This window comes from Vulpes vulpes, chromosome 14 (assembly GCF_048418805.1).
Source record: "Vulpes vulpes isolate BD-2025 chromosome 14, VulVul3, whole genome shotgun sequence".
Lineage (NCBI taxonomy): Eukaryota > Metazoa > Chordata > Mammalia > Carnivora > Canidae > Vulpes > Vulpes vulpes.
In genome coordinates this window covers 100,574,672-100,693,590 of record NC_132793.1, presented here as the reverse complement: position 1 = coordinate 100,693,590, position 118,919 = coordinate 100,574,672, and the positions used below count along the sequence as shown (strand labels likewise).

Here is a 118,919-nt window from a genome sequence, read left to right as displayed (position 1 = left end):
CCTGTTGCAACTTGCCTTAAGATTTAGGTGCCCCGCTGCAAGAGCAGGTGGGCTTCTCCAGCTCGGAGCATCAGGCGGCCTTGGCGTCCGCCGAGTCCCCAGAATTCTGCAAGTCTGCGCTGGAATCCAGAGTGCAGCGCCTGCAGGCGGGGACTGCGCTGGGGGGCGCCCCCTCCCCCGGCACCGTGGCCCCGCCCCCGGACGAGGCCCCGCCCCCACGCCGCCCCTCACACCGCCCCTCCGCTCCCGGCCCCGCCCCGTCTGCGGACAGACTCCGCGGCGCCGCCCGGCTCCCGCCTCCGCCCTCGAGCGCCCGCGCGGGCGGGGTGGCGGGGGAGGGGCGGGATGTTTTGGGGGGCGGGGGTCCCGATGACGGCATCGGATCGCGCCGCGCGGAGGCTCGGCGCCCGACTGCCCCGCGGGGGGACCGCGCTCCCACCCGAGCAGGTGGGTGCGGGCCGGGGAGGGGTGGAGGTCGGGGACCGGGTGGGGGGGTTGGCGCGCGCTCGCCGCCTCCCTGCGCAAGCCTGGGCGGGGTGGCAGTGGGAGCCGGCACCTGGGGAGCTCTGCGCCAGCACGAGGAGCCCCCCCGCTGCTTGCATACCAGCCTCCTGGGCGGCCGGGAGCACCCCGTTCCCTAAGTCGGGGGCCTGAGGCCAGCATCCCGGGCCTGGCGCGGAGGAGCGAGCGCCGACGCTGCGAGGGTCGGCTCCGCATCTGTAATCACTTTTCCAAACTCCCGGGAGCTCCGGTCTCGTGCCCGCCTCCTCCAGCGCGACCGCAGCCGCGGAGCTGTCCCGGCGCCCGGGGTGCGCGGGGGCGCGGAGGAGCCGGGACCGCGCGGCGCAGAGCTCAGGGTGCGGGGCGCGCGGAGGCGCCCACTGGATTGCGCGGTGGTTACCGCCGTGTCCCCAGGGCCCCGCACACAGCAGGGACTGGGTGATCGAGTGAGGGAACGAACGAACCGTTACACCTGTGGAGAAAAGTTAAATAGTGACAAGTGGAGTGCCGTGGGCCCGATGGGGAGGGGGCCAGTGCGATAAGAGAAGGGGACTGGGAAAGCTTTTTGGGGTGCAGTTTCATCATCATTGTTGGACGGCTGTTAAGCGTCCGACCTTGTGCTGGGCGCTGGAGATACAGCAGGAAGCGGGACCGCAGAGTCCCTGCCTCTCAGCCCCCTCTGCGACAGAGTGGCCCGTGGCTGGTGGGAGCACCTCTGGGCGCTGTGCGTGTGTAGTGGTGGGACACAGAACACAGGCGCTTCCCTGGCTCCCTGAGGAACACCCAGCAGGCCTCAGCCGGGAGAGATGGGAGTGTGTTGCAGAGAAAGGTGAGCCAAGGTGGGTGCAGGAAGTGAGTAGACAAGGTAGGCAGGGATGTTAAAGTTTTGAATATCAGGGGCAATGGGGAGCCTCTTTTAAGAGAGTTTAAGTGGGAGAGTGACGGGATTGCATTTGCAGTTTTGAAAGATGCCCCTGGCTGCCCCATTGGACTGCACAGGGAGACCAAGAGCAGTGACAAAGCTGGTAAATGTCATCCTGTCAAGAGGCCCGTGGCAGGGGCCCGGGCTTTGGCAATAGTATGGGGAGAAGCAGGTGAACTTGATATTTAGGAGATAGAATTGGCAGATCTGGTGGTGGGAGCTTGAAAGTCTTGAAGGATCTTTTTTGAAGAAGCTGGGGCAGGGGGTGTGAGGTGACAAAGGCAGAGATTATGGAGACCCCAGTAGGTCTTAGGGAAAGGAGTTCCCTGGTGTGGTGGTGGTGGTGGTAGTGGTAGTGGGGTGTGTATGTGTTCTTGGAGGTGGGGCCCCAGGGGAAGGGTATGACTGGAACACAGAAGCTCTTGGGAGTCAAGTGGAGGAGTTAGGGCCTTATTTTGCCAGTGATGGGAGCCATTGAGTGTTACAGTGCAGGACTGTGTTGGCCCTTGCAGTATTTGGGCACCAGGGTCGCAAGGAGGACGTTCTCATCTCATCTCTCCAAGGTCAGGAGCCCCAGGATCTGGCTTCAGGTCACCTGCGGGCTGAGTCATGCCCCTAGAGTACAGGGGATGATGATAGGGGCCTCCTCCTCTGCAGGGCCAGGAGGAGCCCTCCTGCAACATGGGGCTGGAGACCCAGAGGCTGCCAGGGGCCGAGGAGGCCCCCGTGAGGGTGGCCCTGAGAGTCCGTCCGCTGCTGCCCAAGGAGCTGCTGCACGGGCACCAGAGCTGCCTGCGAGTGGAGCCCGAGCACAGCCGCATCACCCTGGGGCGAGACCGCCACTTTGGCTTCCACGTGGTGCTGGATGAGGACACCGGGCAGGAGGCCGTGTACCAGGCCTGTGTGCAGCCCCTCCTCGAGGCTTTCTTCGAGGGCTTCAATGCCACCGTCTTTGCCTACGGTCAGACCGGCTCTGGGAAGACGTACACCATGGGGGAGGCCAGTGTGGGTGAGTGACCCTGCTTGAGGGCCCCGTGCCCGCATCGAGGGTACTCCGTGTCTCCTGAACTTCTGCCCCTGCCCTCTTGCTGCCATTCCCTGTTGAAGATAGGGGTGCTGGGGAGAGCAGGTTTCCTTATCAGATCTGCAGCCCAGGGTGGGACCAGCCATATCAGTGGGCTGACCAGGGTAGGAAGGATGAGTCCTTGGATGTGGCAAGGGGGTGCTTTTCAACTCTGTAGAAACGAGGTCGCACTGTGTGGTTCTGGTGATCTCAGTGGAAAGAAAGGGAAGAGAAGCTGGCTTGTCTCTGGAGGTTGTCAGGATGGCTGCCAAGCATCAGGAATCTGTGTTCTAGTCGTAGCTGGAATGGGGAGGGTCCAGGGAAAGCTGTGCTTTGGCTGATGCCTGGTGAGGGAACAGACTCTTGGGAGAGATGCTTTGGGCCAGCCAGTTGGAGGGTCTGCCCCATTTTAAGTAGCACAGACTGCTTTCTCTTAGGTTATAAAGGTATGCATGTTTGTCGTGGTGAATTAGGAAAATACAGAAAAACACAAGCACAAAAGAAAACTTATTGATAATTGCTTTTCAACAATCACCCTGTTAGCATTATAGTTTCTCTCTCTGAGGAAATTATTTTACCTTTAAGAAATGGGATTATATAAAAAAATGGGATTATATTATACCCATTTTTTTATAATCCTGGGTTTTTTTGAAAAAGATTTTATTTATTCATGAGAGACACAGAGAAAGAGGTAGAGACATGGGCAGAGGGAAGAGCAGGCTCCTCACAGGGGGCCTGATGTGGGACTCGCTCCCAGGTCCCCGGGATCATGTCCTAAGCCAAAGGCAGACACTCAACCACTAAGCCATGCAGGCATCCCTATATCCTGTTTTTATTTTCTTAACAATATATCATAAACATTACTCTGTATCACTAAATATACTTCAAGCCAGTTTTTTAATGGTGGCTTGGTATTCCATTGTGCATATAAGATAGTTTAACTGCATCCTCTACTGGGTCTTAGGATGGTTGCATTTTTTTTGAAGTTATGAAGAGTGCTGCTCTGAATATCCTCTCATTACTTTTTTGGGTTACATTTAAGAAGTCTTTCCTTTTATTTATTTTTAAGATTTTATTTTAGAGAGAGAAAGCACATAAATGGGGAGGGGTAGAGGTAGAGGGAGAAGCAGCTCTCTGTTAAGCAGGGAGCCTAATGTGGGGCTCTATCCCAGGACCCTGGGATCATGACCTCAGCCGAAAGCAGATGCTTAACCAACTGAGCCACCCAGGTGCCCCTAGGAGGTCCTTTATATAACTGAGCATAGATTATAGCAATGAGCTCCCTGCTCCACGGAGTAATCAAGCCAGGGGTATCTGATGATCTAGCAGGAATGTAGTGAAGGGGATGCTTACAATATGAAAGGGGTTGGTGGAATCTTGAGAAGTTGCTTCCAACTCTGAAATTCTATAAATCTGCCTGACCATCGTAGAGCATGGCCTGGCTCAGGCTACCCAGCCATCCTGGCCTCTGCTGCTACGTGCATGCTGGAGCTCCATCCTCCAGGTGCTGGCAGTGGCCTCGGGGCCTTGAGCCGTGTCCATCTGAAGGCATGGTGGCAGGAGCTCTGTGGTGTCTCCCTAGCTTCCCTTCATGAGGATGAGCAGGGCATCATCCCTCGGGCCATGGCCGAAGCCTTCAAGCTTATCGATGAGAATGACCTGCTTGACTGTCTGGTGCATGTGTCCTACCTGGAAGTGTATAAGGAGGAGTTCCGAGACCTGCTGGAGGTGGGCACTGCCAGCCGCGACATCCAGCTTCGGGAGGATGATCGGGGAAATGTTGGTGAGGAACTCTGGGGGCCCCACTGGCTGGGAGTGGGGCTGCAGCTGCTGAGGGGTGGCACTGGAAGGTTTTGCCTTCCTGTCTCCTGTCTCCACTGAGTTCAGTATCGACTTCTGTACCCAGCATGCAAGGCATTGAGGTGGGCCTGGGGCAAGCTGGAGCCCCTCAGGCTGGAGCCAGGATGGGCAGGACCCCCCCCCCCCCATGGGCCCCTGTGTCGGGAATGCTGCAGAGATCCAGCCCTGCTCCACCTGCCCTCCTGGCTGGCCAGTCCAGGGGTGTCCCTACCCCGAGCTCACAGCCTTCCATGCCCGCAGTGCTGTGTGGCGTGAAGGAGGTAGACGTCGAGGGCCTGGACGAGGTGCTGAGTCTCCTGGAGATGGGCAACGCGGCGCGTCACACCGGGGCCACGCACCTCAACCGCCTGTCCAGCCGCTCCCACACTGTCTTCACCGTGACCCTGGAGCAGCGGGGGCGCGCCCCCAGCCGCTTGCCCCGACCAGCGGCCGGCCAGCTGCTCGTCTCCAAGTTCCACTTCGTGGACCTGGCGGGCTCAGAGAGGGTGCTCAAGACGGGCAGCACGGGCGAGCGGCTCAAGGAGAGCATCCAGATCAACAGCAGCCTCCTGGCCTTGGGCAACGTCATCAGCGCCCTGGGTGACCCCCAGCGCCGCGGCAGCCACATCCCCTACCGGGACTCCAAGATCACCCGGTGAGGGTCCCCGGGCAGCCCACGGGAGCAGGGGCCCCTCTCGGGCCGCTGGGTGAGGGGAGGCCAGTAGGGGATGGGTCCTGTGTGTTCCCGGGTCGCTGACCCGCGGGGTGTGGCGGCAGGCGAGTCCAGGCGCGCCGGGGCTCCTGACCACCCCACCTGGCGTCCTCAGGATCCTCAAAGACTCGCTGGGCGGCAACGCCAAGACGGTGATGATCGCCTGCGTCAGCCCCTCGTCCTCCGACTTCGACGAGACGCTCAACACCCTCAACTACGCCAGCCGTGCCCAGAACATCCGTAACCGCGCCACGGTCAACTGGCGGCCTGAGACCGAGCGCGCGCCCGAGGAGGTGGCGGCCGGTGCGCGGGGGCCCCCGCGGCACCGCTCGGAGACGCGCATCATCCACCGCGGCCGGCGCGCCCCCGGCCCCGCCCAGGCCCCCCCTGCCGCTGTCGCTGCCGCCGCCGCCGCCCGCCTGGGCGCTGAGTGCGCGCGCTACCGGGCCCGCACCGACGCCGCCTACAGCCTCCTGCGCGAGCTGCAGGCCGAGCCCGGGCTGCCCGGCGCCGCCGTCCGCAAAGTGCGCGACTGGCTGTGCGCCGTGGAGGGCGAGCGCAGCGCCCTGAGCTCCGCCTCTGGGCCCGACAGCGGCATCGAGAGCGCTTCTGCGGAGGAGCCGGCCACGCAGGGGCCCGGCGGGCCGCCGAAGGTGGCCAAAGGCCAGGTGTGGCCCGGGGGAGGGAGGGAGCGGGGAAGGAAAGGATTCAGCCGGCGGTACCCCTGCCCCCGCTCCCGCCCCGGTCGGCAGAGCACATTACTGATTCAGAGGCACTTTTGCCAGTGGCCTTGATCACACTCTATCTGTCCATCCCCGAGCCTCAGGGTCTCCATCTGTGAAATGGGGATTATGCTAGTATCTACCTCCTGGGCTCCCGGGGCTGTTGTAAGGGCCGAAGGTGCACCAGGTACCCCACCCAGCATGTTAGTGGAGTCTCGGGTTCCTACTAAGAGTGGTGATGTTGTTAATAACAGTACAATTATAATGACCTGAGGTGGCCCAAATAGCTTGCAGAGGGGATTGTAGGCGAGGTAGGTGAGGTGGGCTCTGGAGCCCCAATTACAGGCGGAGCTAAGGGCAGAGCAGCAAGCTGGGGTGTCCCAGAGACAGGCAGTCTTGTCCTGCTCCTGAAACCTCTTTCCTTGCTCCATAGGATGAGGAAGGGGCACTGCAGCTGCTTGCCCTGCAGAGCCAGGTGGCCCGGCTGGAGGAGGAGAACCGAGACTTTCTGGCTGCGCTGGAGGACGCCATGGAACAGTACAAACTACAGGTGTTTGGCGGGGGAGGCTTCCTTGAGGTGAAGTTTCCCGAGGAGAAGAGGGAGTTAGCCAGGGCACGCTTCTGACAGGGTGGGCAGAGATGGGGGAGGTACAGCTGAGCACACGCGTGGAGGTGAGGAACTGAATGGTGCAGTGACTGGGGGGGTGGAATCCCGGTGAGGGGGGGGGTGAGATGTGGGGCTGGAGGGGCAGGGATGGGTCCCTGGCATCAGGCCCTTCTGTCCCAGGTAACTGAGTCAGCGTTTCCCTGGGCGCCCTCTGGCGGCAGTGATTGGCCTGAAAGTGGAGGACTGACTCGGAGGGAGGGATAGGACCTAACCGGGTGGGGTGAGAGCTAGGTCTGTAGGGGTGTGTGTGTGTCCATGTGTGTTTCGGGGGGAAGGAGACCAAGAGGTGGTCAGAGATGTTTGGCCCTTCTGAGTTTTGGCTCAGGGACAGGGGGTGGCCTCCTCTGCCTGTCGGCATCCCTGCAGCATCTCCCTTTAGCACCTGAACTTGTCTTGCAGAGCGACCGGCTGCGTGAGCAACAGCAGGAGATGGCAGAGCTGCGGCTGCGGCTCGAACTGGTGCGGCCTGGCTGGGGGGCCCCAGGGCTCCTGCCTCCCGGGTCCTTTGTGCCCCGGCCTCACACGGCCCCCCTGGGGGGTGCCCACAGTCATGCACTGGGTGTCGTGCCCCCTGCCTGCCTTCCTGGAGATGACGTTGGCCCCGAGAATTGGGGAGAGGTGAGGAGGTGGCAAGGCTGGGTGTCTGTTGAATTAGACGGGCTCAGGCAGGGGAAAGGCAGTGTTGGGGAATGTGCTCCTCACTCCAGGCTTTCCTGGAACCGGCTCTGAGGAAAGGCCAAAATTTGGGTGACTCTCTAGGGCCGCTGAGAAGGATCTGGTGCCATTGGGCATCCCTGGGCTGGCTGGAGATTGATTGATTGTGGAGTGAGGAGGTTACAGACAGGCTTCTGACTTCCAGCACTGGATGGGAAGCTTACGTACCTCCAGAGATGGGGAGCTTAGCACCTCTGAGGTCACCCCTTCTGTCTTTGCAAGTTTACTTTTCCATGAGCCCTGATTTTCCTGAGCCTGGCTGCCTACTCACTTGGGACCTTTTGGACAAATGCTGCTCCTGCATCTTCCTGAAAGCGCTGGGTCATCTCAGTTGTAAAAGCCTGAGGCACAGAGGAGAGGGAGGGCGTGAGTTTGGCAGGAGTCTGTCATACACACACCACCTGGGCACGGTGTTGGTGAGATAAGACTTGGGTGCAGATGACCTGTATACAAAGACAGGGCAGATTGTCACCTGGGGAGTCCCAGGTGCTGTGGGGCAGAGGGGAGGGGTGGAGAGGGGCAGGGAGGAAGCTCCTGCTCCACCCTGGGATTGGCAAGGTTTGGTCGGAAGCAAAGACTGGTGTTGGGAAATGATTGATGGAGGGCCCCCTAGAGGCTTCCTGTCCTGAAGCCCTGGCACTCCCCTAGCAGGTGACAAATGGCAAAGAGGCTGGAGCCAAGTTGCTGGTGGAGGTCGACAGGCCAGGAAGCGGCTCTTCAGCTGCATCGGAGGAGGAGGAGGAGCAGGAGGAGGAGCAGGAGGAACAGCTGCCTCAGCGGAACTTGCACCTGCGCAGGCGAGTGGGACCAGCTGCCCACCTGACCAGAACCACTACAGGCCCAGGCAGGGCTGGAGGAGGGTCCTGCTGTGGTCTCAGGGTGCCCTCACCTACGTTGCTTCATCTAGCTGGGAAGAACAGATGGGGGCGGTGGACTTGGGACCAAGAGTTCTCACGGGGGTGAATGTGCTGCTGGGTGGGCCTGGGCTTCCTGGTCCTCAGCCTTCAAGGTGGCCCTCGGTGTCCCCAACAGCCCAGTGCCCCTGAGACTCAGCCCCCCTGGCCTCTGTCCTGCTGGACTGACACTCTGGGATTCCACTGACCCAATGGCTTCACTGCCTTCCTCTGGCTGGGAAGCATATGACTCCTGCTTCTGTCTTCCAGAAATGGCATCAACAAATGGAGCCAAAGGGAGGGGGCCTGCTCGGGGAGTCCACTCGACAGGAAGGGCCCAGAGCTTCACCTTGAGGAACTGGGTGCAGCCATCCCAGGGCCCAGAGGTGAGCTGGGTCGGGCGCAGAGAGGGCTCTGACCCTCTCCTCCACCGTCCTGGACTGGCCATCCTGGACAGTCCACACATCACCCTGGCTGCCCCTTCCCTCGCCCGCCTCCCTCACTGTCAGCTGGGGCAGCAGCCTTGACAGTGCAGTGTGCTTGTTACAATAGTTGGTGGGAGCAAGGCCCCGGCTCGACCCCGTCAGACCCCAGCTGCCATGGCCTCTGAGTGGCGGCTGGCCCAGGCCCAACAGAAGATCCGGGAACTGTCCATCAACATTCGCATGAAGGAGGAGCTCATTGGCGAGCTGGTCCGCACAGGTGAGGTGCTGGTCTGTCAGGTGGGCCTCCCACCAGACAGTCGTTTAGGTTTGGTAACCAGCTCAGCCTCTTCCAGCTGTGTGGCCTTGAGCAGGTAGGACAGCTCCTCTGGGACTCAAGTTTTCTCATCTCTAAAGTGGGGATAGTAATCGTACCTGTTTCAAGGGTTGTTGAAGTGAATTAATTCAGCTGAAGTAAGTAATTAGACTGGTTCTCAGGAAGTATTACCTAGCATTATCAGTAGCGGTTGCATTTATCAGTTGCCTGCTGTGTGAGGGACCGTGGTGCTCACACTCTCTTGGTTTTCGGGAGCAAATAATGTCCCCAAATCATGTTGTGTCTGCCGCTATGATGCATATAAACACAACATTTTATTTATTTATTCATGAGAGCGAGGCGCAGACACAGGCAGAGGGAGAAACAGGTTCCATGCAGGGAGCCCGACATGGGACTTGATCCTGGGACTCCAGGATCACGCCGTGGGCCGAAGGCCACGCTAAACGCTGAGCCACCCGGGCTGCCCTGGTGATGCATGTAAAGGGGCTGGGAGAGATTTGAGGTAGTGGCCAGCTGAGCCTTTTTATTTTAGTAGTTAAGTTTATTACAGAATGCATTGTAAAAAAAAATGCACTGTGAAAACTTTCAAACCCGTGAGGAAAGGCTGGTAAGGCTCTCACACCCATCACGCAGATTTCACATTACAATGTCTTGCCCTGCATTCATCTCTCTTTTTCCCTTTGCTGAAGCGTTCTGATGCAAATCCCGGACATCTTGTCATTTCGCCCCATACCTTTTGGTGTGCCTCTTTTTGGACACTTTAACCAAAATACCATGAGTGCATCTAACAACACTTACTGTCACCCCGATGCCCAGAGCATAGACCCGTCCCCTCGGTTCCTCGGCAGCTGGTTTGCTAGAACCTAGCTCCACATGTGTTCCACACACTGTTTGCTTGTTAGGCCTCTAAAGTCTCCCTTCCAGTACTTTCTCCCAGTCCTGAGGAATGTCTCACAGCCCCCCACCCTGCCATGTTCTGGGTCTGCCTATTTGCTCCCTGGGGTGTTATTCAACTTGTCCTTTGTCTTCAGATTTCCTGCAAATGGAAGTTAGTTCCAGAGGCTTAATTCTGTGGAGGCCCAAGCTAGGTCTTTGCTAGTATGTATTAGATAAAAATAAAGGCAGCGGAACCCATAATTTCCCTGGGACACTGTGACGGATGAGGCTAATTTGAAAAGCAAGTGATTTAAAGGAAAATACATTCAGTAACTTGTGGTACTGGTACTGTCTTGTAGGTGGCCACCTCTCGGGAATGGGGGGTGAAAGGATGGTCCTCCCAGTGGGAGGGTCCTCCTGTGCTGATGAAGCCCCCATCCCCTCTAGGGAAGGCAGCCCAGGCCTTGAACCGCCAGCATAGCCAGCACATCCGGGAGCTGGAGCAGGAGGCAGAACGTGTGCGGGCCGAGCTGAGTGAAAGCCAGAGACAGCTGCGGGAGCTCGAGGGCAAGGAGCCTCAGGACCCTGGCGAGCGGTCCCAGCTCCAGGAGTTCCGCCAGCGCGTGGCTGCTGCCCAGAGCCAGGTGCAGGTCAGTGTTGGGAGTCCCGGGATCCAGACACGTGGGTCCTGGGGCCCAAGTTCACTGGGACCTATGGATGCTCAGGCCCTGGTGCCCCAGCCCCTGGCTGGTTTGGCGGCCTCCGAGGGTGAGGCTGGGGTGACAAAGAAGTCGGCAGCGCTGGGAGTCGGCTCAGCTTTAAACACAGCAGAGGCAGGGAGGCCAGTCCTGCCTGGAGACCGGGGGTGGGTAGGCGGGTATGAAAACAGGGTACCTCTTATTCATGCAACCATTGCCTCCCAGTTCCCTGGCCACCTGCCTCTCCATTCCATCTTCCCTCTTTCTACCCACCAGTCCATATGTCTATCTCATCCATACCCCATTTCATTTAATTGGTTCCTAACTCCCCTCTGGAGTTCGCAGGTGTAACCTGAACTGGGTCCCCACACTTGGAAGTCAGGGAGAAATGGAAGAGAGACAGCCACTCCAATGAGGAAAGTGGCAGGTTTATTAAGCAATGGAACTCGTCCTGGGTGCCCCTTTCCACAGGCACCTCTCTGAGCCATCATCCAGGGGTTTTGATTCACTTGAAGGTGGCTCCTTTGGTGGTGCTCTGGATGCCACAGCAAAAACGTAGGCATGTCTGAGAGAATACAGATTGAGACACGGATTCCAAAATCAGTGATTACTTTTTCTAAGAGCCCCGTGATCCGAACCACTGGTTTATTAACTCCCCCAGGCTGGGGATTGGATCACCTAGGGTGTTGTTCACGTCTGTCCTTATGTGATTTAATAAAGATCATGCATTAGCAGACTCAGCCGGGGGACACACCACATTTTGTTTGGATAATTTCGCCGGTGCCTCCTTGTGGAGCACTCATGTCCAAGGCCGTCCGTCCTATTTTGGAGGATAGCTATTCTCATCAGAGCCATTTCAGTGTTCTCAATAAGGATAGACTTTGTTGGCTATTATCGAAGGCTTGCTGGATGAATTTAGGAAGGGCTTCCATGTGTGCTGTAACCTCCAGGCCATGGAGGGAACCAAGGTGGCGGCCACATGATCATACTATTGGAAAATGGTGTCCACCTGGCCTCAGGGAGAGGCAGGTTGGCAGCTTTAGGAAATTGACCTGGTTGTGCATACCACACATGTTGGCTGGAGGAGGCAGCGCTGTCAGGCCTGTAAAGATGGACTGGGGTGGGATATGCCCACCCCTGCTGCCTTCCCTGGCTCAATGGTATGTATTCCATTCCACATATAGTAAATTTCAGCTGGTCCAGCTTGTAGCAGGACAACAGAATCCCAGTGGAGGGATGCCTAGGTGGCTCAGTGGTTGAGCATCTGCGTTTGGCTCAGGTTGTGATCCCAGGGTCCTGGGATCGAGTCCTGCAGGGAGCCTGCTTCTCCCTTTGCCTAGGTCTCTGCCTCTCTCTCTCTCTCTCTCTCTCTCTCTCATGAATAAGTCTTAAAAAAAAAAAAAGCCAGTGGAGATTGGATGGTTCCCTCTCACCTGGAGGTGTGAAGTCTCCCACCCATCCTGATGGGACATCCCATGGCATGTTCTGGTAGGTAATCCCTTTCCTGGGCATGATAGGGGGGCTTGGTGTTCTCGGCAGCATAGCATATTGTTCCATGGTAAGACTTGGGACAATGGGTGTTTCCCATGTCTTGCATATCCTCATGGGATTGGGTGCCTTGGCTGGGGTCCCCAGTCTGGCATATGGGGCAACTGGCCCTACTCGTTGATCATTCAAATGTATTGAAGCCTGGGGCAGTACTTTAGTCCACTCAGCCAGACTGGTTTTATCTGCTAATAATTTAATCTTTTTGTTTGGTTGGTTTTGGTTTTTTTACTCAAGTGTAGTTGACACAGGGTTACATTAGTTTCGGGTGTACAACACAGTGATTTGACAAGTCTGTATGTTTTGCTCTGCTCACCATAGGTGCAGCTACCACCTGTCACCACACGGTGCTGTTACAATACCACTGACTATGTTCCTATGCTATGCCTTTCATCCTCATGATATATTCATTCCATAGCTGGAAACCTGGACCTCCCACGCCCCTTCACCCATTTTGCCCACCCCACCAACTATGAGTTTGTTCTCTGTATTTCTGGATCTCTGTGCTGTTTGTTCATTTGTTTTTTAGATTCCACATATAGGCAAAATCATATTGTATCTTTCTCTTATTTCACTTAACACAATACTCTGGGTCCATCCATATGGTTGCAAATGGCAAGATCTCATTCTTTTTTTACGGCCGAATGATAGTCATTGTGTTGTAAAGACCACATCTTTATCCATCCATTTATCAGTGGACACTTGGGCTGCTTTCATGACTTGGCTCTAATGCTGCAATAGGGGGCATCTGGGTGGCTCAGTCAGTTGAGTGTGCTTCGGCTCAGGTCATGGTCCTGGGTCTTGGAATTGAGTCTCATGTCGAGCTCCCTGCTCATCAGAGAGTCTGCTTCTTCCTCTCCCTCTGCCTCCTTTCTCTCCTTTCAATCTCTCTCAAGTAAATCTTTTTTTTTTTTTTTTCTCTCAAGTAAATCTTTAAAAAATAATAGTAATCCTGCAATAAACATAGGGGTGCTTATATCCTTTTGAATTAGCGTTTTCATTTTCTTTTTTTTTTTTTTTAAGATTTTATTTATTTATGAGAAACAGAGAGGGAGAGAGGCAGAGACACAGACAGAGGGAAAAGCAGGCTCCATGAAGGGAGCCGGATGTGGGACTTGATCCTGGGACTCCAGGATCACACCCTGGGCTCAAGGTGGCGCTAAACCGTTGAGCCACCTGGGGATCCCTGCATTTTCATTTTCTTTAGGTAAATACCCAGTAGTGTGATTATTGGATCATATGGCATTTCTATTTTTAATTTTTTGAGGACCCTCCATACTGTCTTCCATAGTGGCTGCATGGATTTGCGTTCCCAGCAACAGTTCCTTTTCGCTGCTCCTATCCTCACCAACGCTTGTTACTTCTTGTCTTTTTAATTCTAGCCATTCTGGTAGCTATGAAGTAACCTGTCATTGTGATTTTGATTTGCTTTTCCCTAGTGATAAGTAATGTTGAGGATCTTTTCATGTGTGTGTTGGCCATTTGCAGGTCTTCTGCCCATTTTTAATTGGATTATTTGTCTTTTTGCTGTTGAGTTGTGTAAGTTCTTCATATATTTTAGATACTAAAGCCTTATCAGATATGTCATTTGCAAATATCTTCTGTTCAGTAGGTTGGTTTTTAGTTTTGTGTATTGTTTCCTTTGCTGTGCAGAAGCTTTTGATTTTGACGAAGTCTCAATAGTTTATTTTTGTTTCCCCTTCCTCAGAAGACAGATCTACAAAAATATTGGTATAGCTGATGTTAGAGAAGTTACTGTCTATACTCTTTTCTAGGATTTTTATGGTTTCTTGTTTCATGTTTAGGTTCTTAATCCATTTTGAGTTTATTTTTGTGTATGGTATAAGAAAGTGGTCCAGTTTCATTCTTCTGCATGTGGCTGTCCAGCTCCACATCCCATCTCAAGGGTGGGTCCTTGGAGCCACCTCTGGGAGCAGGAAAAGCAAGTGGAACCCATGATCCAAGGCCCGAGAAGGGGTGAGGTGCCCTAATCACCCCAATCCAGTTCATGGGTTAGCCAGTGGTCACATCTCTCAGTGACATTCCCCAACACATTTACCCTTATATGATCCCATCCATCTCACCACCCACCCTTCCATCCATCCATACAGCTGTCAATCCTTCATTCCTTCCTTCCTTTTCTCAGTTCAGGTGTCTGAGAGACACTTCAGTAGAATGATTGAGAATGTGGGCTCTGGAACCTGACTGTTTGGGTGTGAATCCCAGCTCTGCTATTTACTAGCTCTGGGTCCTTGGTCAAGTTTCCTGACCTGTCTGTGCCTCCGTTTCTTAATCTGCAAAGTAGGGATAATGCTAATCCTATTTTTTCATAAGACAGGATCACTTGCTACACACAGAGCACCTGGTGTGTGCCTGGTACATAGGAAATGTCAGACTAGCCACCACCACTAGCCTTCTGACATTAGCCAGTGGCCTGTGTCCCCTTCTGTCTGCCCCTCTATCTGTTCTCCTTTGGTCCTGCCCACCCTGGCTGTGTCAGTGTGGTGACAGCTTTTGACCCAGCAGAGGCTGTGTTGGTCCAGGTGCTGAAGGAGAAGAAGCAGGCGACGGAGCGACTGGTGTCGCTGTCCACCCAGAGCGAGAAGCGCCTGCAGGAGCTCGAGAGGCACGTGCAGCTCATGCGGCAGCAGCAGGGGCAGCTGCAGAGGCGGCTTCGCGAGGAGACGGAGCAGAAGCGGCGCCTGGAGACAGAGATGACGAAGCGGCAGCACCGCGTCAAGGTCAGGCTGGAGCTGGGGTGCAGGTGTCTGGGCAAGAGGCCGGCTTGGGGCACAGCAGGGTGGGGGGTGGGCCAGCGCTGCATCACAGCCCCCCGACTTGTGGCTGTGTGACCTCATAAACAGGTCACTTGGCCTCCCGGGGTGTGTTGTTCTACCTGGAAAAGGGGAGGGCCGGGGGTCCCAGGGGCAAGCTGTGCCTACTGACTGGCGTCTCGCAGGAGCCAGGCCAGCGTGTGCTGCTGCTGCTGCTGGTCCCCAGAGATGCAGGGCGGCCAGGCCATCTCCAGGGGGGCTCTGTGGACCACAGGCAGTTCTGAGCTGCTTGCCTGGTGCCTCCCCAGGAGCTGGAGCGGAGGCACGAGCAGCAGCAGAAGATCCTGAAGATCAAAACGGAAGAGATCGCCGCGTTCCAGAGGAAGCGGCGCAGCGGCAGCAATGGCTCCGTGGTCAGCCTGGAGCAGCAGCAGGTGGGGCCTGGGCTGGGCCTGCATCCCTGGGAGCACCCGCAGCCCTCCGGGTTGCCAGAGGCCCCTGGGGCTCAACTGGCAGGTTCGCTGTTCTCCCCCTTGGACCCTTGGCCCAGGGTGAGAGCTGAGTTCCCTCCCTGCCTCCCCCACCCTCCCCCAGAAGATCGAGGAACAGAAGAAGTGGTTAGATCAAGAGATGGAGAAAGTCCTACAGCAGCGGCGGGCCCTGGAGGAGCTGGGGGAGGAGCTCCACAAGCGGGAGGCTATCTTGGCCAAGAAGGAGGCACTGATGCAAGAAAAGACGGGGCTGGAGAGCAAGCGCCTACGGTCCAGCCAGGTGAGGTCCTGCCAGGAGAAACCTGTCAGCTGGGTTTCTGCTAGTTGAGGTTCCTCCAAGTGAGATTCCATTAGGTGGGTCCTTCCATTTGAGGTCCCTCCAGACAATAACCCTGCCAGGTGAGGTCTAGGCAGGTGAGGTTCTTCTGGGTGATGTCCCACGTAATGGCCATGTAAGCTGCACCTATGTGAAGCTCAGTCCTACAGGGCTTACACCACCTTAGGGTGTTTATGATGCAGGTTCTGATGTGCGGCTATGCAGGCAGAACAAGGAATAGCAGGTGTAGACAGGAGGGCTGACCATGGAGCACCGGCACTCAGTGGTGCTGGAGGCAGACAGACCTGGGCATGTGGCCTGGTCACCTCCATCCACCCTGCATCATTGCTTCTTCTTAAATAAGGAGCTTCTCAGCCAGTTGCCTCTTCAGTCAAATGGAGTCACAGTGTTGCCACGCAGATGAGAAGGGGGTATGTCAAACACAAAGTCCAGGGCGGGGCCAGGAACAGGTGCCTGGCTAGGTCCCCGCAGGGGTCCAGCCCCACTGCTGCTGCCATTCTAGAACACTTGAGTCCAAGGGGCTTCAGTGTGCTGCTGGATTGTCTGGAACTTCCCTTTGCCCTCAGAGCCCTCTCTTCCTCCCACATCGGGCTCCCGGAAGGGCCTGCTCTGCTCTGCTTCCAGCTGGGTCTCCCCCATTTTGCCAGGAGTGCCTTTTCATGTGCTTGTCTTGTGTCCTTCTGGGCCATCCATGGGGGCCCCTCCTCAGAGGCTCCAGTCCCTCGGGCCCCACTCCCTCAGCTTCCGCAGGCCTCCCTGCTGAGCAGTGCTCCTGGATCTTAGGGCTTGAGGGAAGGGCATCATCCCAGGGTGGGGTGAGGTAGTGTGGCTGCCATAACTCCTGCTCCCTCCTTGACCCCCGGTGGGGCTGCCCCCAGGCCCTCAGCGAGGACATCGTGCGTGTGTCCAGCCGGCTGGAGCACCTGGAGAAGGAGCTGTCAGAGAAGAGCGGGCAGCTGCGGCAGGGCAGCGCCCAGAGCCAGCAGCAGCTCCGCGGCGAGATCGATGCCCTGCGCCAGGAGAAGGACTCGCTGCTGAAGCAGCGCCTGGACATTGACAGCAAGCTGCGGCGGGGCAGCCTGCTATCACCCGAGGTGAGCCTCGTGGCTGGCCTCCCCCCAGCCTGGTGCCGGGCCCTGCTGCTTCCTGAATGTGCTTTTTCTGCAGGTGAGACTCAGAGAGGGTGGTGGCTCCCAGGGTTGCTGGCCTGGCCCTGTCGTCAGCTCTGGGACACACAGGCTGGGCCCTGGGTGTCAATCCACGTGTTACATGCCTGGGCTCGTGTGGGAATGAGTGTCGGCAGCATATCCCCGCACCCGGTGGCCAGTCCCTGAGCCGCAGGGAGAGCTTTGTTGCTATAAACTCGGCCCGGCGGAACCTCTGTGCTCGGAAGCAGTCTCCCCATGCTTCCCTTGGGCAAAGGGTCTTCTGTGCTTCCTGCTAGAGATCATGTGAGGCGGTGCACTGCAGAAAGTAGCCTCCCAGAGCCCTGGCCTCCCCCTGGGGTTGGGGCTGTAATGGAAGCTTCCTGTCTCTGCTGTGCTGACTGCGTGCTCAGGACGAGGGGACACAACATCTCCCTTGTGGCTACAAGCTGTTGCTGTCTGCCCTGGGCTGTCGTCCAACCGCTGGGTGTGTGTGGTAGAAGCCGGGCCTCCCCCTCAACGCATGCCTTGTCCTGCAGGAGGAACGGACACTATTCCAGCTGGATGAGGCCATCGAGGCCCTGGACGCTGCCATCGAGTATAAGAACGAGGCCATCACATGCCGCCAGCGGGTGCTGCGGGCCTCAGCCTCCTTGCTTTCCCAGTGTGAGATGAATCTCATGGCCAAGCTCAGCTACCTCTCGTCCTCAGAGACCAGAGCCCTGCTTTGCAAGTATTTTGACAAGGTGGGTCTGCGACCCCCAAACCCCCTGCCACCGCCTTCTGGCCTTGAGGTGAGGGTGGGTCTGATGACAGCTGCAGAGGTAGCTCCATTTCTTCCCAGGCTAACTCCAGGCTCCAGGCCACCTTGGACTCTGCTTTCTAAAACCTGCCTTAGTGAAACTAAGACCCAGTACTCTCCCCCACCACCTTCCCCTGCTTGGCCCCTCCAGTGGACCCGGATCAGTGATTCTTATCAGGGAGTTTTTGCCCCCAGGGGTCCAGAGATGCTTCTGGTCATCACAGTAGTGGGGGATAGAGACCAGGGATGCTGTCAGACCCTCACAACCACAGTTCTCTGCCAACGATGTCACTAGTGCCAAGGTTGAGATATCCTGGCCTTGGTGAGATCCCACAGCTTGAGGCTCTGCCTGGGAGCCTAGGAGCACCTGAAGAGGAAGGAGATTGAGGCAGGGACAGAAAGTAAGCTTCATCTTGAGAGCTGACTCTTGTCATCAGGAAGTTACCAGCTGGGATACTGTTGAGGTGTCTGAGGCCAAGTCTTGGCTCAGTGGAACACCCTGGCAATTTCTTCGTGACGTCTGCCCCGGGGGGCAATGGTGGCAAGTTGGCCGAATACCTGCTGTCCCCGGTCGGCAAAGGGAGCCAGAGCTTGGGGCTGAGTGTGTCTGGGTTTGGGACAGGTAGTAACACTCCGAGAGGAGCAGCACCAGCAGCAGATTGCCTTCTCGGAGCTGGAGATGCAGCTGGAGGAGCAGCAGAGGCTGGTCTACTGGCTGGAGGTGGCTCTGGAGCGGCAGCGCCTGGAGATGGACCGCCAGCTGACGCTGCAGCAGAAGGAGCACGAGCAGAACATCCAGCTCCTTCTCCAGCAGAGTCGAGGTGAGGCACCCCAGGCCCCACACACTCCCTGGGCCCAGCCCCTGGCCACCCACCTGCCCACAGCCTCTCACCACCTCCTCGGTCTCTGCCCTCCAGATCACCTTGGTGAGGGGTTAGCAGACAGCAAGAGGCAATATGAGACCAGGATTCAAGCTCTGGAGAAGGAACTGGGCCGCCACATGTGGATGAACCAGGAACTGAAACAGAAACTTAGCAGTTGGAATGCTGCAGGCCCAAGCAGGGGTAATTCTCACCTGAGTCTGTGAGCTGGGCCACGTTTTGCCCTGCCTTGTAGTGTCAGGCTTTCCTCCCTGGGGGAAGCTTTAAAACTGTGCGAACTCTAGCTCTTCCCAGGGCAGTTCACACATGGCTTCCTGGGCTGGGGCCTGGAGAAGTGGGGCTGCCCTGGAAGGCACTGCCTCTGCCTCTGATGAGCGCATTCTTTCTCCCAGTGACAGGTGGGGAGAAGAGGACCCTGTGCCTGGAGAACAGACCACCTCCTGGAACTGAGGAGGAGCTCCCCACTGGCCCTGAGCTGCTCTGGCAGCAGCCTCTGCCCGACAGCGTCCCCCGTGCCCGGGATGAGGTGCGGGATGTAGTCCGGGCCCCGCTGCCACTGACGTGGAAACGCTCGAGCCTGTGCGGTGAGGAGCCTGGCTCTCTGGAGGAGCTGCGGCCTCGGGAGGCCACTGAGCCCCTGGTGGGACGGGTGCTACCTGGGGGTGAGCTGGGGCTGCCCTGGAATTTCGGGCCCTTGGCCACACCCCGGCGGGACTTGCGCCGAGGCAGCCCAGGGATGATTGACGTCAGGAAGAACCCCCTGTAGGCTTATGGGCAGAACCCACCCCAGAGGGACACTCCAGGCCTGCAGCAAGGTCCAGCTGCCTGCCTTTGCTTCTGGGAAGGGCAGTCTTTACCTCCCACTGCAGATCCAGGTCCTGATCTTGACACAATTGGAGTCAGCAAATTTGGGCTACAGCCCAAATGAATTCAACTCAATTTTTAAAATATATGCTAAGTCCTGCCCCCCCCCCCCCCCCCCCCACCGCACTTCCTTTGAGCTTTGGTACCAGATTGCCATCTTTTGGCTTGAGAGTGTGCAAAAGGCAGTTCTGGTCTCAAGACTGTGTGGCTGTGGTTCAGCCAGTGCTGGACACAGAATTAGTGACAACAGGGTTGTGTGTTAAATGGTCTTGTTTTTATGGTGGGAAGCTTTGTGTATTTTTAGAATTTTGTAAAACCATTTTATAATAAATGAGAATCTCTGAAGGAAGAAATGGGAGTTCTGACTTGGTCTGATGTACAAGCCAAGAGAATCAGATTGGAGGACACGACGGGCTTAAAAGCTTTTCAGAGTTCCTGAGACAGGCCTAATTAAGAAGCCCTAGTCCTGCCCAAGACTGCCAGCAAGCAGTTCCCCAGGACCCTCCTGGCTGCTCCATGACACAGGCATCTCCCCGTGCACAGTGAGGATGGGGCCGGGGCCGGGCTGGGTTTCAGGCTGACCCGGAGACGCAGCTGCTCCAAGAACCACTAGCGCTCGGCCTGAGTGAGTCAACCAGAGACTGTGAGCTTAAACAGAAAGGCCCAGAATGCTAAGTAGCCAGAGAGGATTTTTTTTTTTATTACGTGAGGAATGCAATAAATTTATTCTGCCATGGGACACAGCCTTCAGCTTTTCAAGGGACCTGTGGGGAGCCCTTTCTCCCACTTCACAAGTGAGATGGGGGGGGGTTGTCGGACTTGCCTTGGTCTCTCAGAGGCTAGGGCTGGAATGGGAGCCCCTACAATTCCGTTTGCCCCCAACCCCTAGGCTGAGTTAGGGCACCAGCTATACCACCTCCCTAACAAGGGGGCTAGGGTGGTGGATTGGGGTACCAGGTGGGAAGGACACATTCCAAGAGGATTAAAACCCCTAAGGCACTCTTGTCAGAACTGATAGCGGACAGTAAGAGAGGTGCAGGCCCAGGCCCCCCTGTTCCTTTATGCTCACAGGGACTGGGCTGACTTCCATCTTTGAGCTTCCTCAGTTCCACGGAGCCCTGGTTCTTCATGTTTCTGTGCAGCAAGCCCAGGGTTAATGTAGGACAGATAAGCTGGGCCCTGGCTCAGCAAACCGAATGTCTGTAAGAATTCCTCTGTGGTATGAGCCTGAACTCCTACCCTGTCCACAGAAAACTGCTCCTGGCGCACTTCCTCTGTGTAGGGAGTGTAGGGGCTCTAGCTCAGCTTGGTAGTGTTGTTATAAGTCCCCTGGCCAGTTCTGTCCTAACTAGCTAATCAGCTTCTTCCGTGAGTAAGTTCTGCTGATGGGGCGTCTCCTGGAGATTGCTTGGCTGAACGGAGATTCTTCGGCCGCGGTGGGGAAGACCTCTGATTCCTCATCTAGAAAAAGGCAGAAAGGGCTTGAACTGGAGAGTGATACACACACAGGTGAACTTAAACCCTGCAGGTTTGAGTGCTGCTGAAGCACTGCCCATACTTGTCACAAGGCTCTCCGCCCCCACATCAGCACTGAGCTGGCGGCGGTAAGTAACTGAAAAAGTAAAGTGCTGTGGGTTGAATTCCCTCAGCTGGATTGTACATTGTTTTGCGTGATTTATATCCTGGTCTCGAGGGAAGGGAATCACTGGAGGGCCCCTATCTCCTGCACTCCCCTTCAGTTCTAGACACTCAAGTCCTTCCCCAGGTCGGGTGCAGTAAAGGGAATCCTTGAGTCTGAAGGCTGTGCATGCCAGCCAGTCCTTAATCCTAGCTTGTGTACAGAAGTGTACACCCCTGGAGGGAAGCAGCTGGCTGCCAGTGTGCCACCTGTGTCCCATGCTGCCTGACACATGCTCCTCCGGCTCCAGGGACTAGAGCCACGTGGTGTGTGGTTATGTCCACAGCTGTCACTGCTTAAGGAAGCTGAAGAAAATAGAGCAGGAACTGAGGTCTGCTTAATGACACACTGGAGTTCTCAGGTGGAGTTTCTCTGGGAAGAGTACATGATACCACAGGGACAGTCATCTGTTCCCTACTCGGGCCATCTGACGACTCCACCATCCATCCAGCTACCTGGCAACCCTGAGCTAACTCTGGGGAGTCACCCAAAGGACACAGGTTTGATCCTGTAAGTCTCCAGGACCATTAATGGACAAATTACCTCTGGCTTCATGACATCGCGAGGAAGGGGTCTTCCCTTGGAAGAGCAGTGGAGACTGGGTGAGCGCCTGCAGGCTGCTGGTGGAAAGGCAGCTCCGCACCGCACAACCTGCTGGGGGTGTGGAACCTACAGCGACAACATGCGATGGCACAGGGTAAGCGCGGCCCCGCAGCACCCCAGACCAGGGAGCCAGAGCCTTTTCAGGAAGCACCTCCCTGCCCACCCGGCCAGCTGCCAGCCAAGGGCCCCAGACTCACTGGAAATAAACACCTCGTTGTCCCCTGTCGAGGGGAGGTGCCGCCCACTCATACTCGGAGAGTGCTCCTCACTCCTGCTACGGTCTGTGTCTCCTCTCTGCTCGTCACATGCTCTCTTGGCTTGACACTCCGCTTCCTCCTTGGCAGGAAGGAGCCTCTTCCTGGAGCCCAACCCAAACTGTCCCCAGAAGGCTTCCTCAGCCTGAGGCACACTGTCCCTGGGAGGTGACTGATCTGGCAGTTGGCACACCCCCTCAAGCTCAAAATCCCCCAAGAGAGGAGTCCTACAGCTGCTGAGTTCAAGGCCTGCTCGCTCCCTGTGTTCCGGCTCGAGCAGGGACACGCCTGCAGGAAAGTCAGTGCCGACTTCGCTCCTGCCAGCGGAGCTGCCGCCCACTGCCCTCTTCCTCCGGGGCCAGTCTTTAATGGTGTCAGGAGTGGTCTTCCCGCCATGCTTGGGAGACGGGGTCCAAGGAACACCGACATCTGTTTGAAACGGAGAGGGGGTGCTGGAGGGGCAGCGGGTCGGGGTACAGGACTGGCAAATGTAGGTCTGTCCTCCGCTCTTGCCGGGGGTGCTGTGTGCGGGGCGCAGGCAGGGGGTTGACATGTAGGTGGCTTCAGGTTTACCTGAGGCCTTACTGGCCTGGGACATGCTGCTGAGTCCAGGGAGGGAGCTCTCCTCTCCCAGGGAGCCCACCTTCTGTGGTGGATCAGCTTCAGATAGACAGCCGGGGTCTACCTTTTTAATTCGAAGCTTAGGAAGGCCAGAAGCTTGCATCTCCAGCTCCACCTCATAGGTCTGTGGGCTGGCAGAGGCTTTGGGAACCCGAGGTGAAGCTTGCAGGTTCTCTAGCTGGGAGGCTGCCTGGCGCTGCCTCCTGTCTGCGGTGCAGCGCAGGTCATATGACAGGGTCGGAGGTGAGCCGGGCTGAGGGGATGGAGGAAGCCCGTGGTGCGACAGAGAAGGCTGCTCACAGGTAACCACCATCCTTGACGCCTCACCTTCTTCCGCTGGTGTGACATGACTTTGTAAGCCATTACTGCCATGGTGCTCTGCTTCGTCCAGGAGAGTGAGATACTCTGTGTCACTCACAATAAGCAGAGGAGAGGACAGACGCCAGTCACTGTTGAAGCCAGTCCCACAGTAACTGTGTCTTTCAGGAGAAGGCTGAGGAGAGAGGGTTGCTTCCGTCTGGTCTTTTCTGGCATCTGTGATGGCAGCTGGGTTGCTAGCTGTGGTAACCCTAGGAGCAGCAAAGGGGCTAGGCTGGGGCTGCAGGGAGCTGCTTTCAAGATTAGAGGTGTCTCTCTGCCTTTTTCCAATTTTAGAAGGGAGCAAAGGGGGCATGGGGTCAGATTGGGCTATCAGTGAGGTTCTGGGGGGCGTTGAGGGCACAGGGCAAGAGAGAGATGAGGATACAGTGGGTGCTTTCTGGGGCTCTTCCCAATCCAGTTCTTCAGGGGGAGGAGATTCTATCGAAAATTTCCAAAATGGACTTTTTGTGGAAATCTCACCTAAGGGAGAGGTCAAAGGTTTTTCTGGAGGAGGAGGGGGGAGAGAAATCAGACTTGTACTCTCCAGTGTCTTGGGGACTGAAACAGCTTTATCCTCCCATTTCTGGGCTAGCTCCTCTACCTGAGGAGCCCAGGGGACACAGGGATGGGGGTGCTTTTGATCCACAGGGGTTTCTCTTTGCAGCCCTGAGGCTGCTGCTCTCGGAGGAGTTCTTAGGGCATACCTGCTGGAAGTCAGACTCTCACTCCTGGTCATGGCTGCCCTGCTGGAGGTGTTTTCTGGACTGGAAATCTGTGAAGGTGGCCAAGTTGAATTCAGAAATCCAGGTGGCTGACCACCTGGCCTTTTGGGAGTTCTTGGTATCTTCTTTTCAAGAGGAGAGGTTCCTCCTTTTGCCAGGGAGCGTCCTTTCCGAGGAGTGACTTTTGGTGGAGATGGTGAATCCCAGCCAGGTGAGCAGTCTTTTAAGGATGCCTTAAAAATGACCTGTTTGCCAGGGGTCACTTCTGTAGGGTTTTTTTGCCGCCTTTCAGGGGTGTACAGTGGAGTTTGCGGTGTACGGGGGAACCTTTGTGGTGTAGCTTTAGAGGAGCCTGGAGATTTTCGGTAACTCTTCTTAGGAGTCTGTAAAGAGATACTTGTTTCAGTGCATACACAGCATGACCCATATTCTCTATCGAGCATTAGAATAATCTCTAAGACAATGAGAAAGGCAGATGGGAGATTTCTGGGCAGCTGAACAAATGACTGTAAGCTGGATCTCAAATAGTGACACATTTCCACTTCTAACCATGACCCAGATTTCACTTGTCTACTTTTTCTAGCACCAAACACTGAATCTAATCTTGATTCTACGACAAAATTTTCATTGCATGCTCCAGCTAAAATAGGCTTTGCCTCTAACGATATATCACTCCACTCCCAGCTACTTTTCTCTTCAATGAGACAGCGCCTTCTGGTCTCTGCCTAATGTGGCCTCCAGATATCACATCACCTGCTATTCACCTGCATCAAACATGTGCCGGCTATGCACCCACTATGTGCCAGGCTGTGTGTGTGTGTGTGTGGGGGGGTAGGGCAGGAGGGGTATGGAATATACAGATCCATAAGTTACAGCAACACAGATAACGTCTCAGGAAGGACACCCCAGCAAAAAAATTTCCCTCCCTTCCTGCAACATGCAGTTAAACACTCCCAACAGGTAAAGGAGATCAGACACCCATCATTTCTACAAACTTGCTCGATCATCTCAAGGGAATCCTGATTTGGTGGGCATTTCATGTTCAACGGGGTATACAGCCAGATGATGACACAGGGGTGCCTGTGCACTGACAGGGCCATGCATGGGACAACATGGGGGCACAAGAACAGGCTGGCTGTCTAACCCAGTTAGCAGGAAATGGGGACAGGAATAGTCAGGTCTTTAAGAATGGGTGTCAGCAGGTAAAAGCAAAAGATGGGGAGGAGGGAACTCTTGTGCCTTGGGCTCTAAAGTTTTCTACGTCTAAAAGGAACAGCACCAGCTGTGTGCAGACCAGCATGCAGCCTGATGTTGCCAGGGATGTGGAGGATGAAGCAGGGGCAGGACGAGGGCCACAGCCAGCCCACAGAGGCCTGTGCCTGTCTGAGGAGGACTGAACCTGGTCCTGGAGATCAGTGGTCTTCAAACCCATTCCCATAGATTTATGTCCTCCCTCAACCTCTAAGCTGCTTATTAGGTTTACAATTACTTTTTTTTTTTTTTTTTTTTTAACACAATGGTCTCAATTCAGGAAAACCTAGAAACCCTGCTTTAACAAAGAGTAGTAGAGCTCTAAGCAAAGTGATGCAGTCTGAAAAGATCACTGTAGCCTCTGGAGGCAGGACGGACTTGAAAGGAAAAAAGTGAATGAAATGTTACAAGTAGAACTGAAGTAAGGCAGGAATAGCAGGGGATGGAGAAGAGGGAATGCAATCAAATAGTCTGTAAACTGGCAGGATTGATTGATTGGCTTAGTCTGGTAAGAGGAAGCAGTCCAGAGAGACTCCCACGTTTCTAATGTGGGTGACTGGATCGGGTGGGCAATGTAAGAGAAACAGAGGATTGATCCCTGCCCATTTCAAAAATATATATACATAGCATGATAAAAATGGTGGATGAAACCAACAGACCAGGGGAGATCATTTCTATTCTCTTGGCCTCTACCAGACTGCTATCTTACATCCCCACATACCCAATCATCATTCATCTGGATCCACCCAATGACCTCCAAATAGCTATCAGTATCTATAGATCACCTATCTTCTCTTCCCTAATGGACTCAGTGGGTTTTCTTGGCCATGTCTCTGTTTCCCCCTCAAGACCACACAATTTTAAACATTATAGGAATGTTATACCTGATATGCGGTGGGTATCTCAGAGCCCAATGGGTTTCTTGAAGGCCTTTGAATTCGAGCTGAACACTTCTCAGAGGGGCTGACCATCTCAGACATTGCCCCAAAAAGCAGCCTCTTAGGAGAACGAATACTTTGGTTTGGAGAATTTTCTCTTTGGTCTGCAAGTCAAAAACAGTGATTCTTTCTTAACTCCTGCCCTCCCAGTACAATTAGAACAGCCAGTCCATACAAGATGACAATTTTTTAGAGCAAGTGGGAGTGGAGAGGGAACCCACCTAATTATGCCAACAGCTACAATTATTCCTGCCATCTTGAATTTTAATAGGACTCCATATTAACCTGAGCCTTTACATTATGCAAGTAAAACTATTTGTAAATGTATCTGAGGATCCAAACCAATGATGGATGAAAGCATGAAGGACAAACATATCACCTTCCACCTAGGACACCGAGTGTAGAATATGAACACAAGGTGGAAATAATGGGTAATTCCTGTTAAATGAATAATCACCTCTAAGGATAGTATGGACCAGCTGTAAGAATCCAAAGGGAGGACACTGCTAAGGAAGGCCATGGATTATTCATCACCCTGAACCTCTAATGGGCATACCTATTCTACTGCTCCAATGTCAAGAAAGAAAATGTCAAATTTTGTACTCTTCCCAAAAACACTTCCCACAAAGTAGGCACAGACTTCTGAAGGCAGATGGGCAAGCATGTTACCTGACTTTTCTTGCTGGAATGAGTGAACTCTTTGCACACTTCGAGACTTTGGCTGAGACCCAGAGTAGAAGGAACCAGAATTTGTCCTGCTGAATGACAATTGCTTGATTCGAGGACTTCGTCTCAAGCTTACTTCTGCAAAAGCAGATTTGTAATTTATAACGAGGTAGAAATGCAAACTTTACATTTTCCATTTATGAAATGGGTCAAATTTATGTAGTGCCACACACATGATAAAAATTTGACAAATTACTAACTTTGAGATTTCTAAAGTATTGTAACAAAGCTACAAGGGGTATGATATATAGTCCCAAAGTCCAAAAACAACCACTGACCCTCTAGACAGTCCCTTCAGAAGTTTCAAACTGCAACCCTTTTAACCATCATGTTGGGTTAAAAAAAAAAAAAAAAAAAAAAAGGTGTGTATAGTGTGACTTTTGTAAAAATTTTTTTAATTTAGAAATTGCAGTTTTCATGTTTATGTTATATACATTTGTATAGAAACAACACCTCTAAGTATTACTAAAACTAAAATGTTAACAGTATTTCTGAATTGTGGGATTATCAAGCAATTGTTAAAAACTTGGCTTCTAATTTTTCTTCAATAAACAAATTACTTGAATCATTAAAAAAGTGGTTTCTTGTTTTGGGGGAAACTTTTTATCACCTGTTTTTTAACATTTTATTTCTAAGTAATCTCTACACCAAACATGAAACTTAAACTCACAACCCTAAGATCTAGAGCTCTATCTTCTGATGGACCCAACCAGGTGCATGCCCCTACATGTTCTTTTAAAATAAACAATAGCCCTTTTTTTGTATTACACAGTGGTTTGACTGTACCCTGACGTCCATTTCTATTGTGTAAAAAAATTTTCTCCAGAAATCCCTTGGGTAAATTCTGTGTAAGAGACCATTTACTAATAAATACTTACTGATTTATACTGTGGGCCCAGAGCTATCACAATGTCTGTAAAATATCCTAGGATATGCTAATTGATAGCACAAGTACAGAAGGGCCTTCATAGAAACTAGTTAAAATACAACAGAAAACAGGGACACCTCAGTGGCTCAGTTGGTTAGGCATCTGATTCTTGATCTCAGCTGAGGTCTTGATCTCAGGGTCGTGAGTTCAAGCCCCGAGTTGGGTTCCACATTGGGTGAGGACCCTACTTTAAAAAAAAAAAAAAAAAAGGCAACAAAAAGGAACTGTAGGTAAATACCGTCTGCTCCTTTTTCTGGGGACTCTTCAACAATGTCAATATCAGGACCAGGATCAGAGGACCTTAAGGAACAAAAGGCATAAAGATTATTCAGCATCACTCATTATTAACATACTTAATGCACATTAAAGAGAGAGCCTCTCGCCTCACAAAGCAATAAAGACCACAGAGTTTGATAACACCAGTGTTGGCACGCACTCTCATATGCTTTACTGTCCAAAGTAAAATAGAACATTTTTTTGGGAAGCAGTTTTACAATGTAAAAATTAATTAGAAATATGTATGCCTTCCAAACCACCAATTTCACTTCTTGCAATTTGTCCTGTAGATATCTTATACAAGTGTATAACGTCTGTACACAAATAATGTCTAGAAGAAGCCTTGACAAGCCCCTCCCTATTGTTTCTGTTAAGTGCAGCTAAAAAGCCCTGGACATAAAAAGCCCCAACAAAAGCACTAACGATAACAACAACATTCTTATATATAAAATGACTTACAGACTAAAAGGTGGCAGGAAGAAGCAAACTGGCTGAGGTCCCCAGAACCCCAGGTGAGACAGGGCAATAAGCTCCCAGAGATCCCTTTTTGCTTCATAAATCCCAGACTGGGTGCTGGGGGAATAGACAACCCAGATATATGAACAGGAACAAAAACTGCCCTAAGGAAAGCCAGTTCTCTCTAGTGAAAGAACCAGGAAAGGAGCAGCCTCACATGACAAACTTTCAGATGCTAACTGCCAAGGAAAACTCTGGCCCCACCACACCCAGAGGCCAAGCTGAGATCCTAGACTTCCAGGCTTGCCCAGCAGCAATGAGGACTCCCTCCATCCAATTATGAATGCTTTTTAAAAATGTGGAATATCCATTTGATGGAATGCTTCTCAGAGCGCGCGCGCGCACACACACACAGGATGAACTGTGGACATATGCAACACCACGGATAAATTTCAATTATGGCAAATGAAGTAAGTGAAACAAAAAGTACATTCTGTATGGTTCTCCAGCCCTCATGGAATTTATAGAATGTTAAATGCTTTTTGGTTATAAGACAGTTAAGACCTACGTCATGAGAGGGTTGAGATGATGGACAGTGGCCCACAGGATCTTTAGCAAGGCCGTGTAGGTGCACAAAGGAGCTAGACAAGGATGTTCTCACCTGCCCTTGATTTGTCTGTGAAGAAGCCTTCTGGACACTTGCTTATGTACTGGAGTTTCAGCCACACTCCTAGTCAACAGTCTGTGATAACCTAAAATGTAAATGGCATAAATTTCATTTAACCTTATCAAGAAGCACCAACAAGGCAAAGGGGGCAGTTTGAACCTATGTATGGCTTACTACTCATGCTAGAGTGGTTTTTGCTTGTTTTCACTTAATGGTTTTTAGACTAAAGTCTCACCATAGGACTCAATTTAACATGATACAACAGCTCATCAGCATAAGAGATTAAATAGTAAGCCAATGTAAAATATCGTAAAATTATTCTCGGGGGCCTGAGTGGCTCAGTGGGTTAAGCAGCTGCTTTCAGCTTGGGTCATGATCCCAGGGTTCTGGGATCAAGCCCTACATGCTGAGCAAAGAGCCTGCTTCTCCCTCTCCTCTCTGCTTGTGCTCTCTCGCTCTCTCTCTCTCAAATAAATAAAATCCTAAAATTATTCTCTAATAAGCAATTCTGAAAAAAATGAAAAACACTTATTAAAGCTAATACATTCACTCATCAGTTCAGTTCTTTCACTTATGATTAAATGAAATAAAGTATGTGAAAATGCTGATATGCCATGCAGATAATAAGGTATTTAATAGTAAGATCCAGCTAGCTGGCATAAATTTCCCCAGTAGAGTATGTAACCAAGCTGCTCATAGGAGGACTAGTTTAAAAGGAGTTACAAGTGACTAGGAAGAGAAGTGATTTCGGCAGGAATGTGGCATAAGGACCTCTGAAATAACTCTTCTCCATAAAAGGAATGAGAACACTGGGCAAAAATAGGCAAAATCAGCTTTTTTAGAACTCTGGAAACTAACCAGTTTATTACAATCCATGGAGTATTTATCCAACAAAAACAGTGAATCCCAGTAAGGTGAGCTTCACAGAACATTATCTTGCCCAGGTCCCCCCTCTCCCCAGTCCTGCAGCCTTGAGAACCAACAGTCTGCAATCACTGTGCAAACCAACAGCCCAGGGGCCTGTGAACAGGGCTAAGGTTCCTCCAAAACACCATTCCCAGATCTCATTATCTGACCCGTCTGGCAGTTTCCTGCAAAACCCCACACGCAGGAGTGGTCTCTATTTGACCCGACTCAGAACTCACCCAGTGCAAACAACCTCTTTCCAGGGAACACTTACTGAAGCCAGTCGGCAGCAACTGTAAACATCACTGCTGCCAGAGAGACTGCTAACAGCTGGGGCAAACAACAGGCTAACCAAAAGTTTAAAGGGGAACACTGGGAAAGGAGACATCTGTAGGGGCCTCTGCAAACCTCCACCATATTCCTGGGAATAATAAGCCCAGAATAAACCACTAAGGCTGAAGCTGTCACCCATGACTACCCTCGAGGCCTCCCACATTTAGCCAGGCAGTTTTCGTTCTCTCTGAAGGAATGAGCCAGCTCACCTAGGGCCCTCAGCAGGAGCTGAGAAACTAACTGGTTCCAGACATTAAAGGAAATCTGTCGCATCGTTAGTGGGATCACTTAAGCTAAGTGAGCAGACGTCAGTAGCCACATGAGACAGAATAGACTTTAAGGTAGTTCAGCAAAGTTACTAAGCCAACAAAAGCACTAACGATAACAACAAACCCTGGTTGGGAAGGGACAGGTCTGGCTGTCAGAACTGTGAGGTCCAGTGCTCAGTACAAAATAAGACATGCAAAGAAACAGAGGTTAGCCCAGGCGCAGGAAAAAAGAAGCAGTCCCTGAGGAATTCCAAACATCGGATCTGTTAGACCAAGACTTTAAAAAGCTGTTTGAAATACAAAGACCACATCCAAAGAACCAGAGGGAAGTATGAGACTGAAGACTTGCCCCATAGAGAAGGTCAATAAAGACAGAAATCCTAAAAAAGAACCAAACAGAAATTCTAAAGCTGAAAAATGAAAACCTTATTAAATAGGAGGTGGGAGAAGAATCAACAAATGTGAAGATGGGTTAATTCAGATTAACTAGCCCCAGGGACAGAAAGCAAAAGGATGAAGAGAAACCGTCTCGGACATCTGTGAGACACCATCAAGCATAACATCCACGTACTGGGAGTCTGAGGAGGAGAGAGAAGCACAAAGAACATCTGAAGAAATACTGGCTGAAAAAATCCCAAGTCTGATGAAAGACATTACATATCCAAGAACCTCAATAACCCAAGAAGGATAAAGTCAAAGAGATCCACACCTGCACAAATCATAAATTGTCAGAAGTCAGATAGGATCTTGAAAGGAGCCAAAGAGCAGGGAATTCATCAAGTATAAGGGATCCTCTAGAAGGGTAAAGCTGATTTCTCAACAGAAAGAAAGGACAAAAGATAATGTGATGGTATATTCAAAGCGCTGAAAAGGACTCAACTGAGAAATCTATATCCAGCAAATTATTTTTCAAAATGAAGGAAATTAGCACATTCCCAGATTAAAAACAAACTCCCCTCCTCCCCAAAACAAAACAGAATTTTTAAGTACCAGATCTGCCCCACTAGAGGGAGTCCTTCAGGCCAAAAAGAAAGGGCACTCAAGAGTGAGACCAATCCATGGGAAGAATTAAAGAGTATCAGTGAAGGAACTACATAAATAAATATAATGTATAGCACAAAAGCATTTTTTGTTTGTAACTCTTTTCTCCTAGGAGTTAAAAGATAAAGTGATAATTATAAATTGGTATTGATGGGGGTGCCTGAGTGGCTTGATTGGTTAGGTGTTGGACTCTTGATCTCAGCTTGGGTCTTGATCTCAAGAGTCCTGAATTTGAACCCGTGTTGGGCTCCAAACTGGGTTATGGAGCCTACTTAAAAAAAAAAAAAAAAAAAAAAAAAAAAAGACCTAAATAAAAATAAAAAATATATTGGTGCTGATAAGCATACAATGTACAAAGATGTGATGTGTATGAAAATATAGTACAAAGGAGGAGGTAGGAAACAACTGAATTTATAAGAGCAAAGTTCTTCAATACTACTGAAATTAAATTGGTATTCATCTGAATGAGGCTGTTGCAAGATATTAATCATAATCCCCGGCGGGGCGGGGCTGGGGGGTAATGTCACACAACACTGGTGTAAGAAGCTCTTAGGATTGGTCTCCCACTGAAACAGTTAGTAAACTAGGGGGAGAAATGATCAGAATCAAATATTTTGGAGCTATGGAACCCAACTGGATACTCATAACAATGAAGAAAATGCTTTATATGAAAGGAAGATGCTGATTTTTGGTAAGGGAATGCCATGCATAAACAGCTATATGATCTCCTTTCCTCAGCTTCGCTCCACCTCTATGGGAGAGGTCCACATTCTGGGAGCAGCTGGCTCGAGGTAGAGCAGACAGACAGTGGACACCCTGTCTTCCAAACTTGGGGTTGTGTGTTTTGGTCAATCTGATGGATCCCTGAAGGGCTGATGCAGGTGCTTGCCCTGGTTTTGAACTTCTCAGGATGCAGTAGTTTTCCCTCAGTGCACACCTGGGAAGATATTTTTTTTTAAAGATTTTGAGAGAGAGAGAGAGAGAGAGTGAGCATGCTTGCGAGTAAGTGGGGGACGGGTAGAGGGAGAGAAAAACTCTCAAGTGTACTTCACATGGAGCATACAGCCCAACATGGGGCTCTATCTCACGACCCTGAAATCAAGAGTCAGACACTTAACCAACTGAGCCATCCACGTGCCCCACCCCGGGAAGATTTTTTTTTTTTAAGATTTTATTTATTTATTCATGAAAGACACACACAGAGAGAGAGAGAGAGAGAGAGAGAGAGAGAGAGGCAGAGGGAGAAGCAGGCTCCATGCTGGGAGCCTGATGTGGGACTCGATCCCGGGTCTCCAGGATCACACCCTGGGCTGAAGGCAGGCACTAAATCACTGAGCCATCCGGGTCCCCACCCCTGGGAAGATTTAAGAGACAAGTATACCCTCTTGCTTTTCCCTTTTTGGAGTCAAGACATTTAAGGAAATCTTTGTCAGGTCACTGATTAACCACAGAGATAACAGAACAAACTTCAGTGACCACACACACATGGAATACAAACTTTACAAAAAGCTTAGAAAACAGAGAAAAAAATAAAAAACCAGAGCTAATGCTCTCAATACACAATGATTAGCAAGTGGGAGAATCTGGTTTCCAGAGTTACCACATTATAATACTCAGAATGTCAAATTTTCAACAAAGAATACAAAGAACAGAGAAGTAGAGCCCATTCACAGGAAAAAAAAACGAATTTGATGTAAACCATCCTCAAGAGATCCTAGACATCAGAATCACTGGTCAAGGACATCAAATCAAGTTTTCTAAATATGCTTAATGAGCTCAAGAAAATCATGAATTACTAAAGGATATCAGGAAAACAATATATGAATAAAATGAGAATATCAATAAAGTGATAAAAATTAAAAGAAACCAAATTTTCAAACTATTCCAAAGAATAAAAGAGGAAGAAAGCTTGTAAGTTCATTCAAGAAGGCCAGCATTACCTTGATAACCAAACCAAAGATACTGTAGAATAACTACAGACCAGTATCTCTGATTACCAGAGAGGTAAAAATCCTCAACAAAATATTAGCAAACTGAATACAACAATACATTAAAAAATCATTCACCACAATCAAGTAGGATTTATTCTAAAGATGCAAGAGTGATTCAATATTTGCAAATTAATGTGATACTTCACACAAACGAGAAAGAATACAAACCATATGATCATCCCAAAAAAGAAAAAGCATGTGACAAACTACAATATCCATTCATGATAAAAACTCTCAGCAAAGTTTAGGTTTAGAGGGAACATACCTCAATGTAATAAGGCCATAGATGAGAAACCCCCACAGCTAACATTATACTCAATGGTGAAAAACAGAGCTTTTCTTCAAGACCAGGAACAAGACTCTCAACTAATTTCTTAATTTAAAATTTTTTAAAGATTTTATTTATTTACTCATGAGACACACAGAGAGAGGCAGAGACATAGGTAGAGGGAGAAACAGGCTCCCTGGGGGAAGCCCAATGCGGGACTCCTCTGAGCCGAAGGCAGATGCTTAGCCACTGAGCTACCCAGGTGCCCCTCTCAACTACTTTTCAACACAGTGCTAGATGTCCAAGCTGCAGCAATCAAACAAGAAATAAAAAGGCATCCAAACTGATAAGAAGTCAAACTGTCACTATTTGCAGATTACACAATACTATAGATAGAAAACCCTAAAGATACCACTAAAAAGCTAATAGAAGTGATAAATGCAGTAAAGTTGCAGAGTATGAAATTAATATACAGAAATCAGTTCTACTTCTACACACTAGTAATAAAGTAGAAGAAAAAAAAAAGAAAACAATCCCATTTAAAATTGTGCCCAAAAGAATAAAATACCTAGGAATAAATTCAACCAAGGAGGTAAAAGAATTGTATTCTGAGTACTATAAAACATTGATGAAAAAAATAGAAGATGACACATGGATTGGTAGATTTTAAATTGTTAAAATGTCCATACCACCCAAAGTAATCTACAGATTCAATATAATCCCTATCAAAATAACAAGAGCATTTTTCACAGAACTAGAATAATACTAAAATTTAATGAAACCACAAAAGACCCCAATTAGCCAAAGCAATCTTAAGAAAGAATAAATCTAGAGGTATCACAATCCCAGATTTCAAGAAATACTACAAAGCTGCAGTAATCAAAACAGTATGGTACTGGCACAAAAACAGACTCATAGATCAAGGAACAGAATACAAAGCCCAGAAATAAATCACACTTATATGGTCAATTCATCTACAACAAAGGAGGCAAAAATATGCATTGGGAAAAAGACAATCTCCTCAATAAATGGTGTTGGGAAAACTGGACAGCTCCATGAAAAAAAAAAAAAAATCAAACTGGACCATTTTCTCATGGCAAACAAAAAATAAATAAAATGGATTAGACCTAAATGTGAGACCTGAAACCATAAAAAACCTAGAAAAGAACACAGGCAGTAACTTCTCTGACATCATCCTTAGCAACTTCTTTCTATATATGTCTCCTTGGGCAAGAGAAACAAAAGCAAAAATAAACCATTGGGATTACATCAAAATATAAAAAAGCTTATGCAGAGCAAAGGAAACAAAATCACAAGGCAACCTACTGAGTGGGAGAAGATATTTGCAAATGACATATCCAATAAAAGGTTACTATCCAAAATATATAAAGACTCAGGACAAGTCAGAACCGAAATATAATCCAATTAAAAATGGGCAGAAGAGAGACACCTGGGTGGCTCAACGGTTGAGCATTTGCCGTTGGCTCAAGGTGTGATCCCAGGGTCTGGGGATAGAGTCCTGCATCAGGCTCCCCACAGGAAGCCTGCTTCTCCCTCTGCCTATGTCTCTGCCTCTCTTCTCTCTGTCTCTCATGAATAAATAAAATTAAAAAAAAAAATGAGAAAAGACATGAACAAATATTTCTCTAAAGATATAACAGATGGCAAACAGACACATAAAAAGATGCTCAACATCACTCATCATCAGGGAAATTCAAATCAAAACTACGAGATACCACCTCACACCTGTCAGAACGGCTGAAATCAAAAACACAAGAAACAAGTGTTGGCGAGGATATGGGGAAAAAAGGGATATCCCCATGCACCGTTGGTGGAATACAAGCTGATGCAACCACTGGGGGAAAACAGTATGAAGGTTCCTTAAAAAAAGTAAAAATAAAAATAAAAATAAAAGTAAAAATAGAATTACCATATGATCTAATAATTCCACTACTGGTATTTACCCAGAGAAAATGAAACCACTAATTCGAAAAGACATAAGCACCCCTATATTTACTGCAGCTTTATAACAGCCAAGATATGGAGGTAACCCAAGTGTCCATTGATAGATGGATGGATAAAGAAGATGTGGTATATGTACAATGGAATATTACTCAGTCATTAAAAAGAATGAGATCTTGATATCTATGACAACATGAATCGTCCTACAGGGTATTTTGCTAAGTGAATTAAGTCAGAGAAAGACAAATACCATATGGTTTCACTTACACATGGAATCTAAAACACAAAACAGGTAGTGGAGCCCTCTGGCTGTCTGAGGATCCATGTCGCCAGATCTGTGAACGGTTTACTGAGCCTCTTAGTTCCCCCTGCTGAGACTCATGTCGCTGTCATGTCCTGCTACCTGCGCCCCAACAACATGTCTCTGTTCATAAGGAACATGGTTGACGATACCAGGTTGGAAGATTTACGATGAGAATTTGGTCATTATGGTCCTATAATTGATGTGTATGTTCCACTTGATTTCTACACACGCCATCCAAGAGGATTTGCTTATGTTCAATTTGAGGATGTCCATGATGCTAAAGATGCTTTACATAATTTGGACAAAAAATGGGTTTGTGGACACCAAATTGAAATACAGTTTGCATAGGGGGATTGGAAGACTCCAAATCAAATGAAAGTCAAGGAAGGGAGGAATGAGTACAGTTCTTCACACTATGATGATTATGACAGATATAGACATTCTAGAAGCTCAAGTTATGAAAGAAGATCAAGAAGCCAGTCCTTTGATTACAACCATAGAAGATCTTATAGACCTAGAAACAGTAGACTGGCTGGAAGACCACAGCATAGCAGAAGCCATTCCGATAATATAGACCAAACCACAGCTGGAATACTCAGTACAGTTCTGTTTACTACAAGACAGATCTGAGAAAGCATAAAAAGAACCAAAGAAGGGCAGTTCAAGTGACCAAAGGGTGGATGGAAGATGCAGTATGAATACTGTACGAATATTCTGACTCTGGTCTGAAAAGATAAAAAAGAATGTTATCAAAACTACATGGAATAAATGAAGTCCCTTCAAGTTTGAAAGTAAGCATTTTAGGACAAATAAAAGGAAATTCAACTTAAAATAAAATAAAATAAAATTTAATTTAAAACCCCAGACTCTTACATACATGGAACTGGTGGTTGCCAGAGGGGAGGTGAGTGAGGGATGAATCAAAAAGATAAAGGGAATTAATTTTCAGTTATAAAATAAATGGGTCAAACAGATGAATAGTAATGCACTCCACCTAGCAAGAACAGAACACATACTATTCTCAAATACACACAGAACATTCTCCATTACAGGACAAATGGGAAAGCATAAAATAAGTCTTAATAAAATTAATACTGAAATACAAGGTTTGTTCTCCAACCACAATGGAATGAAATTAGAAATTATCAACAGAAAAAAATTTGGGAAACTCACAAATACATGGAGGTCAACGTACTCCTAAATGACCGATGAGTCAAAGAAGAAATCACATGGGAAATTAGAAAATATTTTGAGATAATGAAAACACAACCCCAACTTACAAGATACAGTTAAAACAGTGCTTAGAAGGGAATCTGCACCTGTAATGCTTGTATTAAAAAAGAAGACTATCTCAAATCATTAACCTCAACTTAACCTTAAAAGCTCAGAAAGATCAAACTAATACCAAAGCAAGTAGAAGGAAGGAAATGATAAAGATTGCATAGGAAATAAATGAAAGCGAGAATTAAAAACAGAAAAATCAATGAAACCAAAAGTTGGTTCTTTGAACAGATCATTAAATTGACAAACCTTTAACTAGACTGACCAAGAGGGAAAACCCAAACTACTATGAGAGAAGGACCATAGATACCAACCTCACAGAAATACAAAGGACTATTAAGGGAATACTATTAACAACTTGTATTAACAGCAAATTAGATCACCAAGAAGAAACTAATTCTTAGAAAGACAAACACTGAAAAGAGACTCAAGAAGAAACAAAATCTAAATAAACCTGTAACAAGTAAAGGACGGAATTAGTTATCAAAAAACTTCCCACAAAGAAATACTCAGGACTAGATGGCTTACTGCTGAATTCTACCTAACATTTAAAAAAGAATTAACACCTTAAAATATGTGGTCAACTGACTTTTGACCAAGATGCCACAATAACTCAATGAGGAAAGAAGCCTTTTCAACAAATGGGACTGAGACAACAGGATAGCCACATACAAGAGAATGACATTAGGCTCCCATCTCACACAAAATAATGCACAAAAGTTAAAATAGATCAAAGACTGAAATGTAACAGCTTACACTCTAAAATTGGATTAAGTACTGTTTTTTTTTAAGCTATGACGCCAAAAGCATAAGCAATGACAAAAATTCATAAATTGCTTTAAAATAGACTTCATCAAAATGAAAAACTTTGTGTATTGAAGGGCACTATCAAAGTGAAAAGACAACCCACAGATCGGATAAAATATCTGCAAATCATGTATCTGATGAGGGACTAATATCTACAATATATAAAGAATTCTTGCAATTCAACAACAGCAAGACAATTTTTAACTGATATTTCAATTACAAAATGAGCAAAATTTGAATAGACATTCTTTAAAAGAGACACACAAATGTAGGCACATGAAAAGATGTTCAACATTAGTCATCGAGGAAATACAACTGATAACCACAATGACAAACCACTGCATACACACACAGGAGGACAGTTAGAATCAAAAAGAGGGACAACAAAAAAAAAAATTTTTTTTTTTTTAAATTTTAAAAAAGAGGGACAACATGGTGCCTGGCTGGCTTAGTCAGTTAAGTGTCCAACTCTTGATCTCAGCTTAGGTCTTGATCTCAGGGTTGTGAGTTCAAGCTCCATATGGGCTCCACACTGGGCATGGAGCATACTTTAAGATTTTATTTATTTACTTTATTTTTAAAGATTAGAAAGAGATACAGAGAGCATGGGGAGGGGCAAAGGGAGAGGGTGAAAGAGAAACTCAAGCAGACTTCACACTGAGCACAGAGCCTGACACAGAGCTTGATCTCACAACCTTGAGATCATGACCTGAGCTGAAACCAAGAGTCAGAGGCTTAACCAACTGCACCACCTAGGTACCCCTTATTTATTTATTTAAGACAGAGAATGCACACATGGGAGGGAGTAAGGGAGGCAAGGAGGAGGAGAGGGGGAGAGAAAGCATCTCAAGCAGACTCCATGCTGAGTGCAGAACTGACACAGGGCTCCATCTTACAGCCCTGAGATCACGACCTGAGATGAAATAAAATATCAGATGTGTAATCAACTGAGCCACCCAGGCATCCTAACCTACTTAAGAAAAAAAAGAGAGAGAGAGAGAGAGAGAGAGAGAGAGAGACAACAGAAGGTGGGTGTGGAGAAAATGGAACCCTCATACACTGGTAGTAGGAATGTAAAATGGTTTAGCCACTTTAGAAAACAATGCAGTAGTTTCTCAAACAGTTAAACAGAGTTACCATATGGCTCTGTAATTTCATTCCAAGGCAAGTGCCTGAGAATTAAAAACATGTCTATATAAAATCTTGTACATGTATGTTTACAGAAGCACTATTCATAACAGCTGAAAAGTGGAAACAACTCAAATGTCCACCAACTGATGAAGGGATAAATAAAAGGCAGTTTATCCATACAATGGTATATTACGGGCAATAAACAGAAATGAGGTGCTGAGATGTGCCACGACACCCATATAAAGTTTGAAAACATTATGCTAAATGAAAGATGCTGGTGTATACTGTAGGATTCCACTTATAAGAAATACCCACAGAGGCGAATTCACAGAAACAGCAAGTAGAATGGTGGTTGCCTCCAGCTGGGAAAGTCAGGGGAAATGGAATGACTCCTAATGGATATGTGGTTTCTTTCTAGAATGATGAAAATCTGGAATTTGTGATAATGGTTGCACAACTTTGTGAATATAATGAAGACAGGTAAATCACATATTTTACTCAGTTACTAAAAGAACAAAAAAGAAAAAACAAAAACAAAAACAAAAACAAAACCAAGCCAAAAAAATCCCCAAAAGACTAGAAAATAACCGGTCACTATCTTTCACTTCCTTTTCATTGGTTTTGTAAAATAGATGCTTGTCTGTGGGAACGACAGGAAGGGGAGGACTGAGCAGATACTAGGATTAAGTCTTCATGCAAGATTAGAGGGAGAGAGACCCCCAGGGGAAAACTAATGGAACTTAGAGAGGAAAACAGGAGATCAATGAGCTTCTGCAACAGAGTCTGGAGGCTGCTTTGGATCCAAAAGCCCTCCCCTTCTCTTGGCTACCCTAAAACATGGTACCTTTGGTCCTCTTGAAGTTGTCAAGTTTACACTCTAGACCTTCCACTGCTGACACGGAGTGGCTTCTAGGTAACCCCCGTTTTGCCGATCTCTTTGAAGGAGAAATCATTTCCTGGTTGAAGAGATTTCTTCGAACTTTGGTCACTTCTGGGAAAAAAAAAAAAAGCATCTAATATTATCACTAATATGTGCCATATCTGGGAAAAGAAAGATACTCAGAGGCTGCTTAAGGAAAGTATTCTATAGACCGGCTTCTATATTCACATTTACTAATAGGATTTCCTTAAATATTATACTCACATGGTGCATTCAAACTATTTAGTTTTAGAAATTCAGTTTGGGGACGCCTGGGTGGCTCAGTGGCTAAGTGTCTGCCTTTGGCTCAGGGTGTGATCCCAGAGTCCCAGGATCGAGTCCCACATCAGGCTTCCTGCATGGAGCCTGCTTCTCCCTCTGCCTGTGTCTCTGCCTCTCTCTGTGTCTCTCATGAATAAATAAATAAAATCTTTTAAAAATTAAAAAAAAAAAAGAAATTCAGTTTAAATCCAACTTTTTATAAGGAACATAAGGAAGGCCATCGCTTAAATTGGAGGCTATCCTCATTGTAAAGTGGACACAATCCTTAAGAGACTGGCTAATGTAGATCAGGGTCTTTTTTTTTTTCTTCCTAAAGATTTTATTTATTCATGAGAGACAGAGAGAGAGGCAGAGACACAGGCAGAGGGAGAAGTAGGCTCCCTGAGAGGAGGTGGGACTTGATCCCAAGATCACCACCTGAGCCAAAGGCAGATGCTCAATCACTGAGCCACACAGGTGTTCCAGGGTCATTTTAATAAAAGCCAGTGTTATAAGGATTTTCCTCACTTTTGGCCTTTTAACTGCTTTGTATTCAGCTTAGCTCCAAGGAGAAAACTGTTCCTTCAATTCCACAAATCTTTCTTCTTAGGATATTTACCAATTTACTAGGTTATTTTAAATGCTCTTCCTGACTCCAGAGCATGAGAATTTGTGGCCATTTAGACTCAAAGTTAGGAGAAATAGCTTCATAGTCAAAAATTACTTGACAAAGCCAGCAGGGTGGCATGTTAATCTGAAGCAAGACGGCCTACTGAAGGCTCCTCAAACCTCACCAAGGATAAACTCTTCTGAGAGTAGGTCACTTAAATACAAATCAAATTAGCCATGATCCACAAGCTGGGAGGAGCCCTTATATTACCCACCGGGACCAACATTATTATTAAGGACATCAATAATGCCCAAGTTAAAAAAAAAAATGCCTGAAATGAATTTATGACTTGACAGCCAAATTTGATTTGCTACTTTGTTTTCCCAAGTTTTTTAAAAGTTTAATATTGAAAGTTTCAAAGAATACATCACACAGAGAATCATCACTAAAATCCACTAACTGTCAACATATGTTTTCTCCCTCCACCTCTCTCTCTCTACATTTACACAATTCTTGCCATATCCAAGCACGGCATGGTAAGGTGGGGACATCTCAACCCTTCAGTTCCCTGTACTTCAGCACAGATCTCCCAAGAACAAGGGCAAGTCACTCAGCATACTATCCAGCTTCCCATTTCTCTCATGGTCTCATGAGAGACCCTGTCCTCCTGGAAGTTAAGATCCAAACAGGGATCACCTAGTGCGTTCAGCTGCCACACTTAAAATGCTTTCATCTAAACCAGTTTATCACTGCTTCTTTTCCTTTTTGTGGCTTTCATAATAATGGGTGTTTTTAAAAAAAGATTTCTGGCCAGTGATTTTGTAGAATGCAATATTTTGAGACTATGTATGTGACTCTTATTCTCCTAGCACGTGGTATTTGGATATAATTAACGATTCGTATAATCATACAAAATTCTAATTTATAACTGTATACAGTTGCTAAAATAAACGAAATTAAACTAAGTTTGTCAAGCTAGTTAATAAATCTGTGCGCTAGGAGAGCACAGCTTACCTTGTACTGGATCTTTCACAGGAAGTGGAGGCTGCTGAACAGTAGAACGAGAGGTCTCCTAAAAGAGGAGTAAATTGGCATTCATTTAAAAGAATAAGAATTCCACGTGAAATCCTCTGACCCTTGCAGTTTCACTTGTAGGAATCCCTAACAGAAACACTTGTAAAATGCACAAAAACAGATATATGTTCCAAGGACACCGAAGCCTGCATTGTAACATAAAATAAAAAACACCTCAATATCCATAGAGTGAAACAAATTTTGATATATCATCCAACGCAGACATTAAGAGATCAGGAAGACTTCTAGAAATAGAGAAAGAAGACCTATCTATGTACACAGAAACAAGCTCATGATGGGGATAAAGGAAAAAAAGAAAAGTAGAATAAGTACAGCAGGTTTGTACAACTGTTTTTTTTTTTTTTTTTTTAAGATTTTATTTACTTATGACAGACACAGAGACAGAGAGAGAGAGAGAGAGGTGGAGACACAGGCAGAGGGAGAAGCAGGCTCCATGCAGGGAGCCCCACGTGGGACTCGATCCTGGGTCTCCAGGATCATGCCCTGGGCTGAAGGCGGCGCCAAACTGCTGGGCCATCAGGGCTGCCCTGTACAACTGTTTTTAATGCGTATATGTGTGTATGACAGATGACACCTTTGATGTGTGCTACTGCTGTATATATAGAAAACAACCTGGGACAGACAGAGCAAACAGTCATCAAGAATTATTTTCTGGGGACATCGGGGTGGCTCAGCGGTTAAGTGTCTGCCTTCAGCTCAGGATGTGATCCCGGGGTCCCAGGATCAAGTCCCACATCGGGCTCCTTTCGGGGAGCCTGCTTCTCCCTCTGCCTATGTACCTGCCTCTCTCTCTCTCTCTCTCTCTCTCTCTCATATAAATAAATAAATAAATAAATAAATAAATAAATAAATAAATAAATAAATAAATAAATAAATCTTTAAAAAAAATTATTCTCTGAAGAATGAATGGAGGAGGGACACTTTCTTTTTTTTTTTTTTTTTTTAAGATTTTTAAATTTATTTATTCATGAGAGCGAGAGAGAGAGGCAGAGACATAGGCAGAGGAGAAGAAGGCTCCCCACTGAGAGCCTCATGCAGGACTTGACCCCAGGATCAGGACCTGAGCTGAAGGCAGACACTCAACCACTGAGCCACCCAAGTATCCCCCTTCTTCACTTTTAACTTTATAGGATTTTCTATTTTTTTCATGATGATTACGTATACCTTTTATAACTAAAAAATAAGGGAAAACCCATATATATTAGAGGATGACTTCTCTTAATGACTTATCTGTATAATGTATTTGCTACTCAAATTTAGATGCATCTAAACAATGGAATTGTTTTTAAAGCTTTTGTTTCTTTGCAATTATGCCAATGCACTTCTTGAAGCATGAATTACCACCTAAAGGCTGACTTAAGGAGTGCTAGAAAGGACTGCAAATCATTGTTAACATCTAGAGAGAGGAGGGCTGACACCTTTGTGGCCATCCACTTCTGGATTTCCCCACTCTCTAAATAGGTTTCCAAGATACACAAGATTTGCCTCTTTTTCACTTACATTTAAGGCATGGTAAAGAAGTGAACACCACTGACTCTTAAAACAACCACCCCACTTCCAATTCCAAAAGACAGCTATCAATCTCTAGAAACAGCGCAAACCACTGCTGAGATGACTAATGCTGCTAAAGCTAGTTCTTACAGAATTAACTCTTCTTAGTTCATGCAGTTCAAAAAGTTTCAACATATTTTGTCTCCTTCCTTTCCAAGACATCAATTCAACTTAACAGACTCCAGCTGGGTTTTTCTTTTTTGCAACCAACAAAGCCTCAAGTTCTCACATCTACTGCCACCAAAATAACAGCAACCACCCAGCTTCACCACAGCCACCCCCTGCCCCACCTTACCGAAGTGAAACACACTGATACCTTCTGGTCTACAACCAAAGTCCTATTATGGTGCACATTCTTTTTCAATGGTCTCTTTGCCTAAGTTATAATTTTGAGTTTTCTTATCTCAAGATTTTTTTTTAATCTCAAGATTTTTAATGAACTTATTCGCTCCTTTGTTTTTCTTTGTATCATCTCTAACCATCATACTTTTGAGTAAGATGGTTTATCTTTAACAAATTTATAGTTCTCTAGTTGTTGCATGCCGACTGAATACTTGTTCATAAAAACATGTTGTTTTATTTCTGTACCATCCACTGTCCACTTCCTCAAAGCAGAAACACTGCCCTTTCAAGCTTATTTATTGTGTCAACCCATGCTGGAAGAACAGATCTGGTAGCACTATTTCCTGTCCCTTAGAAATAACTTACGTTTTTTGTAGCTCTCTTGGACACTTTAGGGATCTCAATTTGTCGAAGATTCTGTGAAACCTCTGCAATGCTTTTATGTCTTATTAATGCAGTTTTCCTTTTAAAAATAGAAACAACCAATATACATTCAACAGAGGTTATGAGTAAATTTGAAAAGAATCAGAGTTGAAAATAAAATAGTAATTAAATGAAAATCAGTTATCTTGGCATTAGTCTGAATTTGTAGCAAAACATGCCAACCTCACAATTTCCAAACCTTAACTACTATAAATTCAACTAGTTATGAACAATGAAGGGCATCAAAGAAAACAAAAAGTATGCTGAAGCTCTAAGCTTATCTCATAAAAGGCTCCTAGCTCCGGGAGACCCCATGTGGACAGGCAAGAAGGGCACCGTGGACTATGTAATTGATACTGTATATTCTCTGGATAATAAGAAGGGTGCCAGACACTGCATGTTAGGAATGCCAACAGATGGCTTCTGGGATTCAAACAGAAGGGCAACTAGTAATTCAAGGAATTCTATACCAAGCCAACCGCCCTCTGTCAGAACTACAAAAGTGCAGGTAATTCCCTCAATTCCTTGAGCTCCTACCTTCTCTTCTTAGCTGACCTGGTACGAAGCTCTTCCAACTGATCAAATTCAGTGCCACCCAACACTGACTTATCAGCACTTGACAGAAGAGGCACAGAAAGGAGGGGTGATATGTTCTCTTGTGTCATGGAGTCATCACTGAAAAAATCTAGAGGAAGGACACCAGCCAGCTTCTGAGGAATCATAAACCCTAGGCTGTCATAAAGATTTCCAAGTGTCTTCGGGATGGAGTCAATATACCTATGGAAGAGATTGGTTAAATATGCAACAGTCACCGTTCCACCCTTCCTGTTCCATCCCTCATCTTTATGACATGAGAAAAAGCCTTTACAATTCCATAATTCTCACATAATACCACATGTAGTTCCAGGTAAAACTGTTCTAAAGCTAGTAGTCATCAAACTCACAATCCCAAAATTTCTTCCAGGAACTTTGCTAGGTATGCTGAATCCTCAGTTAAACACACCATGCGCAGCAAGTCTGTCACCTGAAGAAGATATTTGAAAATTACCATGCTTTCTGCAGGGAAGCTTTCAGGCTTATTTCCAGTGGCACTAAGTTATATACTTGCCTCCTTCACCACCAGCTCCATCTCAACGATGCTTTCATGTATAGAAGGGCACTGCAGACACAGCTCCAAACGAAGAAATACCTGAAGCTGGCACCTTGACAGAAAAAAATACTTGGTCTGATATATCTTGAGTGCCATTTTACTAAAAGCTCCTTCCTTAAGCAAAGATCTCTTTACGTAAGAACCAACAACCAAGAAGAAGAGCCACTGCTTTCTCCAAATGATGATATGGTTATCAGGTAAATAGGTAACTCAAACTACACATCAGAACACCACAAAGAATCAGCCACAAAAAGCCTTAATGAGCAACTGGCAATCTAGTTTGATGTATTTATTTATCAATTTATCAATCAATTTAAAATTCATCCAAGTAAATCTTGGAGCTGTTTTGGAGTGACAGTAAAAAAACAAGTAAATAAATTAAGGTAGTTACTTACTCTCTGACTTTATCTTCATCCAGTTTTCCCCCTAGATTCTGTCGAAGACTTTTGCTAGTTTTGAAGAGGCTATTTTTTACTTGATTCAGGCAGGTCATCTGAAAATACAAAATTATTACACAAGAGAATATTGTGTTACTTATTATTTCTAATTTACTTCACAACTGATTAATGCCCTAAGAAGGGAAGTACATTCCCTTACGAATTGCTTCCTTACTTCACGTGAATGGAAAATAGTGAAATGAGTATCTGGGGCACCTGGGTGGCTCAGTCAGTTGAGCCATCCAACTCCTGGTCTCAGCTCAGGTCTTGATCTTGGGGTTGTGGGATCGAGCCCCACATTGGGCTCCGTACTTGATGCAGTCTGCTTGAGATTCTCTCCCTCCCCCTCCACTCCTATGTTCTCACTAAATAAATAAATTCTTAAAAAAAAAAAAGAAAGAAAAAGAAACATTCTTTCATATCTTCAAAAGGAATACGGTAAGAAGTATTTAAGAGAAAGGGGCATTGGAGGGCATCTGAGTGGATCAGTGGCTGAGCATCTGCTTTGGCTCAGGTCATGATCCTGGTATCAAGTCCCTCATTGGGGATTGGCCCCCACAGGAAGCCTGCTTCTCCTTCTGCCTATGTCTGTTTCTCTGTGTCTTTCAAGAATAAATAACATACTGGGGATCCCTGGGTGGCGCAGTGGTTTGGCGCCTGCCTTTGGCCCAGTGTGCGATCCTGGAGACCCGGGATCGAATCCCACGTCGGGCTCCCGGTGCATGGAGCCTGCTTATCCCTCTGCCTGTGTCTTTGCCTCTCTCTCTCTCTCTCTCTCTCTCTCTCTGTGTGACTATCATAAATAAATAAAAAAATAAGAATAAATAAAATTCTTAGAATAAAATAAAAAAGAAAGAAAAAAAGAAGGGGATGAGCCATACATACAACAAGCCTACATATCTGACCTTTCTTAAAAAAAAAAAAAAAAAAAATCCCTAACAGAGTAACTGAGAAATCTAAGGACTATAGGGGAATCTGGATGGCTCAGTTGGTGGAGCATCCAACTCTTGATCTCAGGGTTGTGAGTTCAAGCCCTGCACTGGGCATGGAGCCGACTTTAAAAAAAGTAATTAAGGATTAAACAACTCCTATCCATTTATTTTATTTTTTAAAAAAGATTTTATTTATTTATTCATGAGAGACACAGAGAGAGAGAGGCAGAGACACAGGCAGAGGGAGAAGCAGACTCCATGCAGGGAGCCGGACATGGGACTCAATCCTGGGTCTCCAGAATCATGTCCTGGGCTGAAAGCAGCGCTTAACTGCTGAGCCACCCAGGCTGCCCCTCCTATCCATTTTAGAAGAGGCAGCTGGCTTTCACCACTAACCATGAATAAAGACAATGATAGTACAGTCTAAACCAGTGGTGTGCAACACTCTCTGTGCAAAAGAACCATCTAGCAAGCTTTTTATAAGTTCCTATGCCCAGGACCCAAGCCCCAGAGATCCGTTTCAGTTGGTCTTGAGGAAGCCAGGCACCAGCATTTTAAAAGAATGTTCTAAGTGACTCTGGGGAAGAACCACTGGCTTGATACAGCTATCATGCAGTGGAGGACAGAGATTTCGTTAGAAAACAAGTACATGTTACCACTCACCTGGCCTGGTGACTGAGTTTCTGTCTTACCAGTTTCACCATGTCCACCTTCCAAGGCCTGGACTTATGTTCACCCTCTTGCTTAATCTTACTTGTGAACCACACATCACATAATAGTCACTTCCCAGGACAAATGAACCAAACCCACCAGTGAGCAACCAACCATTCCATCTATGACAACAGCATCCATACTCTCTTACTTCTAATTCCTTGGTGCCCTTGTACTTTAGGAATGCTTTAATGGTTGAGATCATATTCCGAGCACATGAATGCAATGTGATTTCTCCTGCAGCCACAGTCTTTTGGTAATTTTCATGTATGTAAGATAGGAGGTCCTCTTCTGTTTTAAAATCTGTGAAAAAAACAACCAAACTGATCATGACATCCAACTGAAGTCATTGTACTGTTTAAGCCAGTGGTTGTCAACTAAAATTTTGCCTCCTGGGGGACACCTGGCTTTGTTTGGGTTACCAGACTGGGGAGGTGGATGCTCCTGGCATCTAGTGAGCAGAGGCCAGAGACCCAGGGACGCTGCTCAATATCTCCTAGCACAAAGGACAGCCCCCACAACAGAGAATGATCCCACCCAAAACGTCAATAGTGTAGAGGCTGAGCAATTAAAGAGATGGTCATTTTAACGCTTTGCAAATCAAATAAATTTAAGGATAACCATTAACGGAAAATAAACTATAGGGGTGCCTGGCTGGCTCAGTTGGTGGAGCATGCAACTCTTGATCAGACAGATGTGAGTTTGAGCCCCACTCTGGGTGTAGAGACTACTTAAATATAAAATCTTTAAAAAAAACCCACAATAACTATATAACCTCCAAACCTAACAGAAAGAAAAAAGAGGAATAAACAAAACTTAATCCCATAGCCTGCTAAAAAGGAAAAAAAACTTTAGAAAGTACAAAATAAGACACCAAATACCATCCAAGCTTATCAGTAATTATAAACATTTATTTTACAAATACACTTGCTGGGTAAAAGGTAGAAACTATCAGATTGGATTAAGAAATTTCCTTACATTATGTGTGTCAGGAAATATTGAGAGTATCAATGAAAACAGAATATGGCAAACTTGTATAATGCAGTTAAATTTATAATGAAAGGAAAATTCATAGACTTAAGTAATCTTTCAACAAAGAAAAAATAAAAACCAATTAGCTGAGGGTCCAACCCAAGAAATGACATGAGTTACGATAAGCCCTCAAAATGAAGGCAATGATAAAGATAGGAACAAAAATGAATAGGAAAAAAATAAGAAACAAGAGATGTCAACAGAAACAAAAAAATGATTCTCTGAAAAGCCAAATACAGAAACCAATAGTAACACTGAGCCATTTTGAACAAGAGAAAGCATAAATAAGCAATATTAAAATGAAAAAAATAGAGAAAACATTTGAAATGACTAGTAAGAGGCAAGGTTGAAGTTCATTTTCTCCATAAAGGCACTCATTTATTTCAGCACATTTGCTGAAAAGATTATCCTTTGCCCACTAAATTACTGGGGCACCTTTGTCAAAAGCCAGCGTGCCACTGTCAGACAGTTCTATTTATGCTCAGAATCTAGTCCAGAAACTGTGTTAATTATAGCACATGGTCTTGAGTGCTGTTAATTTTGCTCCCCCTTGAATGGACCATCCACATCCTCAAATACTTCTACTAGCTCATTAAAGATGCTCTGTCTCATTCAAACTGATGATCATCTATGAATCTAGCAGTCCACAGGCAAAAAAAAAAAAAAAAAAAAAAAAAGAAAGAAAGAAAGACCAAAACTTTCAAGGAGCAGAAATATTTTATTCCAGAATTCTCAAAAGATATCAAAGGTGACATTGTGCAGTTACTGCTCAAGGTCCATAAGCTATCTTTACAAGTCCTCTCACAGGACTGGCTCTGGCAGTGTTAACTAAGAAGGCGCCCTGAGAATGAGAAACCCACTGCAATTCTATCCATTTTTTAGAAAAGAAATAAAGAATAGGAAAATTAATGTTACTGGATGAAATTCTTCCTCCCAACTCTCAAAGATTGCAATACCCTACAGCACTCACAAAGTTTTTCCCATTCTCTTTATTCCTAAATGTATAAAGCTTCTTTAACCATTTATTCTACAGCCACGCCATGGCTCCTCTTGTGACTTTGGCATATGCCTATTCCCCATCTGGCACACTCTCTCTTATCTTCCTGTCATCTCAACTCTGCTCTCTCCTCAACGTCTAGCCTAGGCTCCACTGACTCTTCAGAAACTTCCTCAACCTGCTCCAGCCCAAGGCTGACCTTCCCATTCTCAACTCTTACTGTCTTTACTTCCCCAACAAGCAAGTCTTTCCTGTTGTAGATTCTTGGCTCTCTTATGTATTACGTTCATTAGTTTACTATGTATTTTATACATGTCTGTGTGCGTATATGTCTACACATATGAATTATCATCATCATCTTTGTGGTTGGGATAAACTGAGAACAGGACACAACCTTACTTTTATCCTATTCCCCATAACACACTTTGGGGAATGCAGCAGACATTTGATAAACGTTCATTAATTGAGAGACAGGATCAAAACTTATAAAAAATTGAGGGTATGAAAGAGCAAACATGGCCTTAAACACCCAAAAGCAATGGAATTGAGGAATACCTTTAGGCTTAGAGCTTCTTAGTATCCTTCCTCGGTTTTCCAGTTTATCTGCTGTCCTTCGACTCCCCTTCTCCCCAGCTGCATCTGGACTGCCATCCGGACACAACTTCTGAGCCTTTACATTCAGCCTCGCAACATTCAACATCTTTAAGGAGCGGCACATGGTATTCATCTTCTGCCTCACTGGAGTACGAGGGACCCCACCTATGGAAACAGCATCATGGGATGAAGAGTAAAATAGCTTTTACTTCTGCAGAATTAGGAGCCACTTTAATTCAGATTTAATATTCTGTGAAAAAATACTGAAATAAAGTATATCCCTTCAGGATGATCTGAATTAGGTGGTTCTTCCAACTCTTTGTAGCTACAATATAGAGTAGAAAGTTCTTTAAACTGAAGTTTAGGAACTAAACACTGCAACAGGATCATATGATTTTCAGTAAGGTAAATGCCAAACAGTTCCATTTCGGTGATCCCTCATGGTCAGAGTTGTGAGGAAGCTTCTGAAGGGTCACTGAGCAGTCTTCATCAAAAGCTACTTTTTGACCCTGACAACTTATTCTATTGAAGCCGCTCAAAGAATAAATCATATGCATGATGTACACTACAGTATTATTTATAATAACAAAAACTGAAAACAATCTGCTCAATAATGTAAGAATTTCATAAATTTTGCGACGCAATGAGGTGAAATAGTAACTAAAAAGGCAAGGCAGCAGATTAGTATTTATGAGTAGCACACAAAGTTACATTTATATTTCTGTTATAAGTAAAAATTGAAATGGTTTATTAAGAAGGTAGGATTATGGGCAATTTTTAACATCACTTTTGTATTAACGTAATCATTCTCAAATTTGAAATGTAAGAACTCATCCTTCTCTTATTCAGTTACCATTTCAACCTCATTTCAGGGAATGCCAGTCTTCTAAAACATACACACTCAAAGACTGCCTCAAGAAAAAGTCTGTGTGCATACGTTTCTTTTTGCTGTCTTCCTGATTGGATACACTGGATTCCTCCCGAGACTTTCTTTGGTAGAGCTCCGACAGGAAACACGTCAATTCACTTTCAGTTTTGGAAGACTCTTCCTTATTAGATGAGGCAGCCTGTAGTAACCTATGAAGAAGGCAAGAGGTCTAGTATAAAGCTGAAATTCTGGTTTTTCCAAAATGCTTTAATAATGCATTATCCTTTTAAAAGCTAATCAAAAGATGTCTGCACAAGAAGTCTTCAAAAATGTATCTTCTCAAAACAAAAACAAAAACAAAATAAAACAATATCTTCTCAGGAGGGAAATGTCTGTCTCTTCTCAGGATTTAAACACTCGGGTGGGGGGTGGGGGGGTGGCCTGGATGGCTCAGTGGTTTGAGTGTCTGCCTTCTGCTTAGGTCATGATCCCTGGGTCCTGGGACCAAGTCCCACATCGGGCTCCCTGCAGGGTGCCTGCTTCTCCCTCTGCCTCTCTCTGTGTGTCTCTCATGAATAAATAAATAAAATCTTTAAAATAAATAAATATTTAAAAATAAACAGACTCAGGAACAGAAAATATCTGTTCTTAGAATCAGTAATCATTACATGTGGTACTGACAGCTTTATTAATAAGATTAAAGATTTTATATATTTATTTGAGAGAGAGAGAGAGAGAGAGAGAGAATCTGAAGCAGACTCCACAATGAGCACAGAGCCTGACACAGGGCTCAATCCCACAATGGTGAGAGCATGACCTGAGCCGAAACCAAGAGTCAGACACTTACCTGATTGAACCACCCAGGTGTCCCTATTAATAAGATTCTTAATGTCCTCAGGTATATGTCCTCAGGTATTTGTCTAAACCAAGAGTCAGACACTTACATGACTGAACCACCCAGGTGTCCCTATTAATAAGATTCTTAATGTCCTCAGGTATATGTCTATTCCAGTCATTTTTTACTCAGTGTCCAAACATTAAAGTATAAGATGACATAACAGTATAATAAGTGTCACAGCAGCTTCTAAAGAATTCTTTCAGGGATCCCTGGGTGGCTCAGCGGTTTAGCGTCTGCCTTTGGCCCAGGGCACGATCCTGGAGTCTCGGGATCGAGTCCCGCATCAGGCTCCTGGCATGGAGCCTGTTTCTCCCTCTGCCTGTGTCTCTGCCTCTCTCTCTCTCTCTCATGAATAAATAAATAAATAAATAATTCTTTCACATCATAGTATAAACTAATTTGGGATTGATGAGAAAGGGAGAAGTGGGGCAGAGGGGATGATTGGTTATTAAATGCTTTTCTGCCTAGGGCTACTATCAGTCACTAAGCAAACTAGGAAACTCACCCAACTTTCAAAACGTATTACTTGTATTTCACTATCTTCCATTTTGTGATATGATTTGATTTAGAGGAGAGTTATGGTGACATTAGTTGAATCTGCTACGACCCTCGGGTTCACATGTGCAGCAGATCTAAAGCAGACGGATTGTCCCTAAGTGTGCTGGGATTGCCTTTTACTGAGGGGCTTTTCTTTCTGTTAATTTTTTAGAACTTCTGAACTTTTCAAATACACAGAAAAGTAGAGAAAGCATTATTAGATATGTACCCCTCAGCAAGACTAAATACTTGCTAACAATTTACCCTTTCTATTTCAGATTGTTTTAATGAAATTACACATTATACATAGAAAAGTCCCAATCTTTTCCCATACCTTCTTTCCAGAGGTTTCCTAGACCCATGTGTCTTATAGAGACATACTTATGTATCAAAGCCAACATAAATTGCTATTATACATTCCAAGTTTTTAAAAATATCATACATCATCCTTCTGCAATTTTCTGTCTGTACTCCACATATTTCTCATGAGCATATAAACAGCTCTAGTTTATTCAGTTTACTAATCTATAATATTTTATCATATAACCATAGTTTGTTTATCCACTTCCCACTGAGAAACAGCTGGTTCTTTCCACTTTTTCACTTTGAATGACTGGCAATGAACAACTGAGTGTATCTCTCTCATTTGTACAAATACTTCTTTAACAGAAACACACACAGGTGGAATTGCTGGCTGTCAGTATGTGACGTTTCTGCTCCACTAGGAATACAAACTGCTCTCTGAAATGGTTGCAGCCGTTTACAATCCTATCATCCACAGTGTTCTTACTTTTCTGTGTGCTAGATCAGAATTATTGACCTGGGACAATCTAATGGGTATAAGACAGAATCTTGTGGGGTTTTTCTTATTGGAGTTTTCATTTTGATTTGCCTAAACTGAGCATTATTTTTTTTTTTTCAAGTAAGTTCTATGCCCTTCCTACAACTTTCAAGTTTTCACATTTGTTTTTAAAAATGTATTAGGAATTTATCATTGTGTATGCTGTGAAGTAGAAATCTAATTTTTATCTTTTTTCTTCTGGAGAGCCAATTGCCACACCACCATTTATTAAACAGTCTATTCTTTCCCTGATTTATAATTCTGCCTCTGTCATATACCAAGCTCCCATACAAGTGTGGGTGATTTTGGGGGCTCTCTAGGGTTGCATGGGTTTCTCTGTCCATCACTGCACCAATACCACACTGCCTTACTCATTAGAGCTTTACGGTAAATACTGCTATCATAGAGGGGAAAAAGCACCTGTTCTGTCTTAGCCCTTTTGAGTTGTACTGTGTTCATGAATCAGAAGACTCCTTATTAAGTCAATTATTTCCAAATTGACCTATAGACTCAGTGCACTCTTGGTCAAAAATCTCAGTAGGCTTTTCTGGTGGAAATTAACAAACTAATTCTATAATTTACAGTGAAATGCAAAGGATCTAGTATAGTCAAAGCAATTCTGAAAACAAAACAAAACAAAGTTGCAAGGACTAAGACTACCTGATTACAGTACTCCAGATAATGTGATATTAACAATTTCTGGACTAGATTCTTTTCAGAAATAGACCTGTAAGATGGTGGTGAATGGATTCTGACAAAGGTACCACAGTAATTCAGTGAGCAAAAGACTATCTTTTAGCAAATGGTGTTTGAACAAATGGTTATCTCTATAGCAAAAATAAATCTTCACTTTATCTCTTAATACTATTTTTTAATTTCTGCTTTATCTTTTAGATTTCTTCTTCTTCTTCTTCTTTTTTTTAAGATTTATTTCTTTATTTTAGAGAGAGTGCACCCAGGGGATAGAGGTCAGGGGGAAAAAGAGAATCTCAAGCAGACTCACTACCAAGCACAGAGCCGCATGCGGACTCAATCCCATTACCCCAAGATTAACACCTAAGCCAAAATCAAGAGTCAGTAGCTTAACCAAGTCACCCAGGCACCCCTCTTCTACATTTCTAATATGGTTTGTGTCTTTAAAAAAAGAAAATTGCTCAATTTTGTTATAGATTATTTTACTTGGCTTCTCAAGGAATCACTTTAGGTTTGTTGATTTCTACTGTTTCTGTGATTCATATTTTTCTTATCTTTATTACTGTCTTGTTTTTTGGGTTTATTATTCTCTTGTGTAATTTCCTGTACTGAAACCTTAGTTAATTGATTTTTTAACTTTTCTTCCTTAAAAGATAGTTTAAGCTCTATAAATCTTCCTTGACATATAAACTTAGTTGCATATACAAATGTATTATTTTTCATTTTTACTGAGATTTAATACTAAATATTTTCTGACTTTCATAATGAGAGCATTTTATTTTTGTAATTAATTTTTTCCAATTTTTTTTATTGTGGTAAAATATACATTCCATCCAATCCCTTTTAAGTACACAGTTCAGGGGTATTAAGCAGATTCCTAATGTTGTGCTACCGATACCTCCAACCATCTCCAGAACTCTCATCTTGTAAAACTGAAACTCTAAACTGAGTAAACAATGTGCTCCCCATTTGTAATTAGTTTTTAATGTTATTATTGAAAATAATACTAAGAAAATGTGATATGCTAAACAAACAAGCCCATATGTATTTGCTGATTTTATCAATATGCTGATTTTATCAATCAATATCCAGAGAAAAAAGTTTTACCAAAATGACTCCATCAAACTTGAACTGGCACCACTAAGGTTGGAGGAAGGAAACCACTTCTCCACAACAGCTGCATTCCAGGGAGGTGTGCGGCCAAGCTCCTGTTGGGCCCACTCTGGAACAAGAGGAGCTATAGGGACAAGGGCAGAGATGGGAGAGGAAGGACAGAAAAAGAGGCATTAGGACCAAAGTGGTGAATTTAAGTGCTCCTCCCTTGCACTGGTGGCATTCTTACAAAGGACACACAAAGCCACATCAATAACAATCTTCCTTCATCCGTACTACCAACTCCAATCAGCTTATGTTGTCTATGAAAAATGCTACTCCAATAACCCACAATTGCAGGTTTGTTCACATTCCTCAAACAGAACAGACATGCACCCTTCTCAGAGTCTTGGTGCTTAGGGTTGCCTCTATCAGCAATGTTCTCTCCATACCACTTCCTTCAAGCCTTTGCTCAAATACTACTTTTTTTTTTCAAATACTACTTTATCAACAAGACTGTTTAAAATGGCCACCCTCCCACCCGACACTTCCTATTCCTTTTTTCCTGCTTTATTATGATGGCACTTATCTCTTTCAAACATACTATGCAATTTCCTTATTTATTGTCCTATTTCCCCTGACTAAATGGTACACTATATAAGAACAGAGACTCTGGTCTATATTGTTCTCTGATATTCCCATCATTTAGAACAGTGCCTGCCATAGCAGTCACTCAATAAATCTGCTGAATAAATTAAATAAGTATTAAATTGGTTATACTTACATATACCTAGCATAAATAAGGTTTGCATCATATTAGTGACAATTCAACAAATTGGAAGGTAGACAGAATTATAATAATTTTATATGCAGTCATTAAATGTATTAAAACAGGTTTCATCTTATACCTTTGATTTCAAACCAGTTTCACAGAGCTTTTAGACTCCTCAGAAGCACTTCAAAATTTTTATAAATGATGATGATTTAAATTGCCTAAAGTATTACTGTAGGTTGCTCTTATCTGTTTTATAATAGATATTGGGGTTTTACTAAGAGCACAGTGAAAAAAAATTCTGATGGTGGAAAAAACTATAAACCACCGTCCTGGAGTATCTTAGTTATTGGTTCAAAAGCTTACCGCAGGTAGCTGGATCTTCAAGTGAATTGTGAATCTGATGTAATACAATATCCATAACATCAGAAAAAGGGGAAGCTGTATCCTGGGAGCTCTCTGCCACAACTGTCTGGAAAAAATGTCTTTGAAATTCAGCTTCCTCAGTGTGGAATACAGTGAGAATTGTAGCACTGGTAGAGAGGGGGGAAATAACTCCTGTGATGGGGGGCCAGCCTTCACCAGGGTCCACGCTGGCAACCTGTATCAGAAGTTCTAATTAGTTGAGAAGATTATTGACCTATGGCTAAGAAGTATGCAGCTTAGTAAAAAAAAAAAAAAAAAAAAAATGATAGTATCCCCCAATGATTACTATTATAAAAGAGAAAACTGTGGAAAAGACAGGCTGGAAAGGTATTAGTGCTAGAATTGGATTTAGTGACCATATAATGCTAATCTCTCAATTTACAAATAAGAAAAATCTAAGATTACCAGGAATATTTACTAAGCACTTATTATGTGCTTATTATAACTGAGTCCTCACAACCACTCTGAGGTAAAAATGATTATTATACCCATTTTACAGAGGAGGATTTAAGGCTGAGGAATCAATAACCTCTTTCAGGTCACTCAGTAAGACACAGAAGGCAGGTGCATATGAATTCAAAACCCATGCTCTTAACCATGAGGCAATACTACCACTTAAGGGATTTACTCAGATCACAAGGTTGGGCAGCAGAGCTGAGACCAACCCAAACGGCCTGACTCCTGCCTCAAGTGCTCTTCCCATCAGAACACACAACTCTTAGAACATCAGTTCAGAGACTATACAGTTCTTCTCTAAATGTCTCACAATGGGATCCAGAAGATAGAAGCCTTCTGAGGTTACAAAGGCAAAAGACAAAGTAAGAAATTTGCTGGTCATTTAAAAATAATCACCACCAAATAAATAAATAAATAAATAAATAAATAAAAAAAATAATCATCACTTTTCAATCAAATCTGAGTATGTATGTATTTTTCAGAAGACATTTCTAAATTTGTATAACTAGTAAACACTATTAAATCTAATTTTACAGTGTAGGGCTTTTTAAAAATGATATTATATAAAAATTTATAATAGAACACTTACAAAATAACGAGAAATCAGGCATTATTTCACCACCCTAAACTAATACTTGCATTCCATTCAGTCCACTACCTTTTCCCCCCCTGCTAATATAATTTAACTTCATTGGAATCAAGGTACAGGCAATTTTATAAGCTGTTTCTTCACTAATGAGCATTGTCACGATGCTACATGCATCACTGAAACTACATTTTGTAGAACAATCCTTGGCATCTCATAAACACACTAATTTCACCTCATCAGTGTGCTTCTAGACCAGAAGAATTTAGCATGTGCCAGAAACCTACCAAGTGTACCTCTTCGGCAGTCAGTCTGCTTATCAGCTGCTGAAATAACATCTTTTGAGTTGATTTATTCTCCTCTGGACTTTGCAGCATCCAGCTATCAGTGCCCAAACTGCTACTTGCTGGGAGAGACCACTGGCTTGCTGTGCCTTTTAGAAAAATTCTGACTGGTTTCTGAAAATGTCTCTGATGCATGGCCAAGGGCTCTAGAGTAACTGTCCATGTTTCTTGAATCTCTTTCCCTATTAGAAATAAAGAATATTAAAATTTTAATGTAATAGTTACTCAAAACAGATTTAATAGTAAGAAAAAAAATGAGATTGTCAGTTGTGGTACTAGTATTGTCATTTCACACTTCAACCCTCATTCTACTGCCAACAGGCTAGTATAGCAAGTGCATTTCATTCTACAGGAAGAGCTATAAATGAATGGACAGTGAGGGTACAACTAAATGCCAGCACTTCTCAATAATTATGCCTTAGAAATAAATATTTAAGCGATGCTCATTACTTACAAAAAAAAAGACATTATTGCTTCTTGAATTCATAAATACAATATATCACATCTTATGAGAATGTTAAATTCTAAAGATTATGACAAAACTGCTTACACAAACTACTCTTGAGATTTCCTTAAACTGCACATAATATATAACATAGTTTTATGTATACAACTCTATATGGTAGGACTCCTGTGTGAATATGGGATTCAGAAAGAAGATTCACTATACAGTAGATCATACAGTAAAACAAATTTATGAAGTCTAACATGGTAACAAGCACCATTTTTACAAACTGTTTACTAATTTATTGTTTCTTTTCTTCATCAATCATTGCTTCTCTGTGGTCTTCAATTTATCAGTCTCGTCTATGAGGCAGGAAATCTTGCCACCCCTTTGCTTAGACACCTGAACAATATTACCTTCTTTGCAATAGCTGGGAAATTCTTTAAAAATCACTTGCTAGTTCTTTTTATAGGTGGGCTGGTAGTTATCCTGTGCCCGTGTTTAACACTTTCCTGTGGTACCTGATCCTGCACAGACATCTTAATTATAAGCATTCACTGAGTGCCTAGACTCTGGGAAACTCTAAAGAAGTGAAAAGCATGGACTTGCCTTGAAGAAATCAACATGCTTGAGACCATAAAGCCTCCCTCCCAAAAGAGTATCTGTTTACCTTCAAGAGGGAGAAATAACGTTCCTTCAGTCCGTGGAAATGAGGCTTCGTATGCAGGAGAATTATAGAGCAAACAGTTTAAAGTGGCATCAGGTGGCAGAATTGAAATCCATGAAGAGAGGGGAGATTCACTTGACAGGTTTTTTTCACCACCAAGCAGTATTTTCCCAGCTTTTGTACAATCCTGGCTGAAAGTTTCGGAGGGTAAGATAGTGCCTCCTACAAGGTGGAGCAGTTCACACATTGTCCAGTACCCAACGTGGTCCGGGGATTCCCACAACTAAAATAAAAATGACAACGAACCTCAGGTGGTTATAAACGGGGCATCCGGGTGAGACTCAGCTCTATAAGCCCATGGAAACGAGCCTTGGAAATCCCTTTCACTGAAGATGGCACCAAAGACGAAGAAGGAAGCCTCTGCCCCTCCCAAAACCGAAGCCAAAGCAAAGGCTTTGAAAGCTAAGAAAGCAGTGCTGAAAGGCGGCACAGTCACAAAAAAAGATTTGTAAGGCACCTACATTCCTACGACCCAAGACCCTGCGTCCCCAAAGGCAGCCCAAATATCCTCGAAAGAGCGCCCCCAGGAGAAACAAGCTTGATGACTACGCCATCAAGTTCCCCCTGACTGAGTCAGCCATAAAGAAAATAGAAGACAACAACACACTTGTGTTCATGTGGATGTCAAGGCCAATAAGCACCAGATCAAACAGGCTGTGAGGAAGCTCTATGACATTGATGTGGCCAAGGTCAACACCTTGATCAGGCCTGATGGAGAGAAGAAAGCATATGTTCGACTGGCTCCTGACTATGATGCTTTATGTTGCCAACAAAATCGGGATCATCTAAACTGAGTCCAGCTGGCTATAAATCTAAATTTTTTCACCATAAAAATAAATAATAAAAAATAATAATAAACAAACGGGGCATCCACAAATAAAGCTTGGGGAGAGCGGGAAAGAGTAAAGTTGATATCTACATTAAAGGATCAAATGAAATAATTACTGTATTTAAGCCAAACACAAATAATGGCTAGTATCCTGCTACTGTACAGCCTGCTCTCACTACTGCCTTCGTCATCTGTTGCCTGGATTCTTACTGTACAGCCACTGAAGTCTGTGTCCTGCTTCTAATCTGTCCTCCATGTTGTTCTAAGTATTCTTCCAAATCACAAATTTGATCATGTTACTTCTCCAAATACTTTCAAGGGCTTCCCACTGCCTCCATGATAAAGTAACTCTTGGGCATAGCCCAGCCCTAAACAACCTTTCCAAAGACATTATCTTTCCCTCACCCATCACTACCTTCCAGGCACACTGAACCATTTACTGTTTCCAGAACACACCTAACTTATTTTCCACACTTTGGTTCATTCGTTCTGTTTCCCGTGCTTTCCCCCTCTTCTCCAACTTGGGTAATCTAGCTCAAATCCTGCTTTCTCTGTAAAAGCCAGTATTTATTTCCTCACTGCAAAGTGTTCAATCTTCTTTTAACCAACTTTTATATACCATGGATTAGCAAGACCCAGTCCTGTCTTCTAAAATCTTAAAGTTGGGGATGGAGTGAGTAAAACAGCAATAATATGAAATATTTAACAGCACAATATAACATGACAATATTCAAGTAATATGGGAACATGATGGAAGTGCATCTACCCCAAAATACAGCTATTATGCTGGTTTACCTACTCTACAGGAGTTAACAACTGTAAACCATAAGTTGCTATGGAATGTAAGGTCTTCCAGGTCATCTCCAAACTTTTCCTTTATTCAAGTTTAAAAAGGGGCATAAGAGTGCTAAAGATCACAGCAAGACAAGGACAAACTGATCCAAGAACCATTTTGGATAGTGCTTTTAAAATAGGGGTCATGACCCTTTGATGGATCAATTGGCTCAAGATCAACAGCAAAAAACAAAAACAAAAACAAAAAACAAAAAAACAGAATAGAAAGTATAAGAGCCCAAAAGAAAATATCTCATAGTGTAGATAAACAATATATTGTAAAACTTTTGTTTCAGCTATGCATGCCAGTTTAGAAATTAATCAATTAATATGTGCTGTTAACCATTCATATGTCCTTGCCTGTGTTCATTGCTATGGGGGACAACAGTAAGCTGGCTCATCTACCAGAGATCCTGATTAGGAAGGATTTTCTGCCGAAGAGAAACAAAAAATTTGTTGAAGTTGTTAGAAATTCTGGCTAGAGGACATCCAGGAAAAAAAAAACTTTTTTTTTTGCTTATCAGCTGAAAGGTAAAGTTTTAATAAGAGTTGAAAAGATATCAACTTTTGATGAGAATATATGCACAGGATTAAAAAAATCAGTATATAGAATACGGTTACATTTTTCACTTCTATGCATATTACAGATTAAGTGAGAGGAAAATCTTAGTGATAGTTTAAAATTTGGAGACTTATAAATGTCCACAAGACTATAAATTCAGGGGCACCTGGCTGGCTCAGTCAGTAGAGCATCTGATTCTTGATATCAGGGTTAAGTGCAAGCCCCACGTTGGGCGCAGAGACTACTTTAAAAAAAAAAATCTTAAAAAAAAAAAAAAAAAAAGACTATAAACTCCAAGAGAGCAGGAACTACACGTGTCTGGTTCACTAATGGTACATCCAGCACATCTAGCAGATTTGTAATAAATGGGTGAATAAATGAGAGTCATAAAGTCAAAAGCGTGCCAGTGATCTCCCATGCTCCCTTTTATCCTGCAAGAGTCCTGTGCTTGGATCCCTCCTCCCCTAGTCTGTGAGTCCATGTTCTATTTCCTCCAGTTGTTTCCCAGACTGTGAGCTCCACAAGACAGGACATGGATTTTTCTCTACTCCTTATAGCAAGAGGTCTCCAAGGACAGAAACTAAAGCTCCCTTTTGTCTCCAGTGTGGCTGGGCAGAGGCTTTCCAAATAGGAAAAGATGAATCTTAACCAGAAAAAAAAAATCCCAGAAAAGTTTGATAGGCATTTTCTTAGGGGAAACAACATAGCAGATGTGAGAAGGAAAGCCTCAGAGAAGACCCATTCCCTCAGATGGTAGAATGTGAGAACCGAAAGAGATCTTTAAAAAGATTCAGTCAATCTATTTATTGCAATGCTATTCCAAAAAGAGAAAAAGGAGAAAAATCTCCAAGCCCCATCTGCTAAGATTTATTTCTAGCCAGTTTCTGATATAATTCCAGAATAAAGTTTTTGGTGTGATTTGGTGTCAGTTTTCCCAAATCAAGCAGTTAGGTCTTGTGTACTATGTCCAAAACTTGATTTGTTGCCTTAACAAATTTTAAGTTCTAGAATTCCATTTTCTCAAATGTTTACAATCCCCTTGAAGACCTTTGTTCTTTTTCTTTGACAAGCCACTGCTGCCTTATTTTGGATTTACGATGTCTTTTTTGAGCTTTGTGTGTGAAAGCATGTTGGAAATTTTAACATTGTATTATCATTCTTTAAGTACCTGCTCATTTTCCATTTGTAATCTTGCAATTTAACCCACTCCTAGTTTAATGACATGTGTTTCCAATAAGTGGAAACACATGCCCACTTATTTGACCTGGTTAAGCCACTGCCCAGCAATTAGAAGAAAATGCGCACTTTTACTGTCTAGAAAAGGACATGTGCTTTCTGAAACAAACTAAGCTTATTTCCAGTTCAAATTTTTATACCTGCTCTTTGCCTGGAATGTTCTTTCCCAATCTTCCTGTTCCTCCTCTGTCACCTCCCTCTGCTCATAAAGCACTCCCGACCCTTTATACAACAGTCCCCCACCCTTCTACCTTTTCTTGCTCACCTGTTTATTCTTATCTGTTTAATGTATCTTCCTCATTAGAAGGTAAACCACCTCAGCTGACCACCACACCCCTCCACAGCTCTAACAGTATAGTGGGCACTGGATGTAATGGCTTCTCAATGATTTTTTTCTAAGATTTTATTTATTTATACTTGAGAGATACAGAGAGAGGCAGAGACATAGGCAGAGGGAGAAGCAGGCTCCCTGCAAGTAGCCCCATTTGGCACTTGATCCCAGGACCCCAGGATCACCACCTGAGCTGAAGGCAGACACTCAACCACTGAGCCACCCAGGCGTCCCTCTCAATGATTATTTGTTCACTAAATGAAGATGACAGAAGGAAAATGCTGAGGGTAAAAGTACATACTTATCTCTGTGTACTTAACGGAAGCAGAGGTCCCATTGGCTCAATAAAGATCTAAATGAGCCATCTACCATTCTAAGTACCGAAATTCATTCCACTAGTCAACATTTACTGAACACTTACAATGTTCAGCGACATGCATCTGCAGGGAATACAAAGGTGTGTGTGTGTACCTGCCTTTGAGGTATTTTTAGACTAAAGGCGATTTGCACAATTGGAACCTATAACCCGGAAAGGGTAGGTGCCACAAAAGTGCATGGAAATTCAGTTGAGGCTGAGTAGTTGCCACGGGGCAAGGCGTTAGAGAGGAGTTTAAACAGGCATAGCAGAGTGAGCGCTGGCATTCAGGGTGACTGGTAAGACAGAACAAGCAGTCAAGATTTGTTGAACGACTAGAGGATGCTTCAATAATATGCTGGAGGGGGAATCCCTGGGTGGCTCAGCGGTTTAGCACCTGCCTTCCGCCCAGGGCGTGATCCTGGAGTCCTGGGATCGAGTCCTGCATCGGGCTCCCTGCATGGAGCCTGCTTTTCTCTCTCTCTCATAAATACAATCTTAATATAAAATAATAATAATAATAATAATAATAATAATAATAATAATATGCTGGAGGATTCGTAGGAAAAATAGAACCGGGGAAGGCAGACAGGACCCAAATTATGAAGGACCTTAAATGCTGACCTTAGGATGTACCAAGGATCTACTTACCTATCGTCCCAGTTCGTAATCACAGGACTCTCCTTCTGAAGGAGACACATGCTGGTCGTGCTAGTCTGGTTCTGGGTCTCCCCGCCTCTGCGCAGACGCCGCCAGGTCCCGGTCAGCAAGCAGGACACCGCGCGCCAAGTCAGAGCTCACCGCGAACTTACCTTAGGCCACTCGGTGGTATCCAGCCAGTACAAGGTGATTTTTCGGGCGATCATGACTTCCTGGACTCTCTTGGGCAGCAGCTTCTCCATCACCTGCCTCGGGGGAGGCGGCAGGCGCTGGGCCTGGGCCTCGCAGCCGGACACGAACTGCAGCAGCTCCCTCTGCGAATGCGGACAGGGAGCCAGCAGGAAGACCGCGTTCACGAAGCCCCCGAGCGCAGCCTCGGCCTCCCTGGCCTCGCCCTCCACGTCCAGCAGTCTCCTCCCGCTGCTGCGAAGGATCGGCTTCGTGGGCGACGTGATCTCGGGCCGGTCCCACTGGTAGTCCAGCAGCGTCTCCATCAGGGCGCCGTGCGTGTGGCTGGCCCTGGGCGCCGGGCCCGGCAGGTGGGCGCCGTGGGCGCCGGCCCCGAGCCTGGCGTCCAGCTCCTCCTCGAAGTCCTCCCAGGAGCGGGCCCCCAGTTCACGGAAGTCAGACACGCGGGACTGCCGGCCCCGCGCCCCCTGAGAGTCGAAGAACTTGAAGGCCCAGCGGACCCTGGCCAGGCCGAACCGGCAACTCAGGTAGGTGAGGAGGCGCAGGGCTGCCCGCCGGACTGAGCTCCGGCCGGCGGCACCGCCCGCGGTGTCCAGCAGCAGCATAACGTTGTGACAGCAGGCCATGGCGCCCGCGCCGCAGCCCCGGAGCTCCAGCCGCGGGCCTCGCTTCAGAGAACCAGCGCCATTCACCGCTTCCCTCAGGAGCTGCGGTGGAAAAGCTCCCGCGCTCTCCGAGTGCTCCTGCCATTGGCGGAGCCCTCCCCCAAAATCAGCTCCTATTGGTCGCTTGCCTTACGTACCTTACGTGAGTAACTTCCATCCTGGGCGCTGATTGGAAGGGAGACGGAGAAGCCCTCTGCCTAATTGGTGGAGGGCGTGGCCGTGAGCGGGGCCCCGTGTTCCGGGAGAAACTTCACATTCATTGGCTGAGGCCTTCGTTTTAAAATTTAAAGAGGTTGTGCTTCGGGGGCGTGTCCTTAAGTTTCCCTTTTGGGCTGGAGGCCGGCGTTTGGGCGATTGTGCGCAGGCGCGGGTGCGGGCTGCTGGGAGGAGTTTACTAAGAGTTTGCAAACTTGGTAGTGAGAGGGAATTGGATGGAGATGGTCTGATTCAGACTGGGAAGAAGCCACCCCAGGCTTTCTATGGAGTAGAATCTGATGATAAAGACTTCCGTTTTCTGTGATTTAAGAAAAAAGTATTAACAAGTTCATTTCCTTTGTCCCAATGACTTCAAGGAGTTTCTCTGAAGAAGATAATTAGATACAAATGAAAGACGTAGGTTTATCAGAGTCAGCTAACTTGAGAAAAATTGGAAAACCGCTCAAATGGGAGCTGGCAATGGTTAATGCATGGTACACCCTAAAGGGAAGGAACATCCTGTAGCTTTTTATATGTAATAGTAGATTAAAAAAAAAAAAAAAAAGGGCTACCAAACTGCATGCAGTGAGAACCCTGGATTTTCTATGTGAATATTTTTATTATTTTTTAAAGATTTTATTAATTTATTCATAAGAGGCACAGAGAGAGGCAGAGACACGAACAGAGGGAGAAGCAGACTCCTCGAAGGGAGCCCCATGGGGGACTGGATCCCAAGACCCCAGGATCATGCCCTGAGCAGAAGGCAGATGTTCAACCGCTGAACCACCTAGGCGTCCCTATGTGTATATTTTTAAACTGTTAAGATAAAACTGTAGAGAAAGTTGTCTGTGATGGTTTCTGGGTGATGACATTATGCTGATTTACTTTTTAAAATTATATTACTCTTTTCTAAATTGTCTATAATTTTGTATTTCCTTGTTACTTTTATAGTAGCGGGGAATATACTTAATGAATAAAAAGTATTTCCTGGGACGCCTGGGTGGCTCAGAGGTTGAGCATCTGCCTTCGGCTCAGAACGTGATCCCACGGTGCCGGGATCGAGTCCCGTGTCGGGCTCCCTGCGTGGAGCCTGCTTCTCCCTCTGCCTGTGTGTCTCTACCTGCTTCTCTCTGTGTGTCTCTCATGAATAAATAAATAAAATCTTAAAATAAAATAAAAAAGTATTTCCTGTTGCAAATAGAAGAAGCCAGGCTTCCAAGAAGGTAAAGGGAATATTCATGGTAGAGGCTGAGACCAAGGGGGGTTTGTTTACGGTACACTATAGGGAGAGCTTGGAAAGGGAGGGGGGTGGAATCAGCTCAGGGGATATACAGAGCTGTCAGAGGTTAAAATCCAGACGATAAAGATGACATTGGGAGGCTTGGTAAACAGAGCTATGGGTTCAGTGCAGGACTCCACCTGACTGCAGGGTCTGCAGTGAAACTTCTCTTTCATTCTTGATATCAGTAATTTGTGTTCTCTTTTTTTAATATCAGTCTTATTAGAGGTTTATCAGTTTTATTGATCTTTTCAAAGAATGAGCTCATTTCATTGATTCTCTTTTCTGTTTTTCCATTTCACTGATTTCTGTTCTTTATTTTTCTCTTCCTTCCTTTTGCTTTAGGTTTATTTTGCTCTTCTTTTTCTAGATTCCTTAAATGAGATTGTAACTTATTGAGTTGAGAGTTTTCCTCTTTCCTAAGGTATGTAGTGCCATAAATTCTCTTCTCAGCACAGCTGTGTCCCACAAATTTGGACACTTTTTTTTCCACTAATATCCATGTATTTTTAAATTTCTCTTGAGAATTCCTCTTTGACCCATGGATTAATGAGAATGTGTTGTTTAGTTTCCAATTGTTTGCTGATTTCCTGTCATCTTTCTATTTTTGATTTCTAGTTTGATTCCATTGACTTGGTAGGCACATTCTGTATGGTTTCAATTCTTTTAAATTTATTGAGGTTTGATTTATGTCTCAGGATATGGCCTATCTTCATATATACTCCATGAGCATTTGAAAACAATGTATATTCTGCCATTGTTGAGTGTTCTATAAATACTGATTAGATTCTGCTGGTTAGTGGTATTTTTGAGTTCTTCTGTATCTGTGCTTTCTGTCTAGTTTTCTATCAGATGAGAGAGAGAGAGATGTTGAAGCCTTCAACTGTAATTGTGAATATGTCCATTTCTCCTTTCAGTTCTATCATTATTTTACTTTATATATTTTGCATCTCAGTTGTTTGGTGCATACACATTTAAAATTTCTATGTCTTCTTGGGATCCCTGGATGGTGCAGTGGTTTGGCGCCTGCCTTTGGCCCAGGGCGCGATCCTGGAGACCCGGGATCAAATCCCACGTCGGGCTCCCAGTGCATGGAGCCTGCTTCTCCCTCTGCCTATGTCTCTGCCTCTCTCTCTCTCACTGTGTGCCTATCATAAATAAATAAAATTTAAAAAAAATAAATAAAAAATAAAATAAAATAAAATTTCTATGTCTTCTTAGTGTATTGACTCTCCTATCACTGTTATATCCCTCTCTGTAACTGGGGATTTTCTTTGCTTTGAAATACTTTGTCTGCTATTAATATAGCTCTCTTGCTTGCTTTTGTTTTTAGATTTTATTTATTTATTTGAAAGAAAGAGAGCACAAGTCAGAGGGAGAGGGATAAGCTGTCTCCCCACTGAGCAGGGTGCCCAATGTGGGGCCCAATCCCAGGGTCCTGGCATCACAACCCAAGCTGAAGGCAGATGCTTAACTGACTGAGTCACCCAGGTGCCCTCTTGCTTTCTTTGGTTAGTGTTTGCATAGTATATCTGGTTTCATTCTTTTTCTGTCAACCTGTCCATATCATTATGTTTGAAGTGAGTTTCTTTATGTGACATCTAATTGAGTCATTTTTAAATATCTGTTCTGCCTGTCTCTATCTTTTAATGGATGTATTTAGACTGTGTAATGTATTATTGATTATTAGGGCGTAAGTCTGACATCTTATTTTTTTGTTTTTGTTTGTTGTTCTGGTTTTCTGTTTTTCCCCCTGCTTACCTCAGGGTTAACTGAGCTTTTTTTTTTTTTAATTCAATTGTGATTGATCAATTTTGTTTGTTAGTGTATTTCTTTGTCCAGATTTTTTAGTGTTTTGTCTGAGTGTTACAATATGTACATATAACTTACCATGGTCTTGTGAAGTATAGTTGTAGTGAAGTATGGAAATATTAACTCCTTTTGAGTCCTTCTCCGTCCCTCACTTAAAATTGTCTTTATTTCCTTTATAAATATTGGTAACCATATTAGTTATAATTTTTGCCTTAACCATCAAACTTAACTTTAAAATTTATGAAGGGAAGGAAGTTTTATTGTATTTACCCATACTTTTACTCTTTCCATTGTTCATTCTTTCTTCCTGATGTTCTCAGATTCCTTCTTTTACCATTTTTGTTGTTGTTGTTGTTTCATAACTTCCATTAGCCATTCTTTTAGGGCAAGTCGACTTGCAGTAAATTCCTTAATTTTCTTTCATATGAGAATATCTTTATTTTCTCTTTATTCCTTTTTTTAAAAAAAGATTTATTTAAAAAAAAGATTTATTTATTTATTCATGAGACACACAGAGAGAGAGGCAGAGACACAGGCAGAGGGAGAAGCAGGTTCCTTGCAGGAAGCCTGATGTAAGACTCTATCTCGGATCCCAGGATCACACCCGGAGCCGAAGGTCCAGACACTCAACAGCTGAGCCACCCAGGTGTCCCTTTTCTCTTTATTCCTGAAGGACTTTCGCTGGCTATAGAATTCTGGGGTGACAGTTCTCCCCCCACCCCATCACTTGAAAAATGCAGTACTGCTTCCCCGCTAGCACTCTGTGGCCTCCTCTGACCCTGCAGGTGGGGGAGCTGCCTTATCATGAGTGGTGGTGCCAGTCCTGTTTCTCCCCTGTGCCTCCTCTGACATCACCCTGCAAGGGCAGGGAGAGCCTCTTGTTCCCAACAGATGGATTTGGGAGTTCATGTTCCCTAAGGGACCTCCCCGGATATGCAGGAGTTGGGCCTCATTACCATCAGGTGGGGATAAAAGTCCCAGCTCCCCACTACACCTCGGGTATCACCCTGGTGGGGAAGGGGCTGCCTTATTATGCCTAGCAAAGGGGCAAGTGTAGGTTCCCATTCAGTCTTTGCTGATGGGGCTGGGATATAATTTTGTTTGTTTGGGATTTTTGAAGTTTGACTGGACTAGATCTATTACTGTCTAAAAGTTTTCTGCCTTGGGCGCCTAGGTGGCCCAGTGGTTGAGCATCTGCCTTCGGCTCAGGTAGTAATCCTGGGGTCCTGGGATTGAGTCCGCATAGGGAGTCTGCTTCTCCTCTGCCTATGTCTCTGTCTCTTTCTGTGTCTCTCATGAATAAATAAATAAAATCTTAAAAAAAAAAAAGTTTTCTGTCTTGCTTGTGCCCCTTTCCTGGTCCTTTGACTGGAGAGAGCAGACTTTTCTTGAGGTTTTTGGGATCTACATCCATTGATGTATTAAGCTGCCAGCTTCTCCAGTATCCAGTCAGATCTTAAAGGGCAAAAGCAAACCCAAGGAACTCACCGCCATGTTAATCTTTGAGTCTTCAGGTCGCTAGCAAATCCTCCTCTTCTCTCAACCTCAAAGAGCCTTCATGTATCTGTTTATACAGAATGTCCAGGGATTGTTAGCTTTACTTAGTTGGAAGAATAGGAATAAATATGTCTACCCCACTTGTCTAGCATGAAAAATCGGGTGTCTTTTTTATTATAACATCACATTGTACTGCATTCCAGCTATCTCTTTAAGAGTTTGCTTCACTTTCTAAACTGTGAGTTCTTAGAGGCAAGAACTGTGCTTTGTCTTGGTATCCCTAGTACCTAGCAGAGCAGCAATAAACAAGTTTTGTAATTGGAGTATGTTATCAAGCATTTCCCAGCGTCAAGCATTAGGAATTTGTGCACATACGTCTATAGTACCACCAGAGGGCAGTAGCAGCAACCTAGGGGTTCCCCAGCTCCCATGCCCCCATTCCAGAAAGAAAGCTTTGCACAGACCTGCTTATCCTTCCTTTGGGTGAGAAAGGCAGAAATCTGGGAACTTACCGTAATTGGGCCTTTCAGGGAGAAGAAAGGACCTTGGGGGTGGCTGTCAAGGCCGTACCTGGAGCCCATGGGTCCCATTCTTTCAGGGAACCATGTGTTCTATGTTCTCATAAAGGGAGGGGAAGTCACATATTTCCATCGGGCAGAGAGACAGTCATGATTCTGGGCTCTTCTCACAAGAATCTCTCTCTGCAAAGCACACATTATTTCCTGCTTTTTACAGGTGAGGAAGCTGAGGCTCAGAAGATCTCTCACAGCTAGTAAGAGGGAACACTGAAACGTTTATGCTCTTTCCCCCCAGGAGATCCAAGGACAGCCTCCTCCCTTGAAGATGGAGTGGACCAGGGAAGGGAGTCATTGGCAATGGAGGGCCAGGCCAGCCCTACATCCAACAAGCCTCTCAGCCCTGTGTTCTTAATCTTTCTTTAATGGGGGTGATAATCCACTTTGCTTTTAAGAACTGTGTGATCTAAGGCCAGGACCAGCAAGGCCTAGTACAAAGTGAAAATGTGGGACCCCCTTATTAAGAAAATTAAAAATTTCAGGGCAGCCCTGGTGGTGCAGCAGTTTAGCGCCGCCTGCAGCCCAGGTGTGATCCTGGAGACCCAGGATCAGGTCCCACGTTGGCTCCCTGCATGGAGCCTGCTTCTCCCTCTGCCTGTGTCTCTGCCTCTCTTTGTCTCTCATGAATAAATAAATAAAATCTTTAAAAAAATTTAAAAATTTCAAAACAGCAAGAATAGAGCATTAAACAAAGCATGGGGCCCTTCTAAGCATGAAAGCCTGTGTGACTGTACAAGGCACATGTCCATGAGGCCAGCTGTCTAGGGCAATACTAGAAATAATGAAATCATAATAGCTTCCCTCTTAGCACAACTAATCTGAACTATACTCTTTCACTTTAAAAATTTTATTTCTTTCAACTTTTCTGGGGTTTTCTCCCCCTGTGCATGGGGTTTATCTGCTTTTTTGTTTTTTCAGAGAGAGAGAGAATCTTAAGCAGGTACCATGCCCAGAATGTGAGCCCAATGCAGGGCCTGATCCCACAACCCTGAGATCATGACCTGAGCTACAATCAAGATGACTGAACCACCAGGTACCCCTCCTCCTATGTGTTTTTATCTCTACAATGAGGAGGTTGGACTAAACCAGAAGTTCTTAACCCTGGTTATACATTAGAAGCACCTGGGGACTTTAAAAAACTATTCAAAGCTGGCCCTACCCCCCAAAGATTCTAGCTGAACTGGGTGGCGGTAGGGCCGGGCATGTCACGTAAAGTCCCTCCTAGTTCTGAGATTCTGGTTCTTACTTGAAGGTGATGATGACAAAACTATCCTCCCCCTCCTTTGGAAAAGCAGCAGAGGTATCTGGACAACTCCAGCTCCCGTTGGGCAGGGACCTGGGCAGGGACCTTAAAGGTCTCAGGTCTGGGGATTTTTACTGGCAATGCCATGAAGAGTATGTGTTCTTGGTGGGTCTAGATAAGGGGTGGGTCTTCTGAGGAAATTGTTTATCATCCACAGGAGTTGTTTGCTCAGCTCTCCATTCTACCCAGGCCCGAGTGCTCCAGTGTTCCTTGGTGGTCTCTGGAGAAACCATCCATTTGCAGTGGTATTTCTGGGCATGGAGAAAGAACAGTGGCTTCCCTGAGCCTTCTGGGAACTGCCAGCTTGCCTAGCTCCCTTGATAGAGGCAGAGCAGTATGTGTAAAGCTGTTAGGGAGGAGAAAGCAGAAAGGAAAATGTTTATCATACACTTTCTGAGTGCCTGGCATTGCACTAGGAACACTCATATTTAATCTTCCAAAACCCTTCTGGGTAAGTATTTTTTTAAATCTCCATTTTAACAGTCCAGGAAAGCTAAGTAAATTGCTGGACATCACACAGCTCATTGAGTGGTCCCTCTACTTACTAGAGGGGCAGGGCTGTGGTTCAGAGGTGTGGTAGAGTGGGGTGCAGGAGTGCAGGCTGGGTGGTACTTGCCTCACTCCTGCCCTGTCATCTCTCTGAGTCCTGCTGGCCTAAGGCCTGGGACCCTAATCTCTTGTTCAAACTTCACCTCTACTCCCACCCCAGCACAGTGCTTCCTGGGAAACCAATTCTGAGGTCCAGTACAATCCCAGAGTCCTATGGGACTGACGCTCTTTTCTGCCTGAGAAGGCCAAGCTGTGGCTGAAGCCGCTGAGGCATGGCCCAGGCCTGCCTTATCAGGACTACACAGAGCTCAGAAACCCTTCACCCTGGGTCCTGTGGAAATGGCTTGGAACACTGGGTCCATTCACTGATGTGAGAAGTTCTGGAAGGATGAAAGGAAGGATGAAAGGAAGTTCTCCTGGGAAGGCAGCCCGGGCTCCTCACAGATATCCATCAGGAGATGGGGCTAATGCAGTGGTTCTGCAGCCACTGAGGAGGCTGGAACTCCTTCTAGAATCAAACTCCTTCTCTGGAGTCAGTTATACTGCACAGAACCTGAGTCTGCCACAAAGATTGGGACAGTTCTGAGAATGATCATCAGCCTCAACCTCTGCCCAACAGAGGGTCGACTCACCTTTGAGGAAGGGCCTCAAATTTCCCTCCCTACACTTAGAGGGGCTTATAGAGGCTCAGGAGAGCTGTGAGGTCCTGGTGGAAGGGTGGGAAGGGATGGAGATCCCAGACAATTTAGTGGGGTGGGCAGGACTGCAATCTCCCTAATGGATCCATGGCTGGACCAGAGAAGACAGAAGCTGATCTGGAGGCCCCATTCCCTGCGAATCTACCCATCCCCCTTCAGGAGAGGGGAACTGTTGCTTCACAGGCCTGGGCTGGGCTGAGCCAATGAGGCCTGGACCCGCGAATAGGTACCATGAGGAAAGATTTCTATCACATTGTGAACCCCAGAAATGCCAAATGGTTCAGGAGTGGAAGGCCAGGGATTCTGCTTTTAACTCATTCTTCAAAAGCATAGGTCAGATGAAAAATATTTTATAAGGTGAACTGTGATATGGGATGAGAGACAGTGCTGGAGATGGATGGGGGTGATGCTTATTTTCACAACAGTATGAGTGTACTTACTTAATGCTGCCAAACTGTTCACTTTAAAATTGTTAAAACACTAACTTTTATGATATGTATATTTCACTACAATTTAAAAAAGAAGGATGTGAAACTGTTGTTAGCTTAGAAAGCATGTCAGGCCAGTCTCATTTGAGTCTGAAGGAAGGTTTCCATGTGCTCCAAGAACACCTGCAGACTGTGGCCACCCAACTTTTGAGGAAGGCATTGTCTTTTCCTCAAGCCTCACAGTGACCCACCCAAGGGGTTAGAAATAAATCTTAAGGAGCCTGACAGATGTGCCTCTCTTCTCACTCTTTCTAGCTATCCTTAGGTACATGAGACAGGATTTTCTTTATCCACTAATATTTGGAGATGCATATGAGGAATGAACCAATAGATATCAGGTCCTGACTCAGGAAGCATTTTTTACCACCACATTTTAGGACTGATCAATCATTTTTACAAAATCACAGCTGATGTGACTGTGTGGAGTTTGTAGTGGATAATATAGGTATCCAACCTCAGAGAGCCAGATAATGACCCAGAAAAGGCACTTTGGGCAGAGATCCCATAATGCTCCGTCTAGGGGTCCCAGCAGTATGCTAGGAGCACAAGAAGCCTCAGGAAAGAAGGGACTTCCTTGCCTGGAGTGTATCTTAAAAACTCACGGGAGTAGATCATATTGTGTTTTTATTAAAAACATATACAATGTCACTTTGACAACCTGTATACTGATACTGGAATGATACAGATTAACTTGGTTCCTGCCCAAGGTGACATCAAATTTGTGAAGCACTCCATATTTTTTAGTAGTAGATAATTGATAACTGAAAAGTAAAATTAAAGAAAACAATCCAAGGGGCACTTGGATGGCTCAGTGATTGAGCATTTGCCTTTGGCTCAGGGCGTGATCCCGGGATCCTGGGATCAAGTCTCACATCAGGCTCCCTGCAGAGGGTCTACTTCTCCCTCTGCCTGTGTCTCTGCCTCTCTGTGTGTCTCATGAATAAATAAATAAAATCTTTTTTAAATTATTTAAAAATAAAATAAAAAACAATCCAATTTGGGGGTTCCTGGGTGGGTCAGTTGGTTAAGTGTCCAAGTCTTGATTTCAGCTCAGGTCACGATCTCAGAGTTGTGAGACTGAGCCCCACCAATCTCCACACTGGGTGTGGAGGCTGCTTAAGATTCTCTTTCTCCAGGCACCTGTGTGGCTCAGTTGGCTAAGTATCTGCCTTTGGTTCAGGTCATAATCCCAGGGTCCTGGGATGGAGCTCTGGTCAGTTGATTGGGCTCCCTCCTCAGTAGGGAGTCTGCTTCTCTCTTTTTCTGCCCCTCCCCACCACTCGGGCTCTCTCTGTCTCAAATAAATAAATAAAATCTTTAAAAAAAAAAAAAAAGAGTCTCTCTCTCTCTCTCCCTCTACCTCTCCTCCCTTAAAAAAATCCAATTTACAATAAGAACAAAAGACAGGAAATACTTAAGAATAAGTTTAACAAAAGATTGCAAGACTTACACACTGAAAACTACAAAACAGGGGATCTCTGGGTGGCGCAGCGGTTTGGTGCCTGCCTTTGGCCCAGGGCGCAATCCTGAAGACCCAGGATCGAGTCCCACATCGGGCTCCCGGTGCATGGAGCCTGCTTCTCCCTCTGCCTGTGTCTCTGCCTCTCTCTCTCACTGTGTGCCTATCATAAATAAATAAAAAAAAATAAAGAATTGAAAACTACAAAACATTCCTGAGGGAAGTTTTTAAAGGATCTAAACACATGAAGAGACATACCATGCTCATGGATTAGAACAAGTTAAAGACTTACATTACCTTACATCAAGACTAAATATAAAACTACATTAATCAACATAGTGTGGTAATGTTATAAGAAACAACTAGTAAATCAAGGAGCAGAACAGAGAACTGAAAATAGACTCACACTTATTTAGTCATCTGGTGTTTAACAATGGTGCCAAAGCAATCCAAGGGGGAGAGGAAAACCTTTTCAATAAATGGGGTGGAATAACTGGATATCCAAATAGAAAAAAAAAAAAGAGCCTTAACTTCTATTTTACTCTATACACAAAAAGTAACTCAAGACAGATCATGAATGCAAACATAAAAGCCAAAACCATAAAGTTCTTAAAAGAAAACAGAGAATATCTTTGTGGCTTGAGAGTAGCAAATGTTTCTTAGGAAGGCAATAGCTGTAAGTTAAAAAAAAAAAAACAGATAAATAAGACTTTATCAATAGTTTAAGCTCATCAAATACATTATCTTCAAAAAAAAGGCAAGGGGTGCCTGACTGGCTCAGTCAGTAGAACATACAACTCGTGATCTCAGGGTTGTGAGTTGAAGCCCCATGATATATATGCATAGAGATTACTTTAAAATAAGAAAATCTTAAAGAAAAAAAAATAGGCTAGCTGTAGACTGGGGCCAAATTTTGCAAAATATATCTGAAAGTAACTGGTATTCAAGATGTATAAAGAATTTCTACAAAAAAAAAAAAAAAGAATTTCTACAACTCACATTCCTGAGTGGCTCAGTTGGTTAAGCATCTACCTTCAGCTTAGGTCATGATCCTAGAGTTCTAGGATCAAACCCCACATCTGACTCTCTGCTCCACAGGGAACCTGCTTCACTTTCTCCCTCTGCCTGCCGCTCCCCCTGCTTGTGATCTCTCTCTCTCTCTCTCTGAAAGAAAGAAACAAACAAACTTAAAAAAAGAAGAAGAAGAAAGAAGAAGGAGGAAGAAGGAGGAAGAAGGAGAAGAAGGAGAAGAAGAAGGAGAAGAAGGAGAAGAAGAAGGAGAAGAAGGAGGAGAAGGAGGAGGAGAAGGAGGAGAAGAAGGAGAAGGAGAAGAAGAAGAAGAAGAAGAAGAAGAAGAAGAAGAAGAAGAAGGAGAAAGAAGAAGAAAGAAGAAGAAGAAGGAGAAAGAAGAAGAAAGAGGAAGGAGAAGGAGAAGAAAGAAGAAGGAGAAGGAGAAGAAGGAGAAGGAGAAGAAGGAGAAGGAGAAGAAGGAGAAGAAGAAGAAGGAGGAGGAGGAGAAGAAGAAGAAGAAGGAGAGGAAGAAGAAGGAGGAGAAGAAGAAGGAGGAGAAGAAGAAGAAGGAGGAGAAGAAGGAGGAGAAGGAGAAGAAGAAGAAAAGAAGAAGAAGAAGAAAAGAAGAAGAAGAAGAAGAGAAGAAGAAGAAGAAGAAGAAGAAGAAGAAGAAGAGAAGAAGAAGAAGAAGAAGAAAAGAAGAAGAAGAAGAAAAGAAGAAGAAGAAGAAAAGAAGAAGAAGAAAAGAAGAAGAAGAAAGAAGAAGAAGAAAAGAAGAAGAAGAAAAGAAGAAGAAGAAGAAGAAAAGAAGAAGAAGGAGAAGAAAAGAAGAAGAAGAAGGAGAAGAAGAAGAAGAAGAAGAAGAAGAAGAAGAAGAAGAAGAAGAAGAAGAAGAAGGAGAAGGAGAAGAAGAAAAAGAAGAAGAAGAAGAAGAAGAAAGAAGAAAGAAGAAAGAAGAAAGAAGAAAGAAGAAGAGGGCAGCGCCGGTGGCTCAGCGGTTTGGCGCAGCCTTGGGCCTGGGGCCTGATCCTGGAGACCCGGGATCCAGTCCCACATCGGGTTCCCTGCATGGAGCGTGCTTCTCCCTCTGACTCTGTCTCTGCCTCTCTCTCTCTCTCTGTCTCTTGTGAATAAATGGGTGAAATCTTAAAAAAAAAAAAAAAAAAAGAATTTCTATAACTCAATAATAAAAAGACAAACAACCCCAGTGAAAAATTGGCAAAAGATTTGAACAAGTACTTCCCAAAAGATAATATATGAATTGATAATAGGCATGCAAAAAAGACAATGCCATTAATAATCAGGACAATGCAAATTAAAACAATAAGATACTACTACATAGGCAACAAAATGGCTAAAATTTAAACGACTGACCTCCCCCACCCCAACAAAGACTATTGATCATAATGAGCAACCAGAACTCAAATATTGTTACTGGGAGTATAAAATAATACAACCGCTGGGGATCCCTGGGTGGCGCAGCGGTTTGGCGCCTGCCTTTGGCCCAGGGCGCGATCCCGGAGACCCGGGATCTAATTCCACGTCGGGGCTCCCGGGGCATGGAGCCTGCTTCTCCCTCTGCCTGTGTCTCTGCCTCTCTTTCTTTCTCTCTCTCTCTCTCTCTCTCTCTGTGTGTGACTATCATAAATAAATAAAAATTAAAAAAAAAACCAAAGCCTTATTTCAATAATAATAATAATAATAATAATAATAGTAATAATAATACAACCACTTTGGAAAAGGTCAGTTCTCTTATTTTTTTAAAGATTTTATTTATTTTATTTATTTATTTATTTATTTTTAGTTTTTATTTATTTATGATAGTCACAGAGAGAGAGAGAGAGAGGCAGAGACACAGGCAGAGGGAGAAGCAGGCTCCATGCACCGGGAGCCCGACGTGGGACTCGATCCCGGGTCTCCGGGATCGCGCCCTGGGCCAGAGGCGGGCGCCAAACCGCTGCGCCACCCAGGGATCCCAGATTTTATTTATTTATTCATGACAGACAGAAAGAGAGAGAGGCACAGAGACATAGGCAGAGGGAGAAGCAGGCTTCATGCAGGAAGCTCCACACGGGACTCAATCCTAGGACCCCAGGATCACTCCTTGGGCCAAAGGCAGGTGCTAAACTGCTGAGTCACCCGGGGATCCCCAGGTCAGTTCTCTTAAAATTAATTATACACCAACCCTATGACCCAGCAATTCTACTTCTAAGTATTGACCTGAAAGAAATGAAATTATGTCCACAACAAGACTTGAGCAGGGGCGCCCCGGGTGGCTTAGTGACTGAGCATCTGCCTTTGGGTCAGGGTGTGATCTCAGGGTCCTGGGATCAAGTTCTGCATCCAGCTCCCTGCAGGGAGCCTGCTTCTCCCTCTGCCTATTTATCTGCCTCTCTCTGTGTGTCTCTCACAAATAAATAAATAAAATCTTAAAAAAAAAAAAAAAGACTTGTATAGGAATGTTTATAGCAGCTTTCTCATAATAGCCAAAAAGCTGGAAACAGCCCAGACATTCATCAATAGGAGATTGGGGAACAGTGCTATGTTCACAAAATGGAATATTACTCCAAACAAAAAAGAACAGACTACTGGTACGTGCAAAACCATAAATGACTCAAAACCATTATGTTGAGTGAAATAAGCCTTACACAAAAGAGTATATTCTGTATGATTCTATATGTGAAGTTCTAGAACAGGTAAAACTAACCTATAGTGGGAATAATACAAACAGTGGTGTCCTCTGAGAGATTGGGGCAAATATTGACTGGGAAGGGGCATGAGGAAATGTTCTGGGGTGATGGTAGGGGTCTATATCTTGACAGAGGTTGGAGTGTACAACTTTATGTATTTGTGAAAATTGGATGAATGCACACTTAAGATTCTGTGTTTCATTGCTTATAGATTTCACTTCAAAAGACTATAAATGGGTGCGTGGCTGGCTCAGTTGGTTGAGCATGCAACTCTTGATCTTAGGGTCATGAGTTCAAGTCCTACATTGGGTATAGAACCTACTTAAAAATTTTTTTTTAACTATAAAGAAGTAGGGATCCCTGGGTGGCTCAGCGGTTTAGCGCCTGCCTTTGGCCTACAGCGCAATCTAGGAGACCCAGGATCGAGTCCCACATCGGGTTCCCTGCATGGAGCCTGCTTCTCCCTCTGCCTGTGTCTCTGCCTCTCTCTCTCTCTCTCTATGTCTATCATTAATAAATAAATAAATCTTAAAAAAAAACTATAAACAAGTAATACTGAGCTCTAGTTAAAGATAAACATACTGAAGTAACTAGGGGGAAGTACCTGATGTCTACAATTTACTTTGAGATGCACAGAAAAATAACATGTATTTATGGATGGATAGAGAGGTAAAGAGATATATGATAAAGTAAATATAATAAAATATTAATAGTAGAAATTGGGCGATGGGTATAGGGATATTTTCATTATATTTGAAATTTTTAATTAAAAATGTTGAAAAAAGACATAGCTATTTCATGGAGTAGCATATAAAATCTTTGTGAACTTTATATGATAGAACAGGAATGTTCCAGACAATTCTTGAATATATTCCCTTTATTGGCGTGAAGTGCCCCTTCCTCCCAACACTTAATCATAGTGATTTTTTTTCCTCTTCTTTTCTCTTGGGAAACAAGTCTAGCAAATTGTGCTGGGGGCTCTTGTTTTCTGTAACCAGAGATTCTGCTTCTTGGCAGTTTTAATTTGCTACTGAAGATTCAAGAGAACTGCCCACTGTGCTTGTCTAAAAGAGGTAATCAGTTATAGTTGACTATTTGGATGATATCAAGGCCTCTGGAGGACAAATCCTTCAGCATTCCCCAAGTGGAGACACAGAAGTAACCCAAGGCCAGAAGGCCCAGCACCTGGCAATAGGCACTGTACAGAGACTGACTTTAGTTTGGAGCTGAGGTCGTTGGAAGGAGGAAGCCTTTTATCCCAGCCCCTAGGGGAGTGAAAGGAAGAGTTGGGGTGGGGTCTGCTGAGCCAGTACCAGGGAGCTGAGCATAAGGGCATCAGGCCAATGCGACCAACCCTCCCAGGTCACAATGGCACCTCCCTGCCTACTGGCCTGCTGGCTTTAACTACCAGGTTGGGTGATTGCTCAGTTAACCCGAAAGCACAGGGACCAGTCTGAGCTGCTCTTGCCAGAACTGGCAGGGCTTGGAGTGGAGTTAGGGCTAGCTGAGAAAAGGTAGTTTTCACAGGCAGGGCCAGATGAGGAAAAAGATGAGGATGACTTGCTGGAGGCCAGTGGCAGCCTGCCCTGGTCAACCCACCCTGCCAACCCTACCCTGTGATTAGTGTCATAACTGTGAGTCGTAAAGATGACAGGGAAGGAGAGGTGATGAATAGGTGTGCAATGTCCCCACAGGCACCTACAGGCCTGGAATCCTTGCAGCTGAGCCTCTCTGACCTTGTGGGCATTGGTCCTGCGTCACCCCCAATCTTGTGTCCTTACTTATCATGTCTATTCTTCGAGTGTCTTTGTGTGTTTATCCTGATTTCTTTTCCAAAAAATTATCTGTTATTAAAAAATAATATGTACTTATTCAGATAAGCAAATTAAATAAATTGAAATAATCACCCAAAGGTAACCTCTTTTAAGCCTGCAGTGTGTTTCCTGACAATGTTTATTTCCCAATGGGTATATACCCAATTTAAAAAATTAGATTATAATATGTGTGCTGCTTTGTAGCCTGCCTTTTCCACTTAACAGTGCATCATGGAGGTCTTTCCTTCATGAAATACAAGGAAATAATTATCATTTTCACCAGATGCTTAGCATCCCAATAACATGAATGTGTACTAAGTTGTTTAATCTCCTCTTAGTGGACATTTAGATTCTTAAAGTATTTTGCTATTATAAACAGTACTGTGATTATAGACATCTTTGGACACAAATCTGCCCTTGTCCATGATTTCCTTTTCTCACAAACTCTTTCATGTGGAATTATTCTCTTAGATGGAAGGTAGACTGCTTTAAAGTCTTTTTTGGCTTCTTTTTTTTCTAAATGTAATGACATCTGATGTGCTTCCTTGCTCAGAATTCTTTCCTTCTTCTAAGAACAGCCTTTTGTTTTTCCTTTGGAGAGCCACACCTCCCCTACTCTCTGTGGCCCCTGTGGGCTGTCAGTGACTCTATGAACCTCTCCTCTACAGGGCTGAATATCACTTGAGGTAGCCAGAGTATTGTCTTACTCTAACTGCAGTGTTCAGTTCAGAGATGTGCATAAGACCCAGAATTAATCATAGTATTCCCTGAGACTTTAGATGAAGCTTTTGTGCAAGGCGGGCTCTTTCTCTCCCTTTTGGACCAGAAGTCACAAAAATATAGTCTTGAGGCTCTAGGAGGCCATCTTCCCTGCCATGTAACTGGAGTCTCATGAGAGCAAAGCCAACACAGTCAGGGAAAGTCAAGAAATAGGAAGTCAGAGCCCTGATGACCTTCCCCAAGCCCCTGAATCCTGCTGTGCCTGGAGCCATCCCTCCCTAGGTCTTCCCACTTAATTAAGTCAATGAATATCCTTTGTTTAAGCTAATTTTGTATGAGTTGCTGCCATTTGTAAGTGGAGTCCTGAACGATGCTCAATGCTGTCCTCCTGAAAAGTGATGCAAATGTATGATCCCAATAGCATGGGATGAGAATACCAATTTCTAAGGCCCTACTCCTTGCACCCACTTAATAGTATACCATGGATTTCTCACCTTGTCAGCTAGGCAGCCAGCTGTTCTGAAATGCTGTGGGTCATGAAGCTGCGAGAGGGACACAGCATAATCCTAAATAAGTGAGACCAAAGTTGGGAGCTGACAAGGTAAGCCTATATTATCAGAAAATTATTCCTTAGAATTCTTTACAAAATGAGAATATTCACAGGCTACAGTGAGCATGGTAGTTAATGGATAGGTGGATCCTGCACAGATGTTTATTATGTTTAAGAAAAAGTAATCAACAATTAAGAACAAAACAACAACAACAATGCAGAGACATTTGATTGCCTGTGTCTTGTAGCATAAAACTACAGAAACTTAAAAGTTGAGATGGCAAACAAGCATGCCATAGGCTGTATCCAGCAGAGGAGCATGGTTTACTTAACTTGTCCACTGCCTTTAAAATATTTGGAAAAGGGTACACCTGGGTGACTCAGTCCTTTGGGCTTCTGGCTTAAGCTCAGGTCATGATCCCAGGGTCCTAGAATGGAGGCCCGTTTCAGGTTCTCTGCTGAGCAGGGAGCCTGCTTCTCTCTCTCTCCCTCTGCTGCCTTCTCCGCACCCCCCTCCCCAACTTGTGCTCTCTGGCTCACTCTCTCCTTCTGTCAAATAAATAAATAAAACCAAAAAAAATAAAGGCTGTAATTGATTATACAACATGGAATACATGGATACTTACAAAAGGAGAACACTTTGTTATTACAGTAATCTCCCCACCCCTTTCAGTAAACCGCAGCCTGGAAGCAGATGATGCATCATCAGGTCAATAGTGGCCTAGTGCTAAGTCATGGAGCCTACGTCATCCACTTCCCTTCAGCTCATCATGCAGGTGTCTTATCATCTTACATCATCATAAGAAGAGTGAGCACAAAACAATGAGATATTTTGAGAGAAAGAGAGAGAGACTGCATTCACATAACTCTTATCACAGTACATAACTTATATATAGTATATTACATAGAGTATATTGCTCTTATTACAATTGTTCTATTTTATTATTAGTTATTGTCATTAACCTCTTACTGTGGTATTTTACAAATTAAACTTTATCGTAGGTATGTATGTATAGGGAAAAAACATAGTATATGGGGTTCAGTACTATCCACAGTTTCGGGCATCCTCTGGGGGGCTTAGAACATACCCCCCAGGAATAAGGAGGACTACTGGATTGGCCAAGGTTGTTACACCAACTCCTTACTCTGATAAATGTTTATTAAAGCCAAAACACGATGCATTTTTTTTTCTGCCTTCCAGTAGGAACCAGTACTGCCAGTTTCAGGATGACCACATAGTCCCAGCTGATGACACAAGAATGCTCTTCCTTACAGAACAATGCCAGCTAATAAATGTCAAAGACATAGCATTAGAAAACACCCTCTTGCAATCCCTAATAAAGGAATTGATTCAAGCAAGGAGTATCAATGGATGCTAAAACCACTAGATAAAATGTCTCTGGGGGCAATGGTGGATCTAAGGAAGAAAATGCAAAGTTACAAGGTAGGGAATGATCTCAACCTAGTCTTTCATCTGACATCTGTACTAATAGGATGGCATCTTGTGCTTTCTGAGGTCATGGATTAGGCAGTCAATGTCACCCGAGATACATTCTTGCCAAAATGCGAATGTAAATTTAATCAAACCTTTAGATCTAACTTCCAGTTTGCAGAAAATGCAGAAAATAAAGGAACAAGTTAAGTGACATCACAAGGAAACGATCAGACCTATCTAGATAAATAGGAAAGTCAAGACACTGGTCTGAGTTGTCTGAGTTCTTCAAATCAATGTCAGTAAAAACATACACAAAAAATAGCAAAACAAAACAATGCAGGTCTCTTTTAGATTAAAGAGATTAAGCCACATAACAATCAAATCCAATTCTTAGTCCTCAATTGGATTCTGGTTTGAACAATCCATCTAAAGCATAATCTTTGGGACACCTGGGTGGCTCAGTGGTTGAGCTTCTGCCTTTGGCTCAGGGCGTGATCCTGGGGTCCTGGGATCAAGTCCCACAACAGGTTCCCCGCAAGGAGACTGCTTCTCCCTCTGCCTATGTCTCTGCCTCTTTCTGTGGGTCTCTCATGAATAAGTGAATAAAATCTTTTTTAAAAATAAATAAATAAAGTGTCATATTTGGGATAGAGAAAGAAATCTGGGAAAAGACAAAGCATTTGTTAATTTTAAGTAGCTTTACTTAGAAAAATATCTATGTTTTGAAGAGATGCCTATTGAAGTATTTAAGGATAAGATACCTTATTAGCTCCTCTGATTTTGTTGCATTAAAATACTTAACCAGGATGGGGCACCCTGGCTGGCTTAGTTGGTGGAGCATGCTGCTCTTGACCTTGGGGTTGTGAGTTCGAGCTCCATATCGGTGTAGAGATTACTTAAAATAAAAAAAAAAAAAACTTACACAAAAAAATGCTTAGGCAGGAAAAAAGTAGATGAAACATTGAAAAATGTTAAAAGTGTTAAATCTGAGTGATGAGTGTATTTGGATGTGGGTGTTCATTATACTATCATTCTATTTTGTTGTACCTTTGCAGTTTTTTATAATAAAAAATTTTTTATCAGATCGAGAATATTTGGCCAATTATTGTTAAATCTGGATAGTTCACATAAAGAAATCCACAGAAGGGGCAGCCCCGGTGGCTCAGCAGTTTAGTGCCGCCATCAGCCCAGGGTGTGATCCTGGAGACCCGGGATGGAGTCCCACGTCGGGGTCCCTGCATGGAGCCTGCTTCTCCCTCTGCCTGTGTGTCTGCCTCTCTCTCTGTGTCTCTCATGAATAAATAAATAAAATATTAAAAAAAATAAAAAGAAATCCACAGAGTATCTGGCCACTAGTTCCATATTCCCAAATGGAAACATCTAGAGAGTAGCTTCTCCATCAGTCCCTCTGTCTCCAGCACATCCTGCTTCTGTTCACTTCCTTCACTGATTTAGCTGCCTGGCCCTTGAAGGCATCTGCATTTGCCTACAAAGACCCAACCAAACCCACAAGCAATAATTAAACCATCACTTCTCATTTAAACTTAGGCTCCCGGGAAGGAGGCAGGACCAGCTTTAGGAGAGCAGAGTGAGAACCTCAGGATCCAGGCACTGGGACAGGACCCAGGGCCCTTTCTCAAGGTAGTGCAGTTAGCTCTAGGGGTGTCTTAGTCATGTGATGTTAGGTTACTGATTATGTGTGAATATTTATCCTTCCTCTTGACTGCCCACAAACACTTTTCGGATGTTTTAGGATGGCCTCCACCTTCTATGTCTCCGGAAAGTAGAAACTAGAAATGTACCTTCCCAGCTTCCTTTGCAGTTAGAGCATAGCTGTGTGACCAGGGTCCAGCAATCAGATGCAACCTGATAGCCTAACAGTTGGGAAGTGAGTGCCAGTTTGGGGGCGGTAGTGGCAGAAGCATCCAGCTGCCCGAAGCAGCGGCAGCAGAGCTAGGTGCCCAGCATCAGCCCTGTGAGTGCCCATGCCTAGCCATGATATCTCCTTACAGCAGCTTTTTTAAAAAATATTTTATTTATTTATTCGTGAGAGGCACAGAAAGAGAGAGGCAGAGACATAGTCAGAGGGAGAAGAAGGATCCCTGTGGGGAGCTACCCAGGGATCAGAGGGAGAAGAAGGATCCCTGTGGGGAGCTACCAGCTACCATGCTGCTACCCAGCAGCTCTGTCTTGTCCAAGCTCTCAAACCCAGCCTCACATCCTCCTGGTGCTTCTTAGAGGCATCCAAAACCTTTTTCTGCTTACACCTGCCCCAAGGAGTTCTGCTTCCAACCAACAGCTTTGAGTGTTTGCCACCTAATCTCTCCAGACCTGTGACTGAAGAGTGAAGAAGACATTGGTAGAATGCAGACAGAGCGCTTTTCATCCACGTCCTCCATGTCCCAAGCCCTAGTCATTTGGGGAGTAAGCCCCCACAGAAATGTGAATCTCCAGGGGTCTGGGGTGGCATCATCAAGACGGCTGCTGAGTGAGAGAATCACTGTTCCACTGGTGAAGTCTGGAAAAAAAAAAAAAAGAGTACTATCTTGTCTACCTTGGCAATTACCTTCATGTTTCTTGGCACAGAAGACTTAGTCTTCTTAATTAGATCATACAAAGGAGAGCTGACTGTCTTCCAAGCCAACCCAGAAGATTTTCCTTGGGCCCTGTTTGAAACGTAAGAATTTTTTGTGACGAATACTTCCTTCCAGATGCTCTCAGAGCTCAATGGATAGTATCACCTAGGTCCTAGGACCCTATGAACCTTTGATCCCCAAGATTCCCAAAGACCAAAGTGCACTACATGTGAGGGGCAGGGAGGCGGGGAAGAAAACAACACCCATAAATTCAGAATATTGAGAAAGAGTTAACCAAATCAATTAACCGAATGATATATAGCAGCCAAGTCTAAACAGTGTGTTCTGACTCAATTCTATTGATGCCATTGTGGGGATGAAACCCATGCACGTCCTGGGCCTCAGCCATCCATCCAGAGGCCCCTCACAGCACACAGTGGGCAGTAGAGCAAGACTCCCACTTCCCGTGATCCACTGCATTTTCTCTCTCCCACCCCAAACTCCTCCTTAACCCCCTGTGTCTACCCACTTTCCTGCCTTTCTCTGGGACTTGAACCGGGAATGTAGCTCTCTAGGCACATGTGGAGACAATCTAGTAGCCAGCTGTACTCAAACTCAGGCGTCGTCACCGGGTGACTTGGACCACAGATGATAATAATAAATAACAGCCAGCATTTCAGTTTGCCACGCAGTATTCTAAGAACCACAAATCAAGTGTTGGTTTAGTGTTTTATTGATCGTCTAGCCTTAAGTGATAGGGAAATGTTAATAATTCATATTAAACTTAAAAGTGTGTTATGTTGGGCCACCTGGGAGGCTCAGATGGCTAAGTGTCTACCTTCCACTCGGGTCATGATCTCCAGATCCTGGGATGGAGTCTCATATTGGGCTCCCAGCTTAGTAGGGAGTCTGCTTCTTTTCTCCCCCTGCTTGTGCTCTGTTTCTCTCTCTTTCTCAGATGAATAAATAAAAAATCTTAAAAAAAATGTTTGAGGGCGCCTGGATGGCTCAGTCAGTGGGATGTCTGCCTGTGGCTCAAGTAGTGATGATCCTGGGACTCTGGGATCGAGCCCCCCATCAGGCTCTCTGCTTCTCCCTCTCCTTCCCACTTGTGTTCTCCCTTGCTCTCTTGCTCTCTCTCAAATAAATAAAAACTTTAATTAAAAAATGTGTTATGTCTGTGGCCATTACACTGTGAATTACATGCGTGCATACACACTCACACCCAGAAGCCTGAGGAAATATTCTCCCACCATTCAAAAATAATTACCTGCTTTAACCAAGCAGCAGCTCACCTTACTGACTAGTGAGTGATGTTCCAACATGTCTTGGTTGTTTCATTTCCTCTTCCTCCTTCACATCAATCAGGGAAGTGTCCCTCAACATTTACATTAGAACGACAACTGTCGTTACAAAGAACGACAGCTGTGTCTTGGCTAGGGATACAAGCAAGAGTTTGGCAAAAATCAACAAAAGCATTTTGTGTGAATTAATTATGTAGAATTTACAGGAAAGAAGTTTTATTACTATTTATAAAAGAGTGCCATAGGGGATCCCTGGGTGGTGCAGCGGTTTAGCGCCTGCCTTTGGCCCAGGGCGCGATCCTGGAGACCCGGGATCAAATCCCACATCAGGCTCCCGGTGCATGGAGCCTGCTTCTCCCTCTGCCTGTGTCTCTGCCTCTCTCTCTCTCTCGCTGTGTGACTATCATAAATAAATTTTTTTTTAAAAAGAGTGCCATACAGTCTTTGTATCAGTAAAATGTACCTATAGATGCGTGCTTACATTTTTCCCTACATCCTCTGAGGACCCTGTGATTTATCTTCTAATCTCTTGGGCGGGGGGCGGCAGCAAAGCGCAAGCTCATGCTTGCTCTGTCTCTCTAATGTGCTCTCTTTCAAATAAATAAAATCTTAAATCTCTAATCTTTTCAAATAAAAAAATCTTAAAATAAATAAAATGTATATATATGGCAGCCCCGGCGGCGCAGAGGTTTAGCGCCACCTGCAGCCCAGGGGGTGATCCTGGAGACCCTGGATAGAGTCCCACGTGAGGCTCCCTGCATGGAGCCTGCTTCTCCCTCTGCCTGTGTCTCTGCCTCTCTCTCTCTCTCTCTCACTCTCTCTCTCTCTCTGTCTCTATGAATAAATAAAAATCTTTTATATATATATATATATATATATATATATATATATATATATATATATATATATTAGTGTTTAATCTTTTACTTAGCATTCAGTTTTTTTAGTTTTTTCCCTAGAAGACTCTTTCAGGTGTTTCATCTACCACATTCCCGTTATCCACTGACATGCAGGCACAGGGGGCCTGGCTAACCCAGGAAGCAGGCTTTGTTTATTCGTTTTATCCATCCACCCCATGAGGACGCACTGGGTCATCCTGGTACAGAGAGCAAATTAGTGGGTGGTACCTAATTACTGTGCCATTTCCTGTCCTTTCATGAAATATGCGTGGATTTAGAGTGTGAGGTTTGGGATAGCTACATTGTTCTGAGCTTGTTGAGTTTTCATTTGGGGAATGGTAGGGGTGGCTTTGGTTTGGATGTGAATTATTGTTGCCATCACCATCATCATCACTGTCATTGTCACCAGCATCGCTGTCATCACCATCACCATCACTACCATCTTGGTTCTCCTCCAGTCCCACTCAGTTTGGGAAGAGCAACATTTCACGCAAGGGGAGCCATTCATTTTAATCAGCAGCCTTGGCTCATTGGTAGCAGCTGGACCCCTGTCTTAGTTTGCTAGGGCTGCCAGGACAAAATACCACAGACTGGGTGGCTTAAACAACCGAAATTTATTTCTTACAGTTCTTGAGGCTAGAAGTCCAAGATCAAAGTGCCGGCCAGTTTGGTTCCTGGTACAAGCTCTCTTTGTGGCTTGCAGCTGGCTACCTTCTCACTGTGCCCTCCCGTGGCAGAGAGAGAAAGCGAGCTCTCTGATGTCTCCTCTTATTAGGACACTAGTCCTATTGGATCAAGGTACCGCCCTTATGACCTCATTCAACTTTAATTGCTTCCAAATGCAGCCCTGCTAAGAGGGCTTCAACATTTGAGTTTTGGGGAGGGATACAATTCAGTCCCTCTGACCAGGAGGCCCAGCATCAGCTAGAGAGTTGGACAGACTCAAGTTCGAAGTCCAGCTCTGATACTTCTTTTGTAATATATTTCACCTTTCTAACCCTCAGTTCCTTATTCTGAAAAGTATACATTAAGTCCTATTTCAGAGCATTGTTGTAATTAGTATGTAGCAAAAGTGTAGAAGGCAGCTTGCACAATGCCTGGCAGATCTCAGGGGATCAGTATAGTTTCCTGGATGATGCCATTCAAAGTGTGGTCCTTGGACCAGCAGCATCACCTGACATCATGACAGAAAGGCAGGATGTCAGGTCCCATCCGAGACCCGACAAGTCAGGATCTGCATCTCACGCCATTCCCAGTGATTGGAACATAATTTGAAGTTTGAGAAGCACTGAAGTAAATGGTGTGACTTGCCCCTGCTTGGTCAGGAGGGGTATTGAGAATGTGATGATATAATTCAGGGGGACTAGGGGAGGAAGCCAGGGCCAGGCAGCACTGTGAGTTCCCTTGGCCAGTGCAGGAATACTGGACTGAGGAATGGAAGGGTGCCACGCCTAAGGAATTGGGACTGCTGAGAGCTGACCCCAGGCAAAGCTCCCAGCCATCCACTTGCATTGTCCAATGGGCATTGTCCAAATGGCTGAGGTCCCACCCGCTGGGCTGCTTCTTGAGGGGCCTGCCTGTGGCTTAGGCCAGTGGTCACTGGCGGTTACAGAAGGTGAGTCCTCAGCCAGCTCCGTTCTGGTCTGAACTCTTAGTTGTTCACAGAACCTGCTATTTCTCCCTCACCTCTGGGTCTTCACACCTGATGCTCTCTCCACCCTCCCCCTTTTCTGCTGGCTCCTTCCTATTCATCCCCAAAAGTCTGGCTTGAAGGCCACCTTTCCCAGAAAGTGGTCTCTACCCATCCTTTTTTTATTTTAAGATTTTATTTATTTATTTATGAGAGAGAGGCAGAGAGAGGCAGAGACATAGACAGAAGAAGAAGCAGGCTCCATGCAGGGAGCCCGATGTGGGACTCGATCCCAGGACCCCGGGATTATGACCTGAGCCAAAGGCAGAAGCCCAACCACTGAGCCACATAGGTGACCCTCTACCTCTTCTTAACTGCCCTGCCTGGCCCGCTCATCTCCTGCTCTGTACCCTTGCTACATGCATGACTCTATGGACATGCTTCCCCTTCCCACCTTCCCTTCTAGTTTTTTAGGGAAAGTTTAAACAGTTTTAAGTTAAGAAGGATGCACTCAGGCTGGAATGCTGCCTCTGCCACTTCCCAGCTCTGTGACTTTGAACAAGTCTCTGAATTTCTAGCAACTTCACTTCCCTCATCAGTGAAATGGAGACACGTTTCCTTTGAGAGTTAAATAAGGTACAGACAGGACTTTGCAGCTACTACCAAGGGCACGAGAAATATCATACTTGCTTATTCTCTTTAAATCAGCTTTTACCTGACTCCCAACAGACTGGAGGGACAGTCAGTCTCAGTCCTTCCCAGGGCCTCCTTCTCTCCTTCCCCCACTGATCCCCCTCTGCTCACAGAGTAATCTTGGCAACTTTCATGACATATGGAGAATGGAAGAAGGATCCTAGATCCTGAGTCCCACTGTGGATGTCAGAGATTGGCAGCCTTGAGTGTGTAGGATAGTATAGTGGTTAAAAGGGAGATTCTGGGGTGCGTCCCACCTCACTGCACACCAGCTGTGTGACTAGGGGAAATTCACTTGACCTCTCTGATCCTTAGCTTTCTCACTTTTAGAATGAGGATGGTGATAGTACCAACCCCACAGAGTTGTTATAAGGACTCAAGCTGATCCATAGAAAGCTTAGCAGAGTAAATATAAAGCTCATGGCACCTGGAAAAAGTTAATCCAGTAAAGGTTTTTTTTTTTTTTTTAAGATTTTACCTATTTATTCATGAGAGACAGAGAGAGGCAGAGACATAGGCAGAGGGAGAAGCAGGCTCTCTGCGAGGAGCCTACTGCAGGACTCAATCCCAGGACTCCGAGATCAGGACCTGAGCCAAAGGCAAACATTCAACCACTGAGCCACTCAGGTGCCCCTAATCCAGTAAAGGTTAATTATTATTATTATAGCGCATGATGTGAGGTCAGTGAAAATGAAAATGATTGTCCATTACTGATCATGTAGCCAACCATCTTGCTAAGTTCTCTTATTATTTCTAATAATTTGCTTGTGGATTCATTTGGCCTTCCATGCAGACAATTACATCATTTGCAAGGATGGTTTATCTCCTTCTTTCCAAATCTTTTTTCCTTTCCTTTCATTTTATGACCTGACCTCTGGCACAATGCTAAATAGAAAAGGTGGTAGCAAGGGATCCCTGGGTGGCGCAGCGGTTTAGCGCCTGCCTTTGGCCCAGGGCGCGATCCTAGAGACCTGGGGTCAAATCCCACGTCGGGCTTCCGGTGCATGGAGCCTGCTTCTCCCTCTGCCTGTGTCTCTGCCTCTCTCTCTGTGACTATCATAAGTAAATAAAAATTAAAAAAAAAAAAAAAAAGGTGGTAGCGAGCCTTGGTGATCATCATCTGGATTTTTAAAAAGATTTTATTTATTTCTTTGACAGAGACATAGAGCCAGAGAGCACAAGCAGGGGGAGCAACAGGCAGTGGGAGAGGGAGAAGCAGACTGCCCCCTGAGCAGGGAGCCTGATGGGATGCGGGGCTCCATTCCAGGACCCTGGGATCATGACGTGAGCCAAAGGCAGACACTTAACCGATTGAGCCACCCACATGCCTGGATTTTAAGAGATGTTACCTATTTTCCCTGCAAAGAATGATGTTTCCTCTAGGTTTTCATAAATTAAAGTCATCAGTGTGTTTATATTCTTTCTTACCTGTCTGTTGACCTTCCCTCTCCACCGGACTTCAGACCTTTGCCGACAGGGAAGCACCTGCCATGAACTAGACTGTTTCTGCAGGGTTTCATTTATTAGAGGACTGATGTTAGCCAAGGCTCCAGGCTTCCTTCCTTATCTTGAGGCTGCATGGAGTCCAGCCTTCAGTTGCACCCCCCCACCCCCATCTAACCCTCTGGCCCTTCTTCTGGTTGATTATAAGAATTTCGGGGAAAACTTTTGGTGTAGAAAGCTTCCTGTGTCTTCTGTACTGTCACACATGGCCACCACCACAGGACTTCTGACACTTCATGTGTGGAGTTCCCCCTACCAAGCAATTCTCTGTGACCCCAGTAGGGTGTCCTACAATTTGACTCAATCCTGGACACCATCTACCAGGAGGTAGCCTTGGATCCCACAGGTGAAGGACTCAGCCCCACGAGACTGCCCCCACCGCAGGTATCAATCGCAAGGCATATTCCCCAGGTTACCCACACCTTCTGCCTAGCTTAGCTATCAACCAGATGTTCCTGTGACCTCTTCCCCCATGGATTCAATTACTTGCTAGAGTGGCCCACAGAACTCAGGGAAACACGTTTACAGTTTATTAAAAGACATGACAAATGATGCAGATGAACAGCCACATAAGAGACATATAGGGCGGGGACTGGGAAGGTCCTAAGCACAGGAGCTTCTGTCCCCATGGCGCTGGGATGCGTGACCCTCCCCGTGTGCATGTGTTCACCAACCTGGAAGCTCGCCAGACCCCCCCATTATTGGAATTTTATGGAAGCTTCCTCACATAGGCAGAATCATGTCCAACCAACCTCTCTCCTCTCTCTAGAGGAGCAGTCGCTACTGAAAATTCCAAGTTTCCCATCTCCAATTGGTCTGTCTGGTGAGTGGCCCCTGCCCAGAAGCTATCCAGGAGCCCACCCAGAGTCACCACACTAGAACAAGAGACACTTCTATGACTTAGGACATTCCAAGGGATTTGGGAACTCTGTGTCAAGAATTAGGGTCAAAGACCAAATACTAGAACAAAAGATGTTCTTCCTGCTCTTATCACTTAGCAATCTACAAGGTCTTTGGGAGCCCCAAGTTGGAAACTGGAGCAGAGATGTGTGTGTATTTCTTTCTTTCTTTCTTTCTTTCTTTCTTTCTTTCTTTCTTTCTTTCTCTTTCTTTCTTTCTTTTTTTTTTTTTTTTTATGTCCCATCTTTACCTTACTTTCTTGTCCAGGAGTTGATGACCAAAGGAGTCATTACCCAGACCCAGGGATCAGGGATCAGGTGTCAGCTGACCTCTTCCTTAGATGCTGGCTTTTTTTTTTTTCTTTTAAGAGAGAGAGAGTGCACTTTGGGGTGGGAGAAGCCAGGGAGAGGGAGAGAGGGAATCTTAAGCAGACTCCATGCTCAGCATGGAGCCCAACCTGGGGCTCAATCTCACGACCCTGAGATCATGATCTGAGCTGAAATCAGGCCGGACGCTTAACCAAATGAGCCACCCAGGTCCCCCTGGACTCTGGCTTCTAACCTCAAGCCAAACAAGGCCCCAAGTCAGATCCACCCAGAAGACTGGCCTAGAGGTTCCTTGGCATCTTCCATAGAAGTAGGAAGGTTCTATCCAGGTTTGTTTTTTTTTTTTAAAGTAGCACAGGGCTCAAACTCACAACCCTGAAATCAAGACCCAAGCTGAGATCAAGAGTCCAATGCTCAACCAACTGAGCCCCCCAGGTGCCCCCCAGATTCTTATTTAGGACCTTTCCCCTTTCTGGGGAGCTCCAACAAGCCAGGGCCCTGGGTGGGGCCCAGTGATGCTCTGGGGAGTCTGGCTTCATCACACTGCCGATATTAAACAACCCCCTTTCTCCAGGTTTTTCATCTCTGAGTCTCTTTCCCACCCCCCCGCCACACACACACACACTGTTCCCCTCTCTGCCTTCCTTCCCCTTGAAGTCTCATGGCTCACCCTTCCCCAGATGCCTTATCAGCATCTCCCTATAACTGGCAGGGCTCAGGCAGCCACTGCCAGTCCCCAGAGGTGAAGGAGACACGCTCTCAGGCCGTGAGGCTGAGCCAGCACCTTGTCCCACGCAGCTGTACCCACTCTAGCCCAGGTCTGCTCAGACTTCCAGGTCTACTCAATTCCTACTTTTCTGGAACTGGCTTTCTCACAACTCCATGTACCTAGATCTCCTGACTTCATACATAGGGAGAGACAGATATATCCACTCCTATACAGACACACACTTAATAAAGAAAACAAACCCCCCACAGTGTTGTGCAGGGCGGTGGGGGGGGGGCCACAGTGGGCAGCTGATGATCATCCATCCCAAGTAAGGGGTCTGGGACATGGAGGTGCCCTGGCAGAGTCAGGGCCCTGGGGACTTAAACTTTTGGAAGCCCTGCCTTACATTATATAGAACATTTTAAAGGACCCCTCACACATACACATTTTACATTAAATAGACATTTGCCATAAAATTGTTTTAAATTATGTAGGGACAAAATATAGAGGCACTGGGTGGCTCAGCGGTTTAGCACCTGCCTTTGGCCCAGGGCATGATCCTGGAGACCTGGGATCGAGTCCTGCGTCGGGTTCTCTGCATGGAGCCTGCTTCTCCCTCTGCCTGTGTCTCTGTCTCTCCCTCTATCATGAATAAAATAAAATAAAAAACCTTTAAAAATCTTTTTAAAAAATAAAAATAAATGATGTGGGACATTTCTTTCTCCTCTTTTTGGTACCAAAACATATTTTAAACTTTCATTGCATTTTCATATGTAAAAAAAAGAGATAAAGTATAATAAAATACAAGTCTGCAGTACTCACCCGCTTAGAAGTAAAAAGTTACCAAGATAGTTGAAACACTCTGTATACGCCTCCCCTCCCTTGGAGGAATCTACCGTGCTGAAGTGGGAATGTACTATCTCCATTCATTTCTTTAAACTTTTTATATATAAATATTTATATATTTTTTTATTTTTTTTAAAGAATTTTATTTTAATTTATTTATGATAGTCACAGAGAGAGAGAGAGAGAGGCAGAGACACAGGCAGAGGGAGGAGAAGCAGGCTCCATGCACCGGGAGCCCGACGTGGGATTCGATCCCAGGTCTCCAGGATCGCGCCCTGGGCCAAAGGCAGGCTCCAAACCGCTGTGCCACCCAGGGATCCCTATTTATATTTTTTTAAACAGATTTAAATTTTTTTGCATTTTTCAACTCTATCACAGTGATCGACTAAAATTATTTTTACAGTTTTTGCATTTCAGGTTATTTGGGTGTTAAAAATTACTCAAATTATAATTGGTCTGATTTCCTATCATCACTGCAATTTTCATAGGATGAGAAAATCTAGCCAATAAATGAATTTCAGATGTTATTAAATGTTTACAAACAGTTGGGTTTTTTTAAAGATTTATTTATTTGAGAGACAAAGAGGACACAGAGGGAGAGAGAGAAGCAGACTCCCTGCTGAGCAGGGAGCCCTGGACCCTGAGATCATGACCTGAGTTGAAGGCAGATGCTTAACTGGCTGAGCCACCCAGGCGCCCCCAAACACAGTTTATAATGTTAAAATAATAGTATGTTTTGTGAGCATTTAACAAAGCATTCACTAATTTTGACTTTACAGTTTTCCTTTCATATTTTGGAGCCAATCATTTTTTTTCTAGGTTTTACGAATATTTCTGTGGATAGGAAAACCTGGCAGGCCTTGTGCTGTGTCTAGAGTTTCTGGGGTCACCACAGAGCAGGAGCAACAAAATGAGGTTGCCACCTTGGACCACCCACTGAGCAGCGACCCCCCCCACCCCCCACCAGAAGCCCTTCACACCTATGAGTTCACTTACCCTTGTCAGGTGGGTGCCCCCCTCCCCTTTCGAGTAGAGCAATAAGCATTCCTGGGTCAGATAGAACCGGAGCTGGGATTTGAACCTAGGAGTCTGACCCTTCTTCATGCTGCCTTCTGTTTTCGAGCCACACGTGTACATACATGGATGTGAATTTTCTCAAAATCCTTGCAAGGACCAGGGATCATTAGCCCCATTTCACAGGAAGGCAAACTGACTCAGAAACGCCCAGATCACACAGTTGAAAGTGCTGGCATAGGCGGGATTTGAATTCACATCTGTGTGATTCCAAAGACTGCCTGTGCTTTTATTTTATTTTTGTGTGTGTTTGTTTTTGTTTTTTTGTTTTTGTTTTTTTGGGTTTTGTTTTGGTTTTTTTGTTTGTTTGTTTGTTTTTGCCTGTACTTTTAAAGACACCAAGCTGCTGCCCCTCCCAAACTCGCCACTTTGCAGCCAAGCTGCGTGCCCTCCTTGCCTCTTGCAGGGGGAGGGTCCTGCAGATGTTAAGGGGAGGGTTAAGGGGGCACCAGAGGCCTCACAGTGATGCTCTGTCCCTGTTAGCTGGAGGCCCCTGCCATTTTAAGAGAGCCATTAATAAATGGCCCCTGCCATTTATTTGCAGGTGCTTGCCCCTTGTTCCCTCCCCGCTCTGCCCTCTCCTCTTCCCCCATCCCCCACAACCCAGGGTGGTGTGTGGGTGGTTGGGAACAGGCTAGCTGTTCCTCAGGCAGGCGATAGTCTCAGCTGGCTGCCTCTCCTCCCCCGCAGCTCCCTTATCTTGGGCCATCAGAATCTCCCATGCTTTGGCCAACCCCCAACCCAAGGTCACCTCCAGAGGATTCAGCGCTTACTCATTGCACAGGCCCCCTTCTGCTTGAAGTGGGGGATGGTTTTAAAGAGCCAACTCCCATCCTGGAGTTCTCCACTTTCCATGCCAGGGCACTAGGTCAGAGTGACATGTGGATTGGAAAGGACAATGGGTTACAAACTAGGATTTTGCCCCAGGCTCTGAGCCTCACTCACTGGACAACCTTGGGCTAGTCACGTCCTCTTTCTGGGCCCCAGTTTTCTCAACTGGGAAGAATGTGGCTGGATCAGATAGTTCTCCAAGGTCTTTTCCTTCTAGGAGTTTGTGTGACGAAATCTATACCCTGCACTCCTTGTTGAGTTTGTGACATATATTTTTTTCTTTAATTAAGAATATTGGCAAGCCTGTTCCCTACCATCCCAGGCTTAAGTCTCACGTCTCACTGTTCAGTCCTGGGAGGAGTCTAGAAGACTAAGAGGAAACCCATACCAAGGGGAGAGGCAAGAGCAGAGGCTGAAGCAGGAAGGTGAAAGGGAATCCCAGGGTTTAACTTCGGCAGGGCACCAGAATTAGAAATGGAGATTTTGAGAACAGGGTGCCTGAACCCTCCTCCAGGCCAATTAATTCAGAACTTCCAGGGGGTGGACTTGGGTGTTCGTGTTTTTTAAAAACTCCCCAGATGAGTCTGATGCACAATGAAAGTCAAGCAGCCTTGTTTGGGAGCACTGGTTCTCAAACTTTAGCTCACCTCTATATCCCTGGAAGGGCTTGTAATGTGGGGTGCCGGGCCCCACCATGGTTTCTGACTCAGCAGGTCTGGGATAGAGCAGTTAGTTACCTATTGCTGCTTTTTTTTTAATTGAAGTCTAGTTGACACACAGTGTTAGTTTCAGGTGTACAATATAGTGATTCACTGTATACGTGAAGCTATGCTTACTGCAAGTGTAGCTACCACCTGTCACCATACAACGCTATTGCAGCACCATTGACCATATTCCCTATATAGCTCTACCTTTTATTACCGTGACTTATTCATTCCATAACTGGAAGCCTGTATCACCCACTTCCCTTCACTCATTTTATCCATCCCTCCTCCCCACCTTCCCCTCTGGCAACCATGAGTCTATTCTCTATATTTATAGGTCTGTTTCTGATTTTTTTTTGCCTTACTTTGTTTTTTAGATTCCACCTATAAGCAAAATCATATGGTATTTGTCTTTCTCTGTCTGACTTCTTTCTCTTAGCATAAAACCCTCTAGGTCCATCCTATTGCTGTTCTAGCAAATCACCACAAACTAAATGGCTTAAACAAAAATCAATTATCGTTCTGTGCTAGAGGTCAGAAGTTCAAAACGAGCTTCAGTGGGCTGAAATCAAGGTGCTGCAGGTCAGTGTTCCCTCCAGAAGCTCTTCAGGAGGCCGGTTTCTTTGCTTGTCCCAGTTTCTGGAGCTCCTCCACCTGGCTTGGCTATGGCCCCTCCCTCCATTATCAGAGCCCTCCTTCCCCTGGTCTACATCCCCCTCTCTGACCCTAACACCCCTGCCTCCCTCTTTCACTTATAAGCAACCTCTTGATTACACTGGGCCCACTCAAATAATCCAGGATAATCTCCCCAGATCAAGATCCTGAATTTAATCCATCTCAAAGTCCCTTTTGCCAAGTAAAGTAACATTTTCACAGGTTCTGGGGATTAAGAATGAGGGCCAGTATGCTACATACCACAGGTTCCAATAATTTACATTTCTAACAAGCTTCCAGATGAGGCTGATGGCTGCTGGTCTGGGGATCATGCTCTGAAAACCACCGCTTTAGAGTTTACAGAGAATGGGATCCAAATGAATCGAAGCCTCGCTGAGAAGTGGGTGTCTAGGGGTAGAGATGGGTAAGGAGGGTTTTGGCTGACACTGGGGAAGATGATTTCTCTTTTGCTGCCCTGACCCCAAATCCAGGAAAACCTCCAGGAAATGCATAAACAAGACATTCAAAGTAAAATTGGTGTTTCCTTTGGATGTGACCATGGAGAGACACCCCAGAGTGAGAGCAAGTGGGCTCAGCCAATTTAAGTGGGAGGTGGGATAGAGGATAATGAAATCTTTCTTCACATGCCTGGGATGCTGCAGATGGGCCCCCATAGGACCCTTGTAAGATGAAATTCCAAAGGTCCAGGTGGCTCTGGGAAGGTTCATCACCCTACAGACTCATACCTTTCGAAGCTACTGCCTAGAGCCTTCCCATTTCCTCTCCTGATTCTGTGACGCTGGTAAACTCCTCCTTTCTAAACCTCTTCTTTTCCTTCTCTTCCCCTCCTACCAGGTCCTATCCAACTTCCAAGACAGACTTCCTTCTGGAGCACTCCACAGATTTCCCTTCAGTGTTTTACCACATCCTCCGATTGTTGAACATTTTCCCTGACCACTAAGAAGAGTACTCATTTTATTTATTTTGTTTGTTTTTTACTGATTTGTCTTAGGTCTTATTTGTATCAGAAAGGCCTTAAAACAGAAACCCCAATGACCCACATTTGACATTAACTCCCCAGCTGGAAGGGGCCTGTCTGATCCAACCTCTTCAGTTCACACACAGAAATCGTGCCAAGGTCCCGTGTTTGTCAGCAGCAGGGCAAGACAAGAGTCTTGCCACTTCTGGACCAGCTCTCTTTTAGAATCATCTTCCTGGGGCACCTGGGTGGCTCAGTCCATTAAGCATCTGACTCCTGATTTTGGCTCAGATCATGGCCTCAGGGTTGTGAGACTGAGCCACAAGTCAGGCTCCCTTCTGGGCATGGAGTCTGCTTATTATTCTCCCTCTCCTCTGCCCCTTCCCAGCCCCTTCTCTTAAAAAAAAAAAAATTCTTCTTCCTTTGGTTCTGGGGATCAAACCTGGACCATAACTAGGGTGACCCTAGTTATCACCAAAACCAGAGAGTGAGAGAGGGCATTATTAATAATTACACCAGGACAGCAGGTGTAAACAGGCCTGCCTTGGGCAAATGGGACACATGATCACTCTAGCATGACAGCTGAATGCCACCCACTTGTCCACCAGGAAAGCTTCTCCATAGCCTTATGACTAAAGGGACCTGAGAACTTGTTTTTACTCTCTGAGCCCAGTGAGGGGATGGAGGACCAGCTATGAGGGTCTGGTCTTCCCAGAGATTTCCAGGGTGCCCTAGAACTGGCTGCTCTGTAGGTGGCCTCCCTAACCACTCAGAGCTGTGTACACATAAACAGAGGCCCCGTTTTACTCTTCCTGCCTAGCAGAGGGCAAGTGCCCTGCCGTGCCCAGCAGAGCTCCGGTTTTGGGTGCTTCCCTCTGGGTGATACCCACTGAACCAAAGCTCTATGTTGTCAAGTTTGAATCTGCTAGAGCACTGTCCCTCCCTCCCCCTGCCTTTTTTTTTTTTTTTTTTTCACTTGCACAGGTTGGAAATACAGGCTGGAGGCTGAGATTTTTCTAACAGAAGGATCTCTAGGCAGGCCAGCCTGGGCTTCTTCACTTGACAGAAGTGTTCCAAGAGGGCAAGCCCCATGCACACATGCTTTTCACGCCTTTGACTGCATCACCTTGCTAGTGTTCCATAGGCCTATGCCAATCCCTGCTTGGGCCCCCGTCATTATGAGAAGAAGCTTCACCAGACAATGAATTGGGGCAGACTGTACCAACCTCTCACAATCAGTAACAAACACACAGACCAATGCCAACTTATGGTGACTGCTCTGAATTAAGTGAGCAGGAGCTGAGAGAGGGTCAGAGGAGGGACATCCATAGGTCAATGGGGACATTGCCCCTGCTCCAGCATTGATGACCTCGTGGCCTGCTGGGGACCCCACATTTTGCTAGTTCTTCCAACAGATCCTCTGTCTGTTCCCACAGTTCAAGGGGGCCCTAGGCTTGTGTCTCTGCCTACGGTTCCATGCCAGCAGAGCCTTGCTACCCATCCGCTGCCTTCTGCATCTGTACACCCCACCCCAGTGGGACTCTTCTGTGGCCTGCACCTCCTTGTTGTATGATGTTTAGGACAAATAATCAGCTGCAGTTGTGTCTTCCTCCACAAGGAGTTATAGTGTTGCTATTGAGGCACTTGGGGATAATATTCATGAGGTGCCCTGCTCATGGTAGGAACTCACACAGGGATTGCTAAACCTCGTATTTCCCATCTTAATGTTAATACATTCTATCTCTTCATCTTAGAGTCAACTACCTGCTGGTGAACTCGGCCTAGGTCTTAGCAGAGTTGCCTGAGAACTAATGGAAGTAATTTACAAGCATGAAAACCCCAGAAATTTCTGCAGAAATTCTCATTCCTCGTAGACAACATGTTTTGCCACTCATTTGACTAATGCGTGGGGCAAAGCAACGTGGGCACGTTAATCCCTTTAAGAGATCACATAACTGTAGTCATCTTTATTGTTACAACATCATGTGGTCACATTAAACCTTCTTTCCTTGACTTACTCTTGCTTTTGGGTGCTTTGTTCCAGCAGGAAGAACATCAGCTCTGAAATCTGACTACTAACTGCAGCATTGTGTCTTCCTCATTTCAACCAGGGAATAATGGTCTTCAGCTCACAGAATCATGAGGATTATATGAGGTAGTGTATGGAAAGGATCTGTCCTGTAGCCAGCTCAATAAATGTAGGTCTTATTGCTTTTATCCCATTATCTTTCTTTTTCCTGAGGCTATGCAATTTTGTGTGGGGCAAAGTAAGCAAGCAAGTAAGCAAGAGTTTCTAGTGTCCATTACTGCATAGCAATCCCCAAATGTAGCACCTTAAAAAATATTTTTGGGGGGAGGCACCTGGATGGCTCAGTGGGTTAAGTATCTGACTCTTGATCTCAGCTTAGGTCTTGATTTCAGGGTCATGAGTTCAAGCCCTGCATTGCCTCCATTCTGGGGGTGGAGCCTACTTTAAATTTTTTTTTTTTTTAATTCATAATAGGTCAGAAATCTGAAAAGACTCACCTGGAAAGTTCTTGCTGAGGTTCCCCCAGGTGGTTGTTGAGTGGGCTGTCACCATCTGAAGGCTCAACTGGGCTGGATGTCCAAGATGATACACTCAGTCAGCTGGCAGTTGATGATAGCTCTTGGTTGGGAGCTCCATCTAGCACTGTCCAGTATGTGGGTGGTTGGATTTCTTATATGGGGGCTGACTTCCCCACCAGAGTAAGCATCTCAAAAGGACCAGGACAAAAAAGACATGGCTAGTTTTAAAAGTCACAGAGCATTCAATTCTGTTATACCTTACCTATGGAAGCCTGCTCCGACTCAAGAGAGGGGACACAGACTCCACCTCTCCAGGGAAGGAGTGGCAAGGCTGTATTGTCAATCAGCACGTGGGATAGGAGAAACTGTTGAGGCCATCCTGGGAAAATGCAATTTATCACATCTTCCAAATTCATATGTCAATCAGGGCTTTTTAATCAGACAGGATTCTTGCTCATATGCTACAGAAGTTGGCTCTGGTTAACTGAAGCAAAAAAATTTTGGTAAGGCCTTTAGGGCTCACAATTTATGGAGGCTGGAGGGCCAGGATTGGCAAATGGCCCAGAAGCAAGGAGTTCTGGAAACCTGGGCAGCAGGTATTCCCACGAAGGAGGAGCATAAGGACTGCCCAATACAAATAGCCTAGCCCATCACTGCTAGAATACGTATGACCTCTAGGTGCCCAGATTCCTTGCAGTACTCTGAAGAACAAAGCCTAGGAAAAGTGAGTTGATGGGTTGAATCACATTCTTTCCTTCTAATTGGGTCAGTGTAGATAGAGGGAGGACTCACTGCTACATTTGGCTTTCATGTTGGGAAGTTGGGGCATCCTTTTCAGAGACTATGCACAGTGGGAGACTCTCCAAAGGAGACGCAGGGTACTATGGAGCAGGGGAAGTAGATACTGGGTATTCCCAAACCACAGGTGTCCACCAGAGAATCCACAGACTCAGATACCCCTCTGCAGTGATCGGTCCCCAATACTGAGAAGGAGGAACAGAATGCTGCAGAGGATGCTCAGCAGACTATTGTCTTAAGGACTTAAAGGGCTGTTACTTAGAGGAGGCATTTGTCTTGCTCAACGTGGTTGTAGGACAGATCTCTGGCTCAATATCAAAAAGAATTTTCTTTTTCTAAAAGATAATTTATTATGCATTTAATGTTTGAACAGGCAATACGTTCACTGGAAATGTATTAAAGGCACACAGTGAAAGTCTACCGCCTAATGCTATCCCCTTGTTACCTATTTCTCACTCCAGTCCCCACCTTCACTCCAGACACTGATCTTAATAGTGACTTGTATATGCTCCCACAGGGGTTTATTTCCTTTTGGATTTTTGTTTTTCTATTTTTTTCTAAAGTTTTATTTGTTTAAGTAATCTCTAGACCTACCTAATGTGGGGCTCAAACTCCTGACCCCGAGATCAAGAGTCATATTCTCTTCCAACTGACCAGCCAGCCACCCCTCCTTTTGAGTTTTTAAAATTTAACTTTTAGAGGCACCTGGGTGGCTCAGTTGGTTAAGCCTCTGACTCTTAATTTCAGCTCATGTCATGATCACAGGGCTGTGGGATTGAGCCCACGTGTGACGCCCAGCGCTCAGCGTGGAGTCTGCTAGAGATTCTCTGTCTCCCTCTCCCTTTGCTCTTCCCCACCCATTCCCACCTACTCGCATGCGCAAAGGCACACACTCTCTCTCTAAATACATAAATAAATCTTTAAAAAATAAAATTTAACTTTTAGTTGTGGCAAAATTCACATAACATGAAAGTTACCATTTTAACTTGTTTTTAGGTGTACCACTCAGTAACATGAAGTCCATTCATATTATACAAATATCACTAACTCTCTTCATCCTTTTTTCATCTTCCCAAACTGAAATTCTGTCCCCTTACAAAGTCCTAGTTCTCCCCTCCCACCAGCCCCCTGGCAACCACCATCCTTTTTTCTGTCTCTATGGATTTGTCTAGTCTAGGTCCCTCGTGTAAATACAAACATACATTAGTTGTCTTCTTGTGACTGGCTTATTTCAGTTAGCAAAATGACCTCAAGTTCCATCCACGTTGTAGCATGTGTCAGAATTTTCTTCTTTTTAAAGGCTGATTAATATTCCATTATATGCATCCATTATATGCTGATTAATATCCCGTTGTATGTATATACCACATTTTGCTTATCCCTTCATCCATCAGTGAACACTTGGGTTGCATCTACCTTTTGACTATTGTGCACAATGCTGCTAAGAACATGGGGATACAAATATCTTTGTATACTCTGTCATCAGTTCTTTTGGATGCATAACCAAAAGTGGAATTACTGACTAATCTGGTCACTTAATTTTTTAAAAGACTTTATTTATTCATGAGAGGCACACAGAGGGAGAGGCAGAGACATAGGCAGAGGGAGAAGCAGGCTCCATGCAGGGAGCCCGAAGTAGGACTCCAGGATCACGCCCTAGCAGATACTCAACCACTGAGCCAACCAGGCTTCCCCTGGTCACTTTATTTTTAATTTCTTAAGGTTTTGTATTATTGAGTTTTGAGGCTTCTTTCCATATTCTAGACTCAAGTCCATTATCAGATATGTAACTTGCAAATATTTTCTTCTAGTCTGTCATTTATCTTTTCATTTTCCTAACAGCATCATTCAAAAATCAGAAGTTCTTACCTTTGATTTTATCAAAAAAATTATGGATCATGCTTTTGGTGTCATATCTAAGAAATTTTTGTCTAGCCTAAGGCCACAAAGACTTTCTCCTGGTTTTTTGAGAACTTTTATAGTCTTTAATTTTACATATAATTCCAAAATCCATTTTGATGTAAATGTTGTTAGAGAGTGTGAGGCATAGATTAAGGGTTTTTTGTTTTGTTTTGTTTTGTTTTAAGTTGGCCAGTGTGCAGCCCAAGATGTGGCTTGAACTCATGACCCCCAGAGATCAAGACCTAAGCCGAGATCTAAAGTTGGACATTTAGCCGACTGAACCACCCAGGTGCCCCATTTTATATATTTTTACATGGCTAGCCAATGATTCTGTTCAAAGTTTGCCCTTTCCTCATTGAAATGCCTTTTCAGCTTTGTCAAAATTCAATTGACCATGTATGTGTGGGTTTATTTCTGGATTCTTTTGTTCCATTGCTATTTTTTGCCACTAAAACATTGTCTTGATTTTTTTTTTAAGATTTTATTTATTTATTCATGAGAGGCAGAGAGAGAGAGGCAGAGACACAGGCAGAGGGAGAAGCAGGCTCCATGCAGGGAGCCTGACGTGGGACTCGATCCAGGGTCCCCAGGATCAGGCCCTGGGCTGAAGGCGGCGCTAAACCGCTGAGCCACCCTGGCTGCCCTGTCTTGATTTTTTAAAGGTTTTATTTATTTATTCTTGAGAGACACACAGAGAGATGCAGAGACATAGGCAGAGGGAGAAGGAGGCTGGGAGCCCAATGTGGGGGTGGGGGGACACTCAATCCCAGGACCTTGGGACCATGAACTGAGCTGAGGGCAGACACTCAACCACTGAGCACCCTCAGATGCCCCACTGTCTTGATTATCATAACTTTAGAGTAAGTCACGAAATTAGTTAGTGGTGAATTCTGCAACTTTGTTGTTCTTATTTGTAATTCTTTTGCTATTCTAGTTCCACTGCCTTTCCAAATAAACTTTAAAATCAGCTTATCCGTTTCTACCAAAAAAAAAAAAAAAATGATGGAAGTTTTGGTACAATTGCATTGAATCTACAGATTGATGTTGGGAGAATTTTATTAAGCCTGGATTCCAACTCATGAACATATCACTACATGTTTTCAGCTTTCTTTTTCTTTCACCTGTGTGTTGCAGTTCTCAGCATACAGATCTTGCACATGTTTTGTTAGAATTCTACCTACGTATTCCATGTTTTCTGGTGCTATTGTAAATGATGTTTTCGAAATTTGTTTTGAGGGGCGGCCCGGGTGGTGCAGCGGTTTAGTGCCGCTTGCAGCCCACAGCGTGATCCTGGAGACTCCGGATCAAGTCCCACTTCAGGCTCCCTGCATGGAGCCTGCTTCTCCCTCTCCCTCTCCCTGTGTCTCTGCCTCTCTCTCTCTCTCTCTCTCTCTCGCTCTCTCTCGCTCTGTATCTCTCATGAGTAAATAAAACAAAATTTTAAAAACAAACAAAATTTGTTTTGATTTCTACTTGTTTATTGCTTATATATAGAAATAAGTTTGATTTTTGTATATTGAACTTATATGCCATGACCTTGTTAGGTTCACTAATTAGTTAAACGTATTAATATTAGTTAATACATAATAACACTAATGTTTTGATATTAGTTAACATAGCAATCCAATCCTTCCCATTCCTTTTTTTTTTTTTTTAAGTTTTATTTATTTGTTCATCAGAGAGAGAGAGAAAGGCAGAGACACAGGCTGAGGGAGAAACAGGCTCCATGCCGGGAGCCCGACGTGGGTCTCGATCCTGGGTCTCCAAGATTACACCCTGGGCTGAAGGCAGTGCTAAACTGCTGAGCCACCAGGTCTGCCCTAATCCTTCCCATTCCTGACCTAGTTTTGCATACTACCCCTCTTCTTTTTTGCTATAGCGTTTATTACTTGCTAGCATTTTATAATTTACCTGCTTTGTTTAAAGTTTATTCTCCCCATTAGAAGGTAACATTCTCAAGAGCAGAGATTTTTGTCTGTTTTATTCACTAATTTATTAGTAAGTGTATCGTAAGTGCTCAGTACATAGTACTTAATACATAACATTTGATTGAATGGATCAATAAATAGTCCATGGTATCCAGAGAATAATTGGGCCACGTTGAGAGATAAAATGCTTCTTGCCACTTAAGGTGTCCCCTGAAGGCAGATTGGGGATCAAAGATAAGATTCAGTCCTCAGCAGACCAGGTCAGTTAGACAAGGTGACCTTTAAGCACCATGTGCCTGAAAGGTCTGGGTGGCAGGTGTGTGCCGTGAGGGGCAGGTAACTTCGAGCAGCTGCAAGGGGGAGGCAGCGGATTCCAACACCTTGTCCTGTTTGGGAGAAGCCTCTTCCCATTCCCTGGGAGTGGGCAGCACAGAACCAGTGCCCAGGAACTTCTTAAAAAATATCACAGCAGCTGCTCAGAACACAGAAGGGGGGAGACTGGCTCTTAGGGACCCATTGTGCCATCTTTACTAAAGATGTGAGCGCCTCCTTTGTTCCTCCACAAAGCCTGTTAGGAGGCAAAAAGTGGATGTGTCTTGTGCACTCGTTTATCCCCAGAGCCCAGCACAGTGCCTGGAACAGAAAAGGATCCCTAGTGAACACTTACACCAGGCATGCCCTCAGAGGACACAATAAAAGAGAAAAAAAAAAGAGAGAGAGAGAGAGATTGGTAGACAGAATGATTATAGGCAACGGTTTGTTCAAAACAAAGCTATGTGGAGAGGTCTGTTTTTGCAAGAAAAAAAAGAAAGTGAGATAGACAGATAATCGATAGACCAATCGATCGATCTCCCCAGTGTTCCTTTCAGGACGAAATCTCTCCCTTTCTCATCTCACTCTCAATCATCTTAATTTCAGAGAGTCTGAAATTCTTGTTTTTTTACCACAAGTTTTGACTTTAATGCATGATGTGGTTGCTGATGTACAAGCAAGTTATTTCCAAAACTGGTGATTCAAAATCCACCATCTTCTGTAGTGCATTTGTGTCTGTGTGCTTTAAAAATAACGCTGTGAGGGCTGCATCTTCCCTGAAGTTGTTTTTAGCAGTAAAAACTGGGGGCGAGGGGGAGGCGGGAATCCTAAATGTTCAAAGAGGTTAAATAAATAGATGATGGGAACTTCATTCATTCAAAATATTGGCAGCCATTACCATGATGCAAAATTGTCCTTGCTGATACGGAAGAGTGTTCATAGGGCATTACTGAATGGACAAAAAAGCAGGTTAAAAAACACTATGTATGGTGTGATTCCAGTTGTGTTTGCTTTCAGAAGTCTTTTATATATTTAAATATGTCAATGTACATACGTGGATATATACATTCTAGAATAATATGCAACAAAATATTGACAATAGTTGCCTCTGGAATTTCAGGTCATTCTTGTGTTCCTTCCTTTGTGTAGATTTGCTATAATGTGCTTTCTTTCTTTTCTTTATATTCAGGAAAAACAAAAATGCTAGCATCATTTTGTGAAAAACATTAAATTAAATGAAAGCACATTTCTCTGTAAGAACACAGTTCAGAAATTATGTGAATCAAAGTAGAAAGGAACAAGAATCAGATCTAATCACAATCTGAGCTCTCCTGTCTGCATTCACCTGCCAGCCTGTGCCCATCACCACCCCTGCAAACCCCAGCTCTGATGCTCAGCAACTGCCAGCCTGGGCTGACCCTCTCCCTGGGCTGGGCCTGCAGCCCATGTCCCAGCTGCCAGAAAGCCTGGGGTTGTGTTGCTAGGGACGAACCACTGTCTATGGAGCAGGGGTGATCCTTGGGCATCTGTGTAAGCTCTGGGCACAGGAGTCCCTGCCTGCTACCCTCTTCCCTTCCTTCCTCCTTTTTCTTCTATCCCTTCCATCCTTCTGTCTCACTCCTTCCCTACCTCTCTCTTCCTTCCTCTCTCCCTCCTCCCTTTGTCTTTCCCTCCATCCCTTCCTCTTTCCTTCTTTCATTCCCTTCTCATCTCCAAGCACCTGTCAAACACGAGGGACAAGATGATGAATCACCCATTATCCCCCCTTAAGGGATCTGCAGTCTGGAGAGGGAAGCAACTGATTCCAGAGTGCTCTGTTGTGTGCTTAGAGCCCTGAGGGAGGGCTTCACGGAGGAGGTGATATCTGTGCTGGATCCTGACAGATGCAGAGAAGCTAGTCAGGAAAGAAAAGAGACAACAGCCAACCTTCATGGGCAAATCTGTTGTTGCTTCACGCTTCTGATGGGCCTTTACAGAACTGACCCTGCCCAGAAGCCCTCCTTGGCTGGGGCAGACTCCCTGGCCATCTCATGCCCCTGTCACTCTGGCGACTAGCCTGCCTGGCCCTGCAACAGTGGTAGACCATGACTACAGGGCTTGGCTCAGGCTCAGCCCATAAACTCAGCTGAATCAGGAATTGTTTTTGTGCTCAGGGCTTCTCAGAAGGGGCTTGTGCCACTGCTCCTGCCAGCTCATGCTCTGAGTCCGTGTTCTCACCGTCAATTTGGAAATTCTTCCTGATTTCGAGCCCAAATCCTTCCTGCTGCTTTTAATCCAGTGGCCTTTGCTTTATCCTCAAGGATTTAAAAACTGAAAACAAAAAGCAGGTCTCTTTGCTCTGTTGGAGAACAGCTCTTCAGTTCTAGACAGGCACGATTAGGTGTGTCTCTGTCGTTGCTCAGCTTTTGGAGCCACTTTAAGCCAAGACGCGAGGGACCAAGAATGTGTTTGGGGATCTTTCTCACTGCTGTCACTTCTGCCAAGGGCCCCTCCTGGCCATCCTGATCCACTTGTCACATTTGGATTATAATTTAACAAAAGACTTAAGCAGGGATTATTAACCCTTGTGGATAAAACCACCGCCCTCTCCAAATTTCTCTTGGTTTTAAAAGGCATTCCATGTGAACATAGGGCCTTGGGGAGGTCAGGTTCAGAATGAGTCACTCTTGGAGGTCAGACATGGGAACTGGAGACCAGGATGAGAGGTTTGGAGCAGGGGACAGGAGAGAGACCCACTGAACTGCTTTAAAGAAAGGACAACAACAATATGCATGGTTGTGTGATGAGAAATAACATTTTAATAAATTCTATTCAGAAAAGAAAAGAGAATGATCAGCAGGAAAACTGGTGGAGGTGATCAGAAGGGAGAATCCACCATGGAGAGGGATGGGAAAGAATCTGGAAGAGCTGCCCAGGCAAACCTCCCACCTGAGCCAGCAGTGACAGAGGGGCCCTGGGCTGAAGAACCATTGCCTACAGTATGGTCTAAAGTTGGGGAAGGCGAAGGGCTTTGGAGCCAGTGTGGCCAGAGAGCCTTTATTTCTCTCCTTCCTTCATTCTATTAACATTGATGATCCATTTCAAAGCCTTTGGAGTGCATCCTGAATGCTCTGTAGGTCCAGAGACCAGTCCATCATAATTTCCCATAAAGGGAGTTGGGGGTGGGGGAAAAGTACCAAGGTCTTGAAACTGTCCAGATCCCAGGCACAGACCAGCCTCACTGCTCACCCCCCTCCACCAAGTCCCTGATCCTGAAGGTCAGAAATGAACTGGGGAGACAGATCTATAAACGTAGACTTGCAAGACTTAAATGATGGTATGCTAAGAGCAATTTTAAGTTCATTCATTCATTCATTCATTCAGTACTTCCCTTGTACTACCATATGCACACCCTGCTGTAATCACTGAGGATAGAGAGTTGAACCAAATAGACAAAAATCTCTGCCCTTTTGGAGCTTGCATTTTTTCCTTTGTTATTGAGGAATAATTTACATATAGTGAAATATATTAATTCTAAGTGTAAAGCTTGATGCATTTTTATAAATGTATACATCTGAGTATCCACCAGTCAATAACTGCCCCCACACACCCCAGGTAACTACTCTCCTGACTTCTTTCACCATCAATTAAATTTACCTGTCTTCGCACAGCAAAGCAAACAATCAATAAAACAAAGGCAATCTATGGGATGGGAGAAGATATTTGCAAATGACATATCTGATAAAGGGCTAGTATCCAAAATATATAAAGAGCTTATGAAATTCAGCACCCAAAAAAATGAATAATCTAATTTAAAAATAGGCAGAAGACATGAATAGACATTTTTCCAAAGAAGACATCCAGATGGCCAACAGACACATGAAAAGATGCTCAATATCACTCATCGTCAGGGAAATACAAATCAAAACTACATAAGATATCACTTCACACATGCCAGGATAGCTAGAATCAACACCACAGGGAAAAAGCAGGTGTTGGTGAGGATGTGAAGAATGGGGAACCCCCCTGTATTGTTGGTGGGAATGCAAACTGGTGCAGCCACTGTGCAAAACAGTATGGAGGTTCCCCAAAACATTAAAAGTAGAACTACCCTACACCCCAGCAATCACACTACTGGCTATTTACCCAAAAAAATACAAAAGCACTAGTTCAAAGGGATACATGAACCCTTATGTTTATAGCAACATTATTTACAATAGTCAAATTATGGAACCAGCCCAAGTGTCCATCAATAGATGAATAGATAAAGAAGATGTATATATATATGTGGAATATGGAATATTATTTTGTCATAAAAAGAATGAAATCTTGGCATTTGCAACGACATGGATGGAGCTAGAGAATATTATGCTAAGCGAAATAAGTCAGAGAAAGACAAATACCATATGATTTCACTGATGTGGAATTTAAGAAACAAAACAAATTAGCAGAGGGGTAAAAAAGAGATGTAAACCAAGAAAGAGACTCTTAAGTCTAGAGAACACATTGCTGATACCAGAGGGGGTGGAGGGGGCGGTGGGGACGGTGGGGGGGGGGGGGAAACAGGTGATAGGGATTAAGGAGGGCACTTGTGATGAGCGCCAGGTGTTGTATGGCGGTGTTGAATCCCTATATTGAACACCTGAAGCTAATATTACACTGTATGTTAACTAATTGGAATTTAAAACTTTTAAAAAATTGGGATCCCTGGGTGGCGCAGCCGTTTGGCGCCTGCCTTTGGCCCAGGGCGCGATCCTGGAGAACCGCAATCAAATCCCACGTCGGGCTCCCGGTGCATGAAGCCTGCTTCTCCCTCTGCCTGTGTCTCTGCCTCTCTCTCTCTCTCTGTGTGACTATCATAAATAAATAAAAATTAAAAAAAAAACTTTAAAAAAATTGCCTGTCTTTAAAATTAATGTAAATGGAGTTGTAAGGCATGTATTCTTTGTTGTTTTTTTAAGATTTTATTTATTTATTCATGAGAGACACAGAGAGAAGGGCAGAGACACAGGCAGAGGGAGAAGCAGGCTCCCTGCAGGGAGCCGGATGTGGGACTCGATCCCAGGTCTCTAGGATCATGCCCTGGGCCAAAGGCAGCGCTAAACCGCTAAGCCACCCAGGCTGCCCAATGAACGGATCATTTTTAATGCTCCCAGTCCTCTATGCAACAAAATTAGTTTCAGCAATAGTAATGAATAGTAATAATAATAATAGCAAGGAAAGAGACACTTTTATTTTATTGCACTTCATGTACATGTAATCACACCAGCAAAAAAATTAAAAATACAATAAATATTACCATACCAGAAACAGGATTAATACTGTTAAAGTATGTTAACTTTTGGGCACTGGGTGTCTTGGTTGGCTGGGTCTACTTTCAACTCGGGTCATGATCCCAGGGTCCTGGGATTGAACCCTGCATTGGGCTCTCTGCTCAATGAGGAGTCTGCTTCTCCCTCTGCCTGTGTGTGTTCTCTCTCTCTCTCTCAAATATTTTTTTTAAAAGTATGTTAACTTTTTTTTTTAATTAAGTAGACTCCCCTCCCAATGTGGGGCTTGAACTCACAACCCCAAGAGTTGCATGTTCCACTGACTGAGCCAGCCAGGTGCCCCTACCGTTCTCAATTTTAAACACAAAAATGCCAGTAATCCCATAAAATGATGGAACTAAAGTACCTTAGGTTCTGTTTGTCTTTAAAACCATGGTGCTAACATTATCCCAAATACCCAGTGAAGCGCAGGTCGTGCCATACCACAGGGACCAGAGACAGGAACTGTAATCTGAAAAAGGTTGCATGGTTCTGTACCTTTAGGAAATTATTCTCAAAATAAATGCAGGTATGATGGAATATGATTCAGCCATAAAAAGCAATGAAGTAATCATATACATGTGACAGCATGGATGAACCTTAAAATATTTATACTAAGTGAAATAAACCAGACATAAAAGGACAAATCCTATAGGATTCCACTTACACATGGTACCTAGAGTAGACAAATTCATAAAAATATATTAGAGGTTACAAAGATGGAGGAAGGGGTGGCGAGTGAGTGTTTAATGAGTAGAGCTTCCCTTTGGGAAGATGAGAAATTCTGGAGATGGGTGGTGGTGAGGGTTGCACAACAAAGTGAATGTAATTAATGTTGCTGAATTGTACATTCAAACATGGGTAAAATGGCAAGTTGTAGATTACATATATGTTACCACAATTAAAAACAATCTTTCAGTAAATAGATAAATAAATGCACAGAACCCACATGTGTTAGGGGACATGTGTATAACTGGACATCCTCCAAATTAACTTTCATGTAGAATGCAATGTTAATGAAAGCTTATGTACTGTAAATATGCTAATTTGAAGCTTATAAATGTATTTTTAAAACTCCACAGTAATCACAGCAATTGTTTAGAACCTTAGACCAAAATAGATGTTCTGGGGCAGAGGATACTTTACTGTTGTTTGGAATGGCTGATCCTGGTGCACAGTGATAAGAAAAAGCAGATTGACTTCTTTATTTTTTTGAGACTTATTTTTTATTTATTCATGAGAGACACAGAGAAAGAAGCAGAGCCATAGGCAGAGGGAGAAGCAGGCTCCCTATGGGGAGCTGGATGCAGGACTTGATCCCAGGACCTAGGCCAAAGGCAGATGCTCAACCACTGAGCCACCCAGGTGCCCCAACTTTTTTTTTTTACAGTAAACTCTGCCCCCAGTGTGGGACTCAAACTCACAACCCCTGAGATCAGGAGTCAAATACTCTACTGACGGAGCCAGCTGGAAGCCCCCAAAGCAGATTGACTTCTAGTTTTTATTACTGCTAAATTCTCTACGAGCACCTCCTTACTGCCTGCACGCTAATTGAACTGCAGCTACCCGGATCCCTGGGTGGCGCAGCGGTTTGGCACCTGCCTTTGGCCCAGGGCGCGATCCTGGAGACCCGGGATTGAATCCCATGTTGGGCTCCTGGTGCATGGAGCCTGCTTCTCCCTCTGCCTATGTCTCTGCCTCTCTCTCTCTCTCTGTGAGTATCATAAAATAAATAAAAATTTAAAAAAAAGTCTTTTAAAAAAAATGAACTGCAGCTACCATTTCACTTTGGATATATGCCTAAGAGTGGGATTTCTGGGACTAGAGTAGGGGTATGTCTGGTTTTCACTGGTTTATTCTCCCGCTGGTTGTGTAGGAGTTCTCCAGCTGCTCCATATCCTTGACAAATTTTCTTACTGCTGATCACTTCAATTTTAGTCTATGATGAGTATCATAGAATCTCACTGAGGTTTTATTTTGCATTTCCCTGATGACTAATAGTGTTGAGAGCCTCTTCATATGCTTACTACTCCTTTGAATAGCCTCTTTTTCAAGTCTTTCGCCCACATTTTTGTTAGGTTGGTTGTCCTTTTCTTACTGATTTAAAAGAGATCTTTATATATTCAGGACATGAGTCCTATGTCTGATATATGTTTTGTGAAAGTTGTCTCTTGCCCTTTCATAGCCTTTTTTAAAAGAATTTATTTATTTCTTTGACAGAGAGAGAGAGTGCACACAAGCCCAGGGAGCAGCAGGCAGAGGGAGAGGGAGAAGCAGACTCCCCAAGGAGCAGGGAGCCCATGCGGGATTTGATCCCAGGACTCTGGGATCATGACCTGAGCTGAAGGCAGACACTTCACCAACTGAGCCACCCAGGCACTTGTCCTTTCACTCCCTTAATGGCATCTTTTGATAAACAGAGGTTTTAACTTTAATGAAGTCTAATTTGCAATTAAAAAAATTACAACCAATAGTGTACTGTATGTTAACTAAAAGTTAAAAACAGTTATAGTAAGTGCCTTTTATTTCCTGCTCAAAAGATCTTTGCCTCTTCATAAAGATTCCTTCTTGTGCTTTCTTCCAGAAGATTTACTGGTTTAATTTTCACAGTTAGGACTATGACCCATCTTGAATTAATGTGTATGGTGCGAGGAAGGGATTCGATCTCACTGGTTTTTTTCCCTCATGAGTATGCATAGAAAAACCACTCTGTCCCTCGCGGAATTACATAGGCATCTTTGTTGTAAATCAAGTTACCATATATGTATCACTCTATCATGAACAATTTTAAAGATACTAATTTCCAGACCCTCAACTTCTCTAGGTTCTCCTTTCTAAAATGAATCTGTTTTTCTCTACAGTCAAACATCAAGCCAGTTTTTCCTTCTCATCTCACTTAGCATTCCAAGTAAGGGTTACTTTTCACTCAACCCCACTCTGACCATGGTGGGTCATCTAGATGGGTACAAAACCACTGGGTCCCCCCAAACAAAGGGTCAATTAGAGTGTGTGTACTTCTGAGGGAGAGACCCCTTCAAAAAAGCACACCAAGCATCAGCTATAAATATTGATAGGGCAGCATCTTATTATATTGAAGGGACCAATTCTCGGTGACAAGACTCTGTGCACTCTTTAACTTAGAAGTAGAATATGGGGGCAGCCCGCATGGCTCAGCGGTTTAGCGCTGCCTTTCAGCCCAGGGTGTGATCCTGGAGACCCCGGATCAGTCCCACTTCGGGCTCCCTGCATGGAGCCTGCTTCTCTCTGCCTGTGTCTCTGCCTCTCTCTCTCTCTCTCTCTCTGGGTCTCTCATGAATAAATAAAATCTTTTTTAAAAAAAGAAATAGAGCTGAGTGAAATGAGTCAATCGGAGAAGGACAAACAGTGTATGTTCTCATTCATTTGGGGAATATAAATAATAGTGAAAGGGAATATAAAGGAAGGGAAAAGAAATGTTGGGAAATATCAGGAAGGGAGACAGAACATAAAGACTCCTAACTCGGGGAAACGAACTAGGGGTGGTGGAAGGGGAGGAGGGCGGGTGTTGGAGGGGAATGGGTGACGGGCACTGAGGTGGACACTTGACGGGATGAGCACTGGGTGTTTTTCTGTATGTTGGTAAATTGAACACCAATAAAAATTAATTTTAAAAAAACAGTAAAAAAATTTTTTAAAAAAAGAAATAGAATATGGAAGTGAGATGGTTGCCACAAAGCTATGTAGTAATATATTTATTAGAACTGAGAAATGTATCCAGATTTTCTTTTGACAGAGAGTCTCATTGGACTGACTTGTTTGGCAATGAATTCTGGCTTTGCTAATTAGCTTTATGGCAGACCTTTTCCATAAATTAACCAAATTTGAAACTCTGAGTTTCTGGAAAAAATATATATAAGATGCAGGAAGTTATGTTTTTGCAGCTATTAAAATTATGATTAGGGGCCCTTCGGTGGTATAGTCGGTTGAGCATCAGACTCTTGGTTTCAGCTCAAGTGGTGATCTCAGGGTCATGAGATTGAGCCCCAGTTGGGCTCCACACTCAGTGCAGAGTCTGCTTGAGATTCTCTTTCCCTCTCTCTGCCCCTCTGCTTATGCTGTCTCAAATAAATAAATCTTTTTTTAAAAAGGTTTTATTTATTTATTCATGAGAGACACAGAGAGAGAAGCAGAACATAAGCAGAGAGAGAAGCAGGCTCCCTGTAGGGAGCCTGATGTGGAACTCGATCCCAGAACCCTGGGATCATACCTTGAGCTGAAGACAGATGTTCAACCACTGAGCCACCCAGGTGCCCCTAAATAGATCTTTTTAAAAAATAAAATTATGATGAAAAATATAGACATCAACTTAAAAACATGGGAGTATGTTGTTTTCTAAAATCCTTTTAGTGGGCACACAAGCATGAAAGTCTGGAGACATATGATCTAGGGCAGTGTTTCTCAAGTCTGGTTACAATTGGAATTACTTGGAGGAGTTTAAAAGATGATGCCTGGGCTTCATTCCAGGCCAATTAAAAATCAAAGAAGTTGGGAGTGTGTACTTTTTAAAAGCTCCTTAATTGATTCAAAGGGCAGCCAGGCTGAGAACCACTTGCTTCACTTGCTTCCTCCTCCACCCTGCTCTGTTCCACTCAATCTAAACTCTTGTCCCTTCCTCCGCACCCAGCACCCGAGGCTGTCTCCCTGACCCACACCCATGTCTAACTCCAAGCCTAGACATCCCCTCTTGGGCATTTATATGCTTTCAAATACAACACATCCTAAACCAGGCTTGGCAACAATTTGGATTATGCATCAATCAAAAATGTGGGGGTGAACACCTCAAAATATCTATATTAAAAATAAACCATATATATATATATATATATATAACTATGTTAATGTCATGTGCATCATTAAGTGTCTATAAAATAGAAAATATATGAGATTAAAAATGAGTATAAATACAAGTTCTAATATCTTCTCTCCACATCTTATGACCACATGTTTTTGCACATGGTGGTCCCTTCTCCTGGATTTCCCTTTCCTTGTCTTTCACTATGAACTTCCACTTATTCTTCAAGAGCCACCCTCCACACCTCTTCTGAGACTCCACTGCAGAATCTTCCTACCTCCACGGTGCCCCCAGGAGACTCTCTACAGGCCTCTATCTTTACACCTACTGTCCTATGTTATGGCATTTGGATGTCTGTCTCCTAGGAGCTCAGGAACACATCCTGGCATAGGACCTGGCTCATGGTAGGTTTGCAATAAATGTTTGTTGAATGAAAAAAAATGTTTGTTGAATGATAAATGATAAATGTTGAATGATAAAGTGAGTGAAGAAGAGATGGTCAAAATCTCTAACAACCAGTATGGCAGCAGGGTAGGGCTGGGGTAGGGGTGAGGGTTCTGGAAGGTCCCTATTAGAAGAGTGTTGAGTCTTCAGTGGCTGGTTTGGAGGAAGCCAGGGGTCCAGGTCAGCTGGGGTGGAGAAGCACGCTGGTTTGGTCATACCACTGCATACTGGCTGCACTTTAGTGCCAATGGCAAATTCCCAGAGGCCTGGCTGTCCAAGGGCTGAGTCCTTTTTAAATTGTATGGAGAGAAGCACCTCCATTTGGGTTTCAGAGAGAATTCCAGCTGCCCTGCCTGGGGACATAGAGGTCAGCCCCTGTGTAAGATCCTGCCCTTTGTTACATCTGACTGTCTGCAATGCCAAGCCTGGTCAGGAACCCTGGAACCACTGGAACCCCCTGAAGCATGTTACAGGTTGGGACAATGAGGCACTGACAGAAGAGGAGAGACATTCCCTGGACCTGAGGGTGATGAGCAGGGCATGGCCTGTCTCTTGTGGATCTCACCTGTCCCAGTGGGGTTGAATGATAAAGTGAGTGAAGTCACTCTGTCTTCAGTGTCACTCTGTCACTCACTGGACTCCCCAAGGACAGCAGCCAGGGCAGCAATGGAGGCAAAAGCAGCATGGGTGGAAAAGCCAGGTCCAGCCTCACCTTCCCAACTCAGTGGGAGGAACTTGCAGAGGTAGCACAGAACTCACACCAGGGCTTGTCTGCCTGCCCACTTTGGGAGCAGAGGCTCAGCCCTCCAGCCCGGAGCAGGGCTATGCCAAGAGCTGCCTTACAGCTTAGGGCATAATGTAGATGCTCTGCCCCACTGTCTGGCAATGTCTGGAGACATTTGTAGTTGTTTCAACCAGGAGTGCAGCGTGCTACTGGCCACTGGCATCCAGGATGCTTGGATGCTGTTAAATATCCTGCAATGCGCAGGACAGCCCCCACAACAGAGATTTATGGGGCTGGAAATATCACCATGCCCAAGCTGAGAAACCCCCCCAACACACACACACCTTCGTCCTTCCACATCTTTCCTTAAATTGTCCCACTGCCTACCTGGCATGCCCTGCTCTGCTAAGCCAGCTTGTTAAACCCCTTCACGGCTGAGATCACATCACCTCCTTTCCCACACCTGCCATCCTCTAGCTGTGAGACATTAGGCCAATGGTTTAAACTCTCAGAGTCAGAGTTTCCACCCTGTTAAAAAAAAAAATCCCACCTGCATGGTCAGCCATTGTTAGGAGGAGACACAGTGATGCCCAGGGAAGGCCTAGCTCTGTGCTTGGCTCCTAGGAGCTCCCAGTTCACAGAGCTGCTGTAGTAATTTCTGTGTCTGCCTTCCCTGGACCCCACCCCCACCTCTAATTTGTTGGTGAGTTCATGGACTCCTGTACTCACACCATTCTCTGCGTCGACGAGGGCCACCACCAACAGCCCTAGCATGGAGTGGTGGGCGCCTCATATGTGGCCCCTAGGCAGCAAGGAACACAGAGAGCCCTGTGGGTCCTGCAGGGTTCAAAAGGTAATCAGGCAAAGTGTGTGCATGGGATTCCCCCTGAGGCTAGGACTCTGTGGCTTCTGCCCCAGGCCTTGGGGAGGCAAATTTTTCCCCCCACAGGTCCAGAGATTTCTAATGACAGCCCCATAGGGCTTTTCTCCAACCTTGTTTACAAATTTCAAACCTCCAGAAAAGTTACGAGAATAGTCCAATGCACATGCGCCTGCCCTTCACCTGGATTCACCACTCTTGCTTCTTCTCAATCTGTATACACAGACTCACACACACACTTGAGAGTTGTAGATATGACATTCTGCTTCTAAATGCTTCCCCAGACACCCTCTAAGAACAAGAACATTCTCCTAGACGGCCACCAAACAATAATCATACTCATAAAACTTCACATTGATAAATCCCTCAGCTAGTGGATGCTTCATTTTTAGATTTCCCCAGTTGTTCCAACAGTGGGTTTTTTTTTTGGGGGGGGGGGTAAGATTATTTATTTCACAGAGAGAGAGAGAGAGAGAGAGAGAGAGAGCACAAGCAGGAGTGGGAGAGGGAGAGGCAGACTCCCCGGGAGCAGGGAGCCCGATGCAGCACTCCCATTTCAGAACCCTGAGATCATGACCTGAACTGAAGGCAGAAGCTTAACGGACTGAGCCACCCAGGTGCCCCCAATAGTGTTTTTTCTTTTTAATAGCCCTTGTTTTGATCCAGGAGCCAGGCACAGATGAGTCGAAGCATTGTGTGTGTCATGCCTTCATAACTCAGTTCCCCTTCTTTGATCATCTGAGATATCTACTTTTTTTTTTTTTAAAGAATCCAGGCCAGTCGTTTTGCAAACTGTCCTTGGTTTGGGTTTGTCTGCTGCTTCTGCATGACTGAATTCAGGGCAAGTGTTTTTGGCAGGAATAGCATGGATGGGATGCTATGTCCTTTTCAGAGCAGCCCACCAGGCAGAGAAAATAAGATGGCCAGTTTCCCACTATCGGAGGCCATATTTTTGATCCCACAAGTTGTCACAAAGGAGGGAACACAGCAGAGAGGGCTGCATCCTCTCCCTTACCCACAGGCTGGCCACACTGGAGACCTCCCCATGGGTGTGGGGAGGTGGCATTCTCTGTGGCTCTACCTGAATGAAGGGGATGGTGCATGGCCAGAACTGCTTCCCAGGGCCCTAACCCCTGGTCCCAGCTCTGTGGTTCTGGGGAGGGCATGGGACTCCCCCTCCAGGA

General features: G+C 45.0%; 2 protein-coding genes, 1 long non-coding RNA gene and 1 pseudogene across 7 annotated transcripts; 2 read left to right on the top strand and 2 right to left on the bottom strand.

Moving 5' to 3' along the window:
• Nucleotides 1-327: 327 nt before the first annotated feature.
• KIF7 (kinesin family member 7) lies at nt 328-19,558 on the top strand. 4 transcript variants are annotated; one of them, XM_072737279.1, is made up of 19 exons: nt 328-447; nt 2,081-2,432; nt 4,069-4,269; nt 4,587-4,980; nt 5,153-5,705; nt 6,193-6,309; nt 6,826-7,044; nt 7,792-7,937; nt 8,304-8,419; nt 8,586-8,735; nt 10,116-10,318; nt 14,455-14,652; nt 14,994-15,119; nt 15,283-15,456; nt 16,392-16,607; nt 17,198-17,404; nt 18,083-18,281; nt 18,378-18,524; nt 18,734-19,558. In XM_072737279.1, the coding sequence occupies exons 1-19, from the start codon at nt 346-348 to the stop codon at nt 19,105-19,107; spliced, it is 4,194 nt and encodes a 1,397-aa protein (XP_072593380.1). In that variant the 5' UTR covers nt 328-345; the 3' UTR covers nt 19,108-19,558. The 4 variants fall into 4 exon arrangements, with proteins under 4 accessions (XP_072593380.1, XP_072593378.1, XP_072593379.1 ...); XM_072737277.1 differs by having other exon boundaries at nt 15,280-15,456; XM_072737278.1 differs by having other exon boundaries at nt 7,789-7,937.
• A 323-nt stretch (nt 19,559-19,881) lies between these two features.
• On the bottom strand, nt 19,882-64,892 carry TICRR (TOPBP1 interacting checkpoint and replication regulator). Of its 2 annotated transcripts, XM_072737275.1 has the most exons (23): nt 63,677-64,461; nt 58,661-58,940; nt 57,489-57,727; nt 56,100-56,334; nt 54,977-55,106; nt 50,970-51,109; nt 49,994-50,197; nt 47,561-47,712; nt 45,725-45,822; nt 45,288-45,381; nt 45,124-45,203; nt 44,717-44,956; nt 44,123-44,219; nt 41,783-41,840; nt 39,823-39,969; nt 28,680-28,770; nt 27,525-27,586; nt 26,302-26,436; nt 25,579-25,736; nt 23,426-23,826; nt 21,684-22,930; nt 21,427-21,552; nt 19,882-20,666 (listed from the first exon to the last, which is right to left on the bottom strand). In XM_072737275.1, the coding sequence occupies exons 1-23, from the start codon at nt 64,337-64,339 to the stop codon at nt 20,554-20,556; spliced, it is 5,190 nt and encodes a 1,729-aa protein (XP_072593376.1). In that variant the 5' UTR covers nt 64,340-64,461; the 3' UTR covers nt 19,882-20,553. The 2 variants fall into 2 exon arrangements, with proteins under 2 accessions (XP_072593376.1, XP_025856827.2); XM_026001042.2 differs by having other exon boundaries at nt 21,684-23,826; nt 63,677-64,892.
• LOC112918547 (serine/arginine-rich splicing factor 10 pseudogene) lies at nt 35,847-36,457 on the top strand (annotated as a pseudogene).
• Nucleotides 64,893-81,154: 16,262 nt separating the features above from the next.
• On the bottom strand, nt 81,155-86,465 carry LOC140595467 (uncharacterized). The gene is made up of 2 exons (XR_011997099.1): nt 86,325-86,465; nt 81,155-84,971 (listed from the first exon to the last, which is right to left on the bottom strand). It is a non-coding gene; the product is annotated as an uncharacterized lncRNA (long non-coding RNA).
• Between the last annotated feature and the right edge of the window lie 32,454 nt (nt 86,466-118,919).

Excerpts from the sequence above, each read along its gene's own strand:
- TICRR (XM_026001042.2), bottom strand. The coding sequence starts at position 64,339 with ATGGCCTGCTGTCACAACGTTATGCTGCTGCTGGACACCGCGGGCGGT. Across the intron at positions 44,220-44,716 it reads AGGTCAGCTAAGAAGAGAAG|GAAAACTGCATTAATAAGAC; the intron begins GTAGGAGCTCAA and ends TATTTTTAAAAG. Across the intron at positions 25,737-26,301 it reads ATTCCAGCAAGAAAAGTCAG|ACCAAAGAGAAAATTCTCCA; the intron begins GTAACATGCTTG and ends TTTGACTTGCAG.
- KIF7 (XM_072737276.1), top strand. The coding sequence starts at position 346 with ATGTTTTGGGGGGCGGGGGTCCCGATGACGGCATCGGATCGCGCCGCG. Across the intron at positions 5,706-6,192 it reads CGAAGGTGGCCAAAGGCCAG|GATGAGGAAGGGGCACTGCA; the intron begins GTGTGGCCCGGG and ends CTTGCTCCATAG. Across the intron at positions 10,319-14,454 it reads CTGCCCAGAGCCAGGTGCAG|GTGCTGAAGGAGAAGAAGCA; the intron begins GTCAGTGTTGGG and ends GTGTTGGTCCAG.